Below are 144,179 nucleotides of genomic sequence, written 5' to 3' on the forward strand. Positions count from 1 at the left end.
GAAAGCATGTATAATCGTGAAAATCTGTTACACTATCGCCTACTCATTGCCGGGACTAGTTCAGGAAAAGGACACACACAAGCAAGAAATGCCGTTCAAGCAATAAATACCTTTACCTGAAATCTTCTCACAAAAGATATATGGAGACAGAATACAAGCTTGATACAAGCCATTTATAACTGAGAAAAACCGAAAAAATCTCTTCTCATGTAATGCAAAATAACTGTGTGATGTACATGACCATGTGGCACACACGCATGGACTCCGTGACTTACATAAGCATGTCAAATGTGTCTTCATGATATGATCCAATGTACCATGACATTCAGCTGCACATCAATGTATATTGTGATACATCAAACATGCATGCCTGATGGCAATTTTTTATAATTTTTGTCAGTTGCAACTCAGTGCCCAGACATACCTGGATGAATTTCAGTCATTGTTATGCTTTTTCTTTTGGTAAATGACTTGAGGTATCAGTCTTGATTGCAATGCTTTCAGTAAGTGAAGCAAACTCACAAGATTGTAAGCATTACTTTTTATCTCTTTATTAGAGAATGAAAGTGTTGCTATGTGCCAGGTCTACTTCTGTTCCAAGACATACAGATGCGTAATGTTTCCAGCCTGATCTAATATGCCCATCTGACAGTATTTTTGTTGTAATGTTGTCTGTCCAGAGTCATTACTCACCGGTTTTCAGGACAAACAGGGCTCCAAATTCTTTTTTTTAAACTCACTTGCCATAGGGCAAGTGAATTTTCAATTTCACTTGTCCAGAAGAACAATTCACTTGTCCTGAATTTCAAATAATTTTAGGAGTTAATGTGTATGGTTTTATTCATGTCATGGTAAAGAAACAGTGGCTGTGTTTAAAATTCACAAATTCACTGAAAATTCAATGGGCAGTTAGACAGTATGAGAAATCGATGATCAACCGACTCGTCTTTACAATTCACCTTTACATCTGCCTCCATGCAGAGTCAAAAACCTTGCTGTACACTTTGTTTGACCATGGTCTAGACTGTGGCTCATCTACCTTTGTTGTCTACCTAATTTTTTGTACCTCGGTAGCCATTTTTAACCCTATAGTTGCTTTCCCAGCTAAAGCAATCAAGAAATTATATTTACTTTGTACGGTATTAGATGCTTCCCTTGATTCCCTACCCCCCCCCCCCCCCATGTAATACCATCAATTCATATCACATTTGCAATGTTTGGGTGTCACTAAACTTCCTAAACTGTAGGATCAGAGTATGCAACCTGGGGATCTTGAAACCTTTCTGGGCATGCTCAAAGTCCAATGCCATCACTTCATGCTAACAGTTGCATGTTCAGGAACTTTGCCATTGATCGGCTGACATACGACACGACAACAACTTTTTTTAGTCCCCACGGACACCGTCCGGGGGGACTTATAGGTTTGGTCATGTCCATACGTGCGTGCGTGCTTCCGTCCGTCCGTTCACGCAGATATCTCAGAGATGCCTCGAGCGATTTCATTCAAACTTGATACAAGGATTACTTCATATGTCATACATATGCAGTCAATTTGTTTTCTGATACGATCCAATATGGCCACCGTGCGGCCATTTTATTAAGATTTTTTCATGTACAGAGCCATTACTCAGACATATTTCAACCGATTTTATTAAAAGTTGGTACAAGGACATTGACCAATGTCATAGATATGCGTATCAATTTGTTTTGTGATACAATCCAATATGATTGCCGTGCGGCCATTTTGTTACGATTTTTTCATGTACAGAGCCATAACTCAGGCATATCTCAACCGATTTTATTCAAAGCTGGTACAAGGACATTGACCAATGTCATACATATGCACGTCAATTTGTTTTGTGGTACGATCCAATATGGCCGCCAGGCGGCCATTTTATTACGATTTTGTTTATGTACAGAGCCGAAACTCGGGCATGTCTCAACCGATTTTATTCACTGATTTTATTCAAACTTAGTACAAGGACATTGACTTATGTCTTACATATGCACAGTGATATGTTTTGTGATACGATCCAATATGGCCGCCGTGTGGCCATTTTTTTAACGATTTTTTTCATGTCGGGAACCATAACTCAGACACGTATCAAGCGAATTAATTTATTCGAAGTTGGTACAAGGACATTGACTTATGTTATGTTATACATATGTATGTCTTGGCCTGGTTACAATTTTCTCATGTACAGCGCCATAACTCAGACATATTTCCACCAGTATCATTCAAAGTTGGTACAAGGACATTGACCTATTTCATACATATGCTCGTCAATTTGTTCCACGTCAAGTAGCAGTATCATGTCAATTATTGAAGTTTTGTAATTCGGCTGATATGTCAAGAAATACTGCATCAAATTTCATGAAACTTTGTACAGATGTTAAGCTCACATTGCCTTAACATTAAAAAAGACATTTATCAGTGTCATTTTAATTAATTTGTAATTGCATATGTAATAAACTTTCCTAATTAGAGTGATATATCCACAAATACAATGTCAAATTTGATGAAACTTGATACAGATGTTGATCTCATAGTGTTGTAAATACTGCATCAAATTTTATGAAATATGGTACCGGTGATAATTTGTTAGTGTTAGGATAGTTCTGCATCCAAAAGAACCATATTTCTGTATTTTAACAGTTGATGAACGAATGGGCAGACAGTGATGCTGACATTATTCTAATGTTTTTATAGTTTACAGATCTGACTATCAACAGCAGGATGGAAGAAGACGGACAATATGAAGCTGATACATAAAGCTAAGTATACCTTTTACGTTGTTGGTTCATTTACTATTGGCAGTGAATAATAACCAATCACTGAGTATTTCTTCTACAGATAGGTGTCACCATGAAGACGTACCTAGAAGATAGACTCGAGTGTGAAATTGGTCCCAAAATGATAAATATCCAACTGGTGTCATCTTGCTGTTGGTGAATGGTGATCATCTTCCAATGAGTATTGACATTTTGTTTTGTTTTCAGGTGTTAGCAATGAAGACCTTACAGAAGAAAAATGTAATGATATTGAGTTGCGATGTTTGTTTATTGACAATCATCACAACTCAAATAATGTTATTAACACTTTGAGCGCTGTAATTTTTCCCACCAAAATTTTAGTGCAATATTTTACCAATTTTAATGAATTTTTCTGTAATTTTTTGACAATTTTGGAATAAATGGATATCACATTTCATTGGCTACAGTTTTTTATCAAAATTTTGGCAAAAATATGAAAAAAATTGACTGGGATATATTTTGTAAAGGTGACATATATTGACTTTGGTGCTCAAAGGGTTAATCTATGTTTCATATTTATTGACAGGTGCTACCAATGAAGATTTCATGCTGGAGGAGTACTATTAACATTACTTTTTTATTTTCAGGTTTCACTGGTGATAACATAGTGTAATATTTGCCATTTGATGAGAGTGACATTCAGTTACTTCGTGTTGGCTGGCCACGAGTAACTGGATGTTATTCTCTGTTGTGTATTAATTCTTGTATGGTGACAACATGGAAGATCTTACTGTGAATCATGGATAGTATTAAGAGATATTGTTTGTTTATTTGCAGATGCTGCTGAAGAAGAGTTGACTGGAAGATGGAATACTGGTGTAACTTTTTTTGTAATTTTCGAAATTTGTCCAGAGGGATGTCCATTTACTTTGGTATTGGCTGGCTACCAAGGAAAGTGGACATTATCTCTGTTGTGTAATAACCATTCAAATGTTTGTTTTTTTTCCAGAGGTTTCAACATTGACGATCTGATGGATGAAGACTGTATACACACAGACAATAAACTTTTTTGTAACTTTCGAAATTTGTCCAGAGTGATGTCTACTTACTTTGGTATTGGCTGGCTACCAAGGAAAGTGGACATTATCTCTGTTGTGTAATAACCATTCAAATGTTTGTTTTTTTTCCAGAGGTTTCAACATTGACGATCTGATGGATGAAGACTGTATACACACAGACAATAAACTTTTTTGTAACTTTCGAAATTTGTCCAGAGTGATGTCTACTTACTTTGGTATTGGCTGGCTACCAAGGAAAGTGGACATTATCTCTGTTGTGTAATAACCATTCAAATGTTTGTTTTTTTTCCAGAGGTTTCAACATTGACGATCTGATGGATGAAGACTGCATACACACAGACAATAAACTAACATGACTTATTTATTTACAGGTGCCACAGTTCAAAACTCAATGGAAGAAGATTATATGATTATTCAAATGTTTGTACTAGGCCACTGACTTCTTTGCCTTGAGCATGTTTGACTTGAACATATTGTATGCTTAATATCTTCTTGTTTGTTCTCTTTCAGAATTACCCTCACATGGCATGGAAGATAGGCTGCACATCGTACAGAGGTAAGTGGACGGACAACAAGAAGCAGAAGACAGTACATCGGACGATGGAACAGCTGACAGAAGACAACTTCAACACATCTGACAGAGGACGATATCACAAGAGAAGACAGTACATCGGACGATGGAACAGCTGACAGAAGACAACTTCAACACATCTGACAGAGGACGATATCACAAGAGAAGACAGTACATCGGACGATGGAACAGCTGACAGAAGACAACTTCAACACATCTGACAGAGGACGATATCACAAGACGACAACAGTCAAGACACCACATTGGGCAGAAGACATGACGAGACAAGAAGTGACACAACAGACAAGTCAACAGAAGATGGCACTGAAGATGGAGGACAAGAAGACGGCACATTGGACATACTTGATGTTGTTTATTTTTGTATCAAATTTATGAATAAATGCAATAAAGGCAATGCTGCCCAATCTCTTTACCCTTCTCTAGGGAACTTATACAATAAAGGCTATGCTGCCCTGGGGAACTTTTCTTTCTTTCTCTTCTGTAGAATGTTTGGCCATTGGGTAGGTAAATTTGAATCAAATTGTTAGAGACCCCGCAAAATTTCCAAAAATAGATCATAGTAACTAAACCTACGTTCATCTGTGATCTGGTGATGCCTGACACCCACAAGCACATTAGTGAATGTCATCGGGCACAGTTTCTCAGTTTTTCTCCTTTTCACAACGGAAAAGGTTTTTCTGAGTTTTCTGGACAAGCTAATGTGAATTTCGATCATTTGTTTTTTCCAACATAATTTAGTTCCCATTTGATATATTCTGGCTCCAAAAACACAGCAAAAATTTCTCCAAATTTATAAATTGTCACTCGTAGACTTAACAGAATTTGTACTTGATGAGAACGCTGATGGTTAATGCATGCATAGTAATGGCGCCATACCACTTATAGTAGCACAGTAAATTTCACATGCACATATAGTTATTAGGCACGTAAGCTCTTCAGCTTTCTCATTGAGTCTTAGACTTGCAGAGTCTGGGTGAAAATGTTTCGTTTGGCTCAAACAATTATATCTAGTCAAGATTTTGGTTTCCAAATTTACTGTGTTTGGCATTATAATCATCATTTGACTCAGTGATTTCATGCTGTCAGCTAAATTAAGAGTGGTTTCCAGAACAGCTTACACAGCTGGGCGGTGCAAATCCGCTGCCATTCAGCACTATATGACAGCTTGTAATCACTTCAAATGTTAAACCTCCAAAAATACCGTTACAATTGGTTATTTTCAAATCCAACCATGCATTTTGATATGAAGGGACACAAATCTGGTCATAGTGTCTGAAATTCAGTAAAATTGGTACCAAACTGGAATTGATAGACATTAATGGCCTATAATTCTTCTCCTATTCTGTTTACTATTCTCCTTTATGTACCTTCTCTAGGGTTTCCTTGATTTCTACAAATTGTTTTCCTCTTACTCAGCACGGCAATCGAAGATGTGAAAGTGTCAAAGAATATAGAACAGTAAAGTCTTTCAATTGTGGCATTTTGATATTCAAGGTACTTCATCAGTAAGATACTAGGTTTTAAAAATGTAAAAAGTTTTTCAAAAAGAATAAATTGGAAAATTGGATATTGAATTTCAGTTCAACAGAACATACAGAGAATAAGCATTTGTTGGTTTGTATATTTTTATTTTACAAAAATGGAGAAGAATAAATATATAAATGAAAAATAAGTTTGTCAAAAAACGTTGTTCCCAAGTTTATCCATGTATGCCTAAAATCAGACCTCTAGCTCTATTTGCTAGCCCAGAATTAGATGTATTCATAATAAATGAGGTACAGTTAGTAGCTGGTCATGTGAAATATCAAAAAACTATCCTCCCATACATTTCCTTATATACCAAATATTACATCTCTGGCTCTATTGGCAAGCCTAGAATTAGGTATTTGCATAATTAATGAGATACAATCTGATTTTAGGGTCATATGACCAGTTGGCATGGTAACAAATTACTTATGATGATGTGAGCAAAATTTCGATTTATTTCATCAGTTACTTCGGCAGAAGATGATTTTTGAATGTCATATTGTACTTAAATGGCAATATAGCCAAACCACCTGTCTGATTAAAACAACTTTGCAAGCCTTTAAGTGCTGACATTATTATAATTTAGCAAAATTTCGGCTAAATAGGTCTGTTGGTTCAGAAGATTTTAATATTATTTCATGTTTACTATAAGTTTTTCTTAAATGGCAAAATGACTGCAAAAACACAAGACCAATCCAAACGCTTTCAGTACATTTGCAAGTACTCATGCTAATATATAATATGGACAAAATTTCATCAGATTTCCTCAAGGATCCTCTTACAAAACTCAAAATCAAGAATAAAAATCGGGGGTCAACCTGCAAATTTTGGTAGGCCTAATAGAGAAACAAATTTTCCAAATTTTCAAAGATTTAACGGTTTTTGAAATTCAAAACGGCCACCATCCCTGCATTAACTCTATGGAGAAAAATAAAATTTTCCATAAACTAATATTGCCATATAAGTTTTTCTTATATCAAGAGCTTTAACGTGAGCCCCCACAAGTGTTAATCAAAAAAGAATCGTAAAGTTGGAGGGTTCGATTATCTGTCCCAGAGGCGCGTTCTTCATTAACATGCTTTGTCTGATGTTGAGTACAACACAATGAAGCTGTGGTGAACACAATGTTCTACTAACACTATAACAACTACTTGAGCCAAACAATCAGCAAAATTAAAGATTGCCTGAATGAAAATGCACATATTTGTATCATCAATATACATGGCACTTTCCTGAGCTTTAGTCAAGTCCTCTAGTCATATACCACTTATTTGGAATTTTCAGCAATATGCTATGTTGTAGCATAGTGTCTTCAATGTACATAGCAGGTTTAAGGTAGTATGCGCCTCGAAAGTGAAAGACTTAAACTTTTGCTCAAACTTTCCCAAATGAAACTTCCAACCATTTTCTTACCAAATCAACAATAAATATCGGGCCATTGTGCAAAGTTTGGAACTAGCAAAACAAAATGGCTAAACTTTTACTATATTTGAAATTCAAAATGGCCACCATCCCTGTGTTAACTCTGTGGGGGGGGGGGGGGAAATAAATTTCGAATTTTCGAAAAACTAAGGTGGTGAAAGTTTTTCTTTCTCCGAGAGCTTTCAAAATGAGCCCCAACAAGTGGTAGATCAGAAAAGAATTGTAGAAATTTGAGAGTCCGACTATCTATCCCCAAGCCGCATTCTACCTTAAAGATATAACAGAAGACCCTTGCTGGTGCATCATTTGTTGACTTTGTCAAATTAATCCGATACTAATCTGGCAACTTCGTCCACAAATTAGTAACTTATGAAATTTGCTTGTTTTGGTGCATTAGATAGAAAAATCATGCATCAGGTAATAGACGCAATATATTGATAAAATGTAAGATTAATATTATCTGAGGACAATACGACATAACACAGTGAATGAGAATACGAAATTTATAGTACCACTCCTTCGATTAATGGCTAAGATACCAAAGGTTGAATCTTTATAGGGAATATCATAATGGAACCTATTGAAATGAAATAAACATTGGCTACAAGAACCCTTGCTAAGACCAGAGGAAACCCCCTCCCTCCACTTCCCAGCTTATACCTTGGGGGGGGGGGAAATTTGGCTGTCCCCTGTGATATAGGACGTTACAAAGAAGGAATGGATCATGAGAACTCTTATAGATCATTTGTGTGATCATATAAGTCATGTGAGCTCACTCAGGGAGTATTATCGTAAGCACAACCGAGGCAAATATTCGAAACACACCGTCTACAAATCAGAAATAGAAAACATCTTAATTATTGAAGAAACATTTTCTTGAGACCTAAAAACTCCTAGTCGGGAGGTATTATCTTCACTATCTTCTGATGCATTGTACACATTCTGCTATTTGGCATGGATTTTGTCAGCAATTTTAACTGAAATGGGGTTAGAACATTTCAGTGTAATTGGGCTGTAAAGTGATATATGATTTAATACGTATAAATTCAGTTGGAAGTCACACATACATGAGTGTGTACTATTTCACCATTTCCACAGAGGTATTGAGTCAGCAACGGGGGATTTGTTTGCTCATGTATGTCAAGACTGTTTACGCATTGTATTTGCACAAAAATGGTTCATGAATGTTTTTTGAAACTTTAATACAAGTACTCAAAGACCTCTAGTATCATTTCTCCAGACAGACAGTCTGTATCCCCCCTTTTCATCTTGTCTATATATTTGCAACATTCACGTACGATAGAACGTTCATAGCATACCAGTTTGTGTTAATAATCAGATTCCATAATCTATATGTCGTATTTGATACAATATCATTTATTACTCCCGAAATTAACCCAATTTCAGATACTCGAATCTTTTTTGAGTCACTATGTTGTCCATCATCATGCAGGTACTGTCCCCACCAATGATCCAGAGAGATTCGATGATGGAGCACTATTACAGCTGTGCTAGAAGTTGCTATGTCTTCCATGTAATGCGTTCTTCTAGCTTCGTTTTCACTGTAATAATCATCTCTGCAAAATAAGAGAAAAATATGGCTCCAAAGGAAAGTATTATACATTGTACTGAGAATTCAAATGAACAGTAATTATATACTGTAGGAGAGGACAGCAAGTTTTTCTTCGACTTTCAAGGAATACTTTGTATTGTTACTGTAATTAATGCAATATGAAATTACTGTTCTCTTGAGTATGATCAGACACTTCGAGTATTTCCTGGGCCTTTGACCAGGAAACCTTTCAATTCAACTCTTCAATGTTTTGCACTCCCAGAATTGCAGCAGTTCACAACGATTGGAACATTGACCCGCGCCACCATTATATTATATTTATGTTTTCAAAATGATACGATTGAAAAACTTCGAAGATCTCTATTTAGATTAAGATTACATAACTGTATCTTGGTATTGACATAGATTGGGAAAACGATGTTGGTTGCTTTGGAATGAAACCATTTTTTTCAGTTGTTATGGTGATATGTGAGTTTCATTAATGCTCGTGTAAGTCTCAGTTACATTTAAAAAAAAAAACAGATTCTGTGTGAATGAATTTACATGATTTACCAAGTAATCAAAAGAACACAGAACATACATAATGTTAGGGGTAAAAAGTCTTAAAATCTTGATGCATTTACTGAATAGGACAAAAGCTCAGTCTCAGAGTGTTTACAGGGTGCTAGTTACATACATGGCTGAAGTCCATAGGCTATTTGGTTGACATTTACCACAAAGAAGCATTTCCGCACAACTATTAAGTCAATGCCATTCCAACAGAGGCATTAAGTTTGCGGATCAAAATTACCTAAATATCAAGGAACTCAGAAGTATATTATGAGGTTATTACGAAACTACCGCAAAGGATGCACGAGAACATTGGCGCAGCGTATCGCCCTTCGCGTCGGGCGATACGCTGCGCCAATGTTCTCGTGCATCCTTTGTGGTAGTTTCGTAAAAAAGTTATTATTATACATCTTACATTCCTGACTGGGGCATCAAATTGTTAGAGTAGTGACCGTTTTCGTGCAATGTCAACAATTTTCCTACCGATTTTATCGCTCCAGTGTGGAACGCTATTTCGGACGCGCTTTTGCAAGCTTTGGAGTGTGTGCACTACACACACGTACGTACAGAGCGCGCGAGACTTGTTCTGGCACTTGCACTCGTCCCTTGAAACCGCTCTACAGTGAACGCGCAGACAGCCGCATGGGATGGGGCGCCTTGAAACCGAACGTGTTACGGAACGGGCGTTCAGTACGGCTTTTTTAGGGCACGCAAAATTCTATTGTTCTTTGTGGTCGATGTATAATAATGGCAATTACGCTCTTTATTGGTTGAGCACTCAACAGTTCTTCCTTAGCCATTGAGCGTATAGCTATTTCTTGTAGCCAGTTTCCACTCTTAGTGGGTGACAAGGTATTCGATAAGCATGCCAAAAAGTGACAATATTGTCATTTTCTTGAAACTTTCACTAACTTGATAAAATATTTTCAAAAACTAGCGTCATCATCCTAGATTTCAATTATGGTAAATGGCAAGATTTTTCTTTCTGTAACGAGGAAATCTGCCGACTTGATATTCTGTTCTCAGAGCTATCGTTAATTGTATCATACTTGTATATATTGATGGCGCAAATACAGCAATCTGATTGGTCGAGGCGTAAAAAGACATGTTATATTCGCAATATAGCATGGTTGGCACATCTCGGCAAGAGCAAAAATCCTGTTTTGACATTCCGTGCCAGAATTTCAATATACCGTTAAGATATAATAGCAATAAACCGCACCCAGAGACGGTATACCACACGATTTTGACAAGTTCATTTCATATATGCACACGGTTTAGCTCATGCATACATGTGAACTTATCAAAATCTTGTGGTATACTGTCACTGGGTGTGGTTTATCGCTTAAATATATCATTTTGTTTAATGGTCAGCAACCACAGTTGTCTTCATTAAAAATCTAAAAATAATTTGTGAAGGCTTGTTTAAGCACTCTGCACTACAAGAAATAGCTATATGCTTTGATGATAAGAAGCTCCTTATTGTTTAGTTGTAGTGAGGTAAAATGTGTCACAAAAAGCATGACCTACACAAATCAAAGGATATATATTTCTGTATCATAAATCTCAGCATGTAAGGGAGCGTTCAGTTGTTATGGCCAGGGGCGGGCCGGCCAAGTCTTCTTGTGCATCAGTCAAAATAAGTGTGATGCCCGGGGGGGGGGGTACTCCCATAGAAAGGTGAACGGGTATGTGCCGCCCGAATGGGTAATTTTTTCGCGGAAAAATCCCTAAATATGGGTCGACTTTTCATTGGAAAAATCCCTAAACATGGCTCGCAAACACAGCGAACGTCCCTAAATTTTTACATGGATTAGAATAACGGTATAAAATCCTCGAGACCCATCCCTCGGGCCGGCCGCGCCGACCGTGATAGGCAATGCGCGTATGCGGTGATGTGGTGACGCGACTCTCGATCGAGGACCTTCTCTGCAGTGACGTGACCCAGGTTGACCCCACTGAAAGACTGTTACTTAGCATCCAATGTCGTCAGTTCCTGTGCGTCTGGCATCCTTGGAAGTCATCTGTCATGGCGGCGTTTGGTCAATCAATCAATCTTTATTTACTCAACACATACTAACAGAGAGTATGGTATGGTACATCAAGATGTGTTACAAATGTAGGTGAACAATACAGAGAAAGAAAAACAACCATTCATCTCTGTAATACGAAAACGTGCAATAATTACATTCATTGGAGCTGCTTGAGCTCAGTATAAACATGTGCTCTTTGAGAAAACAGTAAAAGTCTGAACAACAAATGAACAAAAGTTACCAGGACATTTTTCAGCCCGGAGCCGCTGGAGGGTTCAGCATACATTTGTATTCTTTAGAAACACAGCTAGATCAAGAACATTTTGTTCCATTAACTTTTTAACAACTTCTTCTTTTTCTAAGAGTCTATAACATTTACAAAAATCTGTACCACTACTTTGTCCCAATAAAATTCTTTCTGAAGTATGATTTTTACATGAAAATAATAAATGAAACTCATCATCAATTTCATTACAATCACATCTCTGACAGATTCTTTCACTCAAAGGTAATCTAGGTTTACTTTTTCTTCCCATTTCAATACCCAAGTTATGGTCACTCAATCTGAATTTGGACAAATGTTTACGGAGTGTAAAGTCAGACAAGCAATCTAAGTAATTTTCGAAGACAAACTCAGTTTTGAAAATTCTATATGTACGTAATTTGTTACCATTTCCATTTTTTCTTACATCATCAAACAGATTTCTCCTCCATGAACCCAAATATTCACTTGTAAGATTTTATTTTATTTTCTTCTTCAGTTGACAATATGATTTCACTCCTCATGAACTGAAAACATGCATATGATTACAATCCCCCAAATTGCGATTAATAAATTTCACCCAAGGAGATTGAAGTTTTCTTTTTTTGTGTGAGTGCCTTTTTAAGAATGTGATTTGAAGGCAAACTGTTCAGTCTACACCAATATCTTATAACAGACATATAAAATGATATCTTCAATGGTAGTCTACCCAACTCAGCTCTTATGCCTTCCAAAGGAGTACGATTACTGACTCCTAGAATAAATCTGTAAAACGACATACAAAGACTTTCAAGACAATTATCAGTACTAGTGATTTCTGTTGCCCAAATTTCAGAAGCATATGAAAGAATTGGAACAATCAATGTGTCAAAAAGTTTTAAGCAAAGTCTAGGATTTAACATTCTTTCACATAAAATTGACCTTTTTATGCTGAATAAAGCTTTCATTGCTTTGTTTTTAAGATTATTCTGGTTTTGTTTGAATTTTCCATTTGGTGTAATAAGAACACCAACATATGTAAAATGTTTCACTGTTTCAATCAAATTGTTTTCAAAATAAAATTGCACATTGTTTATGAAACGATTACTCTTGTTAAATACCATTGTTTTTGTCTTATCTACATTAACTGTGAGACCCCATAATTTACTGTACGAAAGTAACTTATTCCGACAATTCTGTAAACCTTCTGCAGATTTTGACATAAGTATGAAGTCATCAGCATACAAAATACAACTCATTTCCAGGTCTCCAATTTCTATTGGGAAATCAGATATATCACCAAAAATACCTTGGAAAAATATTGAATAAAGTTGGTGAAAGGTTACAACCTTGTTTAACACCACACGTAGAAAGAAACCCATCAGAAATACCTCTTGGTAGTTTCATTTTGTACTGAGTGTTATCATACATAGATTTTACAACATCATAGAAACCACCAGTTATTCCCAACCTCTGCATTTTAAGAAATAATCCTTTTCTCCAAACAGAATCAAAAGCTTTTCTAAAGTCTACAAAAGCTACATAAAGCTTGTTTGAGCTTGAGTTTTTCAAACTTTTAGTAGAAAACATTTTATCAATTACAGTCTTTAACAAAAATACACAGTCTGAAGTACGTCTATTCTTTCTAAAACCAAATTGATAAGGTGAGAAAAGATCATTGACCTCTAGATACTTAATGAGACGCTTGTTCAATACCAATGCGAAAAGTTTTGATAAACAACTTGAAAGTGCGATTGCTCTGTAATTGTTTGGATCACATTTGTCCCCTGATTTGTGAAGTGGAACTAACAATGTTGATTTCCAGAATGCAGGAAATTTACCACTATCCAGTATATGATTAAACAATTTTAAAATGCTACTTATACACACATTATTGCTAGCTTTAATCATCTCATTTCTTATGCAGTCTTCACCCGGTGCTTTCTTATTTTTCAATTGTTTAACGGCAGATAAGGTGTTTAAGGTGTCGCGGGAGGTTTTGTTCGTGGCATTCACACATTTGAGGTTAGGATTCCAGTTTTTTTTTTCCAGAAAATCCCCATACTTTAAGTTATAATAAACCCCCGGAAATAAACCTCGATCTTTTATTCAAATGTTACAAAACAGTATGAAGCTGTGAAAGATATCGGGATTTGATTTCATTCATATGTTGTCGTCTGCATGGCTTCCTTGGCATGGCTTCAGTCACACATAGCCGGAAAGATGAAATGTGCTGTGCCGAGCGAGCTTAGAGGATATACTGTGCAGTTATTGTGATTTTGCATATTCTAAAATATGATTCAGGCTACACAGTGAAAATCCATTTCTGTTTTTTGATGACTGGTGGAAATGTGGGCTTATATAGCACTGTGGCAGTAAAGACATTGCATGCATGATAATTAAGGGACTGGTCAGTTTCTTCGGCCTAGGGGGCGGGGGGCAGTTGGATTCATGGGGGTCACCCTGTTTTTGATTTGGTGATAGGGGTCACCATGTTTTTGAAATGCCAAATACGGGTCAGTGTGTTTTTGGATTTTGACACAGCCTCATAATTGCGTAAAGTGCATCACGTCAGCCACAAATTTCATCATTCAGTAATTTGTTGCAGTTTTCGGCACGCCCTTCGGGCGCATAACTTTAATAATCAGATATAATTTTCAGAACACCCAACTTAAATATATCAGACATACATATATCAGAGATATATCATATCTGTATGTTCAATACCCGGGTTCAATATTTTTCAGTGGGCTAGCGCATTACTTAATTAATCTATCAGACATTTTTAGCACGCCCTTCCAGCTGATGACTTAAATATATAAGACATATATATCAGAGATATCAGGATGTTTCATATTTTTCTGTGCGCCCTTCGGGCGCCGCACTTTAATAAATCAGAGATATATGTCAGAGATATCGTGATGTTTGCTAAGTGAAAGTGTACCATTATGAAATCTGCTGTTCATATGAAAAACATGACAAATTCATGACAAATTCTTTTGTTGTATGTGAGCCACGTCTAAGACACAACAAAAGCACCTTTTAAGTCTCAGCTAAATGTTCAATGAATTAGTCAAATGTCACCTCAGATGCCACCAGAGAACACCATTTCCACTTTAAAATTTCATTTTTCGCCTTGCGAGAGGGGGAACACCCCCCTCTCGCACTCTCCTCCCCCCCCTCGGTGGCTTCGCTCCCTCGCTGTCCACCCATCTACTTTCTTAAATTACCTGGCTTCTTTTAAATATAAGGACAACACTCTCTGAGTATAAGTTACATGAACCTCTGAATGTTAAAGCACAGATGTACGTTTTAAACAGGTAAATGATTAAGTGGTGCCACACCCAAATGTGGCCGCCCCATGTGAATTTTCAAACAGACAGTGAAACCAGTGCATAAAACTATAAGAATTTTACAGACCAACGTGTTTCTATCCAATAGATCTCATGGGACGGAATATACTTCACTGAGACAAGGTATTCTCTATTTTCATTGTAATATGTGAAGTATTGGAAAATTGCGGGAAATTTAAGCTTAACTTATTAGACTATGTAAAAATTCCTGACTGTTTTGTAACAAATTATTGTTTTCATGACAGTGCAAGGTAATATCACTTTATTGGTAGAAATCAAATAATATCTTAAATTATTGGAAATATTTGCACTTGAATGAATTCAATTACATTGCAGCTCACAGCCCTTTCATACTTTTGTTTGCTAGTATTCTACTTGACAACTGGTCAGCTTATATTCTTTTTTGATCGCTGCATTTTTCCCTAACTATGGGTCTCATTTTGACAAAAAGTCCCTGTCAATGGGGTTTTTTTTTGACAATACACATGGGTAGACGTTTTAAACTTGGGCCGCACACCCCCGTATGAAAATATTGAGAGTACCCCCCCCCGGGATGATGCCCCCCCCATTAGCGCCAAAAATTGATGAACCCCCCCCCCCCTTTAAGATGACAAACAATTCGTGACACCTCCATATCACTTGAGTAAGTATTGCTCTAATTTCGGATGGTAACAGTGGCCATTACTGGTGCATGGATACAATATAACATTCAGTGGAAAGTAGGGTTCTTCAGAGACCTTGCTCATCTTCAATATCTCATATACAGTCTGTATACTGTGTCTCAGAAGATACATAAAGTTCTTTATCACTTGTACTGCTGCCATTTTTATTCATATTACTATCATTATCCTCTTCCTCGGCAAAACACTCTGACTCTGACATGTCACTATCACTGCATCATAATGCTACATGAAGAATACTTTACTATATAGTGTATGCATTTTTTATATGAATCGTAAGAGTTATAATACAAAAAGGGATATTTATGCATTTCTTCCCGATTCATATAAAAAAATATGTCATTGAAATTTTTCATGTATATTCCACCCCTTATGTTTATTTATCCAGATAAGTTTTGTACATTTCTTTCCTGAACACTGGTCAGATAATAACAGAAGTGCTATACAACAGCACAAGGGGAAACTTTCAATGCAAGCAATATTTCAATCTTCATCTAATGATTGCCTTACCTCTGCCGAAGGCTGGAGACAAGCCTGTACAGAGTTGCGAATACAAGGTTTTCATGTGACAGATAATATACTTGTATTTAGATAATAGTGATATGATTTCAGAAAATTAAATCACGCAGAGAATTATTTTTATATCCTAGAGTATTTTTGCGCACTGAAACTGCTTTGTGATGGGATGGATACTCATGAAAATCAATGAACTCCCCCTCTGTGCTGTATGAAAAATGCATGCCCCCTTGCAGTTTTCAAATTTAAGGTGATCTCCCCACCCCAGGATTCTGCCGACTGACCCCCAGCCTTGATAACTTCACATTCCCCAAGACCGGAGCATTACTTTCCCTTACAGGCGCCTGGCAAGTCATTTCGCGAATCTCCTATGATACAACAGAATCATAGGGGATTCGCGAAGTGACCAGCCATGCAGGTGTCCATGCTTTACCTCACCACATCTTTTTTCAACCACTATACCTTACACCATATTCCATTGTTAAGAAAATTGCAATATTTTAACTGACGCGTTACTAGCATCCAATACGATATATCAGTTTGATACACTCACACGGATTATGTGTTGGCGTCTTCATACAGTATATTGCGTGGGCCAATGTATGAAACCACCCCTTAGGCAATTTTATCCACCACATTTTCCTGTTAGCTAGGGACCAAAGCTGTCATAATCTGCTTGTTTGCCATGGAACTCGTGATGGCTGTGGGCGCCAAGGTAGGTACTATGACAACACTGTTATGAAATTTGAAATTTCACAAAATCCTGTATATATACTCAACAACATAAAAACACAACATGAGTGCCAAGTCGGTTGCAATCTAGGTATGTTTCATTTAAGGTCACGGTTATGCCTTATCAGGGTTGTTGCCAGGGCAACGCCCTATTAGAAATCGCTTTTTAGAAAGAATGTCATATCTTTGCAATTACAAAAGTAAAAAAACAACATTAGGGGCCTAGCCTAAACTCTCGCAGCCCTGGCCTGTGAGGGTGAGAAATTTTAGGCTAAGAACATGCTAATTATATGCAAATCATGTATTTATATGTAAATTATATGCATGCTAAGTCAGGGTTGTTACTATGGCATGTCGTTTTTCGGTTGATACAAGTTTTGAACGACAAACTTGAGTTTGGATTGAGTAAGGGTCCTCGGTTTATCGTAAAGTACTGCAGCTCAATTTTATCGCAGTCCGAGTCGCCGGACAAATTCTTTGTTCACACAATGACGTTCCAGTGAAGTCCAATGCTGATCCATATTTTGTTCTTGTTTAACTAATGTTTAGCAAAATCATCGTCGGTACGATGTCATAACTTTAGAGATAGCATACTTACTGATGGCGTACATAAATTAAACAATAATGGTGATATACACTGACGGGAAGTCTCTCTGGGTAGAAACAAAAACGAAACTTGCAGCAGGGTTATTCAGTAAATAACGCCAAATAATCCCTCGCCGCTTCCCTTTAGCGACAGATAATAACAACCGCAGCAAATTAAATTAAATTTGGCCCAATATTAAATCAGACAAACACGTATGATTACGCAAACTCATACTATCCGCAGTCATGAAGTATTAACAGTGGAGTTACGTGAGTCATCCATAAATTCTACTATAGTCTTGAACAATTCCATGACAAGCATGGATATTGTTGTTGTTCATTAAATGTAATTCAATGAAATCAAGGAACGGAATATCCGGTTGCAATCCAATTCATTTTTATTTAAATTTCCCTTGTTCATTTGTTTACCATACTTATTCCTTACATCCCCCACCAACGCTTGAGCTTCACTTGGTGCTTATTGTCCATTTCAACAGTTGGCAGCTTTGTGCTCTGTAGGATGTCAACGCTATTGACGTCTTTCACGGTCAACGCAGGCGGGTCAGTGATAGGTTCATGTTCATGCGTATCGAGGTGCAACATGTGACTGAGCAAGCTCTAAGTAAATGTAAAATACTCTCTAATAACGAAGCATTTATGAAGCTGAAATATATTTTACATCGTACCACTAAATTAGGGGCACTTTAAAGAATGGTACTGAAAAGCCCTGCCGAGCGAGATCTGAATTTAGCCGATAACAACAAGAATTTTTTGAGCGAGCGATTCATCGATGATGTACATCTCAAACTCTGTTAACGTCCTCTCACGTGTTATTTGGCATCCAAGTTTCTTTAATAAAACTGAGGGGCTAACAGGGATTAATCGGCAGGGCAAATATGTAAACTGTGGTAAATCAGGATCCATTTGTAAATTTTACCCAGTACTGAAATTGCCATGTACATTGATACTTTAAAGTCGTATCTGGAGTAGTTTTTGTCCAGTGTACAACACAAAACGCGGCTTCACTTTGTTCTGCTATGCTAATTCTCTGTGTGACTCCAAGGTGACATCCACGTTACGTCATTGCAAATGCTGGTTGAAAACATTTCGACGTTCATGGCGGTCCTGAGACTAACCCGCTTCAATATTTTCATTTGACGCCAGGTAATTTGTGAATTGTTCGTTTTCAAGTACTATTAAATACTCTAAGATATACGCTTTGATGAAAATCTCAAAATTTGTCAGAGGAAAGTGCAACAGAATTTTGAAATTCCTTCGGCATTGTGATGGATATTCAAACCGACAGGGACGGAATTATGAGTGAATTTTCATCAATGCTACAATTCATTTACACTGGTGCGAATTGCGTTAATAAACGCATGTATACACGCATTACAAGCCATCAAGCACAAGCAAACTAGACATTAATAGTCGAAAAATATTGTCGTAATTATTAAAAATAATAAATCCTAATTATGAAACAGTGATATCACTAAAACCGGGTTGATATTTCATCCAGGTTGAACTTCCTTTCTGCAGAGCAGCACTCGATAAAAACGCTGTATGTGTATATAAGTTGTGAATGACATAGGCGGCCGGCCGGACGGCCAGGACGTCCAATATACCAGGACTAGTGGGAGTGTATAAAATATACTCCTAGTGTATTGGATGCCCTGGCTGGCTGGAAGGAAGCTCAACCCGGATGTAATGCTAACTTGGTTTAGTGATATCAATGTTTCATAATTACGATTTATTACGATTTATTATTTTAAATAATAATAATGATATTATGTTTTAGATTATCGATGTCCTTTTCGGCTGTGTCTGAGTCTCAAAAAGATAGAAGCAGCGTTTAGTATGACGCCATGATGAAAAGCCTTACTTCAAGCACGGTCTCGTCTTGCTTTAGTGGGTTATTTTTGCCGGGTCGTAATTTTGTCATCTTGTGTTTATTTTGAATCGCGCATATTCCGAGTTTTAAAACTTCTTCGCCACATGAACAGCTGATTACACTATCTAAACGATAGTTTATATCTCTCTTTACTACATATTTGTCATCTATGGACAGACAAGAACTATCAAAATGTATTTAGATGTTTCTAATCTGGTGCAGATGAAACAATTCTGCGTGATACAGAGCAGTTTGTATCCATCTACTTGCTACTTGGGAAACACGAAAGTTGAAATGATATTGAAGAAATACGACACTTACTCATTCTCTTTCTTATTTGTAACGTTACGAAAGTAACTTTCTTTACCTCGCCATGTTAACGATTTTTTTTAAATGCCAGGATGTTACTTTTCAAGAGTGATTTAGACGTTATTGGCGTTATTGTTCTCACTACCTTAGCCACTAAACTTAAGGTCCAGAACCTCACTGGAGAGGCCGTTAGCCTCTGAGAGACTATGCTTTGTCGGCTGGATGCTATGTATTGTATCGTGTGCTAATTATACTGTGATTGTGACGGCGACGGTACGGTGAAGGTCATTTGAAGAGAGTGTGCCTTGTAAGGGTAGCGTCTCCTAGTAACAGCAAGTTCATACTAGCTTGTTGTACAGATCTGTTTGTAAAATGAGTTCACATCAAACCAAAAATTTTATAGTCAGATAGTTGTACTGTATGTACCTAGCCTCACAGTTTACAGTAAGTGAGGCTACCCACTATTCTCCATGATCAATACGAAGATCACCCATTCAACTGAAGCAAATCAAGTTGCTACCGTACATAGAACAGCGTGGTCCATATTTCAAAATTCTGACAGCAGCTTTTTGATAATGATTTCAGAATTTTCTTATTTCCCACCGTGAATTATGAGAAGATCAACCCCTTTTCTGCAGAGGAGATAGTAGTTTGGTAAATTTAATAATAAGTTGCATCTGTGTTGGCAAAAGAAAGGGTATTGAATTTTTTTGTAATGTTCGTGACAAAAAAAATTGCATGTCTGACAGGTGATATGATGAGGCCATCTTAGTTGGTGATAACTTTACCCTGACAAATGTACAATTATTAGTAGCTTCAAACATCGACTTCTTATTCAATTCACTCCTGAATTTTTGGAACATACTTTCAACAAATAATCCTGAAATTAAATTCAAACTTTAAAATTGTTCAGAAATTAATAAATTCAAGAACCCTTGCGCAAACGATGTCTGAGGTCAAAAATCAAGGGGAATTGTGGGTAGTCTCACTTACTGTGCAGTTCGGATCCAGACCTCATATTGCGCGGCGAGCACGACAAAGAGCGGCCTTGGATTGGCTAGTATGCTATAGCGTCGGTCATATAAAAAAAAACTAGGTGTAGCCTTAGTTTTTCATCTTGATTTTATTTCTTAATTGATATACAAATTCATTATTTTAGAGATTTTTTCTCGATAAAGCATAAACCAGTTCTTGTTATTCGAAGATCATTTCATGAAACAAATTCTGTTTGAAACCTTGAAATGAAATAACATCGTTGAATATATTGTAATTGAACATATAAACCGCCACAAAATATAGCATTTGAAGCCAATTGAAGCCTGATTTATTTCAAAGCTTATGTACTTAGAATTTTGCGATATCTATGAAAATAAAATAAGCGTAGAATGAATGAGTGGCTCAGGCAATCTTGCACGTTTTTAAAACGCGATAAATGGGCAAGTGGTCAGTTAAACCTACGAACCTAAAGAGATGTGTCTGCAAAGTTTTCATTTTTGATCAAAATTGTCGTTTGATTTGCTTGTCTGTCTACAACTACATTTCTCATTCTTGTCTGTCTATAGAAGTAATTTACGGCTTACACTGATTTTCGGAGCGGAACGGAACGGAACGGAATAGCCACACCAAAAAGAAAAATAGTTTCTCTTAATTAGAGTCCATTTTTTTCGTCCACTGAATTTTGGAGCGGAACAGCATGGAATTTCTCACTTTTGGGTTTTGCAGCAAAGTAAATTATCATTCTTCATGGGGGAATGACAATATTCCCCCTCCCGAATTCTCCAGCCCCTCCTTCAGAAATCAAATGATTCTCCCCTTAGCATGCTCGGTAAAAAACGTGGGGCTGAAATCAATCTATCGATTGACCGAACAACTAGGTCGAAGGACATCAGTAATACATACAAAAGACATCGCTCATACTTACATACACAGTTGATCGACGCGTTAACATGAAACTACGGCCGTTTTGCAATTTTAGTCATTCTTTTGTGATCAGTTTTTGAAGGCAGGTAGTGTTTACACCTCTAATTGTCGTTGTATGGCGTGCAAATGCAATTATTGTTTCGCGATTGTACAAAACAGAGTGCACATTACATGTTGGCCATAGGCACGCCCTCTTTTGGGTTGACCACCCCCTCCACACTATGGTACTGCCCTCTATAAGGCATGGTTCTCGGGGTTAGATTTAAATTTAGATGTAGCTTCAAATTGAAATTACAGCCTCGTTTCCTGTGGTATTTGACATAATTTTCATTTTGGAAACTTCAAAAATTAAGGTGCCTTACCTGTAGAGTTGAATAACTGAGATATTTTATTTAAATCATATTGTTTCTCTTAATTCCATTCTTTTCAGCTCTAAAATTCTGTGGGCGAAAAAATGGACTCTAATTAAGAGAAACTAATTTTCCGCAAATTAGTGTAAGCCGTAATTTACAAATAGATTTCTCATTCTTGTCTAATAGAGCTTAGAGATGGTGAGAGGAGATATTCTCATCTGCATTTTTAAAAAAAATTAGAGCTGCGAGAACATTGTTTTGGTATGTAATCCGTGGGTTGTGAAAACAACATAGCCTATATGATTCAAATGATTCAAAACACACAACATTCTCAACAGCGGCATCTGAACAGACTGAACAATGACAGGGCGTGCTTGATTTGTGACATTATGATTCTAGGGCTTGTGACCTTACTTGATACATACTGTGCAAAAAACTCGGCAAAAATAATGCAATACAAGTCAAGAAAATGGGAAAAGTTTCTGAAACGATAATAATGAATGGTTGCGGAAACCTGCAATTCCAATGTTCGTAGACTCTCACTTAGCAAACGTGTCGTATATTCAAAGATATGTCTACGGTCAAGGTCAGCTTTCATATTATTTGCACATTGCACTGCAAAGCCTGTGATCTGATTGGATAGTAGCCTGAGGACAGTAACCGTCTGTTCTTTTCATTGTATTAATCTTTCATCACAGTATTTGGACATCGTTTCGAATCTCCGACATAGTTGAGCATGAACTTTTGTAGCATACAAAATAATGTAGCTTCAAATATATATAATCGTGATTGTAGTTTCCCCATCGCCGTTATTATGACATGTGGGTTTTCGGTTGATACTGGTTTTAAACGATGAACTCGAGTGGGGATGGAGTCAGTGTCCTCGGTTTATCGTTGAAGTATTATAGCTGAATTTTATCACAATCCCAGTCGCTGGAAAAATTATTTGTTCACACAGTGACGTTTCAGTGTAGTTCAATGCTGATTCATATTGTGTTCTTGTCTTAATACATGTTTAGCAAAATTATCGTTGGCATGATGTCGTAGTTTTAGAGTCAGTATAGTACTGGTGCCGTACATAAAAATGAAACAAGAATTGTAACATACACGGGAGGGAGGTCTCTGTGAGTAGAACAAATATAAACGAGACTTGTAGCAGGGAAATTCGGTAAATAACCCCAAATAATCCCATTGCTTTCCTTGAGCGAGAGATAATAATCACCTCAACAAACTAACCCCAATTTTGCCCTTACTATTACATCTGACAACAGTCACGTATAATTATAGAAACTCATATTATCTTGTTTCTGGAACGGCGCTCAAAGGTTGTATGGGACCCATACTACCAATATAAACACTGCATCCGAGGTACGATGGTGATTAATGAAAGTTAAAAAATGTTTGTCATAATCTACATCGTATAATTTAAATGTTGTAGCTATGTTGATGAGGTGCATCTAGCTATCGTGCACGAAATACATTCTTTGTAAACCAGAAATTCGCACAGACGCAGTTCCGACGATCGTTTCCCTTTAACCGTGGAGTTATATCAGTCAAATCTATCCATACATTCTACTATTGTCTTTAACCATTATCACCGTACCACGAGCATGAATATTGCTGTTTTGAACGTTATTAAAGGTTATTCATAGACATTAGGCTACGGAATATCTTGTTCACATTCAAATTCTTGACAGACTTAGAATTCCCTTATAAATATGTTTTTGTACTTGTACCGCGTATAATCTAACCGCTTGAATTTCACTTGGTGATCATTGTCCGTTTCAACAGACGCTGCAAGCTTTGTGCTCTGACACAATGTAAGATGTAAACACTACTGATGTCCTTCACGGTCAAGGCCGGCAGACCATTCACCTAACACGGTAAGTGATAGGTTCATGGTCAGGCGTATCGAGGCGCAACATGTGACTGAGCAATCCCTATGCAATCAAATCCAAAAGTAAAAGTAGGCAACAAAGTAGGGCATATACATTAAATGCAAGCAAGAGCTGCAACGAGGAAGACTGTCCTGCAGATATAAGCACCAGGAGTCACAAATCGTCACAGTACTTCAAACACTTTTGCCAGCTAGAAAAACAGCGTGAGGAAATTAAGTCGACAAAATGAATATTCATTGTTCACGTATATTTTTGATCGGGATCGCGGTTAGTTTACTTTTGACCGGCGTATCAGGTGAGTAAGACTTACGTCCATAATCTTTAGGGCTAGTAACGTTGTCGATGGCACTGCAGTGAGTAAAAATGATGCCTGCGCAAGGAATACTCCTTCTGATCGGATTGATATATACCAAGATCTGTGTAAAATATGCTACCAATAGTGTTAAAATATCAGCCTACGTAGCATTCTCCATATCAGAAGTAAGCGTGAGAATTTTAATCTCTGGGAAATAAGCTTGTAACCGGTCTAGATTGTAACTCATTTTCTAACTCACTGAAGGAGTTCATTTGAATGAAATCAGAGACACTATCTAACTGAATATGACAACATGGGTGCCTGAGAATTTGCCAGGCTTATCTAGAAATGGACTGTAATGTGTATCTCGGAGGTTTCCCAACATAGACACATAGAATTACAAGGCAACACGGTATATACAAAAATGTACAAGTGCTTGATAAGTATCCCAGATATTTCGACGCTGATGACTATATAGGAGACTGTATATATCTCCGTTTACTAACCACCTTTTAACAGAGACACTGGGATGTATGAAATACCAAAAGTCTACGATCCGATTTTGAGGTCACGCCTACAAAAGGTTACGAGGATGAGTTCACTAATCTGCTGATGAAGTTGTGGTTGTGCAACTAAATATTTCAGACACGAAAACTGGTGTGTTTGGATTGAAACTTCAAGTTTTGACATTGCCATCTCAAATGTATCGTGTGCTAATTATACTGCTATTGTGACGACGAGGGTACGTGAAGGTCATTTTAAGAGAGTGTGCCTTGTAAGGGTAGCGTCTCCTAGTAACAGCAAGTTCATACTAGCTTGGTGTTCAGATCTGTTTGTAAAATGAGTTCACATCAAACCAAAAGTTTTATAGTCAGATAGTTGTACTGTATGCACCTAGCCTCACAGTTCACAGTAAGTGAGGCTACCCACAATTCTTCATGATCAATACGAAGATCACTCATTCTCAACTGAAGCAAATCAATCTTCCGTACACAGAACAGCGCCGTCCATATTTCACAATTCTGACAGCAGTTTTTTGATAATTATTTCATAATTTTCTAATTTCCCACTATGAATAATGAGAAGATCAACCCCTTTTCTGCAGAGGAGACAGCAATTTGGTAAATTTAATAAGAAGTTGCATCTGTTTTGGTAAAAGACAGGGCATTTAATTTTTTTAAATGTTCGTGACAAAGAAAATTTGCATGTCTGACAGATGGTTTGATGGGACCATCATAGTTGCTGATAACTTGACCCTGACAAGTGTACAATTGTTAGCAGCTTCAAACATCGACTTCTTATTCAATTTACTGCTGAACTTTTTGGGACATACTATCAACAAATAATCCTGAAATTAAATTCCAAATTTCAAATTGTTCGGAAATTAATAAATTCAAGAAGCCTTTCGCAAACAATGTCTGAGTTCAAAAATCAAGGGGAATTGTGGTTAGCTTCACTGACTGTGCAGTTCTGATCCAGACCTCCGATTAATTGCGCGGCTTCCACGACAAAGAGCAGCCTTGGATTTGCTAGTATGCTATAACGTCGGTCATATTCTAAAAACTAGATGTACCCTTAGTTTTTCATCTTGATTGTATTTCTTAACTGATATACAACTTCATTAATTTAGGGATTTTTCTCAATGAAGCATAAACCAGTTCTTGTTATTCGAAGATCATTTCATGAAACAAATTCTGTTTGAAACCTTGAAATGACATGACATCGTTGAATATATTGTAATTGAACGAATAAACAACCGCAAAATATAGTATTTGAAGCAATTTGAAGCATGATTTATTTCGAAGCTTATGTAGAATTTTGCGACATCTATGAAAATAAAATAAGCGTAGAATGAATGAGTGACTTTAACAATCGTGCACGTTTTTAAAACGCGTTAAATGGGCAAGTGGTCAGTTAAACCTACGAACCTAAAGAGATGTGTCTGCAAAGTTTTCATTTTTGATCAAAATTGTCGATTGATTTTCTTGTCTGTCTGGTAGTAATTTACAACTAGATTTCTCATTTTTGTCTGTCTAGAAGTATTTACAAGATTTCTCATTCTTGTCTAATAGAGGTTAGAGATGGTGAGAGGAGATATTTTCATATACATTTTAAAAAGATTAGAGCTGCGAGAACATTGTTTTGGTATACAATCCGTGGGTTGTCAAGACAACATAGCCTATATTATTCTAAACACACAACATTCTCAACAGCGGCACCTGAACAGACTGAACAATGACAGGGCGGGCTTGATTTGTGAAATTATGATTCTTGGGCTTGTGACCTTACTTGATATATACTGTGTTATATGCAAAACAAGTCAAGAAAATGGGAAAAGTTTTTGAAACTATAATAATGAATGGTTGGGAAATCTGCAATTCCAATGTTCGTAGACTCTCACTTAGCAAACGTGTCATATATTCAAAGATATGTCTACGGTCAAGGTCAGCTTTCATATTATTTGCACATGGCATTGCAAAGCCTGTGATCTGATTGGATAGTAGCCTGAGGACAGTAACCGTCTGTTCTTTTCATTGAATTTCTCTTCCATTATAGTATTGGGACACCGTTTCGAATCTCCGACAGAGTTGAGCATGAACTCTTGTAGCATACAAAATAATGTAGCTCCAAATATGTATAATCGTACTTGTAGTTGCCCCATCGCCATTATCATGACATGTGGGTTTTCGGTTGATATTGGTTTTAAACGATGAACTCGAGTGGGGATGGAGTCAGTGTCCTCGGTTTATCGTTGAAGTATTACAGCTGAATTTTATCACAGTTCCTAGTCGCTGGACAAATTATTTGTTCACACGATGACGTGTCAGTGAAGTTCAATGCTGATTCATATTGTGTTCTTGTCTTAATACATGTTTAGCAAGTTATCGTTGGTACGATGTCGTAATTTTAGAGTCAGTATAGTACTGGTGCCGTACATAAAAATGAAACAAGAATTGTGCCATACACGGGAGGGAGGTCTTTGTGAGTAGAACAAATATAAACGAGACTTGTAGCAGGGAAATTCGGTAAATAACGCCAAACAATCCCATTGCTTTCCTTGAGCGAGAGATAATAACCACCTCAACAAACTAACCTAAGTTTCGCCCTTACTATTACATCTGACAACAGTCACGTATAACTACACAAACTCATATTATCTATTTTCCGGAACTGCGTTCAAAGATCGTATTGGACCCATACTACCAATATAAACACTGTACCAAGGTACGATGGTGATTAATGAAAGTTAAAACATGTCTGTCATAATCTACATCGTATAATTTAAATGTTACAGCTGTGTTGATGAGGTGCATATCATGCACGAAATACATTCTTTGTAAACCAGAAATTCGCACAGACGCAGTTCCGACGATCGTTTCCCTTTAACCGTGGAGTTATATCAGTCAAATCTATCCATACATTCTACTATTGTCTTGAACCAATTCCGCCGTACCACGAGCATGAATATTGCTGTTTTGAACGTTAATTAAAGGTTATTCGTAGAAATTAGGCTACGGAATATCTGGTTCACATCCAAATTCTTGACAGACTTAGAATTCCCTTATAAATTTGTTTTTGTACTTGTACCGGGTATATTCTAACAGCTTGAATTTCACTTGGTGATCATTGTCCGTTTCAACAGACGCTGCAAGCTTTGTGCTCTTACACAATGTAAGATGTAAACACTACTGATGTCCTTCACGGTTAGGGCAGGCAGACCATTCACCTAACACGGTCAGTGATAGGTTCATGGTCAGGCCTATCGAGGTGCAACATGTGACTGAGCAATCCCTATGCAATAAAATATAAAAGTAAAAATAGGTAACACAGAGGGCATATACATTGAATGCAAGCAAGAGCTGCAACGAGGAAGACTGTCCTGCAGATATAAGCACCAGGAGTCACAAATCGTCACAATACTGCAAACACTTTTGCCAGCTAGAAAAACAGCGAGAGGAAATTCAGTCGACAAAATGAATATTCATTGTTCACGTATATTTTTGATCGGGATCGCGGTTAGTTTACTTTTGACCGGCGTATCAGGTGAGTAGGACTTACGTATATAATCTTTAGGGCTAGTGACTTTGTCGATGGCACTGCAGTGAGTAAAAATGATGCCTGCGCAAGGAATACTCGTTCTCATTGGATTGATATATACGAAGATCTGTGTAAAATATGCTACCAATAGTGAAATATCAGCCTACGTAGCATTCTCCATATCTGAAGTAAGCGTGAGCATTTTTATCTCTGGGAACTAAGCAAGTAACTGGTCTAAATATTTACTCATTTTCTAACTCACTGAAGAAGAAGTGAAATGATAGACACTATCTAACTGAATATGACAACATGGGTGCCTGACAATTTGCCAGGCTTATCTAGAAATGGACTGTAATGTGTATCTCGGAGGTTTCCCAACATAGACACATCGAATTACAAGGCAACACGGTACATACAAAAATGTACAAGTGTTTGATAAATATCCTAGATATTTCGACGCTGATGACTATATAGGAGACTCTATATATCTGCGTTTACTAACCACCTTTAAACAGAGACACTGGCAGGTATGAAATACCAAAAGTCTACGATCCGATTTTGAGGTCAATGCTACAAAAGGTTACGAGGATGAGTTCAGGTTAATCTGCTGATGAAGTTGTGGTTGTGCAACTGAATAAGGGACTGGACATAAATTACAGGGGGGGGGGAATAGTGAATCAACATTATCGATGAAATCTAAAAATTACATTTTTTTTCACGCATGCACTTTTTACCTGCCACTTCAAGCACAGTACATTTACATGAATTATCACACACATATGATTTGATATTTTGTGGACAAAGCGTTATATCAACCACATTTTGCCTTCTTTTTTGGAGGGGACTTCAAAAGTATGGCAAGTCAGAAGGGGGTCTTGAACGCATTGCGGGTTTTATTAAGTAACAGGGGAGGGTCACTTATTTTCATGCATTGATAAGGGGGAGGGTCACTTATTTTTGTGCATGAACTTTTGAAGGGTCACTGTTTTGATGCAGAGACGAAAACTGGTGTGTTTGGATCGAAACTTCAAGTTTTGACATTGCCATCTCAAATGCAGATGATGAATTTCCGTAGTCGTATGAAGAGCTTAAGGGAAGACATTATAATTACTGCAGAATGCAATTTAATTGCTGAACTCAACTAATCGAGTCGTATGTAAAGATACAGGTGTACAATAAATCATAAGATTTCACATTGACGATTGTTCCTGGAAATAATACAAGAAATTCTAATAGTTTAATATGACAACTAAAAGGAAGAGCATAAAAAAACAATCAATAATAAGCATCAACATACATGTCTCCAGTTATGTAGTATCATCTGGTATATAGAAGGTACATGTGCGCCAAATTCAAAATAACGGTCTTGTGGCATGAATTGTAAAAGGGTTGAAATATCCACAATGTACATAGAAGCGATTTTAATAAATTTGATGTAATATCAAAAAGTATTGAGGAAGAGATCGGTTATGACTTCAGATGGTCAGACATTGTGTAAAAAATAGGAAAACGAAATAGGAAAACCTTGTTTGTGTTATTGTTACAACACAGTAGCATCATGCATGTAAGCTTAGATGTCGAGGCTATACACGATATCATAATTTGACATCAATTGAAGAATAGTGATCGATGGATTACATTTAGCATGTACTAAAATCTGGAAATCGTAAGAGTAAAATCATCGATACTAGCTCCTATGTTTCAGCCCTTTCTTAATTTCACGTCATGAGTGTATCGCGAGATGTTGACCGACTTATTTAATCCTGTGACCAAATCGACACGCTGGGAGAGTAGACGGTAAGGGTAGTATGTGGTCCGACGATAAGAGGTGGCAATTTAAGGGGCAGTTCTTTATCCCTGGTTTTCGGATTAGTTCTCGTTGACAATGAGTACTCCCATGGTGTTAGTTCTTTGTTTTCCATTGAACATTTTATCAAATTAGTCAATTTACTTTTAGATAAAGCTGATAAATGACCTGCCCCTTTGAAGCGTTAAAGTAATAAGGATTTAGAGATCGAAAAAAGTGGACGGTAACAGCATTAAGCCAGCATACTTTGTTACTCAGGTTTGCTATTGTTTTACCACTTTCCTGTATAGGGCACTGGCAGCACAGTGCCTTTGGATTACACAGCCAGCCTAAGGCTGGAACTGGCCATTGGTGGCAAAGTTTTAGGGAATTGGAAATTGAATAATGCTCCTGGCAAAATCACTGGTGATCCTCTTGGAATTGTCCGGGGGTCGTATCTCTTGAGAAAGAGGCTGGCTGATTTGAATTGTGTGGAGACGTAGCTTCTTTCGAGGGCTTAGGCTGCGTTCACAAGAATGGTTAGGGGGCTGGAGGAATTCGGGGGGGATTCGAAAATTTTTGGGGTAGTGGAGGGGGACTTGAAAGTTTTGCTCTGCCTGTAGGGGGGGGGCTTCAAAATTGTTCGGTTCCCTTTTACGTTTTATATTTTCCCATAAGTTTTTGTAGGTTATTCAATGAAAAATGAATACCATTTTTGTGTCATCCAATTGTTGTAAGCTTAATGTTTGTAATACTTTAACAAAATCTAGAACCATTTTGTCACATTTCATTATTTTTATCTTGAAAAAAATCAAACGTATGATTTTTTCGTAAAAAAACAAACATGTGCAGGGGCAGAAGCTGCAACCGAATACAGCTTTTTTCAATATTTCTGTGCAATATATCTATTACAGTTTCTTGCTGTTTCCCTACAGCATGCTCAAACACACAATATTCAGTTTGTCGACAGAGCCTGTAAATATAAATATGTATTAAGTGATAATTTAATTCGAGTCCAGACTGACAGTCAGTTGTCAGTGAATGATACAAATGCATGGTACACATACACAGGCTGTGTTAGCAAGCTGAATACTGGACAGTTTAACATGCTGTAGAGAGTAGAACAAGAACACAGTTGTACAAATTGAACAAAATATTGTCAAAATTATCAAAGTTAATAAAGCTTCTCCCTACGGGTAGTGTCACTAACAGGTACCGACCTGCTACAGCAATGTCGCTGTCACTGCATACCTGAGCAGTGCAAAAGATACAGTGTAGCTCTGACTCTGATGTACATGGTAGTTCAAGAAGTGTTTGGGTCAAATAACACTCATGACAGTGAAACATACTTGTACACAAGACCAGGCCAAAGAGCAACACATGGAAGACAGGGAGACTGATTAAGTGACTGTATAAGTTATCAGGGATTTTTGAATTCTAGCATATGAGAAAAATATCAAATATAAAGGAAAAAGATAGTGTCGCCATGCTTGATTTTCTAAATTTTACATTCTCATCATAAAAAAAAACAAAAGTAAAACTTTGAATAGTAAAGAATATGTGACTAAATTGAATTATGTTTTAAAGGATTTGCCATTATTACACCCAAAGTTTCAGAGATTAAAACATTTATTTGATGGAATATTTTCGCCTTCCAGTATTGTCAATTTTGAGTATCTAATTCATATATGTCTTGTACTTTTGAAACAAATATTTGGTAGGTCACTGTGCTCAGTTTTTTCAATTTGACAATTAGCCAGAATTCACGATTTGCCTACTCTCTCATGATCGTCATTTTGTGTGCTCTTACCTTAGGAATATGACTTTCCAAACTGTTAATAACAGGTAGTGTTGAACATCTGCGAGCGAAACGGCGCGATTGTTTATTTTTTCTGCGCGCACATCCTTTACTGTATATGGGCTTGTGATAGTTGGGAGGGGGGACTTGAAAAAGTTTGATGACGTAGAGGGGATTTGAAATTTTTTTAGGGTATAAAGGGGGGATCTGAAAAAAATAAGATTTTGATCGCGATTCCTTCAGCACCCCCCCCCCCCCTAATCGTTATTTGTGAACGCAGCCTCAGGGACGGTGGCTGGCCCTTGACACCTATCAGCTTAATTGACGGGGATGGCCATCAAGGCCTATCGGCTGAACGGGGATAACCCTTGTGTTGACCTTTTACTGAACTGATGTCCCGTGGTACTAGACCAACTGAAGTTTGATTCTGCAGGCCACTTGAGTCCTGACACTGCTGAAATGTCCCACAGCAAAATCGGTTGCGACTTTTGGTCTTTCTTGGATACCCCGACCTCTTCTATACACTATTCCATTAAAAAGGTAACTCATCGTCCCGCCATGCGTTCCTGACAGCATTTTGATGTGGTTTATTTCCATACTCTACATTTTAAAAACTAGAAGTATTTTGCAAGGCAAGGCCCACAAGTATCGATTTTTAAAATCATGTGAAGGTGCTAATCTTCTTTTCTTTTCAGAAAAAGATTTCTTTGATAGCAATTCAATACAACACATCAATTGATTTGTTTAAGGGACCGTTCAGTTTTTACGGCCGGGGGCGGCAAAATCCAGGGGGGTCATCATAATTTTGGAATCCGCGAAGGGGGGGGTCATCACTTTTTCACTGGTAGGAAAGGGGGGGTCATCACATTTACAAAAACATAATACCTACAATAAAGTTCACTTTATGCCATGGCCATGATCGACCCTCTTTACCGGCGGGCCGCCTTTGGCGGCCCACTACAATAAATATACTTTATGTATTACCCAAGACCCTCTTAGCGGGCAGACGCCTTTGGCGGCCCACTCCAATTAGGTTTACTTCATGCAATGGCCATGATCGACCCTCTTTACCGGCGGGCCGCCTGCGGCGGCCCACTACAATAAATTGACTTTATTGTAATACCCGATGACCATCTTAACGGCCGGACGCCTTCAGCGGCCGTGTTCAGTAAAGTTTACTTCGTGCAATGGCCAAGATCGACCCTCTTTTTAACAGCGGGCCACCTTTGGTTGCCCACTAGAATAAAGTTGACTTTACGTAATGGCCCATGACCCTCTTAACCGGAGGGCTGCCTTTGGCGAACCACTCCAATAAAGTTTACTTTATTGTTGTTTTTGCAAAACCTTTATTGTACTTTATGATCAAGATCCCAACTGGGATACGATTTCAATAAAGGCTTACTTTACTTTACTTTTACAATATCCATGGACATAAGTTGTCTATGGAAATGAAGTTAAAAATTGCCTTACAGTCGTCCTAATTAACAGACATTTGCATGGATGTGGCTGAGAAGTTTGTACACTGGCATCTCTGCTACACGAATAAAGTGCGCCGCGAGTTCAAATCCAAACCGTGCAGGTAAATTTGACATATGGGTTTTGGTTATTTTTCAGCGGGGTAGGGGGGGGTCATCAAATTTTTTCGTCTGACAAAGGGGGGGGGTCATTATTTTTTCGCGAAAAATGCAGGGGGGGGTCTATATTTTATTGAACACCGGCGACAAAATTTTGCCCCCCCCCCCCCCGGCCGTAAAAATTGAACGGTCCCTAATAGCAATTTTACTTTTACGGCACTTCGAGCATTTGGTCTTAGGAGTATCATATGTCGCTGGGTTTCTTATTTGAAACACACTGATATGTTTTCAATTCCAGGTAACGCTGAATGTGCGATCAATGCTACCCATTTCTCGGCCGATTGTGGTCACGGTTGTTTGAACGGAGGTACTTGCCGAGAAATTCCAGACGCACCCGAAGACAACTCCTGTATTTGTCCCGATGGATTCACTGGGCAATACTGTGACGTAGGTAGGACGTACAAACAAACAAACAAGATCAAAAATGATTTTTCTAAAGGAAAGGAACGGGGAAAATATATACAATTGAAAACTATTATCAGAGATGAAATGATCATTGTAATATCCACTGAGTTCAAAGTGTTTATTTCTAGGGATTTGAGTCATGTAAAATACACGTTAAAATTATATAAAATTAATAGTAAAGTAGTCTACAGTCTATGATGGGATTTAGTTATGAGTAAGAGAGCTCTGTGAGGCGAAATGTGTGATTCCAGCTATAAATAATACCCTTCCCATTGCAGAGATACTACAACGTTGCGGTGGTGAAATATATTGTTACAACGGAGGAGACTGTGCGTTTGCCGCTGACCCTTCCGACAATAGTTGTGACTGCCTTGACGGATACACTGGCATTTTGTGTGAAACAGGTCAGACACAATGGTTGGTTTCAAAAGATTTGGACAGTTGTCGATAGATTTTGTACTTTGAGCTGTTGATCACCATCGTCATTATGGTTCATGTCCAACACATTGTGACATTGGAGTGTTTTATCAATATTGTGCGTGTTATCTTTTCTCTGTTTTCTTCCATGAACATTCACGAATTATGCTCACGAAGTGCATTTTAGAATATTATCAGTATACATTCAAACGAGAGAAACAAGGGTTCGGAGTTTCATCAGGGGATACGATCTCGTTCTCTCTGCTATTTGATTGGTGGCGGTCAAACATTTGCCAATCTGATTATTATTTTGTTTTCCTTCGGTAACAGATATGCGTTGTAAGTCGAACAACCCATGCGAGAATGGCGGAACTTGTGACGACGAAGTCTGTAAATGTCCTTCAGGTGTGACAGGACACCTCTGTGAAACTGGTGAGCTATCCCATGTATATAACATCTATGATCTAAAATGGCGACTAATCGACATCCAATCTTGAACAATGTTATCTAGCATAATAATAAACTTAATCAATGGAGGATGAATAACAGTGCATGTTAAACAGCTGAATATCACTAATATCAATTGGACGACAAACTTAAATGAATTGCATGTCAGTACACATTGGATCGAATTGCAGGTCACGACATATTAGACAGAACAAAAGTCATTTGTGTCAGTGTTTCTTCCTTGAACACGAAAGCAGAATTACCAAGTACTCAGTACCAAGGTCGACATATTTTAACGTGTAGAAAGAATACTTGGACCTGCATTCATTTTAAACAATTACTTTGATGTGCACAGCATAAATTTGAATAAATAGTAAGCTAGCCAACGATGATCCTGATGGAATTTGTATATAAGATATGAAAATAATTTATATCAAATATCAGGCTGCAATCCGTTTTAGGTAAATACGGGTTTGTATCAATGGTCTCTTGGATGTCAGTATGCTGTGTCATTGTGAGCGTATGTCTGTGTGTGAACATGAACCAGACTTAGTTATCTCAGATAAGTTGTAACTCTAAGTGATCTCAGCAAAAAATTCATTTGATATATCGTATAATATTGTCATTCATAGAAAGGTGTACTTAGTTTCCTTTTTTGTCTGAGTTTTGAAACACATAATAAAAGTTAATTTGAACGAGTCATCGTTGATGACACAGTCCCCACTTGTTAGTGGGTACTTTGATTACAAGTCCTCAGAGAGGATAGAGCCCCCTTCATGAATTATGTCCGTGATAAAAATACTTTGATACAGATAGCGCTCAATGGCCAAGAATGAGTTCTATGGTGATGGAAACATAAAACCAATGTAAACCGCCATCATAACAACAAAAGTGTATTAAATGAGTCAATTAGTAATTAATCGACAGGATGACATTGCCAAACATTTTTCCATACTACCCTAACACTGACAGAATATCACCGGTACTATATTTCATAAAGTTTGATGCAGTATTTACAACACTATGAGATCAACATCTGTATCAAGTTTCATCAAATTTGACATTGTATTTGTGGATATATCACTCTAATTGGGACAGTTCATTACATATGCAATTACAAATTAATTAAAATGACACTGAAAAATGTCTTTTTCACTGTTAAAGAAATGTGAGCTTAACATCTGTACCAAGTTTCATGAAATTCGATGCAGTATTTCTTGACATATCAGCCTAATTACGAAACTTCAATAATTGACATGATACTGCTACATGACATGAAACAAATTGACGAGCATATGTATGAAATAGGTAAATGTCCTTGTACCAACTTTGAATGATACTGGTGGGAATATATCTGAGTTATGGCTCTGTACATGAGAAAACCGTAACAAAATCGCCGCCACGCAGCCATATTTGATCTTACTGTCTAAAAAATCAAAATGCAAATCCATGTACCAACTTTGAATAAAATCAGTTAAGACTTGCCAGAGTTATGGCTCTCGACATGAAAAAACCATAACAAAATCGATCATATCGTGGAACAAATCGACGTACATATGTATAACACAAGTCAATGTTCTTGTACCAACTTTGAATAAATTCGCTTGATACATGCCTTAGTTATGGTTCCGGATCTGAAAAAATGGTAACAAAATGGTCACCATGCAGCCATATTCAATCTTATCGTAAAACAAATCAATATGCATATGCATAACATAGGTCAATGTCCTTGTACCAGCTTTGAATAAATTGCTAGACACGTGCCTGAGTTATGGCTAGGACATGAAAAAACTGTCACAAAATGGCCGCCATGCGGCACTATTGGATCATATCATGAAACAAATTGACTTGCATATGTATGACATAGGTCAATGTCCTTGTACCAATTTTGAATAAAATCGGTTGAGATGTGCTTGAGTTATGGCTCCGTACATTAAAAATCGTAACAAAATGGCCACACGGCGGCCATATTGGATCGTATCACAAAACAAATCAATGTGCATATGTATGATATAGGTCAATGTCCTTGTACCAAGTTTGAATAATATCGGTCGAGACGTGCCCGAGTTTTGGCTAAGGATATGAAAAAATTGTAACGAAATGGCTGCCGTGCAGCCATATTGGATCATATCATAAAAACAAATTGACGTGCATATGTATGACATAGATTAATGTCCTTGTACCAACTTTGAATAAAATCGGTTGAAATACGCCTAAGTTATGGCTCTGTACATGAAAACAATCGTAATAAAATGGCCGCACGGCAGCCATATTGGATCGTATCACAAAAAAAATCGACGTATGTCGTCATATGTATGACGTATGAAGTAATCCTTGTACAAGTTTGAATGAAATCGCTCCAGTCATCTCTGAGATATCTGCGTGAACGGACGCACGCACACACGCATGGACATGACCAAACCTATAAGTCCCCAGGACGGTGTCCATTGGGTTTAATAACCAATTATATCCAAAAGGAGCTTAATCACTGCCTAATATAGCTGAAACACTGTTACAAATATTACAACATGTGAAAACAAATAGGTATTGATCTAGATGCTCGTTCACATGTAGACAGATAAAGTCTTTCGTTGACACAAGGCAAATGTGTCCATCAACCATTCTACAAATATGTGCTCCTGTACCAGAAACATCAGGGTATTTATTCGAGGAATCGGCGTCAGATTCAGAATTAGCGCCAGCCGAGTCGGATGGATTCCATATTCGAATCAAATCGGTATTGACAAATGGCAGGTCCATTTTAACCCTTAAGTGTATGAGTCGATTTCAGATACATGTAACTCATTGTTCGTTGAAAACTTAAAACGTATCTGACTGTACAGAGAGAATGAGTTGTACTGATACTCCTTCAAGACTTTTAATAGGTTAAACTACGTTATACGATTTGCACATAATTGAAGACAACTCTTAAAGAATGACCCGCTACTTAAAAATGTATTGTTATTTCTGTGGCAGTGTTAGCTGAGTGTGGATGTCACCCCGACATAGAATGTCCTTCCGACACATCCTGTCCATGTTGCATGACTGGAGAAACATGCGAGGAACCAACTACGCCATCTGATGGTAAGTAGAACAACGATAATTACTACCCTTCATTTCGGCTGATCGACATAATTGCATAATTCCTAATTTTCGCAAATATCTTGTTTGTGACTCATTGATTTAAGCTTACCTGTGTCACGACATAGACTTTCAAATAATATGCAAAACGTACAAATGGGCCTAAAATTCCCATACTGGAACTAAATAGATGCTGAACTCGTGGTCAAAAGCACTTTGAAATATTACGTCAAAGTGCTTGTCTCCAGTGAATCAGTCCTTTTACTTAGAAATTCCTGCCAAGTCAACCCATATTCGTGCCTACATTCAAATTAAATGATTTCAATTTTTCTTTACTTCTCAATATAGACCCTGGTGCAGCGTGTAGATTGTCTATTACCGCCACAGGAACGCTACTGTTTGCAATGCTGGCAATCGTCATCAACTAGTCTAGAGAGGTTTAGGGAAACAAGTAGTCCTATAGTCTTATAGATCTCAGTCATTGTGTACACATAGTTAAATGCATTATTGTAGTTTTTTCATTTTTTATCTGTTATTGAAATGAAACCCAGACAGCTAATACAATATCTGTAAAAAAAATTCACAATCACCGATATACAGAATGTTTACGAAAACAAAGTTACAAAGTTACATTAGAGTTACATGTTTTTCCACAAGCTCTAAAACTTCTCAATGTTTTCCAAATTCCTGTTCAATTTTGCATCTCATATTAGACTCATTTTTAACATTACACTTATTAGAATTTTCTTCTCCGCCATCCAACATTTGTGTATTGACCATTTTCCACTCAATATCAATTTTTTTCTCGATGTCCTTCAAGATTTGTGACAGAAACTGATCTAGAGAAACATTGTAAAATTAAAGCTGCAAGCAGCCTTGGCGGGGCCCAAGCGGATAACATGGTTTAAAGTTCTTGCACCGATAATATTATATGCAAAATTTGAGCTTGAAAAAGAAGGATTTTGAACATTATCTCATAGTTACTGTACGTTTCACTGATAATTACATGTTTTATGCAAAATCCAATATGGCGGCCAAATTTTTTTCACCGATCCAATTGTCTATCAGAAAAATTAAAGTGCTCACACTGAGGAAAATATGAGTAAAATGTCTTTTTATTCTGTGCGTTGGTTCTGTTGAAGAAGATCTTTAAAAAGTAAATTGCGATTTTCGCAAAATCCAAGAAGGCAGCCAAACCAAGAGACCGATCGAAATGACTTTTGCAAACTTGAAAGAGATCATACTTCGATGATACGAGTGTAATTTCAGTTCAATCGGTGTGTTGCGCCTGGAGAAGATTTTTAAAGATTAAATTGCGATTTTCGCAAAATACAAGATGGCGGCCAAACCACGTGACAGATCAAAATGCCTCACGCAAACTTGAAAGAGATTATGCTTAAGATGATACGAGAAAAAATTCACTTCCATCGGTATGTTGGTTCTGGAGAAGATTTTTAAAGATTAAAGTTGTATTTTTCGAAAATCCAATATGGCGGCTAAGGTCACGTGACCGAATGCAATTTTATTTGTCAGTTCTTTAAACCTTAGGTCATGCTTGCTATATTAAAATTTCAAACTGACTAGACCACTAGGTCAGCAGAAAAAGTCATTTTTAGGTTTTTAGAAAATCCAATATGGCCGCCAGGTCACGTGACCAATCAAAATTTTCTGGATAATATGCACGAGTACTTATAAGTACCTATAAACGCTGCAAGTTTGAGAAGTTTACGTTCAGTTGTTACTGAGATTAAGAGCGACAAAAAAGTGACAGAAGAGGAAGAAAAGGAAGCGGAAGAAGAATATTGAACTCCAGTAAAACCAATAGGGACCAAAGCTGCAAGGCTTGGGCCCCTAATTACACTAACGAGTCAGTTACTTTACAAATAGAACATACCATCAAATCCATTTTTTTCATCAAAAGATATACTTGTTACACCGTAATTATCTATGCAAAAATTTCCAATAAAATTCCTATAGTTTCTTTTCTCTTGATACTATAGATATTTTCCAATTCATATTGCTGTATTCTTCGCTATCAATATTTGGAGCACCAAGAGAAGTTCACCACGTCTAATCTAATTTATCCACACGCAGATTGTGACGCTGTAAAATGTTGTTATATAGATTTAACACGTGATAGTTTTCAATAGAATAAATTATCTTACACAATACAGGGGCTTGAAGAAAATCTTCAGCTTTCGCGACCATTTGTACATAGAATTGATATTTCTGTGTACTCTGTTGCTGACTGTATACCAGTCATTCAACATCCTCACATAAAATTCAAGAGTAAATGAATATAATCCCTTTGGCAATGACTTCCAGAACAGGGTTTGTTGAAATAAGCCGTTAAAGTCGTCTGATTGTAAGTAAAACCATGGGATGGTAGCCCAGGTTTCATTTTTACCCAAAATTTAACAAGTCTTTTGACCCGCGTTGCACTTACAGCACCAGCCTGCTTAGTCACATTAACATTCTTAACACCTCCTTGTTGGTAGTCGCTTTCCACTGTTGATCCTTTGATGGCATATTCCCATTGTAGAAACTCATAAACAAGATTTTTCACTTTAAATTTTATCAGGTATTCCAAATACCGATGCCAGAAATAGAATCTTGGACACCGTCAGTACTTTTACAACAACTACCCTTCTATACACTGTCAAATGTCTCCTTGACCTGGCCAATTAGTCAGACTTATTTTCAGCACCTACCTTTATCCAAACTAAGTTTTCAGCATTTTTCAGCATCATAGCCACGTATCGTTCGATTACCTAGATTGTCTTACACCCTGGCTAGCTGGAATATTGCCCTTCTTACCCTCACCACCTGCTTAACTTTGGCTAGCTTCAATATTGCCCACTCTTCAAGCCAACTCTTGCTAACCCTGTTATCCCTACTAGCTACTTTTAAAACTGTGGCTTGCTTCAATACTGCCCGCTGTTACCCCCACCACTTGATAAACTTTTTGCTAGCTTCAGTATTGCCGACTCTAAACCCTACCATTTGTTAAACGTTTGCTGCATTCAATTTTGCCCACTCTTATCTTGTCTGGATAAAGAACATTGTTTGTTGACATCCTCAGAAGTTGACACAATTGCATCGTTACAGTTGCAGTGTCAGGCACGAGTGATCTACGCAAATGGAACTGTTAGGCTCAGCTGGTACAAATACCGGCACTGATGAATCTTACAGCATGACATGAATTCATGATAGATGTCTGATCATTTGCAACGTGTCAGATTCAATCGTAGAATCTGCACCTTCATTGATTTTGACGCTTGCTTCTAATATGACCGAATTGTTTATAATACCGTTTCTCTTGAGAGGATCCTTGATTTTGATCTGCTGTGAATAATCTCGCTGCAAACCTTCGGTCAGCTCAATCAGCATTGAACAATCTACCATCGTCTAAGGGGTAAATCCAATCTTGATAATTACATCCTGAATAGAACTGTCGCCCGGAGATAGTCTTCCTTGGTACCGTTGATCAATTCCTACAATTCTCCTCTCAAGGGTTTCTGCCACAGGATTCGATATATTTTTCAAAACAAATCCTTCTGCAGAAACATATGTCTGCGTTATTGTTAAGCGGTATTCTCTTGACTATAAATGCGTTACGTGGCACTCCACGTCTTTAGGTACAATTGCAGCCATCGCCATGAATATTTCCTGACCGTTCATCGATGATTACTTCAAGCGAGTGCTTCCGAAATATTAAGCAGTTGTGTACTTTCGATAATGTAAGTACGAGGAGCACTTTTGTTGCAAAGTCAGAGTTGAACTCAAAGTTACGCTGGGACGCAGGATAAATGTATGTATGTAACTACAGAGTACTCACTTTGTAGTTACATACATACATTTATCCTGCGTCCCAGCGTAACTTTGAGTTCAACTCTGACTTTGCAACAAAAGTGCTCCTCGTACTTACATTATCGAAAGTACACAACTGCTTAATATTTCTGAAGCACTTGCTTGATGTAAACCGAAACAAAATCATCGGTGAACGGTCAGGAAATATTCATGGCGATGAAGGAACGAAAGGACAAGCTGCATAGAACGATTAAAGTCATTTGGAAACTTTACAAATCAATGACAGTAACATATCGCAGCCAGTGATATACAAGACACATGATGTCTTGGTGAAGGTGATTATGATGCAGTAATTCAACTGTAACTGATTGCATAAGCATAATTGCATTGTGAAATGCCGAGGTTTCCAGACGCAATCCACCTTATATACAGGAGTTTAAAGAAGATTAAGGGTATTGGGGAAAATCCCTTTCGCCGACTTCCTACTACAAATTTATATATCTACTAGCTATGGTCATTGTCATCGTTGAAAATTGAAATTAGTTTATTATTCCCATGGGTTCAAAATACGATGCCAAACCAAAGATTGCAAATTGCAACGTCGGTGTAATTAAAGGCTCAGTAACTTTTACAAGTGTTTGTTGCACCTGTCAGCAAAAATGTTTAGGTCCTCTTTCAATAGAAAGGTACGTAATTGACCAATTTTTCAGCTTTTCAACATTGACTGTATATGTGTGATGGAGGGACTGTGATGTTGATATTTAAAATTCAGGTTCGGAATTCAACATTATTGTCAACATAATGCACTTCACACTGCACTGTAAAGTTAAGTGTTAAAGGATAGAACACCAATTAAACGCCTTTTTGTAACACTTTTTGAACGCCTCTAGACGTTCAGAAATTTAACACTACGTGTTCAACGAACGTTCAATTTTTGAACACACGTGTGCAGATTTTGAACGCTACGTGTTCATCAGACATTATATTGAACACCATGGTGTTCCATATCTGAACACACGTTGCACAGGAAATGTGTTCAAAAAATTGAACGCTTTTACGCGTTCAAAGGGCTGTAACACTTTTTGAACGCATGGACGCCGTTCAACGATAAGTGTGTTAAAGGCTAGAACACATGATGCGCGCTTGTTGAACACCTTTAATTTTGGGCGTTCACAGGGTGTTCAAGCCTTGAAATAACATTACAGACCATTGATATCCAGTAAAATTATTTTATTCTAAAAATACACGAAACATTTCTAGAGTAAAGTACAATATTTTACTGTAAAATGGGCAAATAAACATTGCAACTTTGTATGTAAAGTTTGTCACAGGAAAAAACCAACAGTGTTAACACCTTCCTATCAAAAACATAAGCAATAAAAATCACCATATTGTGGATGACGTTTTATGTTCATACTTGTTTAAAATGTACAAAAATAATCTGAAAAAGCTCAAAATTTGGCATACTTATTGTGTTGAAATGTATGAAATGCATACTCCATTTTTGTAAGATGGTTTCTTAAAGACATTTCCTCTTGTATAGACAATTGTAAATTTTGAAGAAAAAAGAAGTTAGTCAAGGCTTCTCTGGTGCACATGGTATATAGTTGTCCACACTAAAGTAAACACAACATGTCAAGTTGTCAAAGTGTCACAGTAAGGCACAACATGCAGAAAGTGGGGAAAGTGGGTCCTTGGAAGGGTAAAACCTATTTCCTTGTCCAACAAAGTCCTTCATAAACAAAAGGTTTGTTTGTTTGTAATATCTTTAAATAAACCCTGAAATAAATGGGTGACATTTCAAAAATATACTTCTCAGAAATTTAAAACATATTCATAAAGAACTTTCAAATTCTGGTCTATCCTGCTATTAATTTTTATAAAATCTTCTTACCAAAAATGGTAAAAATCATACTTAAAATGAAAAAAAATGTACATTTTATCATAACTTGCATATATCACATTCTGGTAATCCCTAATGTCTTAAAAATGTCTGAAATGTCTTTAATGTCCTAAAATTACAAAGCTGCAAATTTCTGCATAATTTGAACAATCTGAAAAAGACTATCAGTAGAGATCTATGTCCTAAATATCAAAAATATTCGATTAGCAGTTTTGAAATAGATTTTTTAAAGATTTTTTGACTAAAAAATGACAAAATTGCCATGAAATATAAAATTTGAATATTTCATCACAACTAGCACAAATTTGACTAAGGTCATTTTTAGGGACATGTTTACCAATATTGAAGACGGCAGAAAAGAAGAAGATTTTTGCCAAAGAATAGCAAAATTAGCCTCAAAAATATAAATTTGCATATTTCATCACAATTCGAACATATCTGATTAGGGTAATCCCTTGGGACCTGTAATCCAAATATTAAAGGATTCGTACAGGCTGTTTTGAAGAAAAACCTTTGGATGTACAAATTTGAGGACATGGCTGCACATCCACCTATTTAGCTGATAGCAAAGCTAAAAACCAGTGTTGAGAGACATGTTGAGCTACAATACAAAATAATCTACGGTTTGGTAGCACGCTTTGATCAACTAAATGTTACAAGGGCATAAGCTTTCAAAGACGTGAATTCTCCTTCATCAGATGCAAGGGGGGATGAAAAATTGAAGCAGAAAGTGACAGAAAATTCAGAGTGAAAATTTCAGAAAAATCAGTAGTTCAGAGTGGACATTTTTACTCTGAATGGTCTGTCGCTTTCAGTTTTAATTTAAATAAGGGAGACTACACGTCTGTGAAAGCTTATTCTGCGACAACATTTAGTTGATCATAGCATGCTACCAAAGCTTGGATTAACTCAGAACAAAAATACAGAAATTTATCAAAATTCAGTTACTGACCCTTGGAAGTTTAAATCTCCATTAGAGATGAACTGAGGTTCTCAAGCTTGTTTCCAGACAGCTACCTGTACAATCATCTTCTTCGTTATCTGTACCACCAGCTTCTATAACAACTCTTCGATTTTCAGTTAAATCCAACTTTTTACATTCTGAAAAAATGCAACAATAGGTAATATGGCGAGATGAAACTTCAAATGAAAGACAAGGGGCTGATTAGGTTAAGGAAAAGGGGAGACTTTCATATACAGTGCCTCTCTTCAATACTGTTACAAAATATTTGCTGTTCTTGTCATCAACTGATTAAAATAAAAAAGCCAAACTCCCATATGCTGAAACAATACATTGTATACTCTACGATGTTCAACTGATCTTTTACATGCGATTGTGTCTACTAAAAGACATGTGTTAGCTGTGATTACGCAGCAGTACTATGCAAGGCGTATCGATCGCGCTCAGGTCAAGGGTTATCGCTACAGATGTGTTTTGATGACCCTTGACCCGAGTGAGATCGATCGATAGGCTATGGCCAAAAGTACCACTGCGTAGTCACAGCTAATTGTTGGTATAGCAGCCATGAAAGAAAAAAGGTTTCCTCACGTAGTTAAGCTATTTCAAGGTACAATACAATTAATTTCAAAGGACGATAATATAGATGCTTCAAAAATCTAATACCTTTTACTATTTTGGAGAGGAAACTTACCCTTTCTGGTCTTGCTTCGCACGATCACGACTTCAGGGTGCGCTTACAAGAAAAATGTCGCAACTTCCGTTTTGATGCATCATGGGATAGGAAAAGGCATCAAACTTGAACACCAAGTGTTTAGAAGTAGAAAGCCTCTTGCACGCCGATGTTAAAATTAAAACGTTCATGGTGGTTTTCTGATTTTCTTTTCTAATTTTTGAACTTTCAACCCGTAATAAACGTGTAAAATTATTTTGTATACTTCCTTTTTTAGAAAAAAACATGCTTTCAGCAATTGTAGGCCGGAAATATTTCACTTAGTGTGAAATTCGTTACACCAAAATCCGTGTACGTTTACCGACAGTGAAGCAATAGTAAAGTTCATATAGCCACTGTAAAGTAAAAAGCACAAAAGACTGTCAATTGTTTCACAGTATTGTAAAATTTCTGTGATGTAGAGTTTTTGAACACTTGAAGGAGATCGTTGTTAACACATAGTGTTCAGATTTAGAACATCAATGTTAATATTATGAACACTGGTGTTAACAATATGAACACTAGCCGTTCAAATTTGAACACCGACATGTACATTTTGAACGCGTAAAGACGCGTCTAGCGTCCGCTATTTTTACAGTGTGTGCACGCTTTAAGCGCATGAATAAAACCGCCGAAAACTTAATAAGAGACATATAGGTACTGTAGATTTATAACACAAAGAACAAAATATTGAAATATCCAAATATAAACGTTTGCTGTAGCAATGACTTGTCAGGGTGTCATGAAATGTTCTCATCATGTATGGCTTCACTTATTTCCCTTATGCGGAAGCAGGGGGTTTCCAGTTCACCTGATCCAACCAAAAAACTGAACGTTCCCTGGCAGGTGATCCATTAACATGCATGATGGTGTAGATGTCAACCACAGTTGCGAGCTCGTTGATGGCTGGGTGGTAAGTTATCCACTCGACGCCGTGCAGTCTATCGATATGGCTAAGGAAGACTGCTACCGAACGTCTATGATACGAGCCGAATGCTTCGGAGTTTCAACTTGGTTATGACAACTTTGATCAAATTTTCTGTGCATATAGTTATAATAGAAAATTTCTTGCATACTATCATATTGCAAGCAAATACAATAAATCTAAAATGGAAAACGAGAGAGAAAAACACAATTGAAGAATTTGAGGTAGTGACTTACAATAATATGACATTTTCTTTCATTTGTTTCAAAGCTGCAGTGAATAATTTTTTTCTGAAAGAATGACTGAGTTGTGTTTTTTCATTATTTCAATAAAAGTCACTGTTATTGGTGGAATGGCAATGACCTAGTTTTTACTGAAGATCAATAAGCTTATAGTCGCAGTATTGCTGCAAGTCAAAATACAAATTAGCGCGATTGGTGGCGGAGTCAAATTTACTTTTAAACGTGAAAATTGCCCAAAATCAAATCGCGGGTTCATCGCAATGTTATGATAATTGGAGTAAAAACCTATTCCCGTGGAAGTTTTACATCCACACGGTATGAGTGAAAAAGGTCATGTCTTCGGCAGGTGGTGATCGTAGCGGTGCGTTGCTAGGATACTCACTATGATTTGTTCTTGCCGAAGTTATAACAGTCCCCGCGATTATTCTCCCCACATAGGATATAGTTAGATTTTTGTTTGCTTTTGTCGTGTTGGTTATACATACCCTCAGTGGGGAAATAGTCACGGTACATGCATTTTTAAAAGGTGAAACGAGTGAATGTTTCATGCAAATGAACCTTCGGTTGATTGGCTTGCAGAGAGAATTGCAGAGAGAATACAATCCTTGAACTGAGGAGCCAGTGTAACGTCACAATACTTCAACACTTTTGCTGGGAAAAGCCGTGAGACAGAGGGATCAAGTTGACGAAATGGACGTTCATAGTTCATGTGTGTATTTGATCGGGCTCTTGGTTGGCATGTTTTTGACCATCGTATCAGGTGAGTTAAGGCCAAGTTCAACCAGGTACTGACTGAGCAACTCGATAGGCTTTGAAGAATTTGAGGTAGTGACTTACAATAATATGACATTTTCTTTCATTTGTTTCAAAGCTGCAGTGAATAATTTTTACTGAAGATCAATAAGCTTATAGTCGCAGTATTGCTGCAAGTCAAAATACAAATTAGCGCGATTGGTGGCGGAGTCAAATTTACTTTTAAACGTGAAAATTTGACTTATCAAATGGCTTTGGGAACGGACTAGACTAGCATTTGCTATTTTCCGTTTCCATTTACCCTTTATCACAGCACAACTCAGATGTACATTCATCATTGAATTGGGATATTATTATGATTAAGGGTAATAAAGATTATTATTATAGGCAACAGAGCATGCAGGTCACTCGAGTTGTTGCGTTGTTCGTTAGGTCGCTCGGTGAGGTGCCTCGAGTATGTAAGCATTTAGATTTTATAGCGATCTTCAGAACACAAGACTTTAAATGCCTCTGCAATGCAATGTTCAACAATGACCTCTACTTAGAAATTTCATGAGGGAGTGGCATTCACGAAGATCCTTGTAACGTTAACTGAAACTATAGACGGTCAACAGAAAGACTGTTGCGCTGCGTATCGTCATGTAGAAATGCGATCGGTACCGTGACGGGTATACGTAATGCATGTGCAGTCGACCGAAAAAAGCGGCTTAGGGCAATGTCCATGTACGGTGTGAAAACCGCGATTTTTCTACCAGTTCAAAGAATGGTAAATGAAAGCTTTAAAGAGAATAATGTATGTTCTCGTCATACCAGTTATTAATCGATCGCTTGTCGACAGGTCGTGATGTTGAGAGTTTGATACGTAAACAAGAAAATGGTTAAGGTTCAATACACCATTTGTATAAATACAAAGTGACTAACTCACTATAGTTTCAGGTTGCGGCGGTCTGTACAAATACATTCAGTTTGTAAAGAAGTTGTTTTTGTTGTTGTCATGAAACTTGGAAGAAACGTTTATAAAAAACATTGTTTTCACAAAAGGCTCATGTCGTACCCTAAGGGACGGGCAATTAGATCTTTGGAGGGGTTGGTCAAAAACAGAAGGAAAAAAAATTCAGAGCAGGAAGTTAGGGGGAAAAAATGTTCAAACTAGTTTGCAAAATGAAAAAAATAAATAAGACTACAAATGCGTAAAAAAAATCTGCAAAAGTCTTTAAAATCTTGAGTTTTTAAAGATTTTACCGACAGGAAGTAGCTTTCTGTATTTTTAGTACACCCTCCGTGTACATTTTTAGTTTTATTGTATACATTTAGAGTGACTGGAAATTGTGATCGTCTTATCTTTTCAGGACTTTTGTATTCTGATCACTTGAAAATTATAAAATTATAGAGCCTGTTTTCTACTTGTTTCCTGCGTACAGACCAAGCAGGTACACTATGTAAAACATTAAAACTATGGTATGGTTGTCAAGACAGAAAGTTATATTTGCCTTTTAAGATCAAGGTGAACTGATGCAGGCCACATCAGGCTCATTTTTTTCACAGCATTTTATTGAAATGAAAAATGCAAGAATGTGTGAACGAGTAGAAATATTTTAAGTTCTTTTTCTCAAAAAACAGCCTTAAAAACAACAGCAACACATTTTTTAACAGTCGACAATACACCACGTAGAATGCCATCTATCCAACAAATCCAAATACAAAAACACACAAAAGGATTGAACTTTGGAGGTTTCTCTATAGCAAATACTGAATAAATCTGCATGACTAATCGTTTGTGTGTAGCAAATGCTGAATGACAATTATCTGAAGAATTTTTCCACCAGAAAAAAAAGAGCATGATTTAAACAAATCTTAAGGGACTTATGTAGCAAATTTCAAAGAAATTGGACAAGCCCTTTCAGAGAATATAGATTTTTTGACCATAAATGGCATAAATTATACAAAAAAGACAAATATTGAAATTTCACCACATCTTTACACGTCCACTCAATTTGGACATGCTGCTACAGAGAAATAGATGTTTTGATAATAAAAGGGCAAAAATTGCCCTAAAAACACAAATAAGCAAATTTCAATTTATTTTGCAAACAGCTTCTCAGCTTGTCAAGATCAATCGTAAATCATGAGATATGCATGATGTTTGGCCGGGTGAATGTAGGCATTTCACCATGCAGTAGAAAGGGAAGCCAGGAAACCCAAATAGTCAATTTTCAAAACTATAGGAAGCTACTGAGGAGCAAGAAGACCATGTTTCAGAGGAAGATGTGTCAGATGTACACGAAAATGTGCTACTTGTATCTTCTGATGTTGATATATACAGGTCATCATGTAGGGAGGGAAACTCATTGCCAACATTGTCTTTTTTCTGATTTGTCTCATTTATATGAATCATCTGTTCAGAATTGTTTACACAACCAGGAGTGACAGATGGACTGTAATTGGTTGTGCAAAGATCAGTCTCTGATTCCACCACTTCTTCATTTCCTGCTGTTCCAATATTAGGCAGTACTGTTGGACATTCAGTGCGCATTTGTGGATCAGTACTGGTATTATTTCAAGATGTGCCGAAAGGATATCGCTTGTCGACTTTGCTTTATGTAACAATAAGATAGGTATGTAACAATAAAATAGGTAGGATTGTAAAGAGGAAAGGCAAGGCGGATTACAGTGGCCAACAACACACACCAATTTCCCTTCTTACTGAAGGACACACGATGGAATGAACATATAACTGCATAGCCAAATAGCTGACATCCCGTGTGTTTTGATAATAGACTGCAAGATGATCTGCAACATTTCGCAAAATCTATCAGCAATATAAATCACTAGGCCATTTGTAAATGTATGTTGGGGTTACAGCACACAATCTTATTTGCGCTAGTGATATGGATGTACATTGTATTCTCAGACAGCGTCGAACTAAAAAAAATAATAAATCTGAAAATTTACTCAGAAAAAAATAGCACAGCTTTTCTCATTTGGACGATTTTTTTTTAGAAATTTACAATTGTAAAAACAAATGTTTACAATTTCATTGTGACCACCCCCTCTCCCAAGATCTAATGGTCGAACCCTAAGGCTGCCGACCAGAATCATGCTCGCACACGGCAGACACCACCATGTCATCGGGAGAGCTCTTGTAGGGTCATATGCACTCCGACTAGAATCGCAAAGTTTAGAAAACGAGTACTATCAATTACACAGTGACGCTTTCTATTTTAACAAGAAACAATTTGCAAATGAGTGTTTTTGCAATGACCCTGAAAAAATGCGCCTACATACTGATGTCTTCGTTCAAAATTACATTTGTATTGCACCAAGCTTTAAGAATTTATGCTTGAATAAAATGCAAGTGAAACCAAAATATTTCATGTATTTTCGGTTTCGCTCATTTAGTTTTTGCTGAGTCATTTAAGTCTAATTTAGATTGTTAGAGGAAAAGAATAAAAAAATATATTGCAATACTGGTGCACCTACCAATAAGTCAAGCAAATATACCGTTAAAACGTTATTTTCCATAATGTTTTTTAACGACGAATGACTCAGCAAAAACTAAATGAGGAAAACCCAAATTACATAAGCAGGTGTTCTTTGTCGTTCCATACAAACCATTTGTAAAATATAACCATGCCCCTAAAACTTTCTAATTTTAATATTTGACACCCGAAGAAAATGGAAAAATTCAACCCCTCCCCATAAAACTAATGGCTTCCTAGATATGGTAATAGTGGCTTCCTAGATATGGTAATAGAAATTACAACGTTTGGATCTACGATGTGATAACTATGGAAAATAAGCGAGCATACAGTTTGCTGAACATCTGCTATGCTCGGCTAACTCTGTGACTTCGCGCCTCACCATGGAGACGAAGGACCAGTCCTTTTTGCAAGTTGCTCCTCAATATGTCCATTACCAATTACATCTGCCCCGTCACCAGCCGGTCGTTTTACCATAACTATGACCGAGACTTCGTGGTCTGGAAAGCGATACCACCACTCGATATGTTGTTTGGACTTGTTGTGTTACGAATTGTCGGGAAAATCATCTATAAGAGTCAAAATGTTTGTCAATAGCGATCTCATGATTATATTTAGATAAAGTTTTCAAGTTTGGCAATCGTGTTTCATCCGTACTTCTTACTCTGATGAGACTATTGAGCGAAAAATATTGCACTGGTCTACATTTGAAACTAAACGTGCTGGGGATGTTGTGAATGGAGAAAACTGCTGTACATCGAAAGCATTATTGGGAGGGAGACAATATAGACCTGTTACTTCCTGAATTTTTGAAAAATATCTAACTTGAATTTGTGTTTACATAGTTGCAAATCACCTGAATAGTTTTGTCTTTCACGCGGTAAATCCAAGTTAAAAATTGTACCCTGTATTCTTAAACTCCTTATCCCACTGCGAACGGCATTGCATCTACCACGGCGTTGAGTTTTCTTGCCAAACGAGTTGTTGAACTATAACATTCCGTTACGACGCGAAGCAGAATTATCGTTGTAGGGCTAATATCAAAACTCCAGATTTTAAAAGTAAGAGCTTTTCCTTTATTTTGCAAGGTAAGGTAAACAATAATTCATTTTTACAGTCACGTGAGGACGTTCACCTTCTCATCTTTCGAAATATAGCATTGTTTCGTATGGAAATCCAATTCAATTTCAATACAGTACATCAATTCATCACATAACAATTTTACTCTACCTTATCTAATCGATTCTATTTGATTTATCATATTGCAATTGTAGTACATTAATGAAGCGCCAAACGATCTGGCCAAGTTTATTGTGAATAGTATAAAGGAAGAGGATAGATTTTATGTAATTTTGCAAAATTAATTGATTGGAATCTGTATCCGGCATGTAAGAATTATTATGAATATGCTCTATAATTATTGTTTAACACTTGTAAAAATGTTTTTCTTAAACTTTGACATAAAATGACAATTTATTTGAGAGTTTGTGACGAAAGAGGCCGCTGGCCTTACTCAATGAAATAAAAGATTGAATGAATGAATGAATGAATGAATGAATGAATGAATGAATGAATGAATGAATGAATGAATGAATGAATTGACTTTTTAAAAATTTCATGCAGTCTCTCCCTTTGGTCATAATATCATATTTAGAATATCCAGCTCTCGATTGTACAACTGGGTTTCTTATTTGCATCATAATTTTAATTTCAGGTAACGCTGAATGTGCCTTTAATTCTACCCACTCGTTCGACAATTGTGGTCACGGTTGTTTGAACGGAGGTACTTGCCAAGTTATTCCAGACTTACCACCCGAAGACAACTCCTGTATTTGTCCTGATGGATTCACTGGACAATACTGTGACGTAGGTAGGACGAACAAACAAACAAGAAGTTCAAAGAAGAAAGCACAAAAATTCTTGTGATGTAACATCACAAGTGATGAAATTTCAATGACAGATGAAATGATGTCAAGACTACACATTTGGCTCGAGATATTCGGTTGATACTAATGTAAATTTAATTCAGTTAAAGGGACAAAGTCTGCCATTTTTTCATGAAGTTTGTTTCAATTTATACGAGATACTATTTATATTGTTTTCACATGTTGAAAGATACTGAATGAATGGGTGACCATGCGTCTATTCGACCCAGGTTTGAGACACGATACATGAAACAAACGCGAAAATGAATTAATGGTCATTACCATTAATTCATTTTCGCTATGGTTTCATTTAATTTGTCTAAAACCGGGGCCGCATATACATGGTCTCCCATTCATTCAATATCCTTCAACATATCAAAGAATATAAGTAGTATCTCGTATCAAACAAAATTCATGAAAAAATGGCCGACTTTGTCCCTTTAATACAGACTGATCTCAAACAATATATTTTATCGTTGTGTTGCGAAATTATTGTGATGTAAAAGCACAACAAACCAGGACGGATGACAAAATTAATATCGGTAAGAAAGTGCACTCTGTATAAGCACTACACTTTACTGACATTCAAAGTCGTGCATGCAATGCAGTGTGATTGCAGAACGGTACAAATTTAATTCTCTCTTCGTATTGCAGAGGTTATCCGTTGCAGTGACGATGTATCTTGTTATAATGGAGGAACATGTGTCATTGAAACTGACCCTTCTGACAATGACTGTACATGCCCAGATGGATACACTGGCCGGCTGTGTGAAACAGGTCAGAGTTTTCTGTTTGTTTTGACATCATATAAGTACATTTTTGGTCCTTAAAATCAATAGAGTGACGGTAGACGACATTAATATCAGAATCATTTTCATTCTTTTCTTTGCTTGTATGTGCTTTTTTATGCTCTGCACGAATGAATACAATTCCAGTTAGCTTTTCCTCAACAAAATAAATGAACAACAGCTATCAAGAAGGTGAAGTTTTAGTGTAAGAAATATGACCACCGTTATCTTTGCAAATGCAGCACTACTGAAGGCTGTCGACAGAATCACGTTGTCACACATTTATAGCATTTTGTGCGGGCCTCGGCTCGGCTCGGGTAGACAGGCTACACCGTGTGTGACCTTTTGACCTTGTGTGTGTTCACAGTGCTACTGTACCCAAGAGCAGTCCGGGTCAGCTCCAAAATTGGAGACGCTATACCATAATATTTTCCCCCTCTCATTGGCCAATCAGCGGCCAGCGCGCCATCAGTAAAAATTGTATTTCCTGGCAACCTCCACATGCGTCCTTCGTTACGTACGCCATACTGTGTCGAACTCCCGCGCCGTATTCTGTCATAATGTCGAACAGTTGTGTGGCCACTCTGTCAAAACACAATTTCAAAATCGCGTACCAGTTTTATTCTGGCTAAGACAACCAAACCCCATATATCGCTGTGATTCCTAGACTCTGGCTTGAAGTCCTGCGAAATATAAATCGTCTACCTACACAGATCGTTCAGAATACCCCATTTGTATCGGAGATGGCAGCGATACAAATTCTACCGTATGGGGAACAGTTGTGTGGCCACTCTGTCAACACATTTTCAAAATCGCGTACCATTTTTAGTCTGCGTTTGACAACTACAAAACAGGTATCGTTTTAAAGCTCTGACATTGCTCTTCTTTCTTGCAAAATGTTATACGCGTACCTACACAAATAACCTTTATAACAGTATTTCTAATAGAGATGACGAACATCCACAAAATGATTCTCGGTACTTGAGCGAAATCGATAAACAGGGGGTAGAAATGAATCGTCAATATTTCGAATATTTGTCCACTAATCGGACTCCTTGTTGGACATGACCTTCTGCAGAACACGTGGATTATGTTGACTGTCGAAATTCGTCGAAATTCACAAGACAGGGGCTTAATAAGCGGCCCAAAACTGCCGATCACACTTGGTGGGTAATTTGTGACCCAGCGTGACCTGTACTTTATTAATGATGTAATCTGGTCGATGATTGGCTGAATGCCGGAATACATTATCATAATGAGTCTCCAATTTTGGAGCTGACCCGGACTGAAGAGTAGGCCTAGCAGTGACACGCATGATTTGTGCGCGGTCACAATTTTTGTCGGTTTCCCAGAACTGAAATAAATTAGGCCACCCCATGGCTGATAGAACGTGTTCATATAGTTTGTTTGGTTTTACATAATGGGCCGACTAAGGGTAAACATACGTTTTACTTTGTGTTTGACACTACGGTATCATCAATTTATAAAGTTCCTATCCCAATTATATAAATAGCGGAGTATTTCTACCGTCGAAGCAGATCACAACGATTTTTCTTACCCTTTCTCCATAGCGTACATAATTTCTCCATAAATATCCCCGAACCATCGTAACTGAGTACTTTTTTGAATATGAGTTGACAGTGTCGATTTCCAACTGTGTTGTAAATGGTTTCTTTGGGCATTAGAATTCATGCTGACTGTATATCTGCTTCGTTTTTATACCCCGTTTGCCAAATAGCTTGAATTGCACTCGTTCGGCATAGCATGCTGTTACGGGTTAAACAAATTGCTGACCCGACGATTTTGTTTTCGCATGGTAACAGATTATCGTTGTTCGGATAGCAACCCATGTCTGAATGGTGGAACATGCAACAACCAGGACTGTACCTGTCCGGATGGTGTGTCTGGGTACCTCTGTGATACTGGTAAGTTATCCTATATACATGAAATATCACTATCAGCAATCTACAGTAACAGCTCATCACAAGTAAAAACCTGGAGCGATGTTAGATTGAAAGGTTAACTGAATAAATAGAGGACAAATGAAACTTACCATCTTTATTAAAAATCATAACAAATCATTTCACTGTAAAGTGAAGTACATTATCTACACACTATTCAACGAGTTGTAGGTCAGTATCATTGTGGACTGAGATGCATTCAAAACATTGCACAGGCGAACTAGTCGAATGGTCTAAAATATGGTATTATTTTCGTATAATAAATTGTGATTATGAAATATTGATATCACTAAAACCGAGTTAGTATTTTATCTGGGTTGAGCCTCCTCTCTGCGGAGTAGCACTCGATAAAATCGCTGTACGTGTATGAGTTATATGTGAGACATGGGCGATCGGCCGGGGCGTCCATTACACAGTAGTATAGGAAAAAGGGAAGGCGGTCAGCTTACATACCAGTCAACCAGTCCTCTCGACGCGCGCTTTGAAAATTTTACATTTTTACTCGCTCCTCGCTGTATCTCCACTGCACGGAACGTTCGATCAATGAGCGCACAGTAACCCCAGGCTGACTGATGACCCTAACGGCTGTATCCAGTGTACAAATAGTGCACAATCATCTAGTGTTCAAGTCGCCTGTTTCATAAGTAAAGGTCCGATATACAGCGACAGTCAAAATAAGACCTTAAAACTGAATCGTTTCTAGCAAGTAGTCAGAGCCAAATGAAATATACACGCGTTTTTTGAACTCGGCCTTTTTGTCTTTATCTTTGTACGTTCTGATGGAACTACGTGCCAAGTGCAAACACTTTAAAACTAGCTATCACAACGGTATCTAGGAAGTACATTGGACACTACATTGTGAGGCAGGGAACACAACAGAACGAGGTTAACACCGTGACAAAGGCAACCAATCACAGTGCCGTGAGATGAACATTACATGGTAATGAGACCAAAGAGAAAGGGCCCAGCCAATCAGTGAGCTGTAAGCGGACCTTATAGGACCGCAAACACCAATCACTGTTGCTGATACATGTGTTCAGGACATAAATCGTAGGTCATTTTGAAACAGGACCAGTAGTGCAGCATCATCAAGTGTACAAGTTGCTCAGAATATCTTGCGTGCGAGGAGTGCAGCATCTTTGGAACGGGGGAGGGGGGTACAGATCGGCATAGAACGTTAAACATTTGTTCAGCCTGACAAGCGACTAAATTACATTGCTCAGTCGTTGCGGCTATGCATACTTTACAGTTTTGAGTGTGTTGTGTTATTGTTCGCAGGAAACTGGCTATAGGTCTATACCATAAACAAGATTTAGCAATTCAGTTAATTCAGTTATCCTGGACAGAGTAAACTTTTTGACAAAGCTGGTCGCTGCCTTTTCAATGATAGTCGATTTTCGCCATCACTGCCATCATTCACACCCGTCCCCGATTATGGTCCAAAAAGGATTTGCGTCACGGTACGTCAGAGAGAAAGAGCACTGTCACTGCCAGATACGCTAGCTTGACTACAGCTAATGGAAGGAACAAAACTTTACCTAAGTCCAGTTGTTTCTTCAAGCCATCTTTCCATTTTTGATATCTTTAAAAGTCATCTGACGCAGCTGGCAATGTGCTTCACAAATGACATATGAAACGCTGCCTATATACTGGGATACAAAGTTCTCCCACTTTTGCCACAAAATCATGTATTTGAGGAACACATGGACAGTAAACACATCAATGTTCATGTTGTTGCAATCCCTAGCTATCTGTGGATCTTTTTCACCATTGCTAGGGAATTTCACCAGCAAACTTCAGATTCTCAATGACGATTTGTGGCAAGTCGCTTCACGCCCCAGTGGAGTGGGAAACCCGCAATATTTTCACACCTTTTATATTGGATTTGAGAAAATGATATTCAAAAACACCAACCCTATTGTTAAAGATTAACAAGACAAATTTTGGAAATTTTTACCGCTATTTCGGAATTCCCTACGATATCGGCCCATGTTAAGGGTTTTTGAGTGAACAGTTGACCTGTGTGTGAGGATTTTTGATAAAAAGCTGTCTATTCGGATATATGTTTGTCACTGCCACAATGCTATAATTGCCAAAGTTGGGATAATAAAGATTGATTGATTTGTGGCCATGACCAAATAAGCTTAACAGATCTCAGCCACAATTGATTTCATTCATTGTAAAATATGTTCATTCACAGAGGAAGGTTTAATTGCAAGTGGGGACGTGTACAGTTAATTTGAATAATAGGTGACTACCTCAAAATTGATGAAGGGTGGTACGAATATCATCTAGGCAAACGAATTCTTTACTTTGACTCGTGAAGTATTTCTGCATTTTACACTTCTACCAATCGCTCATGCGTCAAGAGAAGAGCAGTGTGTATGTTGAATGAACCTGCGTCCGTTCTTACCAAGTCCAACAGATTTCTGAATTCATACCAATTTGGTATTGGAAAACTTAGGCTCGTTTTCGCTTGCAAATTGTACCGTCTCATGATATGCATTATTTGGAATTACTGACCGAGCGTTGCAAATGTAAACGGATCTGACTATTCAAAACAGTCCGAGTTTACCTATAGACCCATAAAAGTTGTATAAGTGATGCAATGTTGTCATTATATTTAAAAGTAGCCAGGTAATGCATACATGAAGATGATTCCTCAAAATTACCCGCAACACAACACATGTTTTAAAAATATTTTCTGGCAGTGTTTGCTGAGTGTGGATGTCACCCTGACATAGAATGTCCTTCCGACACATCATGTCCATGTTGCATGACTGGAGAAACATGCGAAGCTGAAGAAGAACCTACTGAACAAGGACAAACTGACCAAGGGCAGACTGACCAAGGAACGACTGACCAAGGACAGACTGAACAAGGAACGACTGAATCCGGGTCGTCCAATGGTAAGTATGATCACGGTCGTAGGATGATTAATGCTAACCATTTGGTCAGATTCTGAATATTCTCAAATACCTGATGAGTGACTCATTGATTTCCATGAATTTTCATGCACGATTGACTTTCAAATATGCAGAAAAGGTACACATAGGCTATTTACAGTTTTACATAAGCTTAACGTCTCTCATAAAATGCAGAAGTCTTGTCCAGAGCGCTTCAAAATATTACATCCATATGTACGTCTCTCAACTCTTATTTCTTTTTCAAAATTCCTGCTGATTCAACCTTTGCCAATACAATGATTCCTATTTTTGTTTCAATGCAGACTCTGGTGCAGCGTGTAGATTGTGTGTTACCATCCCAGGAACAGCACTGATGATAATGCTAGCCATTTGTAACAACTAGAGAGTTTTTCTGACACCAGATTGCTTTGCAGTTCTCAGCTTTTTTTCGCAAAGTTAAAAAAAATATTATACCCGTCCTAGGAAATGTTCTAGCCCTGACACTGTTTAAATGTGTTCACACGCAGAAGCTCCTTTCCTCGATTGTTCGAAGACTGGACTTCCTCAAGTAATAAATATCGTAGTCTAGTAATTTGCGTGAAAGCAGGTTTCCAGCGAAGATAATGCTAAATCATTGATTGGTAAACACCTATTACCTGGTCGTGAGGGCTATAGCACCAGTTTATTATACCCCAAGGGGCCGTGTGTTACCAGAAACACATCGCCATAAGAACAGCGGCGATACACTTAATCTTGAAAATACTATTTTTACAATCAGATTGAAATATATAGGTATTTATTTAGCATTAATATGTTATTATGAACAAGCAAACGTGGAAAACAATTGTTGCAAAAAATCGAGTCAAATTGTTCGAAAATGGGTACACATAGTACCAACACTCGTCATTATTCATGTAGAGCACCGCATGACTACATTCGAAAGATAACGCGTCCCTGTGTAATAAACGGGCGCTATAGCCCGAATAAAGACCAGGTTATAGGTGTTTTATAACACACCACACGCTGATGTTGTATTATTTTATAGTTTTTAATGTGTTTTGATATTTTGCACATACCTTATGGAATGATAAATATGTAGTTGAAAATATTTTGCAAAGATGGAAATACATGGATATCAAACATTTATCGCCATTTTGGGTTTTTTTTTCCGGAAAAACGATGGCTGTATCCTGTCGCACATTGATATAAGCTCACATAATGACGTCGTTTGTTCACTTGTAGAACTTGTCGAGCAGCGTACGTAAATCAACAAAAGATGAGGCATAAATCGAGGTGTAACCTGTCGTAAATTACACAGACAATATCATGTATGCAGCGACAGTGATATTGCCTGTTTATACAACAATTTATACAACTACGTTCTTGTTCTACTCCCTACAACATGTTGGACTGTCCAGAATTCATCTTGCAAAAAAGCCTGTGTACTGCGCATTTGTATCATTAACAAATGACTTTCAGTCTGGACTCGAATTCAATTATCACCGATATGTATATATAGAGGCTTTGTCGACAAACTGTGTTTCAGCATGCTTAAGGGAGACAGTAAGAAACTTTATTTGATACATTGCATAGAAGTATTGAAAAAATTATCAACAGTTGCAGCTTCTACCCCGTTACTAGGCGTACTTTTTTAACGAATTTCAGTGGCATTCGTACATTTTTAGACGTTTTAGCGATAAAAAGTCATGAAATGCCACAAAATTGTTCTAGATTTCGTTCAATTATCACTAACATTAGAACATTGGATCACAATATGTTGGGAACCATAATATTTTCAGACCATCCCTCTCTTATAAGTAGACCAAACTTTCAGGTAGAGCAAAACTTTCCAGTCTTCCTCCCCCTCTACTACCCCAGAATTGTCGAATCCCTCTTAATTCCTCAAGCCCCCTACCAGTTTTTGTGAACGCAACCTAACTTTACTGTCGCCCGTACCGTAGGATCATCAGAAGGAGACGTTCGAATCCCGCGCTGGCTTTGTTTATGGATGGAATGTTTGTTGATAGCGACGCTCGTAGTAACCAGAATGAAGCTTGTTCAGCAATGCACGCTTGCCCATATTTTGGCCAAGTGTGCCTGGTTATGATATCGCAAATTATTACTCAAATATGAGGGCGTTTTTTCCATAGTGTTACACAGGAAAGTAGCTCGAGAAACTGCTGTTTTGAAAACTTAAACACTGAGGATTTGGACATGATTTTGTGGAGTAGAACAGGAATCTGATCATGCAATAGAACAAATTTACCGTAAAATACAACAAACATTACGATAAAATAGATGAGAAAGTTCTTTCCGTCTGCTATTTTAATGTTTTGTATGATACGTTACAAAAGATAAACAGTTTGTCATGCAAAGCTTGTAAAAAATTGTGTTTGTTTTCTCGTAGAGTGAAGTATTGATTGATAGATACCGTAATCAAGCGTCCCGGTGCTAAAAATAGCATTAACTTTAAGGTAAAGTGAGACTTGCTTAAATGTTCGAGAAGGAACTTTCAAGTATTCATAATTCATAATTAAAGCCCAGTAATGCTAACTTTTGATGATTTTTTCATTATTTTTATTTTGTAAATCAATTTCAACTTCTTTTTTCACTCCCCAAAGAATGTTGAAACACCCACTATTTAGCTTGTCAACTTAGTGTAAAATGCATGGTTGTTTACATTTCTAGACCGGACCAGAAGTCAGTGTTCAACAATAACAATACATTTTACAACCATTCTGTAATGAGTGTAATGATATGATAATTGACGGTATATCAACACTCTTTTGGAAGAAGAACAACGAATAATGGTTCACATTCAAAATGGAAATGGTGAAATTATCATCAAAAGTTAGCATTACTTGCGCTTTAATAATAAAAATCAGGGGTCACCGTGCAAATAATCCGTGACATTATTCGGCCAACCATTTTGTCACCCTGAAATCAGAGAATGAAAGTCGAAATATGGGAAAATTTCATGATTTCATCGGTTCACTTGACCATTTACATTGAAATCGGACCAAATTTCGATCTTGAGTTAACTTTGCTCTGTTAGCATTCTATTTCTGAATTAAGAATGACACATTGACACATTCCTATTCACGCACTTAGGGTATGTGCGGAAAATTGACAACTCTCTATCCGATACACCTCTCGCCAATTCCCGCCGCCCGACTCTTTAGTCCTCGCAAAATTGAGTGGTCGGTAATGCAAAACTTTAACCCAGCACATTTGTCACCTAATTCCCGATATACGACAACATACATCCGTACTGTCAAGACTTGGTTCGACCACTCAGAAGCAGCACGAGACTTTCTTAAGCTTCTATCAGCACAACCGTCAACTGCCTCGGGAAAGACGTTTAAGTCACGTAGAACAGTGTCACTGCCACACACACACACACCAATAGGCATTTGTGCCATTTAACTTTTGCTGACTAATTGAAAGCTAAATTTCGTTTAAAAAAGAAATCTAAATTCAGTTTGATATTTGGCAGTTATAAATATTACCATCTGCGGCAAATATAGACGCAGAATTTTTTTTTTTTTTTTTTTTACATTTTTGTCTTTCTGACGGGAGGTTGGTAGTACTGCAGCGGCATACTTGTCGGTTTCTCTCCGTATATGATGACCATTGGAATCCCCGCACTTTAGCTACGGAAGATAGTCAGCTGTTTATCGGGCACTTATCACAAGCTCCACGCTAAGAGTCATTCAATTTCACTGACCTTAGGTACGGCAGATTGTCCATCCTTTTTCGGGTAAAGCTTTCGCTAACTGCCCGCTGAAGGCCATTCTAATCCACATTCTTTCGGTACGGAAAATATCGACCCTTTTCCGGACACACCTGTGGTCTGCTGCCCGTTGGCAGCGATTCCAATCTACGCGCTTTTTGTACGGGGAATTTTAAACCTCTTTCCCGGCATACCTGTCCCCGGCAGCCCATTGTCGTCCAATCGCCGCCATCCGACATTCATATACCCGTACATTTGGTACCGAAGATTATCAGTTTTTAACCGGACAATCAGTTACCCTGGTCCCGCCGCTAACATTCTTATTCACGCACTTACAGTGTATGTACGGAAAATTGACAGCTCTTTATCGAATACACCTGTCACCAAAGTCCCGCCGTCGAGACTTCTAGGCCTAGTCCTCGCCAATTTTAGCGGTCGGTATTGCTAAACTTTAATCGAGAACATATGTCGCCAATTCCCGATACACGACAACATACTGTCAAGACTTGGTTTGACTACTCAGGAGCAGTACAATCTATCAGAACGGCCGCGGGGGGAGTTATCAAAAGATATCTGCCTCACAGAAACGTGATATTTTGGTACCTTGTTGCCATAGAGAAGTACTAGTATTATGGAGCTGACACTTGTAGAGTATAGCAGGTCAGACAGATTTGTGTTGGGAAAATTTTCAGCTGACCGCTGTTGGCAGGAGAAGTTTTCAACAATGTAACTGTTCAATCTACTGGGAGGTGTTTGGAGCAAGTTTCTCGCTCGTTTCCTGCAGATTGCGATGATAGCGGTGGTACAAAACACATTTCTCTTGGTCTCGCTTGACATCGACATTTGCAATTTTGCTTTATTCGTTAGTTTTTATGTCTACGCTTTGTTTTCCATGACTCATACCAATTCTTTGAGGTGTTTAATTCCTGAATTCTTAAGATGTCTTCTCTCCCCTTTATTTCTCTGTCGTCACTGAAGAAAGACACTGGTACACTGGTGTACCGTAAAAAGTCGATTGTCCCATTAAGATATTCACTACCGTCAGATTGGCTGGCCTGGAAGCACTTCATCAAATGCTCAAATGCAGCATGTCTTTGTCGAGTGTCTGTTCTGCAAAATGGTTTCTCATTTTTAACCAAAAAAAAACACAGGATAACTGTGTTCTCTGTTTAGTCTGTAATTAACTCCATGCATATCCGGGTCCACATCCCAGTCTGTATCCCAATAGTACACATCGTGCCAGTGCCGCCATGTAAAACTACATCGTATGATCCCCTCTGTTTCCACTTTTCAGTGCATTGTTTCTTGAGCGTTTGACAGCGTGTTCTGAGTCCAGACAAAATATAATTGTCTCATCAGGGATAGGGGAAAGAGACGTAAGTTGCCACTTGAGGGTTTTTGTCTCATATACATTTAATGATTCCAACAAATACTATGAAACGTACTATTTAATGTGAAGGGTGACCATTGGCATACAGATAAATATGATCAATGACATTAAAAATATAAATATGCAAAATACAGGTCCGTGAAAAAGTTTGTCGAATTGACCCACTTACCCCACTATTGTCACAGTGGGTTATTGGGCCATCCATTATACATGTTCGAGGTGACAATTTCTGCTGGCCTTACAAATGTCTAAATATTAATTCATCATAAATTATTAAATATATGTTTAAATGTATGATACATAGGTGGAGGAAGAGTCTCTGTTTGCGAAACATACTCTTTACTTTGAATTGTTAGATTTTACATTCATCGAAGCCTCAACTAGGTTCCCTTCGAAATGTATCTTAAGGAAGAACCGAACGGCTGACAACCATCGAACATTATTGTAATTCGATTTTGAGCTCTAAGTTTTTAAAATGATCATAGGCCTGCCAACTAATATAAAAAGGTGGTAAACCTGAATCTGTCGGGTTGGGAAGTGGGCTAAAAATTCAAACTGAAGAGTATGGTTCGCCAACAGAGACTTTCTATCGCTAATTTCCAAAACGACCATCGTGTGACATTCCTTGCCGAGTTCAACCTCGCCGACCAATTATGTTGTCTCACTTTGCCGCCAAGCCTGCCTGCTGCCAAACTGAAGGTCTTCCTGACGATCGTCTCATTGAAACTACCTCCGCTGTATGCAGTTGAGGGCAGATCTTTGTGGCAGGCTGTTTCCTCCATCCATTCGATAACTTCCTCACTGAAACCAGATTTCTGGTGAATTACATTTTTGTACAGTTGAAGTAGCCTTGTAGATGGTAAGGTGAGATGACCAATACTTCCAATGTCATCGCAGGCCTTTGGTGATCTCAACCAAATATAAAAAATGTAAGGCGAACATGATGACATCTTCGTTCCATCTTCTCTATGGCTGTACCACGGTCCCTCCACCGTGGAGGGACCGTGGCTGTACTGAGCAGTTTTCTACCATTCATACGATACGTTGCATCATATTGGCTGGCAGATTTGGTATTCGTTTTGTAATTTTGATTGTATCAGTATTATCCTTTTGTCAACTTTCTGGAACTTTCTAGAATTTAGTTAATAGAGTGTGTCAAATTAAAATATGATGTATCAAAGCTTCTAAATTTTCTATTAATTTATAGGGAGATTAATAAACTGAAATGCATTAAAACATGGATATCAACTAAGCACGTAGGTTATTAAGTGAAAATAATTTATCATAAATGTTTTTACCTATAAAATAAAATCTTATCGTCATTATTATGCGAATTCATGTGGATACGTATAATTTTGGTTGGTTAAGCTTTTCGCTGTACAGATTAACCTTTGACCGTTTCTATGATTACGAAAGAATCATGGGTAATTTACAGACAACTTTCTGTGCTTGACAGAATCGTAAGCTCATATGACGGGCACTGAAAATTCAAACGTCCCTGTGCACCCATGTTGAACCTTTACAAGTTGATTGAAAACGGACATAATACTATAATTCACGGTCAAGCTGCGAAAGGAAAACAACACTTGTCAAAGAAATTGTGAATAGATAACCTTATTGTGGAGTAAATATATTCATAACCACCTCAATGGGAATAGCGGCACGGCAGTACGGTGAAAAAGTAGTGACAACTTTCAATTCGTGGGCAGGTATTTTATTTATTTTATTTATTATTATTTATTTTATCGAAATGGAAGTATTTGGCAGAAAAGTATGGGTTGTTCAATACATCAAATAGTATAGTTTCATGGCTAATAATTCATATCAGTACCTGAAAACGTTCTGTTTACGGATTTTGTTTATATGTTTTGTATATCACATCAATAAAAAATAAATTTATTTATTTCAATTCGTAAAAGTGGTGTAAAATCACATAAGCATAGTGACAGATTGCATTTCCATCTCTACAGCAGACGACCGACTTTAATCAATAATCGGTTGTACTCGGGCCCTGCGTGTGTCATGGTCGGAGGTTTCAACTGTTAATAGATGAGGTTTCCAGATCTGTCAACTACGCTATCGCTATTCGTACATTCAAGAGGGACAGTAGTACCACAGGGTATTGCAGGCAATATTCGTCTTGGAGTTATGATCAATAAATGATACACTTTAAAAATAGCGGACGCTAGACGCGTCTTTACGCGTTCAAAATGTACATGTCGGTGTTCAAATCTGAACGGCTAGTGTTCATATTGTTTACACTAGTGTTCATATTGTTAACAAGGAAGTTCTAAGCCTGAACACGACAACCATCTCCTTCAAGTGTTCAAAAACTTAGCATCACAGAAATTCTACAATACTCTGAAACAGTTAACAATCTTTTGTGTTTTTTACTTTACAATGGCTATATTAACTTTACTACTGCCTCGCTGTCCGGCATACGTACACGGATTTTGGTATGACAAATTTCACTCTACAGTGAAAAATATTTCCGGTCTACAATTGCTGAAAGCATGATTTTTCTAAGAAAGGAAGTATAAAAAATAATTTTACACGTTTATTTCAGGTTGAAATTTTGAAAATTTGAAAAGACAATCAGAAAACCACCATGAACGTTTAAATTTTAACATCGGCGTGCAAGAGGCGTTCTACTTCTAAACACTTGGTGTTCAAGTTTGGTGCCTTTCCTTATCCCATGATGCATCAAAACGGAAGTTGCGACATTTTTCTTGTAAAGCACACGCTGAAGTCGTGATCGTGCGGAAACAAGACCAGAAAGGGTAAGTTTTCTCTCCAAAATAGTAAAAGGTTTTAGATTTTGAAGCATCTGTATTATTATCCTTTGAAATTAATTGTATTGTACTTTGAAATAGCTTAACTACGTGAAGAAACCTTTTTTCTTTCAGTGGCTGGTATACCAACAACTAGCTGTGAATACGCAGTGGTACTTTTGGCCATGGCCCACAGTACAATAAATTACCCACAATACTCTTTGATTTGTATCCTTGAAGGTTACTTTTCTAAAAACTTTTTCAGTTCTGCATGTAAGCACTAGTGTGCAGCATCAGAATAATTTTTAAATAATATCTAGTAAAAGTACGTTTAGATATTTCAGTGAAAGTTTGAAAATAGCCACTAAACAACCATGAAAGTCACATTCTGCAGGTACTACAAATGCCATACTTTTTAGGCAGCAAGTTATGACGAACTGAAGGGGTCATTCTCTGAGAAAACTTAGCATGCAAATTTCTTTTGTCACTTCCATTGCAAAAAAACAATATCCTTTTGTTTCATAAAACAGGTGCAACTAGTCTCCCTACTTTCCATCACATTATTCTGTATGGCTGAGGACACAATCTTTGGCAAATTTCACAGAAATGCTATCTCCTCTCTCAATTATGCATAACTTTCCAAATTATTTAAAATGAGAATTGAGAAGAATGGTGTGCATAAAAGTACGTTTTCAAAATTTTGATAAATAATCTGTGAATTTGTCTACACATGGGAGACATAGCAGACTTCACTCAGGTATCTCCGAGGATACAAATCGCAACGAATTATGGGAAATCTACAGTACTATGTGGCCTATCGATCGATCTCTCTCGGGTCAAGGGTCATCGGAACACACTGTAGCGATAACCCTTGACCTGAGCGCGATCGATACGCCTTGTATAGTACCGCTGCGCGCTGCGTAATCACAGCTGACACATGTATTTTAGTAGAGACAATCGCATGTAAAACATCAATTAAACATCGTAGATTATACAATGTATTGTTTCAGCATATGAGACTTTGGCTTTTTTATTTTAATCAGTTGATGACAAGAATAAGCAAATATTTTGTAACATTATTGAAAAGAGGCTCCCCTTTTCCTTAACCTAATCAGCCCCTTGTCTTTCACAGAAAGTCTCATCTCGCCATATTACCTATTGTTGCATTATATTCAGGATATATAAAAATGGACTTAACTGAATTCCGAAGAGTTGTTACAGAAGAGGTAGCTGTCTGGAACCAAGCTTGAAAACCCCAATTCATCTCTAATGTAGATTTAAACTTTCAAGGGTCAGTAACTGAATTTTGATAAGTTTCTGTATTTGTGTTTTATATTTAATCTAAGTTTTGGTAGCATGCTATGATCAACTATATGTTGCCGGAGAATAAGCTTTCACAGACGTGTAATCTCCCTCATCAGATGCAAGGGTGGAATGAAAAATTAAAGCTGAAAGAGACAGAAAATTCAGAGTAAAAATGTCCACTCTGAATTACTGAATTTTCTTAAATTTTCACTCTGAATTTTCTGTCACTTTCTGCTTCAATTTTTCATTCCCCCTGGCATCTGATGAAGGAGACCTCACGTTTTTGAAAGCTTATGCCCCTGTAACATTTAGTTGATCGTAGCCTGCTATCAAACCTAAGATTATTTTGTATTGTAGCTCAACGCGTTTCTTGTTCTTAGCAACTGGTTTTTAGCTTTACTGTCAGCTAAATAAATGGATGTGTAGCAATGTACTCAAATATGTACATAACAAGGTTTTTCTTCAAAACAGCCTGTACGAATCCTTCAATATTTGGATTACAGGTTCCCAGGGATTACGCGAATCAGATATTAAATTATGATGAAATATGCAAATTTATGTTTTTGAGGCTGATTTTGCCATTTTTTTCGGTAAAAATCTTCTTCTTTTTTACTGACTCTTCATTATTTGGTAAACATGTCCCTAATAATGACCTTAGTCAAATTTGTGCTAATTGTGATGAAATATTCAAATTTTTATATTTCATGGCAATTTTTGTCATTTTTGGTCAAAAAATCTTTAAAAAATCTTCTTCAAACTGCTAATTTAACAGCTTTGACATTTAGGACATAGATCTCTACTGATAGCCTTTTTCAGATTGTTCAAATTATGGAGAAATTTGCAACTTTGTATTTTTAAGACATTAAAGACATTTCAGATATTTTTAAAATATTAGGGATTACCAGAATCTGATAGATTCAAGTTATAATGAAATCTACGTTTTCTTTTATTTTAAGGGCGATTTTTACCATTTTTGGTAAAAAAATTGTATAAAAATTAATAGCAGGGTACACCGGAATTTGAAAGGTATTTACGAATATGTTTTTTATTTCTGAAAAGTGGATTTTTGAAAAGTCACCGATTTATTTCAGGGTTTATTTAAAGATATTACAAGCAAACAAACCCTTTCGTTTATGAAGGACTTCGTTGGACAAGGAAATAGGTTTTATCCTGTCAAGGACCCACTTTCCCCACTTTCTGCATGTTGTGCCTTACTGTGACACTTTGACAACTTGACATGTTGTGTTTGCTTTAGTGTGGACAACTATATATCATGTGTACTAGAGAAGTCTTGACTAACTTTTTTTCTTCAAAATTTACAATTGTCTACACAAGAGGAAATGTCTTTAAGAAGCCAACTTACAAAAATGGAGTATGCATTTCATATACATATACGTGTTTTCAACACAATAAGTAAGCCAAATTGTGAGCTTTTTCAGATGAGTTTTGTACGTTTTAAACAAGTGAACATAAAACGTAATCCACAATATTTAAGTAAAACAAGTTATGTCATTACTTTGTTCATATTTTTTAAAACGATCTACAGTGTTTATGGGGATTTCTTATTGCTTTTGTTTTTGATAGAAGGGTGTTAACACCATTGATAGTTTCCTCTGACAAACTTTTCAAAGTAGCAATGTTTATTTGCCCATTTTTACAGTTAATTATTGTATTTTACCGTTTAAACGTTTTGTGCATTTTTAGAATAAAATAATTATACTGAATATCAGTGGTCTGTAATATTATTTCAAGGCTTGAACACCCCCTGAACGCCCAAAATTAAAGGTATTCAACAAGCGCGCATCATGTGTTCTAGCCTTTAACACACTTATCGTTGAAGGGCGTCCATGCGTTCAAAAAGTGTTACAGCCCTTTGAACGCGTAAATGCGTTCAATTTTTTGAACACATGTCATGTGCAACGAGTGTTCTGATATTGAACACCACGGTGTTCAATATAATGTCTGATGAACACGTAGCGTTCAAAATCTGCACACGTGTGTTCAAAAATTGAACGTTGGTTGAACACGTAGTGTTAAATTTCTGAACGTCTAGACGCGTTCAAAAAGTGTTACAAAAAGGCGTTTAATTGGTGTTCTATCCTTTAACACTTAACTTTACAGTGTAGGTATTAAACATTTACTGAACAAGCCTGAGTCGCGTGTGCGCCTATTACTTTACCCACGCTATCTCTTTATAGAATTCAAAGAAAGCAGTTGATATTTGCTTATTACCCTCCTTAACCCCCTTGACAATTTGTTCTACCGATCACCAACGCGAGGGCTTAACGCTCGGACCAAATACGACCCTCCAGAGGTGTTTGCCAATGCAGCCTATAAGTGAAGGGGTGCATTAAGACCAAAATGTATGCCTGTTCTCAATTTACACAAGGATAAGGATGTCAAAATCTTGATAGTTCATGATACAAAAATATTGTATTAGTCCTTTGACAAGTAGTGTATAACTGCTGTGACCATACCCTACCAAGTTCAATGCTGCACCACTTAACCAAGCATTCGCTGTAATAAATGAGCGAGTCTCTTCCAGTTTAAACAAAAATGGACGTGTATATGGTGCTCAGCATCAGACGCAAATATGCGCATACCTCAGCTTGTTCACTAAAATCCCTGTAAAAAGCTCAACAATCACCATTGATAACAATATGTTTGGGTCACACCACGGAGGTGAAAGTTTTGGTTTCTGTCAGCTCGTTTATTCGTTTATTTTGAACTTACACTTTTTTGTTTTTAAGGCCCATACTACCTAAATTTACTCTTTCGACGTTTATATGCCCATATACTTGGGGTAAGTCTAAAGGCAGCCCGGCACTCAGTCGATGAAGGGAATTGAGAATTTCATCAGTTAGATGATCGTACTTTTCATACTGATCGCAAGAAAAATCTCATCCACTACTGAATTTTCGCAGAAAAACCTGAAACCCAGCGACTACTTTACTTCCAAATACAAAAATACGTGTTTGCGGTAACATGTCCCCGAAAGTTAGGGGAGGAATTTTTTATTTATTATTTTATACATTGTTGGCTGAGATCCACAAAATTCGATAAGGTTTAGAGAATATACTCGACAATTTTTGATAAGGCGAATAAATGCCTGATGGGGTCGGCGAGTTTTCTGGGTTAGATCAGGTTACCGGAAATAGACATATTTTTATTTTGCCTATATTATCTCTCTTTTCCGTATTATCTCTGTGACTAGAGTGTAACTGTAGTTTCACCGTGAGTTTTGATCGATATGAAATTACTTTCAAATAGCAATTAATGTAATTGTTTACCATCTAAACCAGGCCATCTTGATTGCGACAATTTCTCTGTATATCACAGGTATATCGATATCACATCTCCGACTACTTGACTTTGTTCTCTACATACAAGCACCACGGTACCTTTGAATTAAAACTATTGAAACCTTGGGTCAAATGAGTACTAACAAAAGACGACAGCAACCGGTGAATGGCCTACTTCCCTGTGCTCTGTCATGAATCTGTCGTGTTGTAATCGTACTCTTGGTTCCTGTTTCGTACAGCACGTTAACTCTATCTGACAGGTGTGACTGTATAATGAATCATTGCTAACTTTGGCCAACAATCATATTTTATTGAGCCATTACAACAGTGTGAATGATTAGCTTGATCTCTCAAACATATTTATCAAATGTATGAATATGAATGTCCTTTTCAGATTCTTTCTGGCATATTACTTTCACCCCTCCCCTTTTTGATCTCACACGGCATAGCGCATTTACTAAGACCGTGCTTGAAGCTAGTTGTAGAGAGTCAAATTTGATATGCAACAGCAGGTGTCACTTTTCGGTAAATTGTTCTAACACGCATATTCACTGTACTTAACAGATACGTAAGGGTAAAGGCAGAAATAAGGGCCGGGAGGCAGCGGATAAGATATAGTGTGCTACGAAAGTATAACTAGTTTTTAATATATTAGGAAGGCTTTGATATTTTCATGACAAATTGGTGTATGTCCTTCTTTGTTTTTACTTCACAACAAAACAACTCTACCTTCTCACATGAACCTGATCTCTTATCACTTACTGAAGACGTATATAAATCGGGGAGTGAAAATTACTACCAGGCAATGCCATAGCGTCAGTTGGCCGGCTAGAAGACAATTCAGAATACTATGAAGTGTAATGGACGATGAAGTTCTACCCCTGGTAGCAATATGATGAAAGAAATATAATTCTTTGTTTTCGTTGTTTTACAGAGAAATGTGCAATTCTATACTGAACTATGCGTGCAACCTATGATCGTGGAGCTAAATTTCACCTAATGTTACAGACTTATCATGGTTATTATGAAGTGCTTTTACCAATAATGTATCTCTGTGTTACGACAGAGACATGGGCTTTTAAAAATGTTGGTTGTATCTGTAAACGTCTTGTGTTGAGTAGGAGAACAGTCAACAAAGTTAAAACGCTTGAAAGCAAGGAATATTCTCAGTTAGTCTGCTATGTCGCTATCAAATAAACTCACCAATACAATATATTATAAAGAGTGATCAGTAGCGAGAGACATCAAATTTGGACCACTGAAACTGTGGTACAACAAACGTTTTGTCAAAGAATTGCTTGCCTAACACTTTGGTCGAGTCTAGTTTTGTTACTTCGACTTCATATATTATGATATCGACAGCAAAATTCCATCAGTGAAATCTAGTTTTACTTCTAAAACTACATAGTCGATCTTAACATGAAGAATGCTGTGGTTTTGCTTTTAAAGTCAATTGTGGCGAGAATAGCAAAGTACAGTCATTCGTATTGTCCATATTGACATAGACACAAAGAACATGGAAAATCCCCTTTCGGTTTGGAAGCAACTGTATAACCAATTCCCAGAGCCTTAATTTTTTGTGTTTTTCCATTTTCTCCCCGACCCCTGTTATTAAGTATGCCCCTTCCCTAACTGATGAACTGCGACTGAAACCAATCCGTCGTTAAGCTCCACCTATAATCAACAGGCCATTGTCCGAGTAGTTGTTTTTCTAAAATTGTGTTCCCGTTATTGTCAGTTTTATCAAACATAAACAAAACTGCACTTCGCGTTTTCCCAATGTCAAGTGAGGTGACATACCGACGTTAACTTGTGGAAACCTTTGTTGACTCGTTCCGATATCACGTAAATATTTTTGAGCGTCAGGATATTTTAAACTTCTTTAACTTCTTTTTAACATTCTAAATTTTATTTGTCCGTGGCCTTTTTTCAACTTACATATTTTCTCAGTTGTCTTTAAGGTATACCGGAATTATAACAAGTCAATCTGTCAGCCAGTGGTAAACCTTTTCAGGTATTGGCGTCTCAGCATCTCAAACGCCAGATTCTCTGGAAAGATCATTATTCCTTAAGACTGGCAATAATGTAAGATGTGCCCTAATTATCATTACATGTACGTCCGCTGACGTCATTGCCATCATACTTATTAAAACAAACGTCATGGTAGCAATCATGATATGCAATTTTTCATCGAAGAGAACTGTGCCATTTGAAGTTTCTTGGCGGAGTTTCCCATTTATTTTTGTCCACCTGAGGTCTTCCATTCGGAATGTTTTTCTTACTTCTGAAAACAGTCGACCTTTATTTTGCAAAGTTTGACGAAGCAACCCGTCGCCTGTTTCTTCCATCGACGTCATCTTTATGTGGCATGATGATGGTGAACAGGATTGGCGTTTGATCATCAGAATGCCATATTCAAATATTATGAAATTCAACAGTCATAACAGCACTCAGACTCTGATTATTCATGACAACCAAACAACAGGTACAATTGAGCGATCTTCTAGGGTTGAACCTTTAAGCAAAGTTAGTCCCGAACACACCTTGTCAGTGCACCGAGCCTTGAATTTAGCTATTAATGAAAATTAAGCAACTAAATTTTCATAAAGAACAACAGTTTGTTGACGTGAGTGTCCAGGTTAACTTTACAGCTATCCTATGTTTAAGAGTGCGCGCACACAAAATTGGTCCAACGGATATTTTGCACGTACACAATGTCAATGATAAATTAACGTATGAATCATCTATTAGTAACAGTAAACACGGGGAAGTAAAGTCACGTGATCTGAAAAGTATACTTCTGCATGAGCACGACATTGTTCTGGTCTTTCGACGAATTTCCGTCCATCGAGTTCCATCGACTCTGATGGGGCCAAGCAATCAACGCCAGGTAAGGTTTTACATTGAAGCTGTATGGTTACAGAGATTAACATTGCGTTCATAATAGCGGATATGTCTTGTCTTATTCAGTTTATTACAAATTTATCCCGAAGTCACGTCAAAGTAATGTATTCGCAGTGGTATCTAAGTTTTATTTTACAATAATCGAAACATGCCAGATAATACAATTTCATAGACACAAACTTTAATTGACCGTAGAAGTGATTGCGAATCTTCAAATAGAGATAGTTTTAGAGAGTACATTGGTCATTTTTGGTCCATTTTGCAATCTTGCCATTTGTCCATCATTTGTCATATTTCATCGTTGTCACTACCATCCTAGTCCCCACTGTATTGTAGAATATAGTAATTAAATTTTAATACATTACCTTGGTTGAAATCAGAACCTAATATATATCAGGTTGATGAAGTATTACTTGCTTTCAGTAAATTGTACCGATAGCCATTTCAATACCAAATTGTACTCACTCCCACGATACAAGCTGACTCCCTTAAGGTAGAATGCGCCTCGGGGACAGATATTCACAAACTCAAATTTGCAAATAATTTCCAGTCTAATCACATATGGACTCATTTTGAAACTCTTGAAGTAAGCACAATTCACTTACTCAGTTTTTTTTCGAAAAATAGGAAATTGCATTTTCGAATTTCAAAAATCGGTGATTGTTATGTAATATGTTTCTCTAATGCCAAACCTTTCATGGTGACTTTTGATTTTTATTCATGATTTTGAAACAGACTAGTTGTCAGTTTCCTTAGGAAAGATTGAGCGAAAGTGTAAATTTTCACTTGCGAGGCGCATACTACCTTAAAAGACTCTGAGTGTGTTTGTATTTATCTGTCTGATAATTTGTTGCTTGATTGAAATTTGAAAAAAAATGTGAACAAATCACCAGGCGACCTCACATTGAAACAGTGTATACTGCCCCATCGTATGGTCAATGTATCTTGTCATAATTTTCCCAATTGTTTATGGAATACTTCAAAATGAAAATGAGGACACTGTCGGCCTTCTGACATATGTCAATAGAATTCATTTAATGTTTTGTTTCGATATGACATATATGAAATCTCTTTTCTACTGATTGATTAGCGAATAAATAAAGTCGATAAAATCATGTCACAGCATTTATTTTCAAAATTTCTAGACATGAAAAAATTTGGTGATACGCTTAGCATCAAAGTCGGGCACGATCTCAGGTACACGATGTCTCCCCACTAAGAGTATACATAAAATATCATGTCTAGCAGCAAGATCAGAGGCTGCACGTCGCCGTCTGGTTTGAGATACTTCATAATATTTTTTACAGATGGAAATTTAACATATCCTTGAATTTCAGCAAACACTTGTGGTAAAGAGGATGAACGCGATTGTTATTGACAACAACAACAACAACAACGCATCCGTTTACAAGCTATTTTTTTAAATGATGCGAAATATTCCATTACCGGTAGTTAGATATGAACCACCACGTATTCCATTAAAATTTAGGAAGGATCCAACGAGGTGCTTAGAGGTTTAGCAACTTCCTGCAGCTAACAAACGGGGAATTAGTTTCAAGCGGTAAAAATCGTCACCTGACATTCATTGAATACTTAGGTCAGTGTAATATCGTATCGTCGGATTCTGGGCTTGTTGCCGAAATGACAAGTCTAACAGTCCGTGTGTAAGGTTACCGAATCACAGTAAAGAGATTTGTGATGTTTGACATGTAACTTCTGGTATAAATTTTTTTGAAGGTCCACTCAAATTAAAGTAGAAAACCCTAAAAGCACTCCACGTAAACATTGCAATCTTCTTAAGATTCTTCGATGAAAACTGTGAGCATCTTATGATCTCTTTAACACTTAGGTGCAATGACTGAAATCACTATAGGGCCTAATGTTCATACCATGGCTGGAAAAAAACTTAGTTTCCGCAGAATTGATTGGCATTGTTAGGTCGACGTAGCATAGTTATTTCCAGGGAGAGTCTCTGCCATAAGAAGTGCCATTGGCTAGCAAAGTTGTCCAGCAGTGTTTCCAGCGATCTGTACAATAGTACACGACTTCGGTCACAGTAACGGTCATGGAATCCATCAACGATTCGTCATAGGAAAATCACAGCCTCTATTCCTTCTTACACAGCACTGAGGCAACATGAAGTGTACGGCACTTCGCAATTAACAATCCAACTCAGATCACATCAATATTTCTTTCCTCGACCAGTCAAGAAAACTAATTTCAAAACATTTGTGCATTAAACTTGCGTAACACTCTTACACTTCGCGTTTAAAAGTTTGCCATTTGGCCCAGGAAAGATTGACATCACTTACTAAATTAACGAGAAGTGGTCTAGTATTGCAGAACAAGATGAAGTGGTCAACAAATATAGGGAAATTCTTTTTTGCTGCAGTATTAACCTAGCTTCACTTCTCATTGCATTTTATAATTGATACCAACGTGGTGGGTGGTAACGAAGGTATTTATAGAAGGGGGAAAATTCCATGCCAGGTTTGAAATTAAAATATGGTTTAGTACGGTTATAAATTTCCAAGGCAAAAATAGGGACGGGCTGTTGTAACACGGACCCGAGGGACAAAATATGGCAGCTATGATAGCTATAGGTAAGAGACTAAGATTGGATAGAAGGGATCCATTATAATGAAGACACCATAAATTTAATCAATGAAGGCCGCTACGGTGGTAATTATTTTGCTCGTCCTTACTTGTTAAATACCCGACAAGTTGCAGTTACTGAAATTAGAAAGTGGGCTCCATATCAACAATACCTTTGAAGAAGTGGTAAGGTCCGCCTCAGAAAGACAGAAAGAAAAGAACGATTATATGCCAATTGGCATATCATGAGTGAAACTAAATAATTTTCCTCAGTCTGAGTCAGAATGTCAATTCGCGGCAATTCTTACGCATAATTTTTCTCACAATACGCCTTCAATATTTTCAGTATAGTATAATGTCATGTGTGAAAACCATCCATATGGGCTTGTTGACAAACACGATGTATCACATAAATCTCGTCTTACCATAAGCCTCGATAAGCAGTCGTTAGGTCATTAATGTCTCTCTCGGTACATAACAGAAATCACATCCATCGTTTTATCTGCCCTGTCAGCTATGTTCTGTTGTCCAATTTTTCAGTATTTTCAGAGGTTCAAAACGATAAAAACGTATGATCGTCGATGTTTGTTTGGAGTCTGTAATTTACTTCTCAAATTAAGGCAGAATGCGCCACGGAGACAGATATAACGACTCTCAAAATTTTACAATTCTGTCCAATTCTGTCAACGTCAATTCTGTCTGTCCTGGTATAAATCTTATACAGACTTACTAGCGGACTAATTTTGAAGCTTGTGAATTAAATGAAGTTTTCACGGTCTTGTTTTGTGAAAATGGAAAACATATCTTGTCCTCAAAGAGTCAACATTGGGCCTAGGGATGTAGATCATTTTGAATTTCTTTCATCGGGAAATTTAGGTCAGTTATTTCTCTGCTGCCAAAATTCACACAGTGACTCCTTGTATTTATTCTTGATTTTGAAAGATAATGGTTTCAAGTTTCCTTGAACGAAGTGTGAGCAAACGTTTATAAACAACTCTTTCAGTTTCTCGTATACCCTAATTTTCTAAAGGTCGACTTAAGTGAAGCCTAATAATATCAGCCCTTACAATAGAACGCAAAACTATTTATCTTAACTGTCTTATGGGATAAATTTAACAGTCAAAATATACTAGTACTAAAAACAATCTTCGAAAATAAAGTGGCAAGGGGAAGTATTGAAAGTAAGCAATTGGAAAGTCAGACAACATGGACGTCAATCAGAGCCAACGAGATTTACATGCAATATTCGTTTTGTACCACCGAAGGGAAACACTGAAAGGAAAGCGTAGGAATGACTGATGATGAAAATAGAACGAGCCGCCAATTTTTATTTACACAGTGTAAATCATCAATGCATTCTAGTCATACCAATTCAGTGAGGATGTATGTACCCTCGCCGTGCAGAATTTGCATCTTTACGATAAATTACTGTTAGTAATATTACAGGACATCACGTTAAAACATGTTAGCTGAATCATTTATTACTGACAAGGATCAGGAATAAACATGTTCCTAAATATGGACCATTTTACATTTTTGCATCCTTTAAAACAACTCCCTGAAGCCATGACTACTTTTTGGACCCGCTTTGACCGGCGATTATTTCTAATTAATACCGTCTTGAATTTTGATATTTGGTAGTTACATTATAAATGTGATGGTTTCCTATCTATGCAAAATTTATACTTTACAGATACGAGACCTTTAAGAAAATGCTGACGTCTGTAAACTCACTACAGAGGGCGACATGGTAGTGTGAACGTGACGCTTGGTGAGAAACCTGTACAGCGTAGGTTACATCTGCCGTCGCAAGTAAGCTTTTGGTGTGTCACGTACTCCTCCGATTAATTCCCAAAAATAGTATGACTTTGGCAAGCAGACGCTTTGCAGTAGAGTTTGCAGAATGTTTTCCATGAACTAAACAGACATCCAATACGAATATGCAGGAATATTACGCGGGCGAGCTGTCTCAGAATCCTATAGCGTTATTCGTGTTTGAATCTTGCAAAGGAACGCTTGGAAGTGATCAAATAAACCCAGTCAATTTAATCAAACATTTCTGTTATGAGGTAGAACAAACTACTGGTGAAACCTTAAACCGCTACTGTACCGTGCTTGAAGTTGATGAAAGAGAGAAAAGAATTGCAGAGAGTTTAAGAATAACTTTGGTTTCTCCAAAGAGAATGAAAAGGTCAAACCCAGAAAGAGACCCTCCAAGGAAAGAGTGGTTATTCTACCATGAACAGTACTATCAAAGTCTTAAGGAGCTGTCAAATGTCCGTTATGTTGTTGGCTTTGGCCCTGAAACGCAGCGCGAAGCTGAGGAAATTCATGAAATCCTCTTTCCTGATTCGGAGCTACGCATCTTGAATTCCACTTCCATACCACCGCTACCTGCAGCATTGTTGGTGTTCAAATCTTGGGATAAGGATAAGTTCGGTCTGCAGCAGTGCCAGAGAGCACTTGTCCAAGAATTCTGTGCCAGAAAAGCAAACCCTGAAATCATGAAGGTGTATTGCACAACACTGGATGTGGAGCTAAGTGACGCCCAGAAAGCAGATGCTAGTGAAGCCGGTGTAACATTGATAACAGCAACACGGAAGTGTTCTCTCGGCGGTTCAGAAGACGATCCACCTTCTGTGAAATGGCTTCTCAACCATGAAAGTTACTTTCAGAAATTGAAAGATTTGAGGAATATCCAATACATCGTTGGGTACGCTCCAATGACAGCTGATGCCGCAGTTGATATTAAAAATAAGTTATTTCCTCATGCTAAGTTGTACCTCATCAACCACAAACATCCTCAAGATCCACATTTGTCGATTCCAGTAAGTGAAAAAGCTATATTAGAAGAAACGATGCAGGCTGCGGCTAGTAAAGCGGACGCAGTTGTATCCATGGGACCAAGTATGTACGAATACTTCGACAACGTGTACAGGGCTGTGACCGAGAAAGACATTGCGCACATCGAGCTTCTGCCAAAGCCGTGTCGGACTTTTTTCGAAGCGGATGTAAAGACACCAAAACAATCAGGAAGACACACAATATTAACGTACGGGGAAGTAGATCGAGACGAGACATTTGGCCACCTGGAGAAACTGGCAGCTCATATGAGCGCGGTTGCCATGGCTCGTGTTGAAGTGAATAAGAAACCTCCAAACTGGAAGGTACATGGAGTGTCGCCGCATCGTGATGAAGCAAATCTCAGTAAGTTGGCTGACAAACTTAAGTATGAAAATATAAACCCTTCACTTTCGCAAGGCTTTTCAGCTGAAAAACTTCTGACACACCTCAAGCAATGTCATCTTTGTCTAACAGCCACAGGATACGTAGAATTTGGCCTCAACGGTCTCGAAGCCATGGCAACTGGTGTACCAATCGCGATTCCCGATGATTCCCAGCTCGCTGATTTCATTGAGAAATATTTAGCACAACATGGAGACTGTGTGGTGAGGAGTAATGTGTCTTTGAAAGACAGAATACTGAAAGTCATGAACGGTACAGATATAGCGTTTGTGAAAGCAAAGGAGTTGAAAAGGGACTTCTTGGAGTGTGAAGACGTTGAAATGAGCCACGGTAGATTTGCTGCACTCTTTACTCCAGAAACAGCCAGAGAAACGACATCGACAAGTAAGTAATAGACAGTAGAAGCGAGGGTAAAAGATTACATTACCGACCAATATGTATGACCTGGCAAATTTCTCATAGTTTAACCTTCATAATCAGTCATGGAGACATTACGTACAGATACGTCGGAAAATATTCAGGAGTTACATTACCTTCCAAAATAAATAATTTTGAATCAATTCGAACTTTCAACAGTCGAGATAGCTTTCTTTCGTGTGCATAATTTCTACATATGATAACATTGAGTACTTTTCGAACTTTGCACAAGACGGTCGCCTCATAAACTGTTCGGCAGCCAACGGAACGAGGGAAGGGTCTCAGAAAAGTTCTGAAAATACACTTGAAAAGTAAACGAAGTCTACAGAACAATCTGAAGTCTAAACACTGTCAGTAATCTCCAATCACGTACATAAGCATTGTCAAGTTCAAACTTCTGAACTTGCAGAAAAGTACAACAGAATCAAAACCATTATAGAATGATATACAGAATTAAGGGCGTAAATCAAGTCGTTTCAAAAGGAGTTAGGGAGCCTTCAGTGATTACAGGGGGTGGGCCGGGGGAATTTCGCGCACACCTGTACCGTAAAATGTGGCCCTCCCCTATCCTCCTGTCTAAAATGTGACCCTCCCCCTTGTCCGACATTCTAAAACTTGAACCCCCCCCCAACCACTGCGGTATTCTCCCCAGGAATAACTGAAACAATATCGACTAATTTACATAACAATTAGTTCCATTGTTATGTTAGGGACAAATTATAGAGAGGAGGGCTGGTGTTTTTTGAGGGACTGTCGCAATTTATCACGAAAGAATTTTTGAAGAGATATGGTATTTCATACATTTGAGGGAGGGTCACTATATTTTGTGCAATTAGAAGAAGGCAAGATGTGGCTGATTTAGTGCTTCATCCAAAAATATCAAATCATAATACATGGAATCTACTATCAGGCAAATTATTGACAATTTTCCCCCACAAAACATGCTATATATGTATATTATATATGTTTGATAATGTATTTAAATGTACTTTGCTTGAAACTTGTGGATGGGAAGTAAACTGTGCATTCGTGTAGAAGAAATTGATTTCTGAATTTCATCTAAAAAGTTGGTTCAATATCCATGGTGTCTATGATGAAATTATGAATAGTTTTTTCCAATATAAAAACAGGTAAATGTTTGCATTTGTGTACTCTTGATTATTGATATTAATGTTCTTGATTAGACTTGAGTGGTTACCAGTCAATGGTTGTGTAAGAAAATTGATTTTAGAATTTCACCAAAATGTCAATTCACTATGCATGGCGGTCTATGATGAAACTACAAATATTTTTTTCAGTTCAAAATTAGATAAATCTGTGCATTTATGTATGCTGGATTATTTACATTATTGTTCTTGATTAGACGACAGTGGTTACAAGTCCATAGTTGTGCAAAAAATTTGATTTTGGAATTTCACCGAAATGTCGATTCACTATGCATGGCAGTCTATTATGAAACTATGAATAATTTTTTCCAATACAAAACTAGGTAAATCTGTGCATGTATGTGCGCTTGATTATTTAGATTAATGTTTTTGATTAAACTAGAGTGGTTATAAGTCCATGGTTGTGCAAGAAATTTGATTTTGGAATTTCACTGAAAAGTTGATTTACTGTAATGGTAGTCTATGAGAGAACTATGCACAATTTTTTCTAATATAAACTTGACAATATCCTTGCATTTTAATTGATATACACTTTTCCACCTGTTGCATATATTTTAGTCGCTTGTCTTTTATCAGTATTAACTGTTCAAGGTGTTTAATGTAGGATACCACTGCATCTTCTTTGCTGGTGAAACTTGTGGATAATGTGTCCGTATTTTGTTGGTGATTTCCTATTCAGGAAATATCACACGGACAATAAAAGTTTTGGCCATAAAAACAGCTTCTGTCAATAGTGACCCTCCCTGCAAGATAGGTTTATAAAAACTGACCCTCCTCCTTGAACTGTTTTCTAAAAAGTGACCCTCCCCGCAATTCCCCCGGCCCACCCCCCTGTAATTACTGAAGGCTCCCTTAGCATAACCTGCTCCATACGTAACATAGTCATTGTCAATTCTGGTTATCGCACAATGCAACTTTACTATGTCCCGTTTACGTTTAGCGAAGTGGTTAAAGTCTTACTTAATGCTGCAAATCCACCTATAAAATAGTTGAATCATAAATTGTCATTTGCTTTGTCTCCTTTTTCAAAATGAAGGTGCTTGTACCACATTGTCATCGACCATCACACTTGACTGTAGCAAAATGGATGGTGGAAATGGATGTACTTGCGAGCAGTACAACGCTGCAACGAGAAACTGTCAGGCTATGTTTGACAGAACAGTCCATGAAGTAGTAAATGACCCAGCCAGCTATCGTAAAGTGCAGACAGTAGTTAAAGAAAAGTTTGATGCACAAGTCGAGACCATGAAACAGAAATGTCTGGACTTGGCACTTAACCTTCCGAAACTCCTTAGTCTATACAAATACCGAGGAAGTTGTCGGTCTGGGAGTTTTGCCAAGGCTCTTGAACCTCTGCTAATAACCGATGAAATGAAGCAAGAATCTGCCAAAGTTGGAATGAAATTGATGCTTCGGGTATCTTACAGTGAAGAAGAGTTTAAACTTGTCGAAAAGGTGTTCATAACGCGTGAGTACTTGCTACTTTAGTCTTTAATTTGCCAGGACTGCAACCGTTGATGGAAATATCACCCGACTGTACTTGAAACGCTACACCAGCTTATTCTGCACAATTTCCATGTCTAGTTTATATCGGTAAAAATATAAAAATTAGAAAACAACCATACTACATGAAATGTTTATGACATATCTTTTAATTTTATCAGCTCATCAGTTTACAACACGTCTGTAAGCTACCGCGATCTAAATAACTTATCAATCATATTATATTTTCTTAGTCGTATCGACAAAAGTAACACAATTAATTCTTTCTCTCGTAGGGGATGGAGGTGGAGTTAGATCCATATTCTCTGGAAGAGATCAGCCGGTGAGTTCACATTATTGAAAAGCTCTTATTTATATTTTTACAGCTAGATATACTTTAAATAATTATGATTCATAGACACAAACTTCCTTGTATGTAGTCTTCAAGAATCTCCCACATTCGTAGGGTTATTATCAGTGCGAATATTCTCCACGTCATCACTATTTTCTTTTACTTGTAAAGTGGTTTGCCATGTTGGTCAATGCGCACCTAAGCAATCAAGGTGGATTACTGATCAGATTGTTTCCAAGATTTTACAAACAACAAACTTGCTAAAACTCTTCTGTTTTAAACACAAATTGTATTTCTTCAAACAAATTACGGTCAAATGTACTAGTAAACTGGCGACTGCAATGACAGGGTAGATTCACTTATACGTGGAAAAGAAAACTTCAAGATTAATTCTTCCGTTTGGGCATACTATAATAGTTCGTGTTTTTCGAGTAATCTACCAAATTGTAACAATCGCTGCTCCTCGTTCTTTCTTTCAGAGTGGCCAAACTTTGACTGGGTGTGGTGTAGTCATTGAAAAGGAAGGTAGGAAGATTGTTAAATCAAAATATCAATCTGGTTAAGAATACTAGAATCAGAACGATTAAATCTACACAAATGTAGATAATAAATGATTGAGTAATGAGTTTTTCCTTCCAATATTTAATGTGACAATCGATCTTTTGACTCCCAAATAGTATCTGACATTTTACTGTCGCAAGACACCATTTCCTATGTTTACCTATTTCATCTGTCAAAATGACTCCATGATCATGAGTAAACGAACAAATATGTGAACAAAAAAGCACCTTTTTACAGTCAACAACATCGAAAGATGAGGATCTGGAAATAAGTCCCTCGGCCTAAAGGGTAGATGACTGGTAAACGATGCTCTACAATTAAAATTTCTGTATTTTTGTCTTGCTAAATGTCAGATTTGGATGGGAAATCCTTGCATGATAAGGAAGACGGTGTCCGAGGAGTAACTTTAAAAACATCGGAATTCTCAGCAGCTGGATCAGGCGTACAAATAACTGCCAATGGAATAAGAGTAGAGGAAACTAGTTTTAAAAGCAAGATTACCGAGGAAGTAGAGAGCAAAGAAACTAGCGATGGTGGAACTCGAGGAACGACGCCCAGGAAGAATCATATTGTGACCATTACCGAAACACAAACTGAGAAAAAGAAGACTGACAGAAACGGAACAAGACATCCGATGAACAGTCGGATGCAGGACATCAGGAATGTTGAAAGTTCAGGATCTGAATCAGCTGGGTTAGACATCGCAATTCAAGACCGAGCCGACAGAACACAGTCTGATGCTGTCGTGGGAACAAAAGATGAAAAGAGAAAAGGTGGTGTGACGAAACGTAAGGGAAATGACATGGCAAATTGTGCACAACAAATTTAAAGTGAACTACATATATAATGAATCGCAAAAAAATTGTATGAATTCACAAACTATTTCACAAACTGCACACTGACCCGTGAGTGAGTGGACTATGAAATATTGGACTGGTAATTGTTTTTCCACCTTACACTGATGGAAAAGAATCTCGATGAATTGGCTGCATACAATCTTTCCAAATTGTCATACGTAGGGTATAGTGGGTTTTTTTTCGACAATGAAACGGCAGAAAGAGTATTTTCAAATGCTTTGCCAGAGCTATGTGCAAACCCTATTGTGAGAAGACAAGCAAGGCAAAGCATCAGGTAGCAATACAATATTGTAACCCTTCACGTGCCTCTGTATTCTGACGTAACATGAATTTGTGATATTGCCACTCATCCTCTTACTCATTCAGGAAGAAGATCTCTCAGATCACAAACTGGTCAGAGCTCAAGGGAACCTCGACGGGACCAGCATCCAAAACGCGTAGTGTTTCATAAAGAGAAACTTATAGTGTGTGACGCAAACTCTGTGAAAATTCTCGCTGAAGACTATACGTGTGATAAGGTCATTGGTAGTTTTGATGGCCAATTCAAAAACCCTTTCCAACCGTGTGATGTTTCAATTTCCCCAGATAACCAATTTTTCACCATTGATAAGGGTAATTCTCAAATAGTTGTTTACAATGATAATAATGATATTGTCAAAACAATACCGCTTGCTGAAGACATCGATCCCTCAAGTATATGTCTAGTGGGTGAATTTGTCTACATCAGTGATAAGCGTGGTCACCGTATACTGAAGTATACTGTCAGTGGAGAGTATTTGGGGGAGGTTTGGGGGAAGGGTAGCGGTAAGCTACAATTCGATGTGCCTTATTACCTCTCTGTCTCTATAGACAATAGTGCAATAATTGTCTCAGACCATTTAAACCACAGTGTTAAGTGGTTTGATTTTGATTTAAAGTACAAGCATCAGTTTGGCAGCAGAGGTACTGAGGATGGTCAGTTACTCTACCCTGCTGGTATTGCAACAGATAACAAAGGCAATGTCTACATTTGTGATAATGGTAATGCTAGAATCGTAAAAGTCACAGCTGATGGAAAGTTCAGCTGTAATCTATTCCAAGGTGATGTGGTAAACCCAAGATTCATTGCAGTCTGTAACGATGGCAGAGTTGCTCTGACTGAGTCGGCGAGTAATCAAATCAAAGTGTTGTCAATAAACCATGGAAATGTCTCTACATTTACTCTGAAATAACTGAAATGAAAATACCAATGAACATCAGACGATACGTGAAGTCTATGTGCATACTGGTGCATCAGTATTTATCACTCGAAACGTTCCATTTTCCAAGAACTTTAATGCAAAATACTTTAATTTACTTTCATTTTGGAAAGTGATAGCTGGAAAATTTCCTGATATTTGTGAGTATCACTCCTTCTCAAATTCAGTAAAATTTCTCCAAAGGCGAAGGAGAAAAAAAACACCTGTTCAATGTTCAAGACCAACCCAGATTTAGTCCAGTCCCTAGTTTCTTGTTTTCCCCCAAATCTTTATTTAGAGTTTATAGGTATGCAATACCACAAATGTTTAAAACTAGTCTGCATCAATATAAAAACCTGATAGATGCTACACGTTCTTAGTAAGAAAACAAAATACGTTAAAGAGAGCTACATGTTAAATTTATTTGGTACATGTTGCTACTCAGTATGACTATGAGGAGAATAAATCAGTTAACAAGGTGTTTTGAACAGAAACTCTGAAAGCGAAGTTGTGCTCATGAAAGAGCTGAGTCAAAACATACAAATCAGGGCCAAAGTATGATATTCTTTTTGTAAAGTTAGTTGAAATACTTGTCCCCTTCTGAAAGAGAAGTCAAAATAACCTTCAGCTGTGCTTACATTTGGAAATATTGAAGAAGAAAGAAACCTCTGTTATATCTTCTTAAAATATATGTACTCTTATGAACTTAGCACACTAAAACCTTGTTTAATACACATACCTTAACTTTTTACGCATTTGTAAAATTTACATCCAAAGATTTGTTTGTGATTCATCTTGAAATTTTTCACTTCAGGAACTATGGAATGCATCATGTCACAGTTACTTTTTTCTTTTTTACACCCAATGCAATTTTATACATCCTGCCATTGATCTTGGCTTAGGCTGTTTGTAAACTTGCCACCTGCAATGACTTTGGCAGTTGTTTTATGTACTTGTCCTGTGTAGAAAAATATTTCAGAGAAGGAGTTTGCCAGCAAAATTCTCAATGAAACATTTATGAATCGCATGATCTTGTAAGGGATATCTGAGATGTTACAAAATTTCACTGGCAACAATGCAACATATCCTCACTGTAAGATGGTAGTAGACAGGACCACATCTTGTGACAGATGCTTGTAAAATAACCTGGTAACTACGGTAACAAATAAACATTGTATGAGCATTTTTGCTGCAATGTAACCTGTCTTAGTTATTCCAATCTACAATTCAATACAATTACCTCATGCTCTTCCATAATGGAATGAATTTTTTATTTCCCAGCACAAAATTTCAGTCGAAAGGACATGTTTACAGAAGATGGTACTTTGTTCATTATAATTCAAATCAGATGAAGAGATTAAGGATGAACCATTAGATCTTTGGGGTGGTCAGGATGATGACTAGCAAGTATGCTTTTCTGTGTCATGAAAGTTGACAAACTGTGTTTCCAGATTTAAAGCCTTAAGCATATCTTATTTTTCATATTTACATTCTTTTTATGAGACCTTTTCCAAAACTCTACAGCAAGAACAATTTTTGTTCTTCATATTTTTACACATCTTGATCATCCCCTCAAACTTATAATGGTTCATCCCTTATTCAGCCTTTCTTTTTGCCAGTAAAAAGCCAAGTTTTGTATCTGTTGCTTGTGGACAGAAGATAGGATTTGAAATGAGGAATCAACATAATGAAGACACACACTGCTTCATGGAAATTTATACACTCAGATTCCATTTTCTTATTGAGCTTTGTATAAGTCCATTCAAGGCTCAATTTTTTATGCAAAAAAAAATTTGTCATATTGTCTTGAAAGCTGCCTGCAAATACAAGATGTCAGATGGTGTTCAAATGGATGAGACTGAATGTACAGATGACTTTCATAAATGCATGTATGGATTTTCATGTACACATTTTGAAAGAGCTAACAAGAAATATCAATACTATGAATAAGGTCAAAATAAAGTGTTTGATTGATAAATTACACAGGATCTGATGTAGTTTAATTTTCATTCATTCTTATGTCTACTCTTTTGTCAACTTCTATCAACTGAAGATATCTTTCAAGTCGACCTTGAACTTCCAAGCAGGCTTTTGTTATCCCAGAGCCAGACATCAGACCATTAATAGTGGCTTCATTTGAATAAATAACATCATTTGAAAAGGTGATAGATTGTTTCAACAACTATATTAAGAGAGTTTATACTCTCCCCTATGAATGTTCAAACCACACACATAGGGTATGACAATGTAGTGGTAGCTTCATCTTACACAGTGTGGGACAGAGGCTAGATGAGTGGAAATGATGATGGTAAGTTGCTGTTTCCATAAAAACATTTTCAGTAGTCATTGTACTGTAACTAGAGCACACATTGAACAGACTATAACCATTGTCAATGTATTGTAGGTTTCTGTATGGTCAACCAGTTATGAAACAATGATATATATGATGCCTGAATACATGGTTTATGTTCTCGAGGGCAGGTGACAATTTGCCTGATGCCAGGAGGGCAAATTGTCTCCTTCTGCGAGGGCACATAAATCCATGTACATGTATCTCTTCACAATTAATGCTATATGACATTGAGTGACATGCAGGGCATTTTCAAACAATTTTAGCAATATCAACCAGTATCAAACAGATTTTAATGAAAGTCAAAATAGTACACGTATGGATATTTTACATCTAGCATTAAGCATGTACTTGATGTTGAAAAACGTTGCAGGGTTTCACTGTACCAGCTAACCATGGAAACCGCTCAGTACATCAATCACCGGCCTGCGAACTCCCTGGATGTCCCTATTCAAACCAATGCACTGATTTGCACTCACATCGAGGCATGTAATAAGTCACGATTTCATATTCGATTTGTGGCAACATTCACTGACTCCTGAAAAATTAAAAGTACTGTTGACCTCTTTGATTTGAAAATATAAGTAAATATGTCATTGAGTAATTATGGATATACACAGATGCAAAAGTTGTTTCCCAGTAGATACTTGATAGCACCATTTCTTGAATAAACTGATGTGATTGTTTCAGGAAATACACCCTCCATCAATCCTGCCATCAAATTCATATGTTATGAAGGAAAGCAGGGCGACAATGAAGTCTTGGTTAAAAACAGCTGCTCTGTCCATCGATTTCATTTACACACATGTACATATACATGCCGGGATTTTACAAGTTTGTTATTGTCTTCTGTACATTCAAAATTTGCCCATAGATGAGTAAGCAAGCTCTGTCTTCAGAATTTTTTATTAATCTGTATTGTCAGGGATTTGCTGGCAATCCAATTGTCAAATGTTATAGTAACATGTGTTCTTGCTACTTTCTACCTGTGACTTGTTCTGAGCTGGTTTTCTTTTGAGATAACATATTGTCATTATCTCAACTCAGATCCAATAATGGATTATGGTACCAATTGGTACCTAGAGGTTATATAGTTTGGGACTTTTTGATCAAATAAGCTGAGACACAAAACACCATTCCATTGTCTCAGGGAGGGTGGTTTTAGATCCTAATTTGGCGTTTGTACATAATTTTTGCAATGTGATTTGTTTATATCACGATATCCATTTGTAATGAAGAGCTTTATTTGGAATAGAAAGGGTCAGCACCAAAATACAGGCATTGTGTTTCACATTTCATGATCTATGGTCTTGCCAGTTTTCATAATGCACTAGTTGCAATAGCGCCATCTTGTGTCAAACTACTGATGTACTATAGATGTGTCTGATGGATAGTGCCCTGACCAATGGCTTTAGTCCAAAAAAATCAAGTTCACAGTATTTATGTTTTCAACAGCCTTCAAATGTACAGTATTATGTTAAAATACACCATATAAAATATGTTGTGTTTCATTAATTTTAACCATCTTGACCTGATGGTGAAATATGGACTTGGCAGGAAAAGGGTTGTGCTTGCATGTGCCTCAAAACCAAAGGACTTAAGACTTTTACTCAAACTTTAAGTTACCTCAAGACAACCTAAGACAAGTATACATACACAATTTTTTTTCAAAATCAATGCAGAAACATAAATAGGGGTCAATGTGCAAATTTTGTTACTGGAGTACAAATTACCAAACATTTACTGACACTTGAAATTCAAAATGCCTTCCATCTGTTTCAACTCTTTGGGAAAAATGTATGTATTTTCAAAACAATGAGATTTTCAAAACAATGAGATTTTCAAAACAATGAGATTTTGAAAACTTCATTTACTACAAGAGCTTCAAATTAAGTCTGGACAAGCTCTAGACTTGAACAGTATTGTAAGGATTTGAGAGTCCGGATATCTTTCTCTGAGGGGAATTATATTTTAAAGTGACTATTCACAAGAACTCAACAACACACATAGAAGATACTGCACAGTGAGAAATATTTTATTTGTGTTTCATTGTATCATTACAAACAGGATAGAACTGTACATGCCAGATTTTCATTTTCATCGTGACTCTGTAAAAATCATGGAAGGGGAAAAGATGAGTTTGTCAGCACACTTTATCTCTTCTGATCACCTAAGTCTTCCACCATATCTTCATCAATCTGAAATTACAAGTGTCAAGTTGAAGTCTTTTATCATAATAGATTCAAATTCATTACGTTTCAAAGTTTGTGAGTAACAATAAGGCTTCTCTGTAAGATGCTTTCCTTTGAAGAGTCAGTTTATGAAACCTTTCCACAAAATTTACTTTCTACTCATGAAGTAATACGCATGTTCAGGGAAATCAACTGGAGCGGTACCTAGACCATGATACAACAGTTGATTTTTTCTTAATTCTATGTAGTATCATGCTTACAGTGCTGCTATAATAAAGAGATATGAGGAGAATTTCAATAGGATTCTTTGGTGTGAGTACACTTTGAAACTTTTACAATGACCCTTTTAAAACAATCTGCTAAATAAATTATGTTTTAATTCAATATTTACATCTCTATTCCACCAGCTGACATTATTACGCCATGCATGATAATCAGTAAAGACATTGTGGATAGTAGAAAAATCATTGTTCACAGTAACCCACCTCTTTCCATTTTTTCAACATAGCTTCCTGAATCTCATAAGTGACATCGCCCTGTATTACGATTTCATCATCACCTGTCACTGATGATCCACAGGAAAAATGACTGGCAAAATACTTTGATGCAACTTTTAAATCAATATCTGAAAGATACCAGTCAGTAAAAAGATATTGAAAGTTAATCAGCAACCCCATACTGATACAACACTGCCCTGCATCCAATCACCTCCCTAATACTGATAAACACTCCATCACATTCAATCAGCTACCCCAATACCCAATACTAATACAACACTGCCCTGCATCCAATCAGCAACCCCATACTAATACAACACTGCCCTGCATCCAATCAGCTACCCCATACTAATACAACACTCCCCTGCATCCAATCAGCAACCCCACACTGATACATCACTCCCCTGCATCCAATCAGCAACCCCATACTGATACAACACTCCCCTGCATCCAATCAGCAACCCCATACTGATACAACACTTCCCTGCATCCAATCAGCTACCCAATACTAATACAACACTCCCTGCATCCAATCACCTCCCTGATACTGATACAACACTCCATCACATTCAATTGGCTACCCCGTACTGATATATCACTACATCACATCCAATCATCTCCCCTACTGATACATCACTCCATTGCATTCAAAATTTTCACTCTCTCTCAATATATGAAGCCTATATGAATTACTTTTTGTAAACAGGAAAATTTTACAATGTGCAATTTTTTGAGTGTATTTAATGTAAGATTTTATTATCTTCTTTCTGATGGGTATTCCCATTAATTCAGATATGCTATATGCTAACTGACTTTCAATGGTGGACTACAGTACATGTAATGACATAATACCCGGTATATAATTGAAATACAACTGTATATGTATTTTTCAGCAGAACCTACCACAGGTACTCAAGCCCTTGACAACTGTCACATATTTTCTTTTATTCCTTTGCATTCTGCTGATTGTAATTCTCTGTGGCGCTGTCTTCTTCCTTGTCTTAATTATTCCTCTACCCCCTGTAGGTGCAAAGATAATCATAAAACATAAAAAACATTGATTAATATTTTAAGGTAGCCCACACCTCAAAATTAGAAGACTTACACTTCTGCACAAATTTTCCTCAAGTCAATTTTCAATCATTCTAGATCTCTTTAAAAGTCAACAATAAAACTCAGGGGTCATCGTTCAATTTGGTACCAGAGAAACAATTTACCCAATAATACTAACTTTTGAAATTCAAAATGGCTGATATCCCTGTGTTATCACTTTTGGGATCCCTGTGTTATCTCTATGGGGAAAATGAAACTCCTGATTTTAACAACACTAAGCAGGGGAAAATATTATTTACCCCATAAGCTTCAAAACGAGCCCCACGGGTTGTAGGCTAAAAGAATGTTGTAAAAGGTTTAGAGGCGTATTCTATTTTAAATGAGTAGAATTGATGCTCAAATAATCAGTGAAAATGAATAATTATATTGTACTGGAACAAACAATAATTCATCATATCATTTCTTGGGTAATGTACATGTATGGTGTGTATCTATCTATATCCATGCACTGTTTAAACCTTGCTGAGTAAAACCTTCCATAGACATACACAACAAGTGCTGACATCAGATTACTAATAATGCCATGCACTGTGTAAACCTTGCTGAGTAAAACCTTCCATAGACATACACAACAAGTGCTGACATCAGATTACTAATATTGCCATGCACTGTTTAAACCTTGCTGAGTAAAACCTTCCATAGACATACACAACAAGTGCTGACATCAGATTACTAATATTGCCATGCACTGTGTAAACCTTGCTGAGTAAAACCTTCCATATACATACACAACAAGTGCTGACATCAGATTACTAATATTGCCATGCACTGTTTAAACCTTGCTGAGTAAAACCTTCCATATACATACACAACAAGTGCTGACATCAGATTACTAATATTGCCATGCACTGTGTAAACCTTGCTGAGTAAAACCTTCCATATACATACACAACAAGTGCTGACATCAGATTACTAATATTGCCATGCACTGTGTAAACCTTGCTGAGTAAAACCTTCCATATACATACACAACAAGTGCTGACATCAGATTACTAATATTGCCATGCACTGTGTAAACCTTGCTGAGTAAAACCTTCCATATACATACACAAAAAGTGCTGACATCAGATTACTAATATTTCCATGCATCAAACAACCTTCAGTATGGCAAGTCATAAATGAAATACAATGGCAAAGTATATGACTATAGCCACCTACATGAACAATTCATAATGTACTGACTTTAATAACAGTGAGATTGGCATTACATTCACACAAATTCAATTGAAATTAGTGTAATATTGGACATTATATCATACCAGTGTATTGATGGTGCAAATACAGCGATCTGATTGGTCGAGACGCGAAGAGAACCATGGTATATTGGCGATATACCACGGCTGGCATACGCGCGAGTTCTAAGCTTGAGCAAAATTCCTTTTATGACGCTCCAGGCTAGAATTTCAATATACTGTTATGATATAATAGCAATAAATCACACCCAGCGACGATATACCACTTTATTTTGACCAGTTTACTTCATATATGCACTCGCTATCGCTCGTGCATATATGTCATGAACTGGTCAAAATCTTGTGGTATACCATCACTGGGTGTGCCTTATTGCTTAATCATCCACGGTGTCCAAACTTATACCATTATCATAATGTAAGAATATCCAATCTTTCCTGTCCCAAAGATTTTGGTCATGTTAAAAAAGCCTTTGTCACTTTGACTTAGGAGACATGAGTCTACTCCATTTTCCAAGCTATGAACGGTAGAAATGAACAAACAAAGACAAGGTGTTTGATCCCAAATAGTGATACTATTACTAAGCTCAAGGCTCTTTGCATGACAAAGATACAAATTCTCCATCTAAAACATTATGACGAGTTCATGGTTAAATAAATGTCATTCAAATGGCCTCATTATCAACAGCTATACCGGTAAATAAGTTTGGTAAGTCAGATTTACCTCTCTTTTGTTTCTTTTTCTCTGAGCTGGTTTCATCTTCATCTCCTCTAAGTCTCATCATTGCTTCAAACTGCTCTGGTAAATTCTTCTCAAGCCACTTCTTGCATTTCTCATAGTCTGGATGAAATTCACAGTACTCAAGTGGCATGGTGCACTCTGAGAAAAGTAATATATTTCCATTAGGGTGAATGAACTACAGAGTGAATAGCAAACACAACCCAATATGGGTAATTGAAATCTGCTATGAAATGGATCATATACTCAGTCATCCTATTGTATAAAGGATCACAGTCAAGTTTGAATATTACAAACTCCAGGGTCATTCTATCAAATGTTGGGTAGGGAATCCAGGGTCATTGTGAAATATTATGTCAAATATTCTTGGTAATTTTTAGCAAGGATAGCTACCAGAGAATACTTTGGAAAAGTTATATGCAGTGACTACGTGGTCCTTCCCAGACATTAGTAGAGGCAACACTGAACAATATCACCATTTGACATAATCCTTGGGGGGGGGGGGGGTTTCAACATGGAAGGGCACCCTAGGAGAACCAAAGTGTTTTTATGTTTTTAGGAGAACCAAAGTGTTTGGGATAAGTATTCTTCAAGTGTGCTTTTGTAGATTGTTAATTATATCAGTGATGCAGTATTGTGTCATCATGGAGGGGCACTGTTAAGGTTTCTCTACTATACCAATGTTACTGTCATGCAGACAATGATCACACACCACTGGACAGATATCATAGCTGAATCAGTACATACTTGAAACAAAACTCTATGCATCAAAGAATTATGGGATGGCTTCAAAATGTCAAAGAACTCCTCCGCCTTAACCTGTTCACCCCCAATTCCCTGTACACAGGTCCACACTCACCATTGACAACAATGGGTTTGGGAGAAACCATGGTGGTGAAAGGGTTAAACAAGTCATCAGAAATGTCTGACAATGTCAAGAAAGAAGCTGAATGATATGGTAATGATTACAAGTAATGCAACTGACTTTCAGATTTAGAGGCATGTTGTTGGGTTCCTCAGGCTGTGTACATAAACAAACACAATTATAGACTACTACCAGAAAGCAAAATAGATTAGAAAAAGTTTAAAAGTAAAATTACATGCCCCTTTCCTGTCAATTCAACATTGTCATAAATTTGTGATGTGGTGGCGTGCCATTATACTTTCATAAAATCTTTTTACAGTGTGGATAAATACATCACCTTTTTGTTGACAATTTCACTGATATGACAAATCTATTTGATTGGGCTTTTGTGTTGACCCTTACCTCCACAGTAAATGACTTTGATTGGGTAAGAGACAGGCTCAGGTTCAGGTTCAGGTTCAGGTTCCTGGGGTTGCGTTGATTTCACTTTTGGCTCCTCCTGTTCTTTCTGTTGACTTGTCACTTCATCTGTATTATCAGGTGTTGTATCCTCTGCTTCTAATCCGGCAGCTGCAACCTCTACTTCAGCAGCGGCCATGATGTGATACTTCTGGAAGACTATAATATAATGTATAAAGTGCAGTCATTGTTTACTAGAAACACCAACATCAAAATATTTGTGATATATAATTTTGGTAGTTTCTTTCATGGCAGAAATTTAAAATTTGATATGTCTACTTGACAAGTATCATTGCAACTGATGTGGTACTTTGTTCATAGCTAGTGTAATCATTAGGAGAAAAATTTGTGAAATCACTAATAATGATGGTATATCCTATGAACATACTACTGTACGTCACTCCCTATGTTTCAGCCTTGTGTTGGTTAGAAAAAGTTCAAGTGCAGGTGGTTGTAATTGTACTCGTACATTCAAGACATGAAAGATGTGTCACTGCACTGCAAGAACTCAAGTACGACTAGATTTTTTCAGTTATCAGACTGCTCAAATACTATTGATATACATCACTATCTAAGCACTACAATTGGTCTATTTTGGTGTTTTATCTGTCTGTAGTTTTATGTGCTTGTTCTCTGATATCAACTCATCTGATATCAACTCACCCAATACTAACTCACACAATAAAAACTCGCCCATGTTTTACAAATGATTATGACTTGTACTAATACCAGTGAAAGTGAGAGGTGAAGACATGCATCCCGACTGCTGCCCAAGGTTGTATCAAACATAAGAAAACAACAACACTGAGTGGACTACAAGGCATTTATTTTGTCCTTCTGTCCAAGAGCTTTTCTGTGGGCAGTCTATTGCAGGCAAAAGATACTTTGAAATTCACAGCCTACTGATTACAATTGCACAGACATTTGATCAATGGATAATCAGCCTGACCATTCACAGCCAAAATAAAGAGAAAATAAAAGACCATGCATTATTACATGTTATCAAACAACATACAAGTGGGTATCAGGCAAGTTGGTTCTTGGTGGGTTGGAAAAGATGCTAGTTACCTGTAAATCACTAAAAACATGCATTTAACAACATAGCAACAACTGAGACTGAGAATGACATAGCATGTTGAGAAGCACAAATTTACAAACATTTCTATGGGGAATAAAACAACATGTAAACAGTCATGTGACCCATCACTGAACCATCCTTGTATCATGTATCTTTTTTGTTTCCAATACCAAAGGGATGCTAATAGCCAACTAGTGATTCTGATGGCTCTTCACATTTTAGTATCAGAGATGCAGCTTTCCAATAGCACTGTTTCTGGCTAAAGGTTAGCTTCTAAATACTGGTATAGCTGCACACAAATGACATAGGTCACTGCTGCTACAAATGTGGAAAAAATGTTGTCAGTGTCACATGCATGGCTGTTGTCGCAGCTTGTAGTCTGAGCCATTAATACGTCTTTCTATATTCTTCGTAACATTTGCCTATAGAGTTGTATTTTCGTAGTTCTTCTATGTGTAACTTCCAAAATGTCATATAAATTTGCAGACCAATTTTCATTTTTGCATATAATGATAATATTGATAGAACACTGAAGTAATTTGCAAGACAGTCCTATTGTTCATTACAGATATGATAAGTGTTATGTAGGTCATTTCCCCCCACACTCATCATGACCTGAGTTCAATTAGTCTAGAACATTCTCAAGGTCACTGCCCTTAATGACCTCACAACCTTGAATTCAATTAGTCATGTTTGGAATGTTCTGGAAAGTTGATTAGTTGTGTAAGAGAGATAATTTTAGAACAGTAATTAGCATGTCAATAAAAGTTCTAGATTGTTCTTATATGCCTTTATAAAAGGGACGTGCACAGCTTCCAGTCAGACTTTTGGGATCGTGTCTCTTGTGTGTTACTAAACTCCAGCAGTAGTCATTCTCAAGACTTTTCAAGACCTTCACTGCCAACGCTGGATTTATACTGTGGACTTTGTGCAAATTCAAGCCTGCAAGCCAAAGGACTGTTCATTCATCCGACTGACTGTTACAACTCTGAGACTGGAGCTTTGCCGTCCCAGCTGAGATAAGTAGTCTGTACACTTTTAAAGCTTGTACTCTATCCTGACTTAGCAATTAGTTTTATTTTGTAATAAATTCTGTTTAAACGTTATTTGCTGAGTTCACCCTTTTGTTCGTTTTCTCTGCACGTAACAATTCAAAACACTGTATTCTACTACAGTGATGAAGTACAGCACAGTCCCTCTACGGACTGTGAGAACAGCTACACAGAAACAATATTCAAAACTTAACTCTTGTACTAACACAGAAATATCATATATATATATATATATATATATATATATATATATATATATATATATATATATATATATAATATATATATATATTATATATATATATATTATATATATATATAAATATATATATTAAATTATAAAGATTATGTCAAAGTATACAGCTGTCCTCACATATTTTATATATATATATATATATTTATATATATATAATATATATATATATATATATATATATATATATATATATATATATATACATATGCGTGTGTGTGTGTGTGTGTGTGTGTGTTGGACCAATCACACACGGTCGAGTAAGGGCATGGATTGTGGAAGGTCTTTCTTGCAAGGTCTTTCTCTAAAGCCCCCTCCCTCCTTCTTATGGGTAGGATAATTCATCTGTCTGACCATCTAACCTATAGTAGGTCTACCTCTACATCCCATCAAGTTTTTTCTGTGTTTCATTTTCAACTGGCAATTTTGCGAGCAGCACTGCACACCATACTATTTATTGTACATGGCTACGCTTGGCTGTCTATGACCAATGCGGCATCGCTCACGGTGTTTCAATCAGTCTTACATGTCAACATACCAGTTTAGCTTCTTATCCTTTAGACACTAAGTGATCATGAAAATGCAATAGTATGTCTTGACATTTACTTACCGTTATCTAAATATGTAAAACTGTTGAATGATGCAGGATCCAGAATGCGATCACCTTCTCCATCCACGATTTCCTATTTCATGTGATCAGACGAAGAGCACTTGCGTCATGACCTTACGCATGCGCACCAATAACAAAGGTTATATTTTGAAAAGTTTTAGCTTCGTGACACTTTTGGACGTGCGTTACTCGTAACGTGTCGTGGTGATCCAGTACAGTCCAAGGGAGGCCGCCGATTTCGGCGTATTCATACTTCCCGGAAGGTAAGGAGGTTTAGCATTTTTCATAAACACTCTTAAATTATTTCGTGTACATTTATCCAAGTGTATCAGTGCCACTTTCTTTGAAACACGGTCCCTCATCAATGTGGACTGGAACGCGTGTTTTAAAATATCCCAAAGTGTACCCAACGGACTGAACCGCGAGTTTATTTGCAGGTGACAAATCCAGAGATGTTTGTTGTATCTTGTTGTTTACTGCACCGTCATGTCTACGTGTGATTATAAACTCAAAAAAAATCCGGACGTACAGTTTCACGATGGTAGAGCCACAGGTGTCCGGAGTTGCCGGTGTACATGCATAGAGAGAATGGGAAGGTTTGACACGATTTTGCCCGCCTGACCGTGAATCCAAACAAATAAGGAGTTTAGAGTCAAATAAAAGGTCTACGCCGATAGCGAAATACCTCTTGCCTTTAACGCTCAAGTTTCAAGTGGGCAAACTCGCATTTAGTCTCAATATCGGCCCAAAACTCTCTGGTAACCCCGTTCATCAGGCTGTTACGTACGGCAGCCATTTTAATAACCAGATTCTTTCCCATAGTGCAGTGCGGGTCATTAGCATTCGACATGAACCCGTGACCCCGCAACCGCTAAATTTAAATCCACTATCAAACGGGCTACAAGTATTGGTGCACACAACGTCCAGCTTTGCGTTTTGCACAAACTCAAGTCATGGGAAAGTTTACCATTGTTACGTTTGTTTTGATCGTGCAAAGGTCACGAGTTCATCACTTATGCGCGCTGAACCATGGGTAATTTGTCCCGTTCAAAATGGCTGACGTACGTAACAGCCTGAGGATGTACGTAACCAGGAATTTAGGGCCAAAAGAGAGACTAAATAACAATTAACACGTCTCAGGGTTGGACATTAAACGTCAAAGGTATTTATCTGTCGGAGGAAGGTAGTTTTTTGACTGTATGCGTTGATATACGTGGATTTTTATTGTCTACAGGATTCCGGAGGGCAAAATCGTGTCAAACCTTCCCATTCTCTCTATGCATGTACACCGGCAACTCCGGACACCTGTGGGTAGAGCTACTTTGATTTTAAAATTGAAACACGAGCTTGTGAATGAATGAAGCACTCGTTTTCGCCTCAACCACACCAGTCAATATTGAGTTAGATATTTGGCCCACAACTTTTAAATTACTGAGATATCGACGTCTACACAATATTACTGTAATCGGTAAACTTTGATGTATACGAAACTTCAATAAAGTTAAGGAATTTTAAGTTTTACATGTGAAGTAGATGGGTGAAAACTAGTGCTCACAGTACCACTGGGCAATGTACGTATAATGTAAAAATGAATGTCAAGGGTATAATATTACAGGAATAAAAAGTTAAAGAAAGTGTCTATTGAACTTGTCCGGTTAGTTTACTATGTATTTCTTTGTCCAATACCTCCCATGATTAATCTGATTCTATTAGTGTTACATGGCATCAGTGTTTAGCTTGGACATTCAAGTTATAAATAATAAATGAAAAACCAGTATATTGATTGAAACAGCATGTTTCCATTGTTTAGTGAGACAATCCGCTACAACTTGTAAAAATTTGAAAGTATACACGAGAAATTTACCTGGAGAGTGCACAGTGGGTTACATTTTGGTAATCATCATCCGTTAATCAAAGAGAACTTAAAATATTGATAATGTTGCACACTTTCATCGAACACAAAGCATTATACCATATCCTTTTTACAAGTCAGCTTAATTGGTATAATTTCTTATATATTTATTTATGAAAACAAGAACATCCAGACTGCATTAACATTTTGATTTAATTTAGACAATGCACGTTGGCTTCCAGTACACATAAAGAATATATTATTTTTATCTTTCATTATTCGAGTAAACCAAAATTTTTGCATATCTCAGAGAAATTCATTACATATACGGTATTAAAGAAAGGTTTCCTTAATTTACATTTTTGTATTTCAGAACAGCGAATCTCTATCCTTTTGCTTGGCCTGTTGTTGACATAACAGTTGGTTTCTCATACACACTTATTACCAGTGAACCCTATACACACAGAAATATTGTCATTTCAAGAAATCGTATAATTTGTAAATTGTTGTAGGTCGATCAATGAGATGACAGCCGCACTCTGTGTGTGGAGGGACTGTGGTGAGATGAAAGCTGTGTGTTGTCATGCTGGCAACATTCATTGTCTGAAGAGTGGTACATTGTCATGTGAATGTACTTTCCCAATCCTCACATTGTTTTGATAAATTATTCTATTGTCATCACACAAAAGTGAACGTTCACATCTTTTATTTTTCTGTCCTTGGCTCTCTTTTCCAATAATGTTTTAAGAAAGCCCCTATGGACATATGTTAAGTGAAAGTCTTAAATTGAAAATCTGTATGAAAGACGTTACTTAGTTTAAAACCTTTACTAAATATCATAGCATCTGCAATTGATGGCTATGGAGATCCTCAAACCCAACAATGCAACAACTCATACATCTTGAGATGACATTTGATGGTCAAGACATTGATGAAATAACTCTGGTGTTTTGTTGTCTGAGCGTATAGAATGACATACTAATGTTTTATGGCATATACGGGTAGGTTGCAAGAAAAGTGCTGACAGTGACAGCTGCAAAGTTTTTTTGTATTTTTTTATCATGTTTATTTTTAAATGTTAGGTTGTTAAAATAGTTTACATTATTCACGCCAATCATAGCATAGATTGTGAAGTAATGAGAAATGTAACCAGGGATAAATAGAGGATAATTCCTAACCATAATGTTGTTTTTAAGTGAATGCTGTTGCAGTAGAAATATTTCATAATGCTTTCTTACTCTTTGGTATCACTGACATCCAGATATGTGTCTAGAAAACAGCATGCATGAATATGTCCATAATTCAGTGTCTTGTCAAAGAACAATCTAAAGAGGTGTAACCAGTACAGCGTGGTCCTTGAGGAAGGTGACAATAGTGTTTTGTTAAAATGGCTTCCAATGAGATCAATATGACGGTTTGCTTAAAAGTGATTTTACACTCATTAACTACTTGTATAATAGTGATGGGATGAATGGTCACAAATAAATATTGTTCCGTGAATAGACATCACAATTCTAATGAGATCATAACACAAAGGTGACTACATTATTGATAGATTGTCAAAGTATCACTGATAGACCTTTGGTAACAGGTAAAGCCTGTTCTGCCATACATCTAAGCTCTAAGCATTAAAATATTGAATAGCTGATGTGAAATATTTTTGATGATCTATATAGCCAATCTGTTTGTCCGTGTAATACATTGCAGAGAAACATAATTTGTTATTCTTAGAGTGGATTGAACTTATTGCACCAAGTTTGTTTCTATTACAAGTGTTTCCACTTGAATAGAATGACGGAAAGTTTGTATGTAGTACTTACTGATTGCGTATTCATTGTCCCTATTTCTGCTCCTAATTTCATATCAATGTAAAGGAAATGCAATATAAACTTTGCCTGATAAAAAATCAGTTCAGGATGATGGTCAGCTTAAAGATCTAGATTTGAAAGCAAGTTGTCAAAACACAACAATTCTGTCACTCTACCCTTGCTTTTTAAAAAAATTGTATATTTGTAATACCTTGTTAAATTGTTTATTCAATGCTGTGCAGACAATGGGGATATATACAATTTACACTCAATGCAAAGTGCTACATGTGAAATTACTTTCAGATATTTAATAATAGTCATTAGAAATACTATGATTGATGAGAAAATACTTATCATGAAGTGTATAACAATTCAGGGTTTTTGAGAGTGGGTGTACTGTCACATATACAAATCAAATGCTCCAAGTATTAAGTGCATTCAAAATATTTGTATTATTTTCCATGAGACGATACATTCACCAGAATAGAGACTTGTTGCTGTCAATGCTTACTAGTATCTCACAGGCAACAAATTAAAATGTAAATTTACTCAGTGGTTTTTGTATACAAGCCAATAATGTTGCCAGGTGATATCACCTTCGACATTGTTGCTTGGCAACTGTCTTTTAAGCATGTCTTGTCAGGTTTTTTGGACAAAGTGATTTTGATGTAGATTAGTCTCACCAATCCACCATAACATGTTTAACTCTCTGAAAATCCTAGCTTGCTTGGCAGATCTTCTGCCAGTGAGCATACTCTAGCAATATTCTGAGAAAATCAATATTTGTGTCCTTTCAATCTATTTTAACATCTAGCTCCTTGACAAAATTTTATTGATTTGATTGAAAAAAGCTGAAATGAAGACCTCAGAAGCTTTTCTGTTTTGCCTTTATAGATAGCGTGTGTGTGTACATAACAATAGAGAATCGGCCAGGACAGTCCTGGGGCCCCATTGTACTATGAATGGACCTAAGAGACCCCACACCTGTTTGAATTGGTAATAACCAATTGTTGTATGCAAAGTGACCGAGGGCGGTTAATTTGAGAGTTACCCACTGTGTGTAGAATCATGATCTTGCTGGGCAGAGTGTACTAGCATAAGTAGGATCTGTAATTTTATTGGAATGGAATAGTTCCAAAGTATGCAATGGAGCCAGAGAGGATATTCTCTGACCTGGATGATCTGCTGGGGTTGATAAGCGGTCAGTATGCCTTTATTTTCAATGCATTTTCAATGTTCCATGGCTTACATGTATGCCCTAGAGTGGTAGTGAAAATCTAATGTTATTTTTCACAAATAACTGGAATCACAAGTGAGCGATTTTCACCCAAATGTGTTTTGTGTTAATATCACTAATATTGTTGACTGCTTTGTGAAGTTAATCCATTCTCAGGGCAGCATTGGAATGTGCGTGAGCAATTCATCACAAACTGTCATCGGGACTCTATTCATTCATGTGTTACAAAGGAATTCTCCTGTAACTCCAGTATTTAGTGTTATTATTGCAAGGAAACATGTGAGGTTGGCATTTAAATCATAATCTCTATTATTTCTGAGTTGGCGTGTGTTTTTCGCACATTTGGCAAGACATCGTCTGTGTCAACTCACTATAGACTACTTGGTGCTGAGATCTGCAGCTGCTTTCCTTCACTGTTCAAGTAGGTAGCACATTTGTATTTGTCTGCAAGGCAATGCTAGATCACTACTTGTTGAAACTTGTTGCAGTCAAGTGTCCGCTTTTTTGCTACACATTCCTTTTTCCTCAGAGCACTTTATTCTGACGTAAAATCTTTTAATTTAGTTTGAGTCACATGCATGGTCTTTGCAGTGGTTCAGCATTTGATCCTATTCACCGATAGTAGGCAGTTACTGAGTTAGAGTGGAGGTGTTGTAATTCTAGAGTAGAGTCAATTCTAACATGTTGTGAGCAAACTGTTAATTTGCATGCCCATTGCCAATTTTCTGGCTACATGCATATCAAGCGTAAACATCTTCAAGATGTAGGAATATGTTGTCACATGCTCATGAATGAGAACTTAACTATAGCAGCCAAGATTGTTACTAGGTGATATGTAGATAAACATGCTACCCCACTGCTGATATTTAAAGAGGCAGTGAGATATCTATGACTGTTGATACAGCAGCTGAACTGAAGGCTTGGTAGTACAGATATGCTTTGAACATAGACACATGTGTACAACAGTTAAAGTTACCAGATTGTTGGTTGCAAAATATTTAGCTGTATTTTTGTCGCAATGATTTGCATGCTGCTGAAGTATCAAGTATGTAGCATGGCAGGTAAGTGTAGAAAGATTATCTGTGCTGCCTAAATAAGCGGTTCTCTACATGACTGTAAACTGAGCTATTGTCTTTTGTGTTGCCACAAAGCAATTATGGCCACTCTGTGTTGTCTTTCATGGAGACCTCTCTTTTGTCCCAAGTTATTACAATGTCTGTCAGTAGACAAATACAGGCCAATGTATTGTTTGTTGCACCATATTGGTGATTTTGTAAACGTATGCGAAGTTTTCTCAGGATTTTCGGTTTGAAAATGATTCAAGTTGACAAATTTACCTTGATCTTGAAAATCTAGTGGCAGGATATCCTGGTGGATTACATTCGGTATGGAGCTTTGTTAATTTTTAAATGGCTAGCTTTCCTGTCACCATGGTTTCCAAATCCCAACAAAGCATACATGGCTAGCATTGCATAGTGGATATGTAGTAATTTTCACCAGACACCTAATATTTTAATACCAATGGTTTCAATGGTTCTCAGCTTGTCTACTTCATATAGAAGACCCAAAAATCATCAGATAAATACAGTGTTAGTAAGAATTTTGAAAGAAATTTTGAATTTACATCATAGCAGAAGATGAGTAAAACATTGAATGTAAAAAGCATGCATGCACCCTGGACTGGAAGTTACATGTACAAAGAATTTTATTTGAAATATGTTTGGGACAGTGCATGTAAATATTTTAATAGAATTTAATTTAAAAAGGGAAAGTAATTTCATATGAATTAAATCTGTATATTTTGTTTTAATGCTGGTACGGTAGTCATGGAAAGCCATCTGTCAACAGGGTGCACTAAAAATCTGTGATTGTTTCATCTTGTCACCGAACAGTTAGTCAAATCTAATTAGCATATGCTAATGCATCTCTCAGGTATTGTTGTAGTGTAGGTAAGAAGAGATAAATAATGTTCAAAGGCATTTATTATTCAAGGAAAATACTGTAATGTAAATCGAAATGTAAGTCATGACAGTATTATGTCCAATAGAGTGGTGCAAAATTCCATTGAAGAAGGCTAGTTGGTGTTCCCCTATTGTTCAAGGTAATTTATTTTTTGTCAACAGATGAAAGTATCAGTATTTTTACTGGAGTCTTATTGAAATCATACATATATCATGGATGTTCATGATAGATAGTCGGTAATGCTTTTGGATTTGCATAGCCTCACTTTCAGTTTTGAACAGCTGTCTGTCTTGCTATATGTTGGTCTGTTTGAAGGTAATCTCTCTTTTGTATTTTTTATCCATACACTGAATTCATGTTTAGATTGCATTAATACTGGCACATCTGATATACCAGTGATTTTGCCCACGTCAACATAGTCAGAAGTAAAGTATTGTTACAAATGCTAATTGTGGAAGCAGGATTGCCTATGCTTATCAAAGTGGTTAGGATAGTAATTGGATGATAGCGTTTTGGATGAATGAACTGCTTTCATTTTCCTACACACTATGAGTGCAACTGCAGTGTTGAGATTTAGAAATGCAAAACATTGCGTGGAGACGAGTACAGCTAACACACTAGTGAGTGTGACTTACTCAACAGTGACCAGTAGTAGCCAGGACAAAGGTCAGTCATTGGGTCTTCTGTTGTTACGCTGTGAAGCCATTGGTATATCACTGGTTACACTACAAACTGCTAGTGTATCTGGTTATGTTACAAACTGTGAAAGTTTCCCAGGGTCCTGCAAGCTGTTCCTGTGATCACTCAATACACTATATGATTTTATCTTCAGCAGCTTGTATTTATACCCCATGTTTTATGTTGACTGGATTTTGGACGGAGGAGAATTTTCCAATTTTGCAATCGTAATTTAATAAATTGATAAGTTTTTTCAAATTTCCAGTCTTCAGATCATCATCTTTGTGTTATTCCCAAAATTTTTATTTTTTTGTGGCTATGATATTCAAAGTTCATTTTTTTGTTCAGGATATGATTTATATCACCATCTAAATTTCAAAGTGTATTGGTAAGAACCATCTGAGAAATGATTGAATTGTTACCGATAATTGCCATCAGCCTGATTCAGTGATTGTGTATTATAGGGTTATCCACAAAATACGGCCCTGTATGGACGAGGGCTCAGTGAGTGACGTATTGGACGAGCCGAAGGCGAGTCCAATACGTCACTCACTGAGCCCGAGTCCATACAGGGCCTTATTTTGTGTATAACCCTATTATTATACACCTCCCTCCATCAATCGTCCGTATAAACTAATTCTATGGTAAATTTGAGGGATGCGGCACGCGCGATATAAGTGGAACGCGCGCCTCCGTCCCTTGCGTTGGCACGAAGCCAAATTAATTTTCAGTGCAGTACAAGCAAACTTCGCTTAATGTTTTCAATTTAATTGGTTTTTAAAATAAAAATCAATTGCATTTAGACTCAGTTTTGTGTTTAGCGTGTTTTTAACCTTATACTACGAATACATTTTGGTGGAAGTTGTTATTATGTCGATAACTCACCGTAAAATAGTTTGTTTAAATCCGATAAAACGCGAGGTCAAAGATCAAACAGGCGCGTCGCGCGCCTCCCGTATTCGGGACTCCGCGTACTATACAAAATACGGAAAGTTATTGGACGGTCAAACTCCCATAGGTTACGGCAGTAGGTGTATAATAATGTACAGTACTTACCCATCAATGTATTCATTTAGTATGGCCACTGTAATGATGAAATCTGAGTGAAATATTAAACATCAACAGGGATAAGGTTATAGTTTCCAATCTGATCTAACATTTGAGTGCGCTTGCAGGGGATATTACTTTTGTGGTTAAAAAAATGTGACAGAAATCTTGTCAAGCTTTGTATTGTATTTAGAAGCACTTTCAAATCTGGGATTAATTTGAATGTGAATTTACTTTTCCGTATTGATGTTTGGGGCGTCTTTGCTGTATTTATGTTCGCTGATTTGCTGGTGAAATAATATAATTTCTATTGTAATTACTATTTCCACTATCATTATCTCTGTTTGGTAGATTCACATACCAATAACAAGATTCAAATTTCAGCAAGTACCGTAATGCTTTTCAGTGATTGTGGTCACATTATGGTCTATTTGCTTTTAACTTTATTTTTCACATGGTAGTGTTCATTTCCAACGATGTGTACATGTATATAACATTCCCTGTTATTCTATTTAATCATAATTACATGTACTTGGCAAGTCTTGAAAGATTGGTCCAAATGTGGCATTGTAATTAAGTTTTACAGTGCTCAGATGTACTTTCAGATCACTTTGTGTGCTAAAAGACATTATTGTCTATATGATAAAGGACATCTTTTAAATAATTCTCTTTTTTCATCTGATATTTGCAATCAGTTCAGGTGTCTCAGATGCCTTGAACTTAATTCAGGTCAACCATTATCTTATGTGCAAAGCGTTAGCTCACCATGACTGATGAAAATTAAAATGAAAAGCAGTTTCAGCTTTACATAGAAATGTAGTCTTTTCAATACACTTTTCAACAGATTCCCTCTCTGATGTCATAGGTTAACATCAATGATTAATGTATGATTGATGAATACCATCCTTTACATACCATGGAAACCATGAAATTTTAATGATTCATGTATTTGATAATTTGCATACCAGTGACAATAAAATAGTTAGCTCACCAAATTATATATTAGTGTTCATTGCCTTGGATATTTAAGATAAGATTTGTTTATTTCATGGACTAGAAGCATCCTAGACACTCAGAGATTTTGAGTCATACTTAAATTTGAATCATTGTGGTAACTATTTGCCAACAACATAATTTTCTAGAAAAAGTCTCCTTGATAACCACAATAAAAAATGCAAAATTGTTCATGTTATCAATGTTTTGAAATGAATAAAAAAAAGGAAAATATCAAAGAAGCGACACTCATCCTGCATCTACAGCATATTATGTGTATCAAATGTTTTTGTAAAAGAAAGTACTACAATCACCTATGGCTTGATATGGTATCACCGCTATTCATGGAACAAGCTATCCGGCATTTCCTGTCTTTTGAAAGAATTTATTAAAATTAAAATGAATGTGCAAAAGTGATAAAGGCAAGTGATATTCATGATTGAAAATTGTTGTTGATGAAATATCTCATATTATTTTTTGTTGTTGCTTGAACAGGTACTGAGAGTGGTTCTAGAAGTGTATCGTATGAACCACAGACCAGTACACCTAAGTGCCTGTCACCATCACAGAACAGTACTACTGCTGCAGTAACTACAGCAATGACCTCATACTCATCACCAACCATGAATTCCCATCATACATCACCAGCAGCTGGTAGACAGCACACATATACTAGCCCAGTGAGGTATGCTGGGAGTAGTCCATTGTCACACAGGACTGGGGTTAGTCCAAACAGAGGCAGATCTGATAGTCCTACCAGAACCTACCACAGCTCACCACCAAGACAGGTAATGAACAATACTAACACTAACAATCACAGGTATGAAGGTAGTCAAAATGGCATTCTGTCGAAATTATATCACACATGAGTCTAGTAAGATTTCTAATCTTCAAGTTGTTGTGGAATATGTACTGGCATGATAATAAGTGCTATACTTTCCCTGCTAGAAACAGCTGTGTATTTGCAAGAATGTGCCGGCATGTCCATGTTATAAAATAATGAAGAAAATGTAAATAACCAGGCAGATGCATTGAGGTGGAATTGCTCTTAACCAATTCACCTTTTTGAACAGCATCATTTGTCATCAACGATGACAAGAAAACCCCCTTCTACTAAACATCGTCAAAAAGCAGAGAAGCTCAAGTTCAGTATGGTAGCAATAGTTTACTTGAAGGCTGAAGAGATTCCATACATGGGGAACCCTCAACTTTGGTATTAATAGTAAAAATGAATTTAAGTAAAAAACTTGATACTTCTTTATGAAATTCAATATCACATGTGAAGCTCGAGTTCATGTAGAAAAAAAAAACAATTTTGTTTTGCGTTATCTATTCTCATTCTTGAACGGCAGGGATTGAAAGACTGACATTCAGAAAAGTGATTAAAATCATTGTAAACAAAACTGAAATCACTCTTACTCCAAATGTAAGAAGTTTATTGCCAAACGAAATTGTAGTTTTCTTGAATAGTATCTAAAGAACATGTTTAGATTTAACAGACTGGAAATCTAGTCTTTTGAAATATTTGAAATAGAAGAAAAAGACACCAGAAAGTGGGTGATTTACATCAATTTACATCACTTCTTTCTCACCCAACTTACAACTGCATGACATGGTAAAAAGGTAACACTGCCGGTGTTTCAATCATGGGTCAACAAATTAGTGAAAATTACTTGCATCTTTGCAAAAAAGTGATTTTGAGCAAAATACGCTGTGATACAAATAAAGTACTGTTACCAGTGGAGCAAGTGAATGACAGACCTCTCTCTGACCCTTATGATGATTCTTTAAATAATAGCATACAGCAAGATCAATTGGTGAATAATCAAATGATAGATTGATTGATTGATTGATTCATAGCTTTCTACATGGTTACACTCTTGGATTAATGTGTGATTTTTAAAAATGTACATGTCATTGTTTTGTGTTCTATTATATGATTGATTATTGGTTTGAAGTGATTGAAATCAGACTTCTATCCATGCATTTATCTATGGATGTGTGAGGACTTCAGAACACTAGAAGATACAGAAAATGAAGAAGCAAGGATATTTGGCCCCAATTTTTTCTCAGGTTCCAGGGCTTTATACTTTGTCTTCTACTGTGGTTGAAAAGTTGTACAATTTTGAGCTGAATAGAGAAGGAAAATATTAGATTGTGTCAAGCAACATATGAGTAATATGTTATACTGGTATTGTAGTCTGTATGGACTACATATATCCCATAGCTTTATTTGAAACATATGAAGTAGACTTAGAAACTCCAAATCATAATTTAGTCTTAAGTAGAACAGTCTGTTGAAAATAAATTATAAGAAAGTAAGAAAACAAGAAGTGTGATTTTTGGTCTAAGCTTACTGATTCAGAAATGTACTTGTTCTATTATTGTCTGGCTCTCAATAGTAACCAGCAATTGTATATAATGGGTAGGAACAGTTGGTCAGGAAGTGGGATCAATTCCCCAGCAGCATTTGACAGGCCTGGCTGTACATGTAGCATGACAATCCCACAGATGAGATGACCCTCTGCAAATACAAAGGCAAGTGCCAGATTAAGTAGTATGAATCCTGTTAATGGGATAAATTTCCTTTTTTTTGCAGAATTACATGTCAGAGTTGGAAGCAGCAACAATACAGAAACAGAGAAGAGAGTTACAGCTGTTGATAGCTGAATTACAAGACAGAGACAGAGAGTTGAATGATATGGTTCATGCCCATCACAAACAATTACTAGCATGGGATGAAGATAGACAGAAACTTCTAGCATTAGAACAAAGATGTTCAAGATATGATGGTGAGAAAAAAACAAAATATATATGCTGTATAGTGTGTTTTCGGCATTACGTATTGAATGCATTGAATATGAAAAATAAATCTGATTGTGGAATTGTGATTTCATCTGAGCTGATAGGGTAAGTTTCATCAGTGAGGTCAGATATGCCATGAAAACAAATTTATCAGACTGTTTTTGAAATTGTATATGTCGACAGGTTGATAAACCTGTTAATGATCAATGTTATTCACATAGGCTGTATTCATTTATCTTTCAGCTGAAATACGTGGCAAGAATGATCAAATCAAACACCTGGCCAGCAGACTTAAAATCATTGAAACTCAGGAACAATCCAAAACTTGTGCTTTAGAATCCACTCAGAAACAGCTGGAACAGTTGTCAGAAAAGGCGTCTTCATCGTCCATGTATGTACAAGATTTAGAGGTGAGTTGTCAGTGAGTGTCCAAGTTGTGGTTTTGGTTTTTGTCATTGCTGTGTATTGTACATCCACTGGTATTATATGCTGGCTTCATCATCTTCAACCAACAATAACTACACTAGTCTTTTCTTTTGACTGTCCTCATTATCAAATACAGGAGCAGGTTTATGTCTTTGTGCTTTTCAGAAAGTATTGGGTAAAGTTAGCAAATACCAATCAGAGTTACTTTCTTCTCATGTCATTATATGAACTCTGAATGGAAAGCTTCCGGAATGTACATGCATGGATGTGAAGAATTAAACTCTAGGAAATTTCTTGTATTTCACTACAGCTTGATTGTTTTGTCAATGTTTGCATGACATCACCATACGTATTCTTTTTAATGCAGGATAGAAACAGATCATTAACTTCCACAGTCCGTGAACTATCAGCTCAACTTGGACAGCTTGAAGCCAGAGAACAGGAGCTGTTGACAGTGTTGAAACTTAAGGTCACACCCATATTTATGTTTTTGTCACCTATTGTTTCCTGCAATTTTAATTTGAGCTGATGTTTTGCATCTTGCAGATAATTCTCACATACAGAATACAAAAGAGAAAGTTGAAGAATGAAATCTCTTTCTAAGATTAAAGTTGTTGATGATTTGAGCTTCTTCATCCCGTTCCCATCTGTAAGGGCCCCTGACATATTTATTGCTTCATGATTGAAATATTTTTACAAATTGAAGACTCAGAGACAATAACAGCAGATAAATTATGTCATCCATCAGACAATGCTGTGTCCACTATATAGAATCTAAGATGTGAGACAAGCAAAGTGCCTGCAGGTTTTACAAATGAAATATTTGACTGATAGACATGATGAACTGAAATGACAGCTGACCTTGTATGTTTACTACTCACACTGACAATCAGATGCTTCTGTCTAGGATCATAATCTATACAGTAGGATGCTGTCAATGAAATCCATTCTGTATCGATTTCTTGCTTCCAGGACAAGGACCTACTAGATGCATCCTCACATATCACAGACGTGACATCCAAACTCAAGAGATTTGATGCAGCTTGCAAGGTCAGTATCACTGTGATGTATTCACACCCGTCATAGTTTGATAATTTCTGTCTTAATCTTGTCACACCCATTGAACACACCATACCAAGACATAACTTATCATACAGTCCATTTGATTATATAAACATCTTCAGGCAATACTGAGCTCAATTTCTATCTTAATCTTGGTACTTTTTGAATGTTTTTTTACATGGTGAGCACTGCAGTTGTTCATATACATATCAATCACAATCCCATACAGCCCCAAACCCAATCTCATACAGTCCCAATCCTAACCAGTACTCTGGTTACACAGCTAAACATGATTGAAATTGAATTCTACTCACACTGGCCAGTTGAATTTTGTCATTGGAAACAGCATTCGCTTGGAGTCTACATACTTAGATAATCTTCAATCTGTCATCATACAATGTTACTATAATTGTGGTATAATTTACCAAACTGACATCCTATATTGCTCACTGTAAACCACCCTATCTATATGATAAAATTATTTTTTAGATTTATGCCAATCTAATCACTTGTCTCATCAAAACATTTCCTGTCCTCATCAATATCTTTTCACAAAGGGTACCTAACCTACTCTATGTCTTGTACAAAAAATTTAGCGGATTTGAGAAAAACAAAACGCCCAATAAAGACAATAAAATATGTTTGGTATGTAGAGATGAGAAAATGATTCACAGCGTATTGTTTTGTTAGTGTAAATGTTAGCACTGTTTACAAATATAAGTATAAACATTGATTTTTTAATTCAGGAACTCAGACAATCAGAACTTGCAAGCAAGCGAGAAATAACAGAGTGGAAACAAAAACTTGGCGATACAAAGGCTGAAGTTGAACGCCTCAGGGGTAAGTTTTATCCTCTATCCTTTAAAGGCCTTGGAAAATGGAAAGACACTTTACAAACTTACTCTTCTGTACTTCAAATTCACTCTCCCTTCACTGAACAAACTTTGAAAGTATTAGAGAGAATTTGTCATTGAAAATTTTATCCCAAGCCTTTAAAGATTATTGTGTTGCAGACTGTCCGTAAATGCACGCAGAAGAACTGCAAGGAAGCTTTCTTGTTATATAGATAATATGAATACGAAAAAAAATTAAGGGAAAGTACAATGATAATTTCATCTAACTCAGTCAAAACACTAAGTGGATTTGTGCCAAATAATTAAGATAAGCTTTCAAATCATGATGCATTTCCCATGTAATGAAAACTCACAAAGCATGACTTTACACTGTTTACCATTTTACATGTATACATCTGTGAAATCTACCGTCAATTTACAATATGTACTGACTAACAAGAAATGGTCCATTTCTTAATCCTGTCCTACTTCAGGAGAATTAGGGGCTTCCAATAGCAACAACACAGAACAACAAATCCTAACAAGCAAAGCAAGGGAAGAGGCAGTATCCTTGAAGAAAGAATTGCAAATTTCAAGTAAGTTGTGCATCAGAAAGCTCAGAATATTTAGTTTTTTAAAGCCATTCTACATTCTGATACTGACAATTTTGGATGCCATAGTATCAGGCTGATTCCAAATAATTTCAAAAGTTTGTTAATTACTATGCAAAGTAAATATTTGTACAGAATTTTATCAAAATGTTTGAAATACCAATGCTATTTTGAAAACAAAAGATTAAAGACTTAGGGATCTGACCATGAGCTCACAGAGAAATAAGACTTGAAAGTGACAGTGATTTACTCTGTACTGTTAGTTTACAGTTAAACAAAAAGTACAAGGCATGTGAGATTTTTGAAGAAACAATTTCTGAGTAAATAGAAAAAAACAGAAACACAGAGGACAGTCCTAGATATTCTGTTGTCTTGTAAGCGTAACACCAGCACAGTTACCGTGATTATATTAAGTTTTATTACAATTTATGCATTTTTCTTTTCCACAAGACGAGAGAGAGAAGAGAGAAAGATCAGTTACTGGAATTACAGAAATCACGACAAGACAGAGTTGAAGCAGAGCTCAATAACTTGAGACAAGTTTATGACAGACAACAGAAAGAAATGGCCTTGATGCAGTTGAACTTGGAAAGTAAAGATGAGCTATTAGCTTTACAAGAATGCAGACTTAGTGATACAGTGTGAGTAATATGTTTTCTAATTCATACTTCACTTTTTATGTTGGTTTACCTACTCGAATTTCAGCAGTTTTATCTTAGTCAAAATATTTTGAGTGGAGTGCATTGATGGTTATTTGAAATTGAAGAGTTTTGGAGTCGAAGAAAGTATATGCAGTAATGGCTATGAATGGAGTATTAGCTGAAATGTGAACAGTCAGAAGTTTAATGTGACCAATATTATCAACAGTCTTATGGATTTTACTCAGCCTTGAACCAAATGCACTTCTCTTCACTTCAAAGATACAGAACATTAATTTAAGGTTATTGTGCATAACATATCACCTAAAACTACCATCAGTTACAGCTGTCCTTTGTGGATTCAACTTGTAATTTCCTTAACAGTGTACACCTCTTTCAGAAAAATCAATACACGCATAATTATAATTGACTTATTGTAGACATTCTTGCAAGGTTTTCAACCAAAATTATAAATTCCCAAGTCAGAAATTTGTTAGATTAAATTCTTGATTTGATTTGACAGTGAAGAGTTAAGCCGTAGTCTATCACCAAGCCACAGCATATCACCTTCAAAGTCTTTATCCAGAACAAGTACCACAAAGCTATCTCCCAAGTCACCGTCACTGTCAACATCTCTGGCAATGAAGGATTTGGATACAGCTGACACTAGTGCCGATGCACAAGCTCAGGATGGTAGTAGTGGAGAAACTGATGAACTGCTGAATATCACAGCTAATGATGTGAGTATTGCATCCACACTCAGAAATCCAAATCAAGTCTTCAGTAGTCAGTGTTGCAGAAATAATTTGTAGATGTGGACGCTACAAACAAATCTTAGTTACTCCCGTAACAATGAACTTTCATTTACATTGTGCACTTTGTTTTGTACAGAAATGTTTTTCACTAATGCAGTTTTCAGCTAACATAGTTGTCTTCATTTTTCAAGAGAGATTCTGTGGAAAAAATACTGAATCAAATAAGCTTGGTGTTTCCTTTAAGATGAGAGATTATAATAAAAGGAAATCAACAGATAAACAATGTGAATGTTTAGTGTACAATACGGTACAGCAACCAGATTACTGTTTCAATAATCAATGCCCCATGTCTCCAGTGTAGTGAATTTGTTTCACATAGATTTGTCATTCTATCTGATCTTCTCAAGTTCAACTTTTTTGTAACTACTGTACATATAAAATGATATCATATCATTTTATGATGTAAAGTAATGATAGAGTGACTTAAAATCAATCAATTGTGTTGTCTGTGTTTTTACAGCTAACTGACAATTCTCCAACCAGTAAACTCCACAGATTGTTGTCAGAGTCAAGAGAGATGGTTAGAAATCTTGAACAGACAACATTACCTCCCTACTTCTCACCAAGGTAAGCTGGTGATTTGTCTCAACTCTGATGTGTGAAATGTTGATACAAGATGGTTTCAAAAATCACAAATACTCTTTGAACCTGCCATTACAGTTTTTGCCCATAGGTGGCGCTCTACTGATTGTTCTTTGTTTCCTGATCCTTGCAAATTCATTGATTGTGTCTCGCTAACTTTAAATGATTTTGATTTTGAAGGCACTTCCAGAATGTGAATGTCAGGTTACTCTGAAGTAAATGACAATTGAATGAAGACTTAACTGTATTGCTGAGACAAAGCTGTTGAAATGTTTATCCATGATATCCTGTTGACATCTTCATACATTTTTCAAGCACAGGGATTTCACAACAATTGATTGATAACAACAATTTTGTCTCTTGTTTGCCAACAGTCACTAAAGATGTATGACAAGATGCTGTGTCATGTTCCTTTCAAGACTTAAAGTTACCAAAGATACCTTGAAGCCCTTAAGCTTTGTTCTATTCCTGCCAGATTTCACCTTAATTGTTTTCCACTAATTTCTGAAAATCAGTTCATGACTTGTACAATCTTGGATTTGGCTAGGCAGTGTACAAACAGATTAATGAATGTTCCTACCTACCATACTCTCACTGACTAAAAGGTAATGTCACAATTATTTTGTATGTACTACTGCCATTGGATGTAGATTTCTGATACATGTATCTGTGTATCAATTTCCAATGGGAGCCATTTCTATTCATAGAGATGGTCATTTATCATGGTAGAATACTATCATGTTAAAATAATATCCTCAATGATTACTGTGATTATGTAATGTGATATTGACATCATTTTAGTGAAATCTCTGTCATTGCAAACACCAATACTGATCAGTACTTACATGGATGTGTTATCAAGTGTTTGAAAAATCTACATGCAGTATATGTGAACTCTTGGAAAGAGTTGGCCATAGCTACCAAAGGATCCATTCAATCCAGGAAAATTGAATATTAACAAAAGTGATTTTCTGGAAAAGGCAAAACAGTTGGTATCTAAGTTACCTAAAAATTCATTCTGCTATTGTCATAAGAACTCTATTTTAGTCATCCGGTAATTTGAAGTTTTTTAAAAACAGTATTATATCATACCAGTATATTGATGGCCCAAATACTGTGATCTGATTGGTTGAGACATGAAAATAACCCTGCTATATTCCTACAAATGTTCCATTTGTTGGAATGAGCACAAGTTCTCAGCTAGAGGAAATTCCCTTTTTGACATATCACACCAAAATTCAATTCAATATTATGATATAATAGCAATAAAAACACCAGCAACGGGTATACAATTCAATTTTGACCAGTTCACTCCATATCTGCACTGACTATTGTTTGTGCATATATTATGTGAACTGGTCGAAATCTTGTACCGTCACTGGGTGTGCTTTATTGCTTAAGCATATCGATTTCAACATTTTTAATTCTTCAAGTAAGAAAGAAAAAAGCAATGATGAAGTATGAGATAAAAGGAATGAAGATTTCTATATATTGTTTTTTTATCACTGTGAGAGGTTGTGTAGTGAAATTCATGCTTTGCAGCAATGCCATCTTGTTGCCTGGTAGCAGTAAAATTTTCAAATGCCATCTACGAGCCGCTTCCATTATTTTTTGTCTGTATATATATATATATATATATATATATATATATATATATATATATATATATATAATATATATATATATATATAATATATATATATATATATATATATATATATATATATATATATATATATATATATATATATATATATATATATATATATATAATATATATAATATATATATATATATATATATATATATATATTCCAATGCTTCCATATATGTTTAATGACCTGTCTACGATTTTAAGATATTGATACATGAAACTTATGTTTGTATTGTACCCCTGTTCAGAATACCTTCCAAAATGGACTCTAGTGCTGTGATAACAAGTATGAATGTTCATTAGGAATTTTTTTTGATATGGTTTGTATGATCTCTACTGATTATCAAGATGCATATTGTATTGCAAGGTGTTTTTTTGAATCAGCAGTATTCTTAATGACTTTGTTATGGCTATATATTACACCAATGTGCTTTCTTAGACCAATTAATGTGCTAGTATAGTAGCTCAAGGTAGTTCAAGATGACCTGTACAAGTTCGACAAATTGAATGTACTTGTATGTATTGAGCTGAAGAAATTTTCAGAAATCGCTAAAAGTGATGAAGGAATTCAGAAATGTTAGCACAAAATTCATTGAGTGTGACTGAAGAATAGTGGGCTGTCTTTAAACCATTTTACAATTCAGTGTTAACCAAAGGGGTATAGGTCCATTCATTTATTACAGAAGGCACCTTTAGACAAGTAGATTACAACAAGGAATATCTCAGCCACTATTCTTCAGGTGTACCATGCATCTTCTGTATTGTCCATCACATAGCCATGTCATTGATACAAAGTTGTGAAATTTTAAGAAAGAGTTAAATCTTCACATTCATATTTCATTATTTCTTCAGCGTAAACTTACCTGTCAACTCTGTGTAAATACATTGTTTTAATAGTCACAAATGTACATGAATAAATCAATTGTAAATAAATTTACTATCTTTCAATACAGCTTTCAGATTTTATTCCATTCCTATGACTCAATATGACATGAATCAAATTTCATCAACTTGATCTTGATAAAATGTGATGATGAAAAATGTATATGGTATCATTCTTTTTAAATTCCTTTCTACATACGCTTTATTATGTAATATAAGTGTACATAAAAATGGTTATGACATGTTTAATTGCTATCTTATTTAGGAATTACATTTCAATTTTTGTAAATTAAATAAGATTTTAGCCATCCATAAGACAGTTTATGTAATCAGATATCTGTCGATATTTTAATGTACAGCTAATATATGCATGAAAACTTCTGTTGCAAAGCATGCTCCTATTTATTGAAAAGTGCCAGCATTTATCCTTTCTCTGTATTTTTTTGTTTTTGCCTTTTGTACTTATAGTGATTACGCAAAAAACACTGAGGCTAGGCATTCACAATAGTTTGTGTACCTATAAATTAGGTTACCATGGACAATTTAGGTTATTTAGGTCAAGCTTCTATTCAACGGTTCTGCTCAGTTTGTTCATAGGAACTTCATGAAACAATTAAACATATCAGTTTTTCAAATCAGGCAGTGATCTTCATGCAACCCTCTGACACAGTATAGAATGTGATAATTCAGGTGTTTTTCAGTGGTTTAGAGCCAATATGACCAAAGGCTACAGGGCATGTTGTAAGTTAACTCTGTGAAACAATTTCTGAAATATTTGCCCTCAGGGTACTTTGCTGTTTTTATTTTGTTATGTACTTGATTTTAAATGCTTTCAAAGAAGTATGAGGCAGAAAAATCTGAAATATTGCTTTTGCAAAAGTTGTTCCATTCAGTTGAGTGTTATATTCCGTACTTAAAATATATCATACCTTTAGTTCTATTACAAAGTGAAAGCATTCATATTAATAATAGAAATACGATACTTAAAGTGAAAAATTGAACTTCTTGCAGTATCAACTATATTCCATATCACCCTTTGACTCATTGATGAAAACCTACCCAGTATTAAGTGTGCCTTATATCTCTTGGTATTTTTCATATGTAACCTTTATACAACACATTTATATGAAATTCCTGAAATATCCATGTGATGGATTTTTATAAGATTTAATGTGTGTGATTCTGTCGTTCTCTCCCAGCCTTGGAACAGAATGACTGAAAAGTATGGAATATTTGTAATGCAAACTTACCTTGCCTTTTTATGAAATCATTTATTAAGAATCTCATCTTGCAGACGTTTATTCTCTCATTTCAGAGCGTGTGGTGTATAAAAACTTTTTGCTTATTCCCATTAGACAATCTCAAGGTACCAGTATTCAAAATGTTTTAGGCTACATATACTTACAATCATTAAAGTTAGAATTAATTACTGATTTATCAATGGATATTTAACTTGATGTACACATAATTAGTCATGCATGATGTCAATTATAACCAGTGTACAAGTCGCATTTTAGACTGAATTTGTATGTTGTGCATTGTACAATTATGTCCACCATTTTTCTTACCTGGAATTGAGAACATGAAATCCGTTTTTCTCTTCATTGTTTGATGTGAGATTCATATATCTATGTATAAGGAGTGTAAAAACTGTGTGCTGCTTTACATGATAAGAATTTTTGCAAAGTGAAATGTCAAATTTTCAGTCCCTGTTCCTTGATGAGTCACATATTGAGTTTGTTCATGTTTTGTTAATTTTCATTTCTGCATCCAGGTAGTAACTTCCATGCTATTCTAAAGAAAAGTTTATTCAGAAAATCACAATAATTACATTCTAGTGTTCTATGTATAGGATAAAGCCCGAGTACGAGGGCTCTTCTGGTTTATAAAGTCCAACCCAACGATAAAATGTCGAGGCCGCAGGCCGAGACATTTTATCGTTGGGTTGGACTTTATATACCAGAAGAGCCCGAGTACGAGGGTTTTATCCGACTTAAAAACTATCGCCCCTAACTGATATATTTTCGTTTTCAATGTGTTTACGTCAACTGTCCCCTTGCCAATGTAACATGTTTAGGATATGAATTAAAACTTTTATTTGTGAAATAGCCTTCCAATGTAATGGAACATCCTATAAATGCCCTAGGGCACATTATATAAATGCCCTAGGGCACAGCAGATTTTGTGTTGCAGCTGGTTTCCGCTGTGTTACCAAATTTGAATATTAAAACGTACCAGATGTCTACAGAATATGACATGTTCACTTTTGATTGGACAGTACTTTACTACGGCGCTGTCATTCGTTTCTGGATTTGGGACCAAGGCTTTACGAGTAGATAAAACACCCTGAATTGAGCACTCTGATTGGTCAATCAACAGTAGATTGTTTTTAAGTGAACTTTCACTACTGTGCAGGCACACCAAATTTTCATTGCTATTTTCGGTCATCAGACATCTGTCGTGTTGATGATTAAAAAGAATAGTATCCATCCCATTACTTTTTTGGTTCAGTTGCCATGGGAAAATGAATGCCTCTTTTACCATATACCGATTTATGTAATTTTGAATTGACTGTTTAAGGCATAAAGAAGTCATGGTGTCAACAAAAATGTCTACCTGTCACTTGAAGTTTGTGTCATGGATGGCATGGGAGAGTGTTTTTGATAAAACACATTGTTGCAATCCCACATCTAAAGAATCTACAAAGTGTTGTTGAAAATTGTTGGTTTTCAGTTCTTTTTCTAAGCCCAAATGCTGCTAAGTTGTTTTTGCTTGGCTTCAAAACTTTTTATGTTTAGTTTATTTATTTGTTGTGTAGTACTCAGTGTATTGTCTTCGTAATATGTGTGTAATGCTGTTTCCTTGGATACTTACCACAGCTGTCGATTGATAATGTGGACTTTCTGAACACTGATTAAAAGCAATATTTGAATTTAGACAGGAAATGAAAAGTTTGTTGTGTGCATCTTTCCACCTTTTTTTCAAAGGCAAACACATTAACAATTTATGTAATGAAGTTCCAGTGTATGTCAGATCATCATTTAGCATTTGGTTTTCCTCAACACTTGTGTGGCCTCAAAGCCAAATTTACTGCACCATGACTCCAAGAAAAGTTGACAGTAGTTTCCTGGTATGGATTAGACTCAAGGAATTTTCAAAAATTCTTAACTAACTCCTAAAATATAGAAATGCTTTAAGTTAATGAACACACCACCCAGCACCTATATCAAATAACCCTTGTAATCCCACTTTACAGTGGTAGTTCCTTGCAGCAATATGAAGGTTACAACTCCAGTGGTCCTCAGTCTGGTAGTCACAAGGAACAATATACCAAAATAACCCTAGTGGTCCCGTATGACTAGTGCAAGGTGCATGTAACTCTAGAGCTCCTACAATTTGTATGCTGGACATAAGTTGGGTGAGAAAAAGTGTTAATTTATGCAAGTCACCAATTTCATGGCTTTTCTCGGTTTTCAACTTCAAAAACTTTACTCCTCTCTGGCTGGGTAAAATGTAGTGAAATTTTCACAATATGTTCCTTAAACACTATATAACAAAATGATGATTTTGTTTGGCAATAAAGTTCTTACATTTTGAATAACAGTTATTTCAATTTTGCTTATTGTGATTTTAATCAATATTTTGAATGTCAGTCTCTCAACGCTTGCCATTTAAGAATGGGAATAGAAAATACAGAGATAATACAAAGCAAAGTTATCATTTTGGTTTTTTTTGCTACATTTACTCTAGTATCAAATGACATGTTAAATTTCACTAGTACCAATCAAGATTTTGACAAATTAAATTCTATCATTAATACCAAAATGTAGGTTTTCTTTACCAACATGAACCCCCTTATCCATCAAGTAAACTATTGCTACCATATTAAAATTTTTATTTTCTACTTTTTAAAACTATTTAGTATATGGGGTTTTCATGTCATCTTTGATAAGAAATATTACCTTATGAAGAAGTGTGCAACACCAGCTGAATGCCAATGTAATGTATGTTAGTAGAAACTGCAGATATATCTATTGGCAATAAACACCAAGAATGCAGACACTTCTTTGCTTTGATGCTAGGTTTGGATGCTGCGCTCATTCTTCTTTCAATTTTCCATCTAAATATGGTTGCTGCTGCAGAAGTGTTCATCATAATAACTGAATTAAAGTCTTCAAGAATTACTCAAATTTGTTCATTCTCTTCTATCTGTTGATCAATATTAATTGACTCACATACATGAATGTGCCCAACTATTTCTTGGCAATGTGAAGCATCTTAGAAGCTTGTAGCATATTGGTTAGCTGAATTTCATTGAAATTGATAACAACATGCACATCTGCTACATGATAACTGTACTTTCAAACTCTTGCTGTGAATAATTATAAATACCAAACAGATCCTGTTAGCCTCCTGACCAACTACATTTTGGCACAACTATTTTGTAATATAGTTTATTTGCATATAATCATGAGACTGTTCAAAAGGCAAGCTGGGTGAATAATATGTTAAAGTGACCAATCACATATTTGTGATGATTTAGTCACTGACAATTAAGGGCGAGTGCGGCTTAAGCGTTGTGAACCTTCCATGGAAGTTTTTTCTGCAATAGAACTTTTTCTCATACAAAGCAATCAGGCAATTATATATATAAATTTGTTCTCTTGAACGAGAGAATTGGAGAATATCAATTAGCCCATACATCACAATTGTTTAGACCAGAATGGAGTACTCCAAAGATAGCGCAGTTACTGTAGTTCTTTGTAAATCTAAAATCAATATATATGTGATTGAGTTTCTGATAAAATTTGACAAATATCATATGACCCTTCATGATTTGTGACAGTTGGTGAAACATGACTTGGTGAATGAAATACCATTCTACTAGAACCCTTAATTTCTATATCCAGTGTGTTGAAGCAGTGCTAGTGGGCTTCTCCTACTTGAACAGTGATGGCTAGGTCAAAGGTCAAGTTGTTCTATGATATCACAATTCCACTGAGACAGAGTGTTGTAAACACGAGATCTGATTAAGCCCATACAACTTGCATTTGTAAGAATGTATGAAGTTAACTCTGTTTTTCTAGTATTATAGTCTTGTATTTTCACATAATGAAACCATGGATTTGATTAAGGGACTGGTCAGTTTTTTCGGCCTGGGGGTGGGGGGCTGGTGGATTCATGGGGGGGGGTCACCCTGTTTTTGACTTTGGTGATAGTTGGGTCACCATGTTTTTGAAATGCCCAATAGGGGGGTTTAGTGCATTTTTGAATTTCGACATAGGCTCATCATTGCCTAAAATGCATCGTGTCAGCCTCAAATTTCATCATTCAGTTGCATTTTCTGCGCGCCTTCAGGTGCGTAACTTTAATAATCAGACATATTTTTCAGCACTCCCAACTTTAACATATCAGGCATACATATATCAGAGATATCTGTATGTTCAATATTTTTCAGCATGCTCTTCGAGCACATTACTTTAATATATTAGACATATTTCAGCACGCCCTTCCTGTGCATGACTTTAATATACAAGACATATATATCAGAGATATCAGGATGTTTCATATTTTTCTCCGTGCCCTTCGGCGCCATACTTTAATAAATCAGAGATATATGCCACAGATATCTTGATGTTTGCTAAGTGAAAATGTACCGTTATGAAATCTGCATTTCACATGATAAGCAAGACAAATTCCTGATACTTTTCTGTTCTCTGTATGAGAATTCAGTATGAGAAAGCAACATGCATTATAGATAGTTGATACAGTGACTTATTTTAGAGATAGAAAAATCACAAGATATCTTCCTTCTCATTGATGCAACTGTTTTCCTTCGTTTCAGGTTTTCTGTAGAATGATACTTTTTTATGACCAAAATAACAGTTAAAAAAGGCAGTTTTGTCATTATTAGCTGTGCTTTTATGGTTTCAATGTTACAAGAAAAGGTCATCTCAGACACTGCACACATCAGATTGGCTAAAATGCTCTCTATGGCTGCTCAGGAGATTTAATTGGATGGCTGGCAAGTCTTAACACCCATCAAAATTTTTGATTTACTGCTTTTTCCTCTTTGATATTAATGATTGACATCCATTTCTGTACAACAGTTCAGGACATCTGGTAAGCATAGAAAGTGTAAAATACATTCACAGCTCATTCAAAATGTACTGTATTCAAACTTTAAGATTGACACTTTGAAATTCCTATCTTACAACTGACATGTCAACAACTTCTTTAAAACACAGAATGACTTAAAATATAAATGTATGTAAAATATAATATATATATATATAATATATATATATATATATATATATATATATATATATATATATATATATATATATATAATTTGTGTCCACCTTTTGTTTTACAGTTGTCGCGTGCGGGGGGGGGGGGGGGGGGGATGTCACCCTGTTTTCAAAATTTGGAATAGGTGGGGTCACCCTGTTTTCAAAATTTGGAATAGGAGGGGTCACCCTGTTTTCAAAATTTGGAAAAGGGGGGTGGGGTCAGCCACCTTTTTGACGTTGGCAAAAAATAATCCACTCCCCCCCCAACGCCGAAGAAACTGACCAGTCCCTGAAGTGAGAAATAGGTATCAGCTGGCCTCGATTAACCTTAACCTAAACCTGATCACATCTATTGTCCAGTGAAATATACACTCATATGCTGTGTACATATAAGATAATTAACCAGAGGTCTATGACAATTATGTTTTCAGACTCTGAGTTCTGAAACATGTTTCAACTCGTAATTTCCAACTTATTTGACTGCTGGAACACAGATAATTAATTATGCTGCATAGTGCATTGCTTATTCTAACTTTAACTGCTGTGTATGCTAACTTTATTTTGTACCCGGGGCGTGCATGATTGTGAGCACTTTTCACCTAGTTCAAGGAGTTGTGAAAATAACAAAACAAAAGGCATTCCCTGTACAGGTGGTTTCAAGTAGAAACTAAAATCTCATTACACTATGTGTTTCACGTTATTGTGATCTTCAGACGAGAATGATCAGCTATTCGACGTGGCAAGCCTTAAAGAGGCTAGTACTGAGTACATTTTTCAGTATTTCCTGATTAAAGATTGATATACTTGCCTGATCATTAATGAGAAACGTCTGCTTTCTATATTCTACATTGTATAGGTTACCGATAGGGGAAAATGTGTAAAGCAAGCTTATTCTGATGCTATAAAGTTTAAAACCATTTGAATGCCTTGACAACAAACCCATCTTTTATTGCAGGAAAATAATAATAAATAATAAATGTGAATAAATGTATGTCTGTCGCTATTTTTTCGGTTTCAAAAAATATAGTTGAAATCAGTGAACTGAAATATAAGTTTTGGAATACTGTCTCAGATTTATTTTCCTTTGAGTTTTTATACGAAAAAAATACTCCCCAAGTGCCACCAAATAACACCATTTTAACCTCTATTTTTCAAAAGCTCCAATGGCAGGAGGGGGGACACCCCCCTCCTGACCCCCCCGCGACCGCTTATGCGGTCTCTTGTGGTGCTTTCGCACCACATCTTCCCCCTCTTGAAAAAAAATCCTACAGAATAACTGTGTGTCACCAGAGCACTGGATACAGGCCTGTACATCAGCCCCTGCCACAGCAATTGGAACCTCCTTCCACAAAGACCTATACCACAGGGTTTAATCAGGGTCTGTACAGGGCCTGTCGCAGCAGCAATCCATTTTACTGTATAGATATTTAACTTTCCCAATTTTTTTGGGGGGGAGGGGGGGTCACTCAAATTTTCTGTAGCAGAGAGGGGGGGGGGGGTTACTCAAACACGTCATGGTTGGCAGGGGGGGTTACTCGAAATTTTGGAGTTTCGAAAGCAATTCCTCCGACCCCCCCCCCCCAGGCCGTAAATAATGACGGCTCCCTTAAGGCAAGAAAAGAATTTGAGGGGCAAAACTGAAACACACTATATATAGAGCATGAAAAACATGCTGGATTTCAGCTGCATAGTGCACAGCAACTTTGAATTGGTGGTATCAATATATATATATATATATATATATATATATATATATATATATATATATATATATATATATATATATATATATATATATATATATATATATATATATATATATATATACTAACAAATATGAAACATCCTGATATCAATATTTGAGTTAATGAATTTGAAACATTTATTAATAATATGTTTTGCGATGTCATTTCATGAAAATGCATTTTATACCTGAAAAGATGTGCTTTCCCTATCACTGTGAGAGTGTATAAAGCAAACGAAGCAAGAAAAAACCCATCCGATCTCGCATCGAAATCAAACAAACGTGTTGTATAAGGAATACCCAGGTTGAACCATTCTACACGGGTGGGAATTGTGTGCAAAAGTTGATCTCAGTAAATACAATCTTGTCACATCAAGACAAAGTTTGTTGAACGACGGAAATGGATTCTTCAATCAGTAAATCAATAAATTTCTTATTGTGTTTTCCTTGCGTATCAAACATAGAAAAAGATCGACCGATCGGCAAGAGCCCTGTAAATGGTTTGTGCGAGGAAATCCTCTTTATTTCGGTGGCAGAATCTGACCCGACTGTCATACCCACAATGCTCTGACGTATTCGATTTCCGCCATTTTCCATCTTGATGTATATTCGCTGCACGATCACAGGTATTTCAGCGTGGGAAGTCGTAGGAGACATTTATACCAGGCGTACACAATCCGATCACATTATCTCCAAGATCCATAGAGAATAATATCCACGATCGTTCAGAATGTCACGTCTTTCCAGGCGAAGTACCAATAGTTTAGAGCAGGAGAGAGAGCAGTTCGTGAAATCACAGGTAGGTTGATCGCAAATGCAGTGCCTGAGCTTTAGCAAGAGCACTTGACGACTTAGATAACGGATGATCATGTACGACAGTGTGAGCTCCTACATGATGAGTGTATCGGAAATAGTATTTGGAACATTAGTAAAGTTGTCAGTTATCAGTAATGTCATCGTCGTTCGCTGAACTGCATTGAATTCGCAATGACCGCAGTACAGCCAGCCTTGTCATCGCAAATCGCGCAGTTCGGTCCTACTAATTACTGCCCGTGACTGCCCGTAGCTGCCTGAGGACTGCCCGAGAACTGCCCGAGCACTGCCCGAGGAAAAAGTGGGCCAAATTTCGCACATTTTAACACTTGGCCAATAGGTTCAGTTTATATCATGCCCAGCCAACCAAAAATATCATTGATTTGGCGTTAACCTGATGTTTTCTCCGGCAGTTTTGGAACACGGAAAACGCCGGGCTTGAAGGACGTCGCAGGCTCGATAGTGAGATCATACCATTCAGTTCGAGAGGTGGCACACCTCGCCGAGCGCGTACAGCCTGACAGCCTACCACCCCTTGCACTGAATGGTATGATCTCAACAAGCAAGATGGGGATGTCTTTCTAGTCGAAAGCCCGGCGTGTTTCGGGTTCTAAAACCGCTACAGAAAACACCAAATCAATGATATTTTTGGTTGGCTGGGCATGATTTAAGTTCAACCTATTGGTTTAGTGTTAAAATGGGCGAAATTTGGCCCACTTTTTCCTCGGGCAGTGCTCGGGCAGTTCTCGGGCAGTCCTCGGGCAGCTACGGGCAGTCACGGGCAGTAATTAGTAGGACCCGCGCAGTTCATGGAATACATTACTTTTCGTACGGTTTGTGCTGTTATTATTAGTTGTGTCGAAGAAAAATTACTGACCAACTTGATTCTTTCTCGACTGTTCAAAATCTAAGATAAAATACACTGAGAATGGCACAATACGGTGTCACGAGCGCAACTAAGTCGTAAATTTCGAGTTCGTGTTGTTATACTAGGTCTGATCACGGTCCATCCTCTGGCCAACCAAGTAAACATGACTGAACCATGACTGAACCAAGTAATCATCCAGCATTAGCAACATTCAGCACATCAGTTTGGAACTACTACTTCAGCGCTGACTACTAATACTACAAATCTAGCCCTTAGAAATCAAAGCAATGTAGGCATTTCAAATATCACAATATCCATACACTCCTTATTCTAAAGCCCCCCCCCCCCCCCCCCCACACACACACACACCACGGCTCATTAAACATCATCCAGTAATGATGTCAACAGGTAACAATGCACTGGGGAAACGTGTTGGTTTGTGCTGCATCTAAAGAATGGGGACAATGTGTCTCATTGTTGTTAGTACATTGAATCCCACAAGTAGCCACCAAAAATAGCACAGTAAGAACCGGATCTTTGAAGAGAGTACTTGATAGGCATAGACAGTCTTATTTTCCATGCCATTATCAAAACTCAGATCAATACTGTTTTGAGGTATTGCATAGCCATGAATATTCAGCGTGACAAGGCAATATGATCTAGGATTGAATGATTAAAGCATATGTGCAAGTCAAGGATTGTCTACAGTTTTGAAGTTATTTGTAATTTGTCAACCCATTTTCCTATTACACACCGGGCTCTCTAAAGCTTGTTGTAAATAGGTTACAAAATCATTTCATAAAAGTGAACTCACTGTCAATATAACTCAATGCACTGTGCTTTACTAAAGAAAGGTACTAATTTAAAGAAAGTTGGAGAGAACTTTACGTTGTTTTAATGTGAAAACAGTAGTGTAATAGTGGAATATATTGAATGGGTGTGAGAAGAGCTACAGATATATTTGTATTATGTGAAGTTAGTGGGAACATTTAACAAGGATGTGCCACCATGTGTCCTGAAACTAAGGTGAAAGACATCAATGTGTCATGGGGTGATGTACGATTTGCCAACAGGTGCATGCCATGATAGTCATAACAAATGGATAAGGAAGGAAGTAAAATCGATAGTGTCAGGATGAGCTGAATGTGTTTATTTATTAAAAGAAATTCAAGTTCCTCCTCTCTTAAGAAAGCTAGGGTCTGGCAGTCATCGCCATTTTACTCTCTGACTTTCACTTCCCTTCTTTGTGCCTCTAGTTTGCTGTGACAACTTTGTTGTTAAAGTTTCAGGTCATGCATACATATTTTACTGGTGTACTGAACAAAGTGACATCACAAATGTAATCAAATGACCAGTGGCCAACAAATTTTGTGATAAGCAAGGCTTACCAATATTCCTTTCAAGGCTCCCTGTATTACCCACTCCACAGTCCCTCTATCCACTCCTTTAGCGATTAGTGACCATTATGTAACCACTAGTGTGATACAGACACATGTCATCAGCTTGTCATCAGACCCTGAATATGAAAGTCCTTGCTAAATGACTAGGGTCTTTCATCTCATGAATCACATGTACAGTACATATTATGTGGTATTTTAAATTGAATTCACTGTTCTCTAGACTACTTCTAGTTGACAAGAGGACAATAAAACTGACAATACTATGTTTAGTAGCTAGGTCATTTGTGGTTTTTACATAAGAGCTTACTGGAATCTTGCTTTCATATGATCTGCCCTCTGGGATAGAAATTATGTATTGGGACACGTTATCTTGGCATTTGGCTGCCTTCTCCATTCAGTTCCATTCAGTTTGTTTGATTTATTGGCCTGACCACTTCACTATCATTCACCAACTGCATTAACACGTGCAGTATTGAATAACAAATGCTTCCTTTAATAAAAATTCAGCATGTGTATTCATGGTATATGATATGTATTGTACTACATGCCATCATGTACAGTGTTCATGTAGCTGCAAGTTTTCTTTTGACATCAGTTGCCAAATTTAACTGTGTAGTAGTTCTGAACCACTATTGATGCACTTCTTTTGTGTAGGCAAAATAGGGGGTGTGTTTCATTGAATATTTCAGATATGTTGATATACAGCACAGATCCAAGAAGAGCTCTATCTATCAGGTAAAGATAACCTTTGAAACCTTGTAAATTCAAAGATTAAAACAAACAGGATTGAGGTTTCCGATGCAGGTTACACAGCGTAAAAAAAATTCCAAACCCAATGACGTATTCAAATGCGGGTCAAGGATGTGAGGTATAATGTAGTTAGGCTGTCCTTTTCCTGAAGGTGTGTTGGTATGATGATGCTACCAGGCACAAGGTGACAACATATCCCTATGTGGGTGTTATCATTTGTTTCGCAGCCACTTCTGCTCTGTCTTCTCAAGCTTATGTAAAATAACGATAAATACTAAAACGATGCAAGTGAACTCTTTCCTTCCAGGACTTAGAATCTGAATCACTAATGGCTATCCATCATCATCAATTCACAATGATCTGTAGTCTCTTTTTGATGACCCTGTCTATTCACACTGACCCAGTTTTCAAAGAGACATATGACGGTGAAATAGAAACTGAGCATTGTTCATTCAAAACAAGATAAAAACAAGTAAATCCTGATAACAAGCATTATTAGTTATTTCAGTACAGTTATCAGTTCTGTCAGAACCTGATGAGTTTACTGAAGCATTAGTACAATTCATCTATCAAGTGGGTTCATTTTTTCCACCATATTTCTGTTAATAGACCTGAGCAGTATCCATGGTTTGATCAATCACATTGGTTCAGGGAGGTGAGTGTGTCAATACTGGCAGTGTTTTGTGGAAAAGGATAGGAAATGGGCAACTCCACTGACATTCCATGTTACATGTACATCATGAAATAAAATCACTGAGGAAATTTTAAGACTAATAAATTTCCAATTCTTCATGTCAGAACTCTGTGTAGGAATCATTACTCGTGGCAATTCCTTGCCTACTTATATGCCACTGTTGAAAATCCCCAACCGTTCAAGCAGGGATGTGAGAGATTGAACTTTGTGATGTGAGGTCAGGATGGTTGTGAGTTGTCATAACTTGATGACATCATATCAGGTATGTAGGCTTTGTTGACCAATGAGTAATCAAGAAATGGTTTTGTTATATCAAATGTGATATTGTTTGTTATGTTGTTGATCTTTGCTCTGCTGTGCTGCCATTCCCAGTAGTAATTTACACACCTTTATTGTGTTTCACTCAGCGTTTCATTTCTGACTGAAACACCTATAGTTCAATATTGCTGAGCATTGTACTGTAAGTCCAATGTTGACAGAATGTCTCACAGTTTTGTAGAATCCAATACATGTACTAACTACGGTACTTTCTTTGGATATGTGAAACAAACAATGGACATATGAAGTATTATGTCCAAAAGTGGCGAAAAGTTTAAAGTTTTAATGGGTGTCAGCTTTCTTCATGAGTGACATTGTGTAGGTATATTGTGTAGAGGCAGCTATGCTGATATTGTGCCAAAATCTGCTGAGTTAAAACCCTTTGTCAGAAGCTTTTAAAAGTGAAAGCTGAGATTTTTTGACAAGACTTCCAAGAAGTGAAAGAGCATCCATTGTATCATACTGGTGTTGAGACCATCTGTCCCATAACTGACAACTGTGACTTGTTAGATATTGGATTGCACAGTGCCAAAGTAAGTGTGTGTGCCCCTTATGAAGTACTGTAGTTGAGTAAGTGACCTAGCTTAGGTCATCTATTCTTCCCAGGGGATGAATCAAATATCCAGCTCTATCAGCAGGGACACCATTGTGTTCAATAGTTGCTGGCCAGTCAAGTGACAATAAAAACATTGCTGTACCAGTACCACTCTACCAGTCGCAAGTAACACTTCCACTTGCAAGACAGTAACCAGTTGAAGTGATAGATTTGCATGTACATTTACACATAGTTACCATGAACATACAAAAAACTTGTTCATATATGTACTGTACAGGTACTTTTCAAAACCAAAAATTCCAAAATAGTCTATAAAGTATTACAATTTATTGAAACCATTTCATCCAAATTTGCTTTTATGATTGTATATCCAATGGACATGCAAGAATGTGGAGCAAGCTTTACAGTTACATGTACATGTACCTTTGCTCTGTCACACCCAGAGCCACAATTCCACATACCGGAAGAGCCACAGTTCCACCATACATATACATGGTCATGTTTCAAGGGATAGACTGGTATAAAATTTTAATGTTCATATCATCTTAGTATCAAAACTGAAATCCAGTAAGAAAGGATAAGTTACACCAGCTAGCCATAGTATCATCACCCCACTTTACTTTATTATAGAAAGGTCATCTTTTGTTTTTGAATTGAAGTTTGGCTTGACTAGCTAACGACATATATTCCGACCATGTATTTGATCAATGATCTGTCTTTGTTTATTAATGGATATGATTAAAGTATAGTAATATTGTTATGAGGAAGGGTAGTGATATAATTTATTGTAAATAGCTGTGCATTAATGATATATTGCAATTAACAGGAGATTACATCACCTTTATAATTTTAATTTAATTAGTTACACTATAAGTATGGTGTAACAAAAGAGAGTATTGATTTCCCTCCCTGAATGAATATCTTTTGTTTAAATTATGTACATTTAATATATCACCATGATTTTCTTTGAAAAATTATTTATATCTGACATAATTGCATATTACAATCAAAGCTGTCATTCCAAATTGTTAAAGTACATGTATGTAAATGAATATTGTTTTCTTCATATTCAAACATTTAGTGATAGAAAGAAGTATCTTATCAATGCAATTGCAGGAATACTACTGTAAAGATAATAGGGGAATTTAAATGATAGTTTTGAAATAAAATAGATGATGAAATTATCTGTTACATACTGCAGTAAAATTTACCAGGGTAAATTAATATCTGAGGATGAATTCAGTATATGTACTATCTATTGTAAGTTTGAAATCTATAAATTTACAATTACAAGTAATTGAATTTGAAGTTTTCCCGATGTTTTAAATCAATACAAAGAGAATTTTACCACTATACAAACTAATCTGCCATTAATCATTGAGAAAGATATGAAAATATTATATTTAGAAATTATTAGAACTGGTTCTTCTTTGTTGATGATTTACTTGGCTGGTTAAGTATTTATCAGTTTATGTACAGTTATAATTCTTACCAAGTGCCCTATACCAATACATGCAGCCTATCCTTTGATTGTTATGTACTGGCGTCAATGTGATGTATCTCCTGTGCTTTTTAACTATTTCTGAAAAAAAAGTTTGCAAGGGACTTGGACTTCTGTAATTGTACTCACATTTTTTGGTATTTTATGTAAAGAAGAACTGGTACATTGAATATTGTCCTGTCGTTCATTTAGAAAATGAATAATAGTATTGCTATTTTATATACCTGCAATCATTTATTGATGTCTGTATTATCCTCATATCCAGTGTACATAGTACCTTTGGTTGAATATTCTGGACTAAATCTATTCTTATATTTTATTGTTCAGTTACAACACTAGGATGGTGTACAGTAGTGTCTACATCAAAACATTGTAGGGTACACATAGTCCCAAATAAACATAATGATATACTGGCAGATAGTAGGTTAATGCTTATGTCAGTCTATGCCAGGTATGGTCATTATTCAAGCACATTAATCCCTACTTGCACCCATACTGTATAGTAATAGCAATCATTATCCCTCCAATTTTACTTCAGCAGTCCACTGTCAATTGGTAATCTTTCAATAATGGGGTTTTAATGTTAGCCTGCAAATCTCAGATCCAGTTGATAAGACTTAACAAATGACAATTTGTGGATGATTAAAGATTTGGAATTGCCTCCAGGTCAGACAAAATATGCACATCACAAAATCATGACTTGAATGCGTAAAGCAATCCATCGCTGGAATGCAGAATGTGACTTTTTTGAGTTCTTCACTCTCTAATGTCAGCAGGTGCTGGACATATGATGTGTTAGACATTGTAGGGTATCCATAAACAAAACTTTGTGTATATAACGGTAGTTCTGTCAAAAAAAATGTTAGGTTATGGCAATGATAAATCTTCAGTAAATTTTAATTGATCGTGATACATACTTTAAACCCTATCCCTACACGACCTGTCACTTTGCCATCTGCCAAGTCAGTGAAAGCAGTATCAAGCCAAAAGCTATATATTTTCACCTTCCTGGCATTTATAGTATCTCATAGAGTACATGTAAGTCCAGTCAGTGAACATCACATTTACCATCTTTATATTTTAGGGGTCTTCAAATGTTCAAGTCTTTGTTCAAATGCAGTGTACGTTGTGTGTTATGCCTCACTGGTTTTAATAAACTGGACCTGATAGTGCAGTGTTTCACCTAGATAGGAGGATAGGGGACATGTTGGCACCCGTTGTAATTTGTCAAGGGGGGACCAGCCCTCCATGACATGGAGCCAGTCACACCGTAGAGATACAAGTAGAACACATGAACTGGTGAAATCCCCCCCTAAATTTTCTGGGAAAATCTTCCCTGCTGATGCCATCCTGGATGAAACACTGATAGCGACAGATGAACTTAGCAGGTTAAGAGTTAACTGAGTCAGGCTCACTGAGTGTACAAATGAATTACTGTCTTTAGAATGACATTTGATGCATCAGCACCATGTGTACAAAGATGGATGGTAAAGAGACTTGTAAACACCTCTGTTGCCATATTTACGTTGTCTGTCAAACTGCCTACATTGATATATTGATCTCATCAGCAAAAGTAACATTTGTTTTCCCAAAAGTAAAATCTAGATGCCAATAGTACATTTGTTAATTTCTACTGTACATACCACAATTTTGAAAGCTGTCAAGTCTCATAAAATGGCCGTGCTTCATGTAAATGTATGCCCACACTTGTTTTGAAATCTGTTTGCTTTTGCCGCACTTTGACCAACCCAAAGAAGGCAGCTGTACAATGATTTCTATCCATTGGATTACACACCAATGCTTCATTACATGTATGACTGAAAATTACACAACTGATGGTTGCATAGATTTATGTTGACGGTGGTTAAATGTTTGGTAAAACATTTCCCATCACAAAATGATGACACGTTTCATATGTCCTCAAGTCAGTGTTTCAATTGTGAAAGCTACAGATCATAAATATACGTCCCAGGATAGTGTTTAGACCATACATGGCACATACATGTACAGGCCTTGTCTTATTTCATTGTGATTTCTAATATTACAAATACAATCATGTACATGTATTACAGAAATGTCAAGGTAGATTTGCATTGAACCCCTACAATGTATATAGAAACCCAGAAATCAAACTATTTCAGTTGCAAAGCTTGAACTCTCAGTCAGCCATGTAATTTTGATATTCTCACTGCAATGTAATAAAACAATATTTCATTTGACACATGTATTTGTATTTACTTGAATATATTCGTATTCACTGAATCATTTCCTGTACTACTCACAAATACTATGGAAAATTGCTTGATTTGTGATACAGTGAATGAAATTGGAGTTTCAATTGAAGTTGATTTTACAGCTGATGAAAGAACATTGATTGCTGTTGTGTGTACAGTACTTGTAGATGAGGTGTTTTGGATGTTGTATTGATCTGTGTTGTGATATTGTATGTCACAAAACAATGCTTTAGGTCAGAGGTAATCTTTCACAAGTGTCTGCCTTCAGTTCCTTGTCAGTGGAGTTGTGTGTGTCAGTGATCCATTGTATTAGAGTAGGGGACATGATAAGCTGTTAGTCTACTTCATTGTACAGTGCTTGGTATTTGGAATGTGAAACTGTGTTAAGTGTATTTTAGAGCTTTGTGTAATTTCCATGGTAACTGCTTATTGCCATACAGTAAATTGACAAGGTCGGTTGAAAAAGAAAAACCAAGCTTGAGTTAGTGTTGATGGTTTCAAGAAGATGTATTGTTCCAGCTGTCGTATGGTCTCTGATGACTTACATGCATGCACAGTGGAACATTGTATATTTCAAGTCCAGGGTACATTTGAATATTTGGAAATAAAAATCTTTATTATGAAAATACTGCATTTTTCTCAGAGGGTCCTCCCTATGGCTTTTTGAAGCAACTGAACCCCCTAGGATTATGTTGGTTTAACTGAACCCCCTAGGATTATGTTGATTTGTAAAATTATTCAATCAGGACCAGTCTTCTTTCATCCTGACATCTCAAATTGTTATCATTGATTAAGAAATGAGTAGTCAAGAAGTGTGTCTATGTTCATGCCAGGGTATTTTTCCTTCAACTCGATGTTACATTGTGATTAAAGTCCTATGTAGGAATTTAGGAAAGCTTGTCATTTACAAATGTTTTCAGCATTGATAAATGACCAATGAATGCTGGCACATTTCTAAAGGGCCAGTAATGCTAACTTTTGATAATATTTTCACAATATGAACCATAATTCTTTGTTCTCTACTCCCCAAAGCATGTTGATATACACAGTATTCAGCTTGTCAACTCGGCCCATACATGTGTAAACTGCATGGTTTTTGCTGAAAAGTGACTTCTGGTCCAGACTAGAATTCAAATGTACAATGTAAACAATAACAATGCATTTTACAAATATAAACACTAAATTGACAAGCTAAATAGTGGGTGTTTCACCATTCTTTGGGAGTAGAATAAGAAGTTGCAATCGATATATAAAATAAAAATAATGAAAAAAACCATCAAAAGTTAGCATTACTGGCCCTTAGTGAATGCTGAAAAACAAGGAGGCACATAAATCCTATTGCCTGAATGATATCAACACTGCAAGCTTAAAATTCAAATTAATGTTTCTTATTCCAAATCACATGTACATGTACATGTATGTCAGAATATTACAATTTATGAAATTCTTGCGCTAGTAATTAAGTGTGCATCGTAAATTAACTATACGGTACATCTGAATAAACACTATTGTACATGGTCATGTAATGCAAATACAATTAAATTGATCATTCTTGAGAATTGTTTGATGTAGTTAGTATTAAACCAATTTTCAAGGAGGGAATTTTTATAGGTCATACTGCACTGCTGGTCTAGTATCTGATCAGGGTTAGCCATCAGCAGTGTCAGTTTGATGATTTAGAGAAAGCTAAGCTACAATGTATGTTGAAATCAAACCATCATGCCCTGTGACAGACACAAAAATACTTTTACAGCTGTGACACTGGATTACTTACATGATAAGATGACTGCGTGAGAATACATGTACCAAAACAAAGTAAATTGAGAAGGAATTAGGATCTTTGTCCAGGTTATGCAAATTAGCCAATACTGTTCCAGTGATATTCGATGAGAACACTAACTTAACCCTTTTCCTGCCGAGCGCCCTGTCCGTTATCCTGCCAAGTCGGTGAAAACCGGCCCCCTTTTCCGGTCTACAGAAGATAGGCTCTCCTGCACGCTTTCCTGCCAGGCATTTGGCGGGAAAATACCGCATTTTCGGGGTACGATTACCGACCATATACGTGTTAGACTTCAAAAATTTTGCATGCCCGTATAGAGGGGCAACCGCTGATGAGGTTGTGTCCAGAAAATGACGAGGTCACGGGCGTTGTTTGCCCCGGGGGACGTGCACTTTTATGCCCTTTTCTAGCTTACTTTCGCGGAAGTAAAGCTCGTTCGCCGGCACGCACAGCCACACCGGGGAAACGTCACCTCTCTCGTGGGTTAGTAGAAGACCCAGGGGTTAGTGCTATGGGTGCGGGAGCACCCTCAAACCTGTCCTGTTTCCCCTGGGTTGTGTCACTTGGCCACGTACTTTGAACGACTTGGAAGAGTCGCACATTGCAGTCTGCTTGACGTAGTGTCAACGACATAGTTCCGCCATTGAAGGAAGGCGTGTACGTAGTTTGGCCAGTTCAGTGAACACTTAGCTCGTTAGTGTTACCGTTTCCTAACAGGTTAGTTGTGCAGTTGTTACTAAGGTGCAGTTTTGTACCACCTTAGCTCTGGACAGTGCAACTGCTCTATGCACTAACCCAACGACAGATGGTTGGTACAACGTCTACGTCGCACGAGCACAGCCTCCGTTGGGCTGTGCCCTCCCACGTGATACAACGCACGTTCATCCATTACTATAGCGTCCTACGGATCTGCCAAAAACGAAAGTGGGGGTAAAAACAAAACAAACGAAAATATGCGATCATAGATAGTATTTTATTCGGGAATAATTTACATTATGCCGAACAATAAATCTCGGAGTCTGTCTCGACGCGAGTGCATGGTCCGTGTTTCAAAAATTACAATCGGGGTGGCAGATCCGTGTTTCAAAAATTATAATAGGGGGAATTGTACAAAATAATCCGTCTAAACAAAACAAACGAAAAATGCGATCCATAGATAGTATTTTATTCGGGAATAATTACATTATGCCGAATAATAAATCTCAGAGTCTGTCTCGACGTCCGAGTGCATGGTCCGTGTTACAAAGATTACAATCGGGGGATTGTACAAAATAATCCGTGTTTCAATTTACAATCAGCGGGATCGTAAAGCACAAATAAACGGCACAACCGTGCTCAAAATGTGATCATGGTCCGTGTTAAGAATACAGTCAAGCCACTGTTAGGCGAAGCTGTCCCCTGTCCGTTATTTACGTCGGGTTCTCTTGCTGATGGGTGTCGTCGGGGCTGTGTGAGTAGAGGTCTGCACGCCAATGCTCCTCTTACCTCGTAGCATCATGCGATGATGAAAAGCCGCCAACACTCGCCCTCGTGAAGATGAACCCCGCACAGACTACATCCTTTGGACGTCTCAGACAGTCGTCCGCTCGCAGTGGTCTTACCCTCTCTGCTGCATACTTTACAGCATTTCTGCCGCCCCTCCAAACGGCTGACAACGTGCATCGGCTGATTTTGTGGATTGATGTACGAGGCAAGAGAAACGGTGGCCTCGACCTCTCTCACACTGGGCTGCGATCGCCCACAATAACCGCCAATGAGTTGTTTCCCGACACGCAGATGAAACATCTTATGGGTCAGCTTACTATCAGGGTGTACATGCTTGAAGCATATATATGCATTTACCAGGGCAACATCAATCAGGTAACATGCCAGATATGTCCACCATCTGTGGTTCTTGCGCCCAGTGTGAAAGTACTTGCGCTTCTGGTTGGCTCGGTCGACGCCTCCCATGTACCGGCGATAATTATACAGCGACAGAGGCACTTGTCGCCGCTCGTCTCCCTCCCCACTGGCACGCACTCCAAGGGTGGATAGACCGTATTCAAGATCAGCACCTGAGCGTTACTATCCTGATAAGCAGTGATGTTAAGACGAGAGTCCGTTCTGGTCGTGGCTTTCATATCCCCAACAGACAGAGGAAGGCGCTTCCTCTTACCCGGCGGAATTAATTGAGGGGGCATGGTGCGACGATTACGGCGGTTAAAACTCCCGACCATGTAGATCCCGGTCTCCATCAGCTCTCTAGCAGTAACGACCGTGCTAAACAGGCTATCACAGAATAGGCTGTGATTATATCCACAGAATGGCTGGACCAGCTCCATCGTAATTCTTTTCACCACACCTCGCTCCTGCCGTCTCCATCAGTCCGATCCCGAAATTTCACACCTAGGTACGGTGCAAAGTTAGCGATGTATGCAGTGGTGGAGTCGCACAGCTGCCATATCTTGAAACCGTCTCGATCAGGCTTATGCGGTAATCTCTGCTTAAATTTAGAACGGCCCTTAAATCGCACCATGCCCTCGTTGATGGAGATTTCTCTACCCATCTTATAATTATTTACGCACCGGTCAACTATGGGCTCCATCCACGGATTGATTTTATACAGGGGATCCTCCTGACACCGACGTCGGCGGCGTGCCTCATCAGGATCACGACGTGGATCGTTCTGTGGGTCTGCCAGATGAAAGTATCGCATAAGCTGCTGAAAGCGACTGCGGGTAATCACAGTAGAAATACCCTGGTTTCTCAGAAAGGGATCGCTAGACCAATAATCCTCCACTGATGATTTACGGTCGACACCCATACAGACTAAGACGCCATGAACGCCTGCACCTCTCGGTAGTCAGCGTTACGCCAGTATTTATCTATTTTCCTAGCGATATATCGCTGGTGGAATTTGGCGTATTTATTAGTCTCGTCCTTGGCCAATCTGATCAGTGTAGCTGGAATAAACTTAAAAAAGTAATCGAGCTCACGGGAGTGGCTGGCAAGGTAAAAGTCGGTCCTCTCTCATGGTCAAAATCGGTCTCCTCAAATATATTAGCATCGGTAGTCTCCGACATACGCCAGACAGGAGGGGTGTCGTCCTCCGCCAACACAGCAGCAACGTCATCATCGTCGTCAGAGCTTGCCTCACCTACATACTGCCTGTCATAAAAGTCATCGTCCTCTGCCGCATCCTCGTCAACCTCCGAGTCGGACTCAGCGGTGATATCACCGTCGTCTGGGCGTCTGGGCCTGAACTCGCCCGTAGTGGCATCAAGGATCATATCTGGCTCAAAATCAGGTGGGCTATCCTGATAACGAACCCTCCGCACTATCTTTTTCGGCGGGACATCGCAGCACACGAAACTATGGCAGGAGCGGGCTGGGCAGCCTCTGCTGATGACGAGGACTCAAGCTCTTTCGCACTGGGCACAGGAACCTCTCCTGACGCAGGATGAGGGCTCATAGTAGCAACAGGTGGTGTCTCTCCCGGAGCAGCCGGGGAGAACCAATGGCATCAGCCGTCTCGTTACTCACTGTCTCACTAGCAGCAGCAGACATAGTCTGTGCAGGTGAAGTATCTCCCACAAGAGCAGATGTAGTCTCTGCAGGTGAAGTAGTCTCTCCCGGAGCAGCCGGGTGAGAACCACTGGCGACCGGTGACCCGTCATCATCCTCATCGGCAGAACGATCGCTCTTACATTTACGCTTCCACTGGGTTTTCAGCCGGAGATAGCTTCGCCTTACGGGAGCGTTTCTTGCCCGACTTCTTAGAACGTTTACTAGGGACATCACAACGATCGCTACCACTACCGCCGGAGACTCTGCATCTTTGAGCTTCAGTCGTCTGCTCGCCTTCAGAAAACTTTTGCGGTCCGTCAAGCTCATGTCTGGAACAGTGTCGACAGACTAGCAGGTCCCTCCCTTTTAAAGCCACAGGGAAACAAAGCCCTGGACATGATTGGACGCAGGGGTGTTAATATATGCATCCACCTGTTATTATAATGGACCTACGGCAATCAGTCCACCAACCGGCGCTGACATTCCTACCCGTCATGTAAATTGCCTGTCCGCACCATTTGATATGCTAATAATACTCATTTGCGATGCAAATCCCTCGAGCACTTAGCATAACATAGTCAATGTCATTAGCATCTCAACTTGACATTCCGTCCAGCTGGGTACGTGGCATGTGCACCTGCCACCCAAGGACGTTGGCCCAAGCCATGTTTAGTACGGGTGGGAAACCCGTATCTTTAACCTCATGTCCCTTCTAAGTACGCCTGCGCAGGGCGTATTGTCATCCAAGTCGGTGACAAGCCAACCCGACAGATCGCCCATTAAGCAGTAATGGACTGGCCGTCTCGTTCTTGTACGGCAACGAACAGTGCTTCAGCGGCTTGTTTAGGTCATAACCGTCGCCTGCCGAGCGGCTTACCCAACTAAGGCGGTCAAAGATGAAGGATGCCAAAATTGTCAACGGCTGTCTCGGCCTCGTCCGTTGGGCAAACATGGCTCCTTCAAATAACGTGGCCAGCACATCTACGTCATCAGCGGTGATGACGACCCGTCATTGACGCGCCGAGTGCGTAAAACTCGGAATATACCGACAGGTACCTCTACCTGAGTCGGTCATACTACGGTATAAACCAAACACAGGTCTGCCAACTCCCGTTAGACTCGGCCGTTAGCCGAACTTCACAGGGACAACATAGGCGTAACAAGTCGGTGAACAACGGTTCACGCACCTAACCGCAGCCGCCAAGTCGGTGAACAATGGTATCAAATTTTGAGGCCATGTTCGTGAATGGCAAGGCAGAGGCGGTGTGTTTCGTTGCACGGCTTGAACGTCTAGAGCCAAGTGCAGCCGACAACGTCCGACATCTGAGTGGGTAGTCTTTTCGAGAAGGTAACAAGTCGGTTAAAAGCGGTGGTTACCCTTCACAAATGTCGCTCAAGTCCGTTCGGATCAGTTCCATGTCAGGGACTAATCAAGCCGAGTCCGTCAAATCCGTCCGCACTTCCCGTCAATCAGGACCAAGTCCGTGATTTTCGTCTCGCACCATTGACAAAAAATTGCACCGCCAGCTGAGGCGGTCTTAGGCGGTTGCCTTACAGATTAGCGTTGCCGAGACGGTCAATTTCGGCCGCAATCTATGTAGTGCCTCAGAGCCAAGTTAACCCAAACTCCGCTAGAATACGTCAACGTGCTAACCTGCCAAGTACGCTACTCGTCCCCCAAAAAAAACCAGTCCCCCACCGGGGTGGGGGACTGGCTGGGTAGCTTCCGCACCTTTCCCTGTCGTTGGACTCTCTGTGAACCCATTTCGAGAGCAAACGCCGTTCCTCGCCCAAAACCTGTCCTCGAACGACCCCTAGCGCGAGCAAGGGTTTGCTACACGTAGTTCCGTCGACTAGGCAGGAAAGGGGGTACCAAAAAGTAGCCGATTTCCACCGCCTTGGCAGGATAACGGCCGTGGCTGCTCAGATTCTAGCTACACCGAATTTCAAGCGGATTTTCACCGACTTGGCAGGAAAAGGGTTACGTCTGTACGTAATTATAGTTCTAGTAAAAAAGACATGCATTGCAAGAAACAATTTATAGTATAGTTAAGATTAGTGGATCATGTCCTGTAATTCCTCTTTGAAATCTGATCATCTACAATGGTACATACATGTACAGTTTACCTATAGGGATACTATTTCAGAATGGTAGTGCACACCAGGGAAGACCAGGGTCACAGTCTTGCTCATGGTGACAATAGAAATTCCAGAGATTTTTTTGTTCTGCAATGTATATGGCACTCCTACTGTAGTGATTGCCATAGCCAGACAGTTTGGTCCATGTACATGTATACAACACCTGATAGCTGTCAGACAGCTTGCACAACAACAGTGGCTACTGATTTACCCCTTACAAATGCATGACCAGGTCAGGAAGGTCACAATGGCTTGTACTGGTACAATTATGTAACAGTGGTATCCACTTTCCAGATACAAACCAATATTGCAAGGCGTTACTATTGAAATGCATATTCCTTAATACTTGACGGTATGTTTGGAATTTTGATGTACAATATCACTTATCAGACAGCAACTATATGTAAGAAAGTTTTCTCATTACTACTGCGTATTTCTCATATTCCACTTGCATACATGTCTCATTGGTGTCATCACCTGTATTTAGTCATTATATGGATTTACTTGAACACATTTCAACTTTGACATAATATGATAAAATATCATGTAAGTTGTGGCTAGTCCATGCATAATTCTTATAGCACCATTTAGAAAACAATGAATTTAATCCATTCCAGGGTTCACTTATTTTACTTGCTCTGACTGGTGTACATCAGCGTGACAATTAAACAGTTTCTAGTGTAATGTAGATGAATAAATCAAAACGAAGCATTGTCTTGAGTAGTATATGACTCATCCAAAACTGTATCATTGACTGCCTACACATACGATGATTCACATGGTTGTGAGCATGTGTCTAATGCTGTGGGAATAAATATCTCAGTTTTGGTGACAACCAAAATATGTCTGTGTAAACAGACACCTGCTGTGACCTAGAAAAGGGATACAGCTTGTGTGACCTTATGTTACCTGTCTTGGAAAGGCCAAGTTTTAAAGGGGCAGTTTGTTATCACTTTGAATAGTTAATTATATAACTGCACATAATTTTAAAAAGAGACAAAGGACTGATAATGACATGTAAACTGTCAGCATCCAGAACCAGGGATTGTAGTGTTAATGTTTTGCTACATTGTACCATCTTGATATGGATGGCTATAAAATACATTACAGGTACATGTAATTATAAATGAAGGACTTTGTACCATCTTGGTACATGTACTGTATGTCTGGATGGCCTTAAAGTACCATAGATGTAGATTTAGGGATATCCTTCATAAAGGGCAAACTTTCAATCCCTGGAATTTAGCCTTCCCATTTTTGTACCATTTATTGTTTTCCTAATATCATGTACGCATTTCTGAACAAAGCACATCAATTACTGTTTTCCAATGTGAGTTACCATTAGATACATTCCTTTCCTACATACCTGCTAAAAAAGTTGTTCAATGATTAAACAACCAATCCATGCATATCTCATTGTTTACATGAATGTACTTTTCCATGAATTCCTAGGGAAGAATGCTCATGCTGTCATTGTATTTACTGAAAATTTAATACTGGCAGTGTTATTGAATGATGGCACTACATGTACCATACTCCTTATCACAGCATGGCCAGTTCTTACTGGCAGCTGTCAAGATATATCCCCTGAATGACATCCATTAAACTCACCACTGAGTGCATGGTTGAGTTGATGACTGTGCCAGGTGGTGTGTTTCCATAGAAGGTACATTGTATGCTGCTATGTCT

The 144,179-nt window shown here is 37.2% G+C and overlaps 5 protein-coding genes across 9 annotated transcripts; 4 read left to right on the plus strand and 1 right to left on the minus strand.

The window, feature by feature from the left end:
- The first annotated feature begins 24,084 nt into the window (after positions 1-24,084).
- LOC139145858 (fibropellin-3-like) lies at positions 24,085-39,005 on the plus strand. 2 transcript variants are annotated; one of them, XM_070717275.1, is made up of 6 exons: positions 24,085-24,302; positions 33,797-33,949; positions 34,242-34,367; positions 34,711-34,812; positions 37,804-37,911; positions 38,257-39,005. In XM_070717275.1, the coding sequence occupies exons 1-6, from the start codon at positions 24,233-24,235 to the stop codon at positions 38,334-38,336; spliced, it is 639 nt and encodes a 212-aa protein (XP_070573376.1). In that variant the 5' UTR covers positions 24,085-24,232; the 3' UTR covers positions 38,337-39,005. The 2 variants fall into 2 exon arrangements, with proteins under 2 accessions (XP_070573376.1, XP_070573377.1); XM_070717276.1 differs by lacking the exon at positions 24,085-24,302 and adding an exon at positions 28,130-28,346.
- Positions 39,006-47,050: 8,045 nt separating this feature from the next.
- On the plus strand, positions 47,051-60,086 carry LOC139145859 (delta-like protein 4). Its single transcript, XM_070717277.1, has 6 exons — positions 47,051-47,218; positions 52,405-52,560; positions 53,270-53,392; positions 55,227-55,328; positions 58,076-58,273; positions 58,594-60,086. The coding sequence occupies exons 1-6, from the start codon at positions 47,149-47,151 to the stop codon at positions 58,671-58,673; spliced, it is 729 nt and encodes a 242-aa protein (XP_070573378.1). The 5' UTR covers positions 47,051-47,148; the 3' UTR covers positions 58,674-60,086.
- Positions 60,087-73,588: 13,502 nt separating this feature from the next.
- Positions 73,589-87,549, plus strand: LOC139145881 (uncharacterized). The gene is made up of 7 exons (XM_070717314.1): positions 73,589-73,661; positions 77,964-79,900; positions 82,136-82,567; positions 82,878-82,924; positions 83,413-83,458; positions 83,848-84,282; positions 84,718-87,549. Exons 2-7 carry the CDS (start codon positions 78,211-78,213, stop codon positions 85,560-85,562), a joined length of 3,495 nt encoding a protein of 1,164 aa, XP_070573415.1. The 5' UTR covers positions 73,589-73,661; positions 77,964-78,210; the 3' UTR covers positions 85,563-87,549.
- Positions 87,550-89,932: 2,383 nt separating this feature from the next.
- Positions 89,933-98,123, minus strand: LOC139145883 (density-regulated protein homolog). Its single transcript, XM_070717319.1, has 6 exons — positions 97,967-98,123; positions 94,917-95,132; positions 93,635-93,790; positions 91,511-91,627; positions 90,596-90,735; positions 89,933-90,116 (listed from the first exon to the last, which is right to left on the minus strand). The coding sequence occupies exons 2-6, from the start codon at positions 95,110-95,112 to the stop codon at positions 90,072-90,074; spliced, it is 654 nt and encodes a 217-aa protein (XP_070573420.1). The 5' UTR covers positions 95,113-95,132; positions 97,967-98,123; the 3' UTR covers positions 89,933-90,071.
- On the plus strand, positions 98,100-116,981 carry LOC139145882 (coiled-coil domain-containing protein 62-like). 4 transcript variants are annotated; one of them, XM_070717318.1, is made up of 12 exons: positions 98,100-98,229; positions 108,039-108,331; positions 110,143-110,335; positions 110,592-110,758; positions 111,142-111,243; positions 111,747-111,824; positions 112,583-112,676; positions 113,164-113,265; positions 113,731-113,921; positions 114,442-114,658; positions 115,194-115,300; positions 115,690-116,981. In XM_070717318.1, exons 2-9 carry the CDS (start codon positions 108,143-108,145, stop codon positions 113,793-113,795), a joined length of 990 nt encoding a protein of 329 aa, XP_070573419.1. In that variant the 5' UTR covers positions 98,100-98,229; positions 108,039-108,142; the 3' UTR covers positions 113,796-113,921; positions 114,442-114,658; positions 115,194-115,300; positions 115,690-116,981. The 4 variants fall into 4 exon arrangements, with proteins under 4 accessions (XP_070573419.1, XP_070573417.1, XP_070573418.1 ...); XM_070717316.1 differs by lacking the exon at positions 98,100-98,229 and adding an exon at positions 102,670-102,827; XM_070717317.1 differs by lacking the exon at positions 98,100-98,229 and adding an exon at positions 103,821-103,924.
- Positions 116,982-144,179: the final 27,198 nt, after the last annotated feature.

This window comes from Ptychodera flava, chromosome 12 (assembly GCF_041260155.1).
Source record: "Ptychodera flava strain L36383 chromosome 12, AS_Pfla_20210202, whole genome shotgun sequence".
Classification (NCBI taxonomy): Eukaryota; Metazoa; Hemichordata; class Enteropneusta; family Ptychoderidae; genus Ptychodera; species Ptychodera flava.

Bases quoted from the DNA above. Each gene is read 5' to 3' on its own strand.
- LOC139145859 (XM_070717277.1), top strand. From the start codon at position 47,149: ATGGACGTTCATAGTTCATGTGTGTATTTGATCGGGCTCTTGGTTGGC. The intron at 47,219-52,404 runs GTGAGTTAAGGC...TTTTAATTTCAG, and splicing joins GTTTTTGACCATCGTATCAG to GTAACGCTGAATGTGCCTTT. The intron at 53,393-55,226 runs GTCAGAGTTTTC...GCATGGTAACAG, and splicing joins TGGCCGGCTGTGTGAAACAG to ATTATCGTTGTTCGGATAGC.
- LOC139145858 (XM_070717275.1), top strand. From the start codon at position 24,233: ATGAATATTCATTGTTCACGTATATTTTTGATCGGGATCGCGGTTAGT. The intron at 24,303-33,796 runs GTGAGTAAGACT...TTTCAATTCCAG, and splicing joins ACTTTTGACCGGCGTATCAG to GTAACGCTGAATGTGCGATC. The intron at 34,813-37,803 runs GTGAGCTATCCC...TTTCTGTGGCAG, and splicing joins AGGACACCTCTGTGAAACTG to TGTTAGCTGAGTGTGGATGT.
- LOC139145881 (XM_070717314.1), top strand. From the start codon at position 78,211: ATGCAGGAATATTACGCGGGCGAGCTGTCTCAGAATCCTATAGCGTTA. The intron at 82,925-83,412 runs GTGAGTTCACAT...TCTTTCTTTCAG, and splicing joins TCTCTGGAAGAGATCAGCCG to AGTGGCCAAACTTTGACTGG. The intron at 84,283-84,717 runs GTAAGGGAAATG...TTACTCATTCAG, and splicing joins AAAAGGTGGTGTGACGAAAC to GAAGAAGATCTCTCAGATCA.
- LOC139145882 (XM_070717315.1), top strand. From the start codon at position 105,374: ATGAGTGCAACTGCAGTGTTGAGATTTAGAAATGCAAAACATTGCGTG. The intron at 110,336-110,591 runs GTGAGAAAAAAA...TTTATCTTTCAG, and splicing joins AAGATGTTCAAGATATGATG to CTGAAATACGTGGCAAGAAT. The intron at 110,759-111,141 runs GTGAGTTGTCAG...TTTTTAATGCAG, and splicing joins TGTATGTACAAGATTTAGAG to GATAGAAACAGATCATTAAC.
- LOC139145883 (XM_070717319.1), bottom strand. From the start codon at position 95,112: ATGGCCGCTGCTGAAGTAGAGGTTGCAGCTGCCGGATTAGAAGCAGAG. The intron at 93,791-94,916 runs GTAAGGGTCAAC...TACTTTTCTCAG, and splicing joins CAAAGTCATTTACTGTGGAG to AGTGCACCATGCCACTTGAG. The intron at 90,736-91,510 runs GTAGGTTCTGCT...GGTATCTTTCAG, and splicing joins CAAGGGCTTGAGTACCTGTG to ATATTGATTTAAAAGTTGCA.